The following is a 144,179-nucleotide window of genomic DNA, read 5'->3' as shown; positions in this document are numbered from 1 at the left end:
GGGGTAGATGGATTTGTCACAACTGTGTCAACCTTCTCTTCAATGTCCCCCTCATCCATGAACTCTTCTTGGCTAAGGGATTGATAATTCCCCCTCTCCACTGGAGCTTTGATAATATCTACACAAGAAGTCGCAGGAGAAGGATCAGAAGCACCTGCTATCTGGAGACCCAGCAACGGCTCAGATAATACTTGGATTTTGCTTGGAACACCACTGGAGGTGTTTGGCTCAGGGGTAGCAGATGGAATTGGCTCCTTAACAACAGGAGCTTTAGAGGCTCGATGGGCAACCTCTGCCCTTTCCACTGCCTCCTGTGCCTCCTGAATGGCAATAACATTGGGATCAGTGGAAGAGAATGGAGGAGAGATCTTAACATGCACAGTAGACCTTACAGAGTCTGTCTGGCTATCCTCCATATTTACAACTCTAGCCTCATTATCCTCCCTCGCAGCATTGTCTGCAGGATCCTGTATGGGGGTTGTCCCAATGTTCTCCATTTCTTGGAGTGAAATACCCTGAGGCACTAAACACTGAGGCTGGTTGTAGTTCCCAAAGCTCAGCACCTCAGGAACACTTACGGCCCACTCTGCAGGGGTTTCATTAGCTGTCCCTTTATACTCCAGGGGAAGATCCCCTGTTGGAGACAGATGCAGCACCCCTGACTCTGTGGGGAGACCCATAATCCCCTCCTCTTCCCCAACTGGGTCTATAGGTGCATGGTCTGGCACCAGTTGATTGCATCCAACAGTTGGACTAGACAATATCACCACATGAGGAACAGATGTTTTGCTGCCCTTTTTGCCCTTGGATGGGGGTGCTCCATCATTGACCACTGAAACCCATTCCTCAGGTATCAGCCTGTTGGATTTAAATTTCCTCTTCTTTTTCTTGTCATTTGAAGAGGAAATGCTACTCTCTGCTCCCACCACGACAGGTGTTACAACCACCGGCACCCCCACACCCTTAGGAGTGTTAATAACAGGGTTACGTTGGTTTTTGGCAAGAACAACTGCAGCACTAAGGGATGCATTGACATTCCTCCCCCCTTCTCTTTTGCTGAACTTGAAATGCAGGCTGTAGCCTTAGATAACTTGAGTGAAGAAGGAGGAGGTTTGGAGGTTTCAGAGGTGGGTTGTGTAACAACCCCCTTGAGGTTCTTTACTGAAGGGGGTTTCTCCTTTGAGGAGCCTGCAGCAATAGATGTGGCAGGGTATGCTGTTGCATTAGAGGTACTGGGGGCAGGAACAGGGACTGTGGTCTTAATATGCCCTTTGGGGCAACTCTGGCGAGTGTGCCCCAGGTTCTTGCAAAGGAAGCACCTCTCTTCTTCAGTGCAGTAAAAAATTTTATACAGCACCCCCTCAAATGGAACACCAAAGGACCCCTCAATAGTATCTTGACCCCGAGGCAAAAGTAATTGCACCTGCCTTTTAAAAGAGAGGATATGTCTCAATCTGCTCTCCTTGCAACCCAAGGGAAGTTTAGAAATAGTTGACTTTATTTCACCGAGGGCTTGCAGGTGGGGTAGCAATAAGTGGTCTTGCAGGAAGGGGGGCACATTAGATAAGACTATCTTTATGCCTAATCCTTCTAGGGGTTCTACAGGGATATAACCACCCCCTACTGTGATGCCTCTCTGCACTAGAGTATGCACTGCAGTTAGTGTACGGGCAAATATTATGGCTTTCCCATACATTTTACTTGCTGCCACTATTACAGATGGGCCCACCACTTCAGCTGCAGCTTTTATGTAAGCCTCTATGCCATGAGCTCCTGTCATTAGACATCTAACCCCATGCTTCCTTGTAAGCTGCTCTACCCCAGCAGTGACTTGGCTTGGGTTGTTGCCAGTAGCCACTGCCTGTGCAAAACTTTTAGCAGGGGTCACATTGGCTGCAGCAGCAGAAACAGAAGCAGTGGAGCTTTTTGACAAAGGCTGTGACTGGTGCTTTTTAGCATAGCTACAGCCAGGTTTTTCAGCTCCTTTTCCTTTAGGAGCCTGAGGTATTTTTTTTATAATTTTGTTTTTTATTCCCTCCCATTATTTTACAAAACAATCCACAAAAAAGTAAGCTTAATTCTATTAATCAACAAAAGTAAATGCAACAATGAGAAGCTTTAGCAGGGAGAGGGTTAATGTGAGCAGGTGCCTGGGAGTTGCACTGCTACTAGAAAATGTTTTATTTTCTTAAATCCTTCTCCCTTTAGCTTTCTCTCCTTACAAAACAAGGATAAAAATAAAAGCACACACACAATCTGTGCAAATAGTGATAAATTTCAGCTGACACTAAATACAAAAAAACAAGTGAAACTGACACCCAGGTGTGGGGGAGGGGTAGGGGATCTGTCAGTGAGTTTGTAGCCCACAGGAAGTGAAGGGAACTGGGCTAGCAATCACTCACCTTCTGGGTCAAAATAAAAATCGATTTTAAATAAAGTAAATCAACTCAAAACTTCCCAAAATTCACACACCAAGTAGCTAACACCTTCACACACCAAATGAGAACAAAAAATCCTGCCTTAGACAGGGATTTCTCTGCTTAATTTGAAATCAAATAGAGAGCTTTCTTTTTTGTGGCTTCTGCAGTATTTGGAATTCCAGAACTGATAACTCGTATGGGGTGTCTTCGTTCTGGGGCCCCTATACTCCACATACTTAGGTGCACCTATGCATATTGGGCATCAAACTGTTCAGCGGACCCTGGGCTTTCATGTTTAGGGAGTTTTATCTTGGTATATAATGATATGTGGGAGATACAATGCTGTAGACTGGACACTTTGAGGTAATTTTTCAAAAATGTAACACATTTTTATAAAAACTGCTAACTTTAGGAAAGAATTGCAACTTGGTAGTTTGGAGTACAAATATATATTTACCCATTTTGAACTCGTTAGAATCTGTTCTTTCCAATAAGGGGTAGTTTTTTAGGGTAAACCTACTGTTAGTGGAATGTTTGGCCTTGAAATCAGATGTATGCTGTTTTGTGGAGCAGTGCTTTGGAAATTTGGTAGTTTACTGCTTCAGAGTTTTCAACTATCGAAGTGAGAAATCTCCATAAAATTATATATATTTGGTATTGGTTTGTTCGGGAGACACAGAACTTTCCAAATCTGCCATGTTCTCATGCATAAAATAAATTATGCTTCTGATATATGCGTTTGTATCATGTGAAACTGGTTTTTTTTTGTTTTTTTTATACACTTAGAAGCCCATATCTTTTTACAGGACTGGAATGACAACTAAATTCTAGCATATTTTGAAAGCTTAGGTTGTCCTGAAAAAAACAATATCTTGTTTTCATGGGTAAACTAAAAGACCCCCCCAGGAAAGTCCCCTAAAGTGAAAGAGCAAAAAATGTTCAAAAACGGTCTGGCAATAGAAGTTCCAACTTGGCCAAATTGGCTGGCAGCGAAAGGGTTAATATGTGTTGTTTTCGTAGTATACAAACGGATTTTATAAAAAAAATGTTGATGTTACTGATCCTTTAAGGTGGAACTATGCAGTAAAGAATTCTTTTCTAGATTCAGCAATTTATTATACAAGTCACTGGTCCCAGTGAGGTTAAAAAATGTACTGGTTCCACTAAAGACAATATCCTTTCTATCTCTGCATTAGAATAAACAAAAGTACTTGCTTCATGCAGTACAATATTTTCAAATGTATTTATGGTGTCATTATTGATCTCAGGAACAAAGTCAATTTTAGGTCTTAACATGCTAGAAGGGGCATTTTCAGCCCTAAGTTCCTTTGCATCAGAAAAGCACATTTTAAGCTTTATCCTCAGGGCCGGATTTAGTGGACGGGTGCCCCGAGGCCATGTGGTCCTGAACTGGAGCGCTGGGGAGCTGTAGGTGGCTAGCCACAAATCCAGGTCTGTATATCCTACAAATAAACTTGAACAAGTCAACTTTCCAGTTAACGATGTCCGGTGTGTAGGTGGGTATAAAGCCCAATCCCTCGTTAATAACCCTATTCTCTGACTCAGTCAATGTATAACCTGCTTGTGTGGCCATTTTGGTTAAGGGCATTCCTGCTGTTTTGCCATTGTCTAATGATTCATTCCTGTTCCTCTTCCTGTATAATGTATAATCCAACAAGTTAATGCATAAATTGGTTACCTCAGTCTCCTTCAGGGTCTGTAGAATTGTGTTGTGCAACAGTCAGAAACTCTGCATTATTTTTGTTAATTATCCCTGAACCAAGGGCAGAATTAATACATAAGTCCACTTTTTTCTTAATATACCAGGTTGGGTCCGAATGTAACTGCCTATAATGTGTCTGGTCTTGTAATTGACTTTGAATATGTGCTTCTGACACATATGCCTCCTTGTTTAAAACAACAGTAGCTCCACCCTTATCTGCCTTCTTGATAATAATATTTTTGTTATTACTAAGGAAACATGTTGTACATGTTTTTGCTGCAATAAAAACAGAATGATGATTTGAACATATGACGTACTCTCCGGGTGATACTTTATTACAACTTGGAATTCTGGCATCCTGACACGGGGGCTGCAACCTGTTGATGAGTACTGTGACACAGAATTGGAAACTTAAGGACAATCCATTTTCAACAATTCCCTAAGCCTAGCCCCCTGCTCTCCTGCTGATCTGTCTGACTACTTTGCTGAGCTGGCTGACTGCTGTTACTTTGTATCAACAGTAGGGATGTAGCGAACATCGGAAAAAAAGTTCGCGAACATATTCGCGAACTTGCGCAAAAATGCGAGCGGTTCGCGAACGGTTCGCGAACCCCATAGACTTCAATGGGAAGGCGAACTTTAACATCTAGAAAAGACATTTCTGGCCAGAAAAATGATTTTAAAGTTGTTTAAAGGGTGCAACGACCTGGACAGTGGCATGCCAGAGGGGGATCAAGGGCAAAAATGTATCTGAAAAATCTGCCTGTGTGTGCTTGGAAGAGATAGTGTAGGGGGAGAGCTGTTAGTGATTTCAGGGACAGATGATAGCTGGCTAGTAATCTGCTTGATACTGCTCTGTATTGGAGGGACAGAAGTCTGCAGGGATTTGAGGGACATTTTAGCTTAGGTAGCTTTGCTGGCTAGTAATCTACTGTTCTCTTTAAACAACTGCCATACGTTGACCTTGTAGGCATTGTTTGCCCAGTTTTTTTGGACGCAGCCACTGAAGCACAGTTGCCAGAAAAAATATGCCATATAAATGCTGAAAATAGTAATTTTTCGCCATACGTTGACCTTGTAGACATTGTTTGCCCAGTTTTTTTGGTTGCAGCCACTGAAGCACAGTTGCCAGAAAAAATATGCCATATAAATGCTGAAAATAGTCATTTTTTGCCATACGTTGACCTTGTAGGCATTGTTTGCCCAGTTTTTTTGGTCGCAGCCACTGAAGCACAGTTGCCAGAAAAAATATGCCATATAAATGCTGAAAATAGTAATTTTTTGCCATATACGTTGAGTCAACGTATGGCAAAAAATGACTATTTTCAGCATTTATATGGCATATTTTTTCTGGCCTCTGTGCTTCAGTGGCTGCAGCCAAAAAAACTGGGCAAACAATGCCTACAAGGTCAACGTCGTTGACCTTGTAGGCATTGTTTGCCCAGTTTTTTTGGCCGCAGCCACTGAAGCACAGAGGCCAGAAAAAATATGCCATATAAATGCTGAAAATAGTCATTTTTTTGGTCGCAGCCACTGAAGCACAGTTGCCAGAAAAATTATGCCATATAAATGCTGAAAATATGCATTTTTTTGGTTGCAGCCACTGAAGCACAGAGGCCAGAAAAATTATGCCATATAAATGCTGAAAATATAAATTTTTTTGGTTGCAGCCACTGAAGCACAGAGGCCAGAAAAATTATGCCATATAAATGCAGAAAATATGCATTTTTTTGGTCGCAGCCACTGAAGCACAGTTGCCAGAAAAATTATGCCATATAAATGCTGAAAATATAAATTTTTTTGGTTGCAGCCACTGAAGCACAGAGGCCAGAAAAATTATGCCATATAAATGCTGAAAATATGCATTTTTTTGGTCGCAGCCACTGAAGCACAGTTGCCAGAAAAATTATGCCATATAAATGCTGAAAATATAAATTTTTTTGGTTGCAGCCACTGAAGCACAGAGGCCAGAAAAATTATGCCATATAAATGCTGAAAATATGCATTTTTTTGGTCGCAGCCACTGAAGCACAGTTGCCAGAAAAATTATGCCATATAAATGCTGAAAATATAAATTTTTTTGGTTGCAGCCACTGAAGCACAGAGGCCAGAAAAATTATGCCATATAAATGCTGAAAATATGCATTTTTTTGGTTGCAGCCACTGAAGCACAGAGGCCAGAAAAATTATGCCATATAAATGCAGAAAATATGCATTTTTTTGGACGCAGCCACTGAAGCACAGTTGCCAGAAAAAATATGCCATATAAATGCTGAAAATAGTCATTTTTTGCCATACGTTGACCTTGTAGACATTGTTTGCCCAGTTTTTTTGGTTGCAGCCACTGAAGCACAGAGGCCAGAAAAAATTAAACCAGTAGGGTTTGCACCCTAGTTTGTAACGGTGGCGGAGGGAGGAGGAGGACGCTAAAGGACAGCTGTGTGTGGAGTCATGAGGCTTGAAGAGAAGGACAGCTGCATAGAAGTCAGAACAAGTCTTCCGGCGTGCAGTAACCCTCCGAGATCCACCCCTCATTCATTTTAATAAAGGTCAGGTAATCGACACTTTTGTGACCTAGGCGAGTTCTCTTCTCAGTTACAATCCCTCCTGCTGCACTGAAGGTCCTTTCTGAGAGCACACTTGAGGCTGGGCAAGACAAGAGGTTCATGGCAAATTGTGACAGCTCTGGCCACAGATCAAGCCTGCGCACCCAGTAGTCCAGGGGTTCATCGCTCCTCAGAGTGTCGATATCTGCAGTTAATGCCAGGTAGTCCGCTACCTGCCGGTCGAGGCGTTCTTTGAGGGTGGATCCAGAAGGGTTGTGGCGCTGCCTTGGACAGAAAAACATTTGCATGTCTGACGTTACAGACTGGCCAAAGGGCTTTGTCCTTGCAGGTGTGCTCGTGGCAGGATTACTGGCACCTCTGCCCCTGGAATGTTGATGAGTTCCTGAAGTGACATCACCCTTAAAAGCATTGTACAACATGTTTTGCAGGCTGGTTTGTAAATGCCGCATCTTTTCGGACTTGTGGTATGTTGGTAACATTTCTGACACTTTATGCTTGTACCGAGGGTCTAGTAGCGTTGCGACCCAGTACAGGTCCTTCTCCTTAAGCCTCTTGATACGGGGGTCCTTCAACAGGCATGACAGCATGAAAGACCCCATTCTCACAAGGTTGGATGCAGAGCTATCCATCTCCGCTTCCTCATTATCAAGGACTGCATCATCCACGGTCTCCTCCCCCCAGCCACGTACAAGACCAGGGGTCCCCAAAAGGTCACCACTAGCCCCCTGGGAAGCCTGCTCCTGTTGGTCCTCCTCCTCCTCCTCCACAAAGCCACCTTCCTCCTCTGACTCCACTTCTGGCACCTCTCCCTGCGTTGCAGCAGGTGCCTGGGTTCGTTCTGGTGATTCCGACCAGAAATCGTGCGCTTCCAGCCCCTCGTCACGCTGGTCTACAGCCTCATCTGTCACTCGTCGCACGGCACGCTCCAGGAATAAAGCGAAGGGTATTAGGTCGCTGATGGTGCCTTCGGTGCGACTGACCATATTTGTCACCTCTTCAAAAGGTCGCATGAGCCTGCAGGCATCGCGCATAAGCACCCAGTAACGGGGGAAAAAAATCCCCAGCTGTGCAGATCCAGTCCTACCACCCAGTTCAAAAAGGTACTCGTTGACGGCCCTTTGTTGTTGCAGCAGACGTTCCAACATAAGGAGCGTTGAATTCCAGCGAGTCTGGCTGTCAGAAATCAAACGCCTGACTGGCATGTTGTAGCGCTGCTGAATGTCAGCAAGGCTTGCCATGGCTGTGTAGGAACGTCTGAAATGGGCCAACACCTTGGGTGAGAACGTCCTGGAATCCTGGGTACTTGGAGACAAAACGTTGGACTATTAAATTTAACACATGTGCCATGCAGGGCACATGTGTTAAATTGCCTAGTCTCAACGCTGCCAACAGATTGCTTCCATTGTCACACACCACTTTTCCGATCTGCAGTTGGTGTGGGGTCAGCCACCGATCGGCCTGTGACTGCAGAGATGACAGGAGTACAGATCCGGTATGGTTTTTGCTTTCCAGGCACGTCATCCCCAAGACAGCGTGACAACGGCGTACCTGGCACGTCGAATAGCCTAGGGGGAGCTGGGGGTGCACAGGTGTGGAGGAGGAGAAGGAGGACCCAGCAGCAGAGTAAGAAGAAGAAGAAGACGAGGTAGAGAGCGATGGAGGAGTAGAGGTGGTGGCAGAACCGCGTGCAATCCGTGGCGGTGACACCAACTCCACTGTTGTTGTTGAGCTACCCATTCCCTGCTTCCCAGCCATTACCAAGTTCACCCAGTGGGCAGTGTAGGTGACATACCTGCCCTGACCATGCTTGGAGGACCATGCGTCAGTAGTCATATGGACCTTTGGCCCAACACTAAGTGACAGAGATGCGGTAACTTGGCTCTGCACATGTTGGTACAGGTGTGGTATTCCCTTTTTAGAAAAAAAATTGCGGCTGGGTACCTTCCACTGCGGTGTCCCAATTGCTACAAATTTGCGGAAGGCCTCAGAGTCCACCAGCTGGTATGGTAAAAGCTGGCGGGCTAAGAGTGCAGACAAGCCAGCTGTCAGACGCCGGGCAAGGGGGTGACAGTCAGACATTGGCTTCTTACGCTCAAACATGGCCTTCACAGAAACTTGGCTGGTGGCAGATGACTGGGAATGGGAACAGGTGGTCAAGGTGGAAGGCGGAGTGGAGGGTGGTTCAGACGGGTCAAGGAGAGCAGAGGTAGAGCAGTAAGATGCTGGACCAGAAGGAGTGTGGCTTTTAGTTTGCCTGTTGCCTTTGAGGTGTTGCTCCCAAAGTGCTTTGTGCTTGCCGCTCATGTGCCTTCGCATAGAAGTTGTACCTATGTGGCTGTTGGGCTTACCAAGGCTCAGTTTCTGACTGCACTCATTGCAAATTACAATGCTTTTGTCAGAGGCACACACATTAAAAAAATCCCACACTGCTGACTTTTTGGAAGTGTGCGATCTGGCGGTAACAGTAGAAGTTGGCGGCATTGGCGGCAATGGCGGGTGCGTTGGCCGGCTGAACACAGGTGCCGATACATGTTGTTGCCCTACTGATCCCTGCGGGCTGTCCTCCCTGCTTCTTCTAAGTCTTATTCTCCTACTGCCTCTCTGACTCTCCGTCTCTCCATCTGAACTACCCTCCTCTTGCTCTCTTCTACTAGGCACCCACAAAACATCAATCTCCTCATCATCATTCTCCTCAGATGCATCAATTTCTTCTGACACATCACAGAAGGAAGCAGCAGCGGGGACCTCCTCCTCATCACTCATTATGTCCATCTCTGTCGTGTTCTCTGCCAGAATTAAATCTGGTGTAAGGTCCTCATCTCCTTCATCTTCTTCTGGCAATAATGGTTGCGCATTACTCAGTTCAAGAAACTCATGGGAAAATAACTCCTCTGACCCCAGTGAAGAAGGGGCACCGGTGGTGGAGGAAGTGTTACGTGGGGTGGCCATAGCAGTGGAGGATGAGGAGGATGTTGTGGTAAAGTTAGAAACGGTAGAGGATGGGGTGTGCTGTGTAAGCCAGTCAACTACCTCTTCAGCATTTTGGGAGTTCAGGGTCATTGGCTTTTTAAAACTGGGCAATTTGCTAGGGCCACAGGATTGCATAGCAGCACGGCCCCTAGCACGGCCTCTGCGTGGCGGCCTGCCTTTGCCTGGCATTATTTTTTAAAAAACAACAACAACAAAAACTCAGTTGGTTTTTCTGGAAACGATAATACACACAGCTAGATGGCGGGTTGAAGAAAACAGTGTGCAAATAATGCCTACAAGGTCAACGTATACACTACTACAGCGGTGGATACGGATTACGTAAAATATATGAATGCTGCTTGAAAAAAAGTAACTCAAGTGGTTTTTCTAGAGACGATAATATTATCAATATTTAGACAAAATGTGAACAAGGTCACACAGCTAGATGGCGGGTTGAAGAAAACAGTGTGCAAATAATGCCTACAAGGTCAACGTATACACTACTACAGCGGTGGATACGGATTACGTAAAATATATTATGGCTGCTTGAAAAAAGTCACTCCGGTGTTTTTTCTGGAGACGGTAATATTATGGATATTTAGACAGAATGTGAACAAGGTCACACAGCTAGATGGCGGGTTGAAGAAAACAGTGTGCAAATAATGCCTAAAAGGTCAACGTATACACTACTACAGCGGTGGATACGGATTACGTAAAATATATGAATGCTGCTTGAAAAAAAGTAACTCAAGTGGTTTTTCTAGAGACGATAATATTATCAATATTTAGACAAAATGTGAACAAGCTCACACAGCTAGATGGCGGGTTGAAGAAAACAGTGTGCAAATAATGCCTACAAGGTCAACGTATACACTACTACAGCGGTGGATACGGATTACGTAAAATATATGAATGCTGCTTGAAAAAAGTCACTCCGGTGTTTTTTCTGGAGACGGTAATATTATGGATATTTAGACAGAATGTGAACAAGGTCACACAGCTAGATGGCGGGTTGAAGAAAACAGTGTGCAAATAATGCCTACAAGGTCAACGTATACACTACTACAGCGGTGGATACGGATTACGTAAAATATATGAATGCTGCTTGAAAAAAAGTAACTCAAGTGGTTTTTCTAGAGACGATAATATTATCAATATTTAGACAAAATGTGAACAAGCTCACACAGCTAGATGGCGGGTTGAAGAAAACAGTGTGCAAATAATGCCTACAAGGTCAACGTATACACTACTACAGCGGTGGATACGGATTACGTAAAATATATTATGGCTGCTTGAAAAAGTCACTCCGGTGTTTTTTCTGGAGACGGTAATATTATGGATATTTAGACAGAATGTGAACAAGGTCACACAGCTAGATGGCGGGTTGAAGAAAACAGTGTGCAAATAATGCCTACAAGGTCAACGTATACACTACTACAGCGGTGGATACGGATTACGTAAAATATATTATGGCTGCTTGAAAAAGTCACTCCGGTGTTTTTTCTGGAGACGGTAATATTATGGATATTTAGACAGAATGTGAACAAGGTCACACAGCTAGATGGCGGGTTGAAGAAAACAGTGTGCAAATAATGCCTACAAGGTCAACGTATACACTACTACAGCGGTGGATACGGATTACGTAAAATATATTATGGCTGCTTGAAAAAAGTCACTCCGGTGTTTTTTCTGGAGACGGTAATATTATGGATATTTAGACAGAATGTGAACAAGGTCACACAGCTAGATAGCGGGTTGAAGAAAACAGTGTGCAAATAATGCCTACAAGGTCAACGTATACACTACTACAGCGGTGGATACGGATTACGTAAAATATATGAATGCTGCTTGAAAAAAAGTAACTCAAGTGGTTTTTCTAGAGACGATAATATTATCAATATTTAGACAAAATGTGAACAAGCTCACACAGCTAGAAGGCGGGTTGAAGAAAACAGTGTGCAAATAATGCCTACAAGGTCAACGTATACACTACTACAGCGGTGGATACGGATTACGTAAAATATATGAATGCTGCTTGAAAAAAGTCACTCCGGTGTTTTTTCTGGAGACGGTAATATTATGGATATTTAGACAGAATGTGAACAAGGTCACACAGCTAGATGGCGGGTTGAAGAAAACAGTGTGCAAATAATGCCTACAAGGTCAACGTATACACTACTACAGCGGTGGATACGGATTACGTAAAATATATTATGGCTGCTTGAAAAAAGTCACTCCGGTGTTTTTTCTGGAGACGGTAATATTATGGATATTTAGACAGAATGTGAACAAGGTCACACAGCTAGATGGTGGGTTGAAGAAAACAGTGTGCAAATAATGCCTACAGGGCAAATAATGCCTAAAAGGTCAACTTATACACTACTACAGCGGTAGTAAAATAAAAAAAGTAAAATAAAAAAAAAATGAATATTAAAAAAAAAAATTAAAGTTGGTGCTGCTGAACTACTAGGAGCAGCAGATTAGCACACCAGTCCCACTCCCCAACACTGCTAGACTAATAGCACTGGGCTCTTATAGTAGTAGTAGTAGTAGTAGTAAAACAACAAAAAAATAAATAAAAGCAGTCCTTACAAGGACTACTGTTATTGCAGCAGTCAGCAGATGAGATCAGAAGCAGGACAGCTGCCCACTGCAGCTACATACAGAGCACTGCAGTAGAAGGTAGATTACTAGCCAGCAAAGCTACCTAAGCTTAAATGTCCCTCAAACCCCTGCAGACTTCTGTCCCTCCAATAACAGAGCAGTATCAAAACGATTACTAGCCAGCAAACTTTCAACTGTCCCTGAAATCACTAACAGGCAGCAGCTCTCTCCCTACACTATCTCTTCAGCACACACAGGCAGAGTGAAAAAACGCTGCAGGGCTTCGGTTTTTATAGGGAAGGGGAGTGGTCCAGGGGAGAGCTTCCTGATTGGCTGCCATGTACCTGCTGGTCTGGGGTGAGAGGGCAAAAAAAAGCGCCAACAATGGCGAACCCAAAATGGCGAACGTCGCGCGACGTTCGCGAACTTCCGGCGAGCGCGAACACCCGATGTTCGCGCGAACAAGTTCGCCGGCGAACAGTTCGCGACATCTCTAATCAACAGCCAGCTGTCCTCAGCCTGCATCCTCCAAACCCAACAATTCCCTGCACACGTGATCTCAATAAGGAATGGAACATCATAGCGCAATGCATTGTGGGCTATGTAGTTCCTGCATGCTGCAAGCTGTGGAAAAGTTGTTACAATTCGTAACATCAGCTTTAGTTCCTCCTTCCCTGCCAGAAAGAGAAGAACTGTTAAGGGCATTTATTCATGCTTTTTGAAGAAACAGGTAACTGTGATGGTTATATTAGGGCTTACTGTGTTATGTGGGCCTCTCTATTGAAAATCAGAAAATACTAAAAAAATCAAAAATAAAATCCAGAAGACCCTGCATTGGTGTGCTACAAAAGAGGAAGAATTCTACCAAATTGGGGACCCTTAGTTATAAATATATAACTATGGGGTGCCGTTTGTCCCAAATACATTCTGTATACAAAACTATCCCTAATACACATAATTAATGTCTGTCATGGTATATAAGTATTTGTGACCATACACAGATAAAAAAATATACAAAAGACTTATTTCTATAAAAGAATGAAAACAAAATCTGGTTAGTGCACAATATGATGTCATTATATCACAAACTCCATTCTGTACATTTTAACAAGCAATCTGTCTCACAAATGTATAACCTCCATGTAATGGACGCACTTATGTGCAAAGTTACTTAGACATCAAAAAGGAAGGACGGCACTCCGGTACATGGAATATGCTTTTTATTCCAGATTCATACAAGGATCCAACGCCCTACGCGTTTCGTGAATCACTCCCTTAATCATAGGCATACACCTTGGACCAAACAGACAGGTTATATACAAAACATAAATAGCGGCCCCTACTGGGCTCGATGTAGTAATACAGTTTAAAACACATATACTTTATTATCTATTAAAACCAGTCTACTAAAGGTAAAAACCTCGTTTTCCATATTAAAACAGACAATCCTTGTAAAAATGTGTGAATTTTACTATACGCCCTGGAGAATGGGTAGCCAGTAATTAATTCGTTAATAATTCATAATCAAAGAGCAGGAGGTGAACCTTTACAATAAAAAAGGTTTCAAATATATATATATAATATATTTAGATATGTAAAAAGTAGAAAGATGTAAATAGAGAAGCATCAATATATATGAAAAAATAAGCAAAAATGAAAATAAAAAATAAGAAATAAGGAGGGTGGGAGAGAAAAGTAATTATTACTAAATACCACTCCAGTTAGTGGCCCCAGCACTCTAATATAGATATAACAAATCATGTCTAGTGTTCAGGCCATTAGATATCCTAGTCTCCAATTTTAGGATCCAGAACGCCTCTCTCAGATTTAGTAAATGCTCTGCATCTCCACCCCTAAGGGGTAGTTTCACTTGTTCAATGACTTTAACCGACAGATCGCGGATTCCTTTTTTCGAGCATAGTGCAAAATGTTTACCTACGGGAGTCCCCTCATCCTTATTCTCAATCGATCTAATGTGTTCTCGTATCCTTTCTTTTAAACAACGGGTAGTACGGCCCACATATTGCTTATTGCAACTTAAACATTCCAATAGATAAACCACATTCTTGGTATTGCAATTGAAAAAGCCATTACTGTGGAACACCCTACCCGTTGCACTAGATCTGAAAGTCGCCCCCGTGGAGATAACCTTACAGGTTTTACAAATGTTGGCCCCGCATCTATAACTCCCCTTAGTGGACAGCCAATTACCCCTGTGGCTCTTACTCCCTGTAACCACTAGGCTGGGCGCCAGCATTTTCCCTAAAGTGGGTGCTTTCCTCGAGACACATTTGACGTTAGTGGCAGATAAAACTCCTGACAATTTTTCATCATTGTACAGTACTGGAAGGTATCTTCTGACAACATTACAGATTTTCCCAAACTCCTCACTGTACTCTGTGATGAAAAATATATCATTATTACTCCCATTAGTGTTCAATTCCCGATTTGAACTGGCCAAGGTATGGGATCTCTCATTGATGCGAATTTTACTCGCTTTATCACATGATGTTTTAATCATCTCCTTGGTATATCCACGCCTCAATAGTCTATGTCCCAAAAGCCCTGACTGTTCGTTAAAGGTGGTGTCCTTGCTGCAATTTCTCCTATATCTAACAAATTGACTGTATGGTATACCCCGTATAGTATGCTTAGGGTGGCAACTGTTGGCCCTTAAAATAGTATTCCCCGCAGTGGGTTTCCTGAAAATGTTGGATTCAATTTTACCTGTGAATATATCCCCTTCCAGTGTGAGGTCCAGAAAATTAATCTCTGATTTGTTGTGATCAAGTGAAAACTGAAGGTTGTGTTGGTTAGTGTTTAAATAAACGTGAAAGTCATTAATCGATTCCTCTGGTCCATTCCAAATGAACAGAAGGTCGTCTATGTAGCGACCATACCAGATGATGTGCTCACGATAGGGGTTTTTACATCCATAGACGTTGGACCGCTCCCACCAACCCATGTACAGGTTGGCATAGGTGGGGGCAAAGGAGGCCCCCATTGCGGTCCCCCGTCTCTGGAGGTAAAAATCCCCATCAAAAAGAAAAAAATTGTGCGTTAGGAGGAACTCCAGAACCAAGAGAGTGTAATATGTGAGATCCCTTGTGAAATGTTGTGTATCCTTTAAAATTTCCGAAATAGCATGTATACCCAAATCATGTGATATAGTTGTATACAATGATTTGACGTCCATAGATATCCATCTATATGTGTCCAGCCATGTCACGCCAGACAGTCTATCCAACAGGTGTCCTGAATCCCTAATATAGGAGTCCAGCCTAGGGACAAGGGGCTTGAGACATGTGTCAACCCAATCGTAAAGGCCCTCATTGATTGACCCTATACTCGCAACAATGGGCCTCCCTTCAGGGGAAGTGCGGGATTTGTGGATCTTTGGGAGGTGGTGGAAAATCGGGACCACCGGCTGGTGTCTGACTAAATAGTCAGTGTCCCGAGAATCCACCACGCCCAAAGACACCCCATGGGCAACCAACCTCTCAATCGCTTTACTGTATTCCGATTGTGGGTTGGAAGGTAATTTAAGGTATGTTTCTTGATCATCAAGCTGTCTTCTAGCCTCACATAGGTAGTCGGTGGTGTCCATCACCACCACACACCCACCTTTGTCCGCCTGTCTGATCGTAATCTCTATATTTTCTCTGAGTGTATTAATAGCTTGCCTCTCCTCCTTGGACACATTTCCAGGAATTCTGCCGGTAATCCTGGCATTCAACTTGGTAAGATCTTTTTCGACGAGTTCCTGGAAAGTGTCCATCAAGGAGCATCTAGATTGTAAAGGATAAAACCTAGAGGGTATCTTTTTATCTTTAGGCAATTTCACCTGGTCCAGCTGCTCACCCGTAGCCTGAAACTCATCCAGGCTCTCACGCTGTAGCGAGTCCAGATCTGCAAGACAACAATGTTCACGAAAAGAAACAAACGTCCCCTCAATCCCTAACCCACCTTTTTTAGGGGATATCTCGTATTTGGGGGAGTATTCTACCCTATCCGTGCCCAACCCACAAGTACCAAAGTGTCTACGAAGAGTTAACTTGCGTACAAACCTGTTAACATCTAGAAGTGTGTTAAAGAGGCTAAAGTGATGTGTGGGGGCAAAAGACAAACCATTGCTTAAGACACATTCCTGAGCTTTAGTCAGTGTCACAGAAGAAATATTAACTATATTCAGAGGTTCCTGTCCTTCTTCGTCGAATTCAGGCGTAGACCGTATCTTCTTTCCGTGGGACCGCTGCCTACCCCCTCTTCTTGTCTTCTTTCTGTTTGATTGTATCGTCTCGCCCACCCCTTCTTTTCCATTTTCTTTCGTTTTGGGAACGGGTCCTGTCCTTGGTAGTTTTTTGTCTTCCTGGAATTGTCCATAACTTCCAGATCATCCAAGTCTGCTTCTGTAGGGCCCCTCCTCGTGGTGCATAAAGATGTCATCTCCAGATCCTCCGTACAAAAGGAGGTTTCGCCGCCTGAATCACTGGATACACTTGAAAAAGAGACTGACTTATTCTGACTTTGACCCCCAGACTTATTTTTATCTCTGAGTGTAAGAATTGATTTTGGTCTATGCCACAAATACACCATATTGTTCTCATAGTCTCTCTTGTCCCTTTTCAATTTTCGCCTTTTACGGGCGCTTACTGACACCTCAAGCTTGTACCAAGTATAATCCGAGGAAGACTTTTTCAGCACATTTTGAGTGCTGAAAAACTCGGCTTATACTCGAGTATATACTAAAGACAATGACATAATGCTAGCACCAGTCCTCGTTTGTTGGACAACATTCGTCCGTACACGAAGCAAACAATGGGGTTATATCTGTTCATATAATCGTTCTCCGTGGATGGCATATCGTATGGTCAAATAATTGTCAGATGATCGTTTACCGATACAATCGTTCATCGCAGAATGATAAAAGTATGCCTGTGTATGGCCACCTTTAATTGCGTATATATCTAAAGTGATCCAATTGCTTCAGTAGGACCTTTCGTTGTAGCTGCTGAAAGGTAGGAAAGGTTCCCTGTTGCAGAATATCTCCTAGAGTTTTAATCAGGAGTTTAGGCCAATAAATAAAGTCAGAAAGGTAACGAAAGTGGGGCAAATGTGAATTACCCCCTAATGGAATATGTGGCGATAACTAGTGAGGTTTGCGTTGCTTTATACATTGTGCAACTTGCCATGCCTCATATGGAGCCCTTAACACTGGATGCAGCGAGTTTGAGTCTTTTAATTTCCTCATAGGACAAAGGCTAAGGGACTCAATAAAGCCTAGAATGAGGGAATGAAATAGCATATTGGGATCTTCTGGATTGGGCACATACCAGTCATGTAAGTAGGATAGTTGAGCTGCCAAGTAGTAGAACCATAAATTGGGGAGGCCCAGACCCCCATCTTGAATTGAGGCTGTAAGGGATTTCCATGAAATTCTGGATTGTTTATCAGCCCATATATATGAAATCAAGGCAAACTCTTGTATTATTGTCAAAGCGTTTTGGAGAGAGGGGCCTGGGTCTGCAAGGAATAACAGAATGTTGTCTGCATACAGCGCAATACATGTTTGATAACAAAGTCCCTGTATGTTATTGGCATGCCAAATTAATATGGCTAAAAGCTCTATAGGAAGAGCAAAGAGTAAGGGGGATAATGTGCAGCCCTGTCGAGTTCCCTGGTGCAATTTAAAGGATGAGGAGGTGGAATTATTGACTTGGACCTGGGCACTTGAGTCTGCATAGAGTAGCTTCATCCAAGATATGAATTTTGATCCGAATACAAATAATTTTAGGGTTTCGCACAAAAAGGGCCACTATCGCATCAAAAGCCTTAGCAGAATCAAGTGACACTATGATTCGTGAGCCAGGGTTATCATGCAACATTTGGAGGTTGGTGTATAACCTTCTTAGGTTTATAGTAGTATATTTGTTAGGCATGAAGCCAGACTGATCTGGATGAATGACAGTGGTGATTACTTTTATCAATCTATTGGCCCAAGATTTTTGCCAGTATCTTAGCATCAGTGTTGATAAGTGAAATGGGGCGATATGATTCACAAAGATCTGGGTTCTTGCCAGTTTTGTGTATTAATACTATTAGGGCGGAATATAACTGGGGGGGGTCTATTGTCTGCAGTATCAGCATTATACATTTGGAGCATATTGGGGATCAACTCTAATAGCCACAGCTTTGTACCACTCGGCCAGAAGACCATCTACGCCTGGGATTTTATTGTTCGGAAGTGATTCAAGAGCCTACGCTATCTCTTGCAGGGTAGTGTCCAGGTATGCCATTTGCTGTTTATCCAATTTGGGGTTGGGAAGTTTACCTAAGTACTGGCTGATAGAGTCCAGTAATAGCTGGAATTGGTATACGTTAGCTTAATAATCGTTAAAAACTTCAGCAATTTCCCCAGGGAAAATAGTGCTATTACCATCTGCCTTTATAATTCTAGCAATCACTGTGAGAGAGGTATAGGTCTTGGCCAAGTATGCTAGGGTTTACCAGCTTTTTCCCCCTGATCGAACAGGCGCTGGGAGGCATAAATGCAATTTTTTTAACTGTAAGGGAGGTCCGAGCTAGCTCTAGCGTTCTCTGGGCTTTGCAGAAGTTTACAAAATAGTTCAAAAAAAGTTTCAAGCATCTCTATAGACATAGGAGGATGGAGATATATATTAACCAATAGCAGTGGATTAGAGTTAATTTTGCAGTGAATGAGAATAAATCTCCTAAATGAGCCTGTACCCATAACTTTATATCAATGGAGGTAAAAGCAGGTGCAAAACTTTTAGTGTTTGGTTGCCATATACTCCCATGGGCTTCTTTTCCAGAAGCACTGCGTCTCTATCCTTGAAATTCAGCATTTCAAGTACCACGGCTCTTGGAGGTACACACAGAGGGGGCTTACGAGCTGGGACTCGTTGGGCCCTCTCAATCGCAATTTGCGCTGAAAAAACATCAAGGCCGAGCTTATTAACCATAACTCCAGGAAGGCTTCCATGTGTGCAACCTCAATTCCCTCCGGGAGGCCGATCACTCGCAGGTTAGATCTGCGTTGTCTATTCTCGAGGTCATCGACATGCGCTATTAGAAGCCGTTGATCTTGTTGAAGTTGCTGCACTTGCCTCTGAAGTGGGTTAACGACATCCTCCGAGTCGCCAATGTGGCGCTCTGCTTCACCTGTGCGTTTGCGCAGTTTCTGCATGTCATGACGAATGAGAGAGAGATCCACTCTGATCTCTTCTATCTTGGACGTCACTGTAGCTGCTGTATAAGAGAGTTTAGTTGACAGAGTTGTTTTAGATTCAGATATAGCCAACATTAGAGATTGGAGGGTGGGTTCCGACGACTGCATCATAGTCCCCTCAACATATGTAGATTCGGAGTAAGTGCATGGCGCAGTATTAACTGCGGAGTCAGAGGCTGCGTCGCCATCTTGTGCAGTTGGTTTAGCGAAGAACTTCTGAACGCCATCAGCTTTAGGTTAAGTTGCTTCTAGGAGGCATTGCTGCAAAGGTAGAAGTTGTATCACCAGTTCTGAAACCTATTTTCGTAGATCGGCAGTATGGTAAGTAGTAGACGCAGGATATGGGGCGCTCTGCCAATGAGGCGAGTTGAGCAACTCGCCTCAGGCGGCAGCTCCAGGGGGACGGCAAAAAGACCGAAAATTCGGCTTTACTAGTGCCCTCTCCACACTAGTGTTGCTGCATCCCCCCCCCCAGAAAGGTAAGCGGGCGGGGGAGTGCATTACAGGAGCCACCTCAGGCGGCTCTTTCCTGCAAAACGGCGCTGCACAGGATAGATGAAATTGCGGGAGATACAGCTAGGCACGTCCGCACTGGTTCACTACCTACTAGATCTGGTCCTCATAGGAGGTGAGAGTTTCTGTAATATGTAGATTATCTTGTGGTTTCCCAATAGTCTTGTTGATAGATGCTTCAATGGAGGCTTCAATTGTAGGATTGACGTGCTTAGCAACTTCCTTAGCAATAAGCGAATAGTCATTGCTGGTGAAGCTAAATTGTGCTGTTTTTTTGTATAGATCAAAAATGCATGTCCAAATCCAAACCCTTTTTGGGTTTCCCTTTGCTTTTGTCAGAGACTTTACCATTAGTCGTCTCCATGTTTAAATTCCAAAGGGAAACAGCATAACTATTGCCTTACCTCGATCCTCCTCTTTCTTATTCCAATTTTTTTATTTTTTCATTCCAGTTTTTTTTTGTTCTGCAGTTTGAAACAGTAGAACTTAAGTGAATACGTTCTTCACTGAGTTCAGCAATAACCCCTGGTATTAAGTGTTAGTAGAGATCTTGCAGTGTAGTGTCACAAGAGAAGTTTGATTGCCAAACCACTTTACTTCATTTTTCAGGATCCTTTAAGGTCTGGTATAGTGCAGAGAGACTGGCGAATTGCTAATGTGGTGCAGCTATAGAATGACTATTTGCCCTCCTAGATACTCCTGATATCCAGTCTGAAGGTAATTAGAGTGAAACTGGGGTGAATATTTATTTGGTATCCTGAATATTCTTGGTACTATAACCGAATGACTGAAGCAATGATGTTTTCATATAGCTAAAATTATTTTGTGAGCTAAGGGGGGACCCTGACCAAAGGTTGAACCTTCAAGATGGCCCCTGCGGTGACAAGAATTTGATGAAAAAGGCAAAATGAGAGCCTTTGTAATATAAAGAGAGAGCCACCATCATTCCCCTCCTTTAAACATTTGTACAGTTGTATAGAGACAAGAAATGTATGTGTTTGTATTCAGGGTTCCATCACTGTCTGGGCCCCACACAGTTTAACACATTTATAATACCACCCAAGTGGATGCATGAAATATCAAACCATTGTAACAAAAATTTGTAGACAAGTAAAATGAATGTGCTAATATACTGTATATATATATATATATATATATATATATATATGTGTGTGTGTGTATTTATTACAATATTTATATTAAGGATCTTATTCTTAATGGATTGTCATGCCACCGGAAAAAAAAAAAAACCTGTCTGAATGGCTAAAAAAAAATATACAATAGGATCTCATTGACTTTTGAAGGACCTCAACACTTTTACTTGCGAAGTTCTGTATTAGAGTTTTTCATAGTTTTACACTTATTAAATCTTGAGAAATAAAATAGAAACACCAATTTTTAGAGAAAAAAAATAGAAATCCGAAAGTTAGTAAATCGGCCGCTACAATTTTTGGAAAAAATACTATTTAACATAGACGCCTCCTTGCGAATTTGCAGCATTTTGCTTTGCTGAGATTTTGCTGGGGTTTTTTTGCGACTTTTTACAATTTAACCAAATGCACAACCTTCGTAAATTGTGAATTTATATTTGCCAAATTACCATCAAAGCAATATTTGCACACAACAACCACACAATCACCACACTGATGTAAACACCCATGTCATTTGCAAGCCAATAAATAAGGAAAGGTGGATACACTAGTGCAAAATTTAGTCGTTAAGGGGAAAACATGCTACAGGTTTGGGATACAAACTAAGATATAATGAATCCATATTAATCCTTATTAGAAGCAAAACCAGCCTATTGGATTTATTTAATGTTTACATGATTTTCTAGTAGAAGATTACGGAAAGATCCCTTATCTGGTAACCCCCAGGTCCGGAGCATTCTGGATAACCGTAGCTTTGCCTGTTTCTTTCTAATAAATCCAATGTGCTTTTCAGATACCTATTAACAGAACAGCCCTCCATAGTAGAACTACACCCTTCAGCTCACTTCCCTTTCTATAGCCCCAAAATAACTGCACCCATCAGCTCATCCCTACCCCTTCCCTGACTATGCTCTGCACTCTGTTCCTACCCCTTCCATGACTATACTTTCCCCCTCTTCTCCTACCCCTTCCCTGACTATACTCTCCCCCTGCTCCTACCCCTTCCCTAACTATACTCTCCCCCTGCTCCTACCCCTTCCCTGACTATACTCTCCCCTCTGCTCCTACCCCTTCCCTGACTATACTCTCCCCTCTGCTCCTACCCCTTCCCTGACTATACTTTCCCCCCTCTGCTCCTACCCCTTCCCTGACTATAATATCCCCTCTGCTCCTACCCCTTCCCTGACTATACTTTCCTCCCTCTGCTCCTACCCCTTCCCTGACTATACTCTCCACTCTGCTCCTACCCCTTCCCTTACTATACTCTTCCCTCTGTTCCTACCCTTTCCCTGACTATGATATCCCCTCTACTCCTACCCCTTTCCTGATTATACTTTCCCACCCTCTACTTCTACCCCTTTCATGACTTCTCTCCACTCTAACAGTTATTACCTCAATTCCTTCCTACCCTTTCCTTGACTATACTTTCTTCTTCCCCCAACATCACTGCACCCTTCAACTCCATAAATGTTGCACTTACCACATCCACTAACGCCACCCCACTGGGATACCTGCTCTGCACCCTCCTCTTCTTCCTAATACAATGAATAACAGGACACATTTCTAATACGATCACTCCCATCCCCTTCACTCCCATTCATCCTACTGACCCATGACCTGCTATAGTAGCAATGCTTCTGCTGGGATTGAGTAGTACAGTATCATTAACTAGAACACTGCTGGAATTTTCTGGGAACATGTTCACAGATGGGCAAGGGAACATACACACACAGGCAGCACAATTAATAAGGGGGACTCATTAGCCTTGTTTATAATAGAGAGGATGTAGGGGGTACAGAGAAGTCTATATAGTTGCAAGAAGGTGCCCAATGGGGACATAGTGATATCAACTGAAAGGTTATCCCTCAATTTCTACAGTGTCCCCAAAGCAGATCTGACAGGTTTATATGAGCACGAGACAGAACCAAACAATATAAGATCAGTATAGTGAGCAAACTTGCCGCCCTCTGACTACTGAACCCCAACAACTCCTGACACCTCTCACTTGGACATCAGTAACATTTCCAGAGACTGCTGTACTGGGTAGACTAAGGGGTCGCTGTGCCCCCATGTGACCCTCTGGTCATTATCTGCTCCAGAGAAAAGCCCCTTGGGGTAAAAGTCACACTCACATAGCTGTGCCATGCACAAGTTCTGATTCACCAATACAGACACAATTTGTATTTCAGTAGAGACCCATAGGCTTATGAAAGCACATTTCTGATTGGTTGCTATGGTTACAGCACTCGTGAACATTTGCATCTGTGAACATCCCAAAGGATGAGCTGGGTCCTTGTGGTTTCATCAACAGCCTCTTTATATTATAAGATTGATTCTTAGTGTCTCTTGCTGAACTACAACCAAACCCCCCCCAACAACAATTTGAAAATCCCATCATTTGTCTATACCCTTCACACCGCCCCCTCCAAACGTCTTTAATCTGGGGGAGCTTTACACAGAGGGATGGGTTGCTTGGGGTTGTTGCACACAAGCCCTGAGGGAGGGGGTATATACACACTGTGTGTTGTAATGTATCGCTGAGAGGAAGATGTGTTGCTTGTATGTCAGAGACCAGTACATAAAGCACTGGGGTGGGGAGACCACCTGCAAAGGAAGCTGTGGCGATAGGGTGCAACGGGGCATTGGGAGGATGCCTCATAAACATTAGTTCATGGGGGCAGAACAGCCTGGCAGTGAGTAGAGGGAGGCAAATAAAAGGAAAACGCGTCTAGGTCTGTCTAATTGAACTGGTAGGCAGTACAGAGACCCAACGGTGTCCTATGTGAGTGGGTGCCACAGTCAGGTACAGGGTAAGGATGACCACAGTCTGACCAGCCAGAGCCAGTGACCCAGGGCAAGTCTTAATTCAAGGGCCACTTCCTCCCGCTCACCTCTTACCTTCAAAGCAGATATGCAGCCATCTTCTTGTGTCTGTGACTAACTGCCAGTTCCTGTGTGTAGGAGGGCTCTGCCCCGGAAGATCCGACTGCTCAGCGCTGAGGCACCACAAAGTGTAAAAGCAGAGTGAGTGCAGGAGGTGCAAGAGAGGCCGCAGGGATCGCAGGAGGTGCCACAGTGAGCGCAGGTGGTGCAGGAGAGGCCGCAGTGCACGCAGGAGGTGCAAGAGAGGCTGCAGTGCATGCAGGAGGTGCAAGAGAGGCTGCAGTGCACGCAGGAGGTGCAAAAGAGGCCGGAGTGCGCGCAGGAGGTGCTAGAGAGGCCGCAGTGAGCACAGGAGGTGCAAGAGAGGCCGCAGTGAGCGCAGCAGGTGCAAGAGAGGCCGCAGTGAGCGCAGCAGGTGCAAGAGAGGCCACAGGAGGTGCAAGAGAAGCCGCAGTGAGCGCAGAAGGTGCAAGAGAGGCCGCAGTGAGCACAGGAGGTGCAAGAGAGGCCGCAGTAGCCAACCTTGTGCGATATGGCTCAGCTGGAGAATAAGCTGGTGGGAAAGGGGGTAATTAGGGCTTTGTTTTCTTTAGGAACATTAAGTGCACTGTATCAGTCATATAACAAAAGCATCACACCACATATTTGCCCCTCGTTCATCTCTCCAATAAGGAGCCTGCAAACACAAGAGGGTCTATTACCCAGGGGCCACAGGAAGGACCCACATACAATCACTGCCTCAAACAGCATTTAAAAAATAAAAGTTTTATTCTTCTCCAGGGAAAATATCACATAAAGGAGAATATAGAATAAAGGTCTGGCCCTGCCCCTGCCCATACAGAGTGGCCTCCATTAAAGAGTTCCAAACACTGCTCCCTCACATACAAGGGGCCACAGGCTCTGCACACAATCAGAACTCTCATTTTCTTGTGCGTATCAGCTTTCTTCTGCTCTCGCTGCAGACTCCGTTCCTCCTGCTGAAGTCCAGCCAGCTCCTTGCGGGCCCCTGACAACCGCACCTCTAACTGGTTACTGATCACACTTTCCCTGTTAGGAAGAAAGAAGAGTCTGTTAAGAGCACCTCAGCCTGTCTGTACCTACAGGCTCTATGGTATCTAGCCCAAAGGGGAAGGGACCTACAACTCATTATCCTCATCAATATGCAACAGAAACAAATGCATTACTGCCTTTCCACCATCTCATCTGCTCCCAGAGTTTTACTGCCTGCCCTTATTATCTAATCACAGAAGCTTACTGCCAGCCAGGAATGCAAGTCTGGAAATATTTTGCACATGTTGGCAAGTACCCACCCATAACATCCCACTTACCTTCCCGCATTTCGTGCCAGGGATTCCTTTAAATTACAAATTTCTCGCTGCTTCTGTTTAATCTTTTCAGCTGTTATTGCCACCTGAACACTTAGTGCCCGCTTACTGTCCTTGCTGGCATTGTACAGCTCCTTCCCCTTCTTTTCACCAGTCTTTTGGGTCTCAGCGGTACAAGCACTGGTAAATTTGCCCTCAAGCTTCTCATTAAGGAAGTCAAAGATATCACGGGCTTTGGCGCCACCCCCTTGGCCAGAGGCTTTTGGACGTCTCTTGCTGGTTTTGTGCTTGTGCTTGCCACCAGCCTTCTTCCTCTGTTGGATCTCCATGCATTGGTCCAAAGATTTGCCTTTGGGTAGAACCACAGCCTGAATGGGCTCCACTCTCCCTTCTGCATTACGCCCCAGGCCTGGAAAAGACAACGGGCATTTAGGGGCATGCGGCTGGTGGGGAGCAACACCGCCAAAATGCATTTTCGTATTCTTGCCCAGAAAATAACAACCCACTCCATTTAGTTCAATGCTCACTGGGACCCAACTCCACTCACCTTTCCCAAACTCGTATCCCATGCGAACAAGAAGCTTGGATCCAATTCCGCGGGTGTGCGCCTCCCATCCTCCAAACTCAGAACTGCATGTGGTACCAGCGATCTCTTGCCCAAGTACTGCAAAAAGAAAGGAGTTACAGAAGAGTCCAGGAACCAAGGAAAGTAATGGAGAGCTGCTGCTTTCCCCTTACCTTTGGCATACACAGAATCCTCTGCTGCTCCATCCTCTTCTTCATCTGAGGAGGAGGAGCTGTCACTGCCTCTCAGAGGGGGAATAATGGAATCAGCTTCCAGCACAGACTCCTTGAGCAGCAGCAAATCAAACTTCACTGTGTAGAATCCACTCTCTATGTCTGAGACGTGAACATAAAGGGGAAGGTGCAGGAAGCACAAGGAGGGGAGCACAGGGAACAGAAATGAAGAATGTGAATAAAGGAATGTTGGGGGGCAGGAAAAATGTGGCCTTCCAAAGCACCAGCGCATATCCCAGTGGGCCCTAAAGTTTCCATCATATGAAATCATTTAGCACTTATTTGTGGTAATGTGATAAAAAGGCACTAAGTTTGCCCATGAGCAATGACCTATAGCAACCAATCAGCAGGTAGGATTTACTCGTCACCTGTTAAAAAGCAAACATTTTATTGGTTGTTATGGGTTACTGCTCCTGGGCAAACTTTGTGCCTTTTATTACATATGGGGGACAGCCTCTAATGTTTGTGAGAATGGTGGCCCTAGGGTGCCGACTAAGACAATGGGGGACAGGGTGGATAATCTCTTTACCAGTGGCATAGACTCACACTTTTGCACCAGGAAGGTGCCCGGGCACAACTTCCTCCCACTGTTCTTACCAGTGATCCGAGCTGGGTACCAGATGCCGTCGTTATGCTGGGCCAGGCAGGGACTGTCCACAGCAAGAGAACCGAGGTCTCCCTCTTTAAAGGGTTGAAGCTCAGTCACCGACACCACCTGACCATGTGAAAACCTGTAAAAGCAGCAGAGAGCCATCAGCAGGTCACCTCCAGTAAGCATTATATGTATGAATACATGAAGATGCTGCAGTCTTGCTTTCCCTTTTAGGGACAGCCCAGTTACTAAGCATACCATTACCTGCAGTTGTCATTGAAGAGGCATTTCCCATCCAGGAAGAAGGGACAGGGCTTCATGGCTTTATGGGTGGGATACAGGTAGAGGACACGGACTCCAGCCTCTCCGTCCTCCATCTGCTCAGAGCCCACCACCATGGCATTATGATATTCCAGGGTCCCCCATGTGCTGTAGTAGGGGGCCTTAACCTTCATCCCACTGGTGTTATCTTCTTCTTCTTCCTCCTCCTCTTCAGAGCCTTTGGAGCAAGTGGAGGTCTCGTCATTGGACCCTGGAGGCTGAGACTCCTCACTAATTGCCATTCTAAAAGCCTTATACTCCTTGTCTTGGGATGAGAGTGATGTGGGCACCTCGAGGGCTGGCAGGGAGATGGGATCCTCATGGGATGGCAGGGAGGGGTTACCCTCTAGTGATGTCAAGAGGTTACATTTCTGGATGGAGAGTAGGCTGGACTATGAGTTGCTGAAGGTCAGTGTGAAGCTGTGTGGATCCTCCAGCTGGGTCGGGTCAGTAACTGCCCGCAGGGTTAGATCCACCTGCTCCAGCTGAGCTCTGTATGTTTGAAGCGTAGCGGCCAGGCTCTCTTCGTCCATTGTACAACACTAGAAGGCGTAGCAGATCTCTGCAGGACACACAAACAACATACAATTAGAGTGGGGTATATAGCTCACCACCCCCTCCCCCAGGGTGTTGTAGAACTATTCCCCTCAGAAAATAGGCTAATGGCCTTCCTATGAGATACAGGCGCCAAATCAGAAGTAGAAGTTGCAGGTAAACATGATGATTGACCCCAATGTTATTAATAGGGGAAAAATATAAATATATAGGAAGGCTAGTATTTCTTTCCAGAAAAGGTGGCAACCCGACGTGGACTACAACTCCCATCATTCATTCTCACTATCTCTACTTTCTCTACAGGCCCCAGGTGCAGCACTCAGGGCAAGCTTGGCCTCATAGCGATGATAAAGGCAAAAAACAATAGCGAATAATAAAGCAAAAAGGCCACTGACCATAGAGTAGCATGGAGAAGCAGCTAGACCGGCTCGGCCGCCATGTTGCTGTCCCGCCAGACACCGCACAGAGCCGGGTCAGTTAAAATTCTCCTGGCTGTGTAGGGGTCCAAGTCACCAGGACCGATAATAGGTACCGGTAGCTTCCTTCCGGTTTCTTCTCAAATCCGTGACCCCCCTTACCCTGCATCTTCCGCCACACACAAGATGGCCGCCGCCAAAAGTCGGGCAAAGCCCCCGGTTCTCTTCCCGTGGTGCATTGCGTGCGGCAATTGAAGCTGATGTGGAATTCAGGTGAGTGAGGGGCAGTTAGTGCCGAAGCCTGGGGGGCATAGCTTCACTTGTGCCCGTGATCGGGGTAAATAAAGCACTTCTTCTCCTTACAGGGGGAAATGACAGCACTGCTGCCCTCAAGTGGGGCAAATAAACGTTCTTCCCCCTAAGACCAGAATAAATACTCAGCATTTGCCAGTTAGTTGGCTAGATAACATATGGGGTAAAGATAAGCACTTTTGGCCCATGAGGGGGATTATATAACATCACCTCTTTTACTAAGAAGGGTAACTGATAGAATCTCTGCTCCCTAGTGGGTTAAACAGAAGCAGGGTGTTCCAGGCTGTGGCAGAGGAGGAAGGGGCATTAGTTACCTGTGCTGGTGCCCAGCATGGCATTTGGTTGGTATAACTAGGGCACTGCAGTATGAGGACCTGGTGCAGGTGCCTGAGAGATGGAGATTGGTGCTGCCATAAGACACAATCTTATATAGCTTCCTCCCCACGTGCAGTGATTCCTGCGGCATCCGATTACCCAGACATGTGCCCAATCTGCTCAGTAATTCCATTGGTGTTTCCCACAGGTGCCCAACATGTACACCCTGCTGTCCGGCCTGTATAAGTACATGTTCCAGAAGGAGGAGTACTGCATCCTCATCCTGGGCCTCGACAATGCTGGAAAAACGGTGAGTGCGGCTGCCTGGCTTTGTGGGGCATGGCCAGCATTTTATTTGCCCAAAGACTGTGCAAGTAACTCCCTCCACTCTAGGGGAAATTGGGGAAGGGAACAGTGCCACCCTTGTAACAAAGGGGCAGATATATGGATATAGGCTTGTACTGGATGTCCCACTATGTGTGTAGCAAATGAACATTCGCTGTAAGCCTCTCACTTACATTTTCTCACCCTAGACCTTCCTGGAACAGATGAAAATCCAGTTCAGCCGTAACTACAAGGGAATGAACTTGTCCAAGATCACAACCACAGTTGGGCTGAACAGTAAGTTGTTCCTGGTGACTGCCAGCTAAACCGTGATTTGTCAACTATACATATGGGAGGGACATGCCATACTGTTAGGTGGCTCCCCAACCCTTTTTACCAGTGAGCCACGTTCAGATATAGAGAAAGTTGGAGAGCAACATAAGCATGCAAAAAGTTCATTGGGGTGCCATATTTAGGGTGTTATTGGCTATAATAGCTCCTGCGTGGACTGGCATCCTGCAGGAGTCTGTCGTTGGCAGTACTCATGGTTTTTATGCAACTAAAGAAGCAGGAATTCAAAAATAAGCACTTGCTTTAAGGCCACTGGGAGCAACATCCAAGGGGTCGGAGAGCAACATGTCGCTCAAAAGACATTGATTGGGGATCACTGCCTTAGACAATACACTATGAGGGTAAAGCTGTTGTGTGCCCAGAGAATTCCGTTTCTGCATATTTGTTTTAATACAAATGAGAGGGAGGTGCCAAATTGTTTCCCTTAGACAGTACAGTATTAGGGTATGCTGCTGGGGCCTTGGGGGACTTACCGACCCTATGTGTATTGCAGTTGGTACCATTGATGTGGGGAAGGTGCGGCTGATGTTCTGGGACCTGGGAGGGCAGGAAGAACTGCAGGCACTGTGGGATAAGGTGAGTCACTGTAGAAGAGGGTGGGTTTGTCTGTACGGGAGACCCAATTTCCTGTGGAACCTACATTGACCCTGCTTTCTCCCAGTATTATGCGGAGTCGCACGGGGTGATCTACGTCATTGATTCCACAGATGAAACGCGCCTCTCAGAATCTAAACACGCCTTTGGTAAGTCTCTAAGGACATGCCCCTGTGTCTGTCCTTTAATTGATACTGTTACAGCCAACACCTCTCAGCCGCATTTGACACTGTAGATCACCCTCTCCTCCTCCAGTCCCTCCAGTCGCTTGGCCTTCGTGACACAGCCCTGTCCTGGTTCTCTTCTTACATCACCAATCGTTCCTTCAGTGTCTCCTACAATGGAGTATCATCTTCTCCCCTACCTCTTTCTGTTGGAGTTCCTCAAGGCTCTGTCCTGGGACCATTACTATTCTCCCTCTATACTTCCTCCCTTGGCAAATTAATAAATTCGTATGGTTTCCACTACCACCTCTATGCTGACGATACTCAAATCTATCTCTCATCTCCTGATCTCAACCCAGAACTCCTAACTCGCGTCTCCTCCTGCCTGTCCGCTATCTCTACCTGGATGTCGCAACGCTACCTTAAATTAAACCTCTCTAAAACTGAAATGGTTCTCTTTCCTCCAAGAAACACCAGTAGCATCCCCGAAGTATCCATCATAGTTACCAATTCCACTATCACCCCCTCTCCCCAGGCCCGGTGCCTTGGGGTTATCCTAGATTCTGCCCTGTCATTCACTCCTCATATCCAGTCACTTATTAAATCATGTCACTTCCACCTAAGGAACATATCCAAAATACGATCATTTATCACCCAAGACGCTGCCAAAATTCTTATTCACTCTCTCATCATATCGCGTCTAGACTACTGTAACTCTCTTTTAATTGGCCTCCCCCTCCAGAGACTGTCACCTCTCCAGTCCATAATGAACACTGCTGCAAGGCTCATACACCTCAGCAACCGCTCATCCTCTGCCTCGCCATTCTGTCAATCCCTGCACTGGCTTCCGTTACCTTTCAGAATCAAATTCAAATTAATGACACTGACTTTCAAAGCACTTCACAACTCTGCTCCACCCTACATCTCTGAACTCATCTCTATATACTCACCCACTCGCTTACTTCGCTCCTCTACTGACCTGCTACTCAACTCTTCTCTCATTACCTCCTCACATGCTCGCATTCAAGACTTTGGAAGGGCTGCACCCCTCCTCTGGAACGCTCTCCCACGATCTGTCCGACTTTCTCCCAACCTTTCTGCTTTCAAAAAATCTCTGAAAACGCACTTCTTTCGAGAAGCCTACCCTCACTCTGCTTAACTACCAAACGCAACACCACATACAACACCACATTTCTCACCCACTTACTTCGATCTTGCCCACTCCCACACCTTGTGTATTACTCCCTTCCCTTTAGACTGTATGCCTATGCATAGGGCCTTCCTCACCTCTTTGTACCTGTATTGATTGTGATGTTTGTTACTCCATATATTCTATGTATGTAATTCATGTGATGTAGTTGTATAATCACAGTTACTTTACAGTGCTACGCAATATGTTGGCGCTATATAAATACATGTTAATAATAATAATAATAATAATAATAACACTGTGTACCTATGTACAGCTCTCAATCCCTCTTAAGGCATGAAGCAGCACCCCCATACATGGTTTTGTGCACTGAAACCCCTTCCAAAGTCTCGGTGGCACATGCTAATAAGTGTGGGTAGTAACTATGGGAAAGGGCTGCTATCTGTGTATGGAACCAGGGACCATGGCTACATTTTAACCCCTTGTGTCTTCTCAGAGCGTATGATCAGCAGCGAGTCCTTGGAGGGAGTTCCTATCCTGGTTCTGGCTAACAAGCAGGATGTGGAGGTACATAATAGGAACTGCCCCACACCCACAATTCTTCTCTTGTGCTCTACATCTGCCACCAAGAACTTTGTGTAACTTTTTTTCACCCCACCTTCCCCCTTTTTGTTACTGTGGTGCTTATAGATGTCATCAGAGGGATCAGGTTTGTGCCCCTCCATCCCATGACCCTACCCCACCCTGGAAATTATTTAGATAAAGTGGAGTCTATGGGAGATGGCGTTTCTGTCATTCAGAGCTTTTTGGATAATAGGGTTTCCAGATGCTGGATCACAGATGTGATACCTGTACTTACAGATAAATCATAATTTTCATGGGCTTTAACAGCATTTGTTACAGGTCTTCCTCCAGTATCACACCTGATTTGGAATTCAGTGTCCTTCTGCTTTTCCAAACCAGACCCACTAGGCTCCTTGCACTTGGGGGATGAGACCCTGCGTTCAGGCTTGGTACCCTTATAATCAGATAATTGGAGACTTTCAACACAGAACCTGACTGATTTGTGAGTATTCAGCCAGTACCCCACCCAGTGCAGGATTCAATGCCCTGTAACTCCCCAATCAGTTTTTTTTTATGCCTCTGCCTCTATTGCAGGTATAGCAGAGATATCCAGTGTGCAGCCCTGTAGCTGTGTGCCTGAGGATGCTGGGAGTGGTAGTCAAACAACAGTTGGAGAGAAGCTGCCTGGAAAATGTCCCCTATCAGATCCACTAAATCAGATATTTAGTGTAGGTAAAGCTTTAAGGGTAACTTCGCTATATATGATTTGTTTTGCCAGTGATGGGTATAGGGGCACGGTGTTTTGCCTGTGGTATATTTCGAGGGCACTGTGTGGGTGCTAGGATTAATTGTTTGTTTTTTCCATCCTGGGCTTTCTTACCCATGTCAAGCTTTAGGATGGGCCTTTCACCTTAATAGATAACATGAGCTTGTCCTGTGACTTTCGTGGTACAATCATGCTTGATGCCCAGAGCTCTGGGGGTGGCACAGAAAGAAGAAAAAGGTGAACATCACCCCTTCTATTATATTGCATAGAAACCCTGAAAAGATATTGACCCTGTGTCTATCAGCCCCATCACTTAATTATTAACCAATGAAATTGCATATCATTACCCATTCTAACAAACCCCCTGCCACAAATATTGACCCCGTGTATTTCAGCCCCATGATGTTCATATTAACCAATGAATTCCCAGAGCAGTACCTATTCTAAAAAAACCTGCATAGATATAAAACCATACAGATCTTTAAGACTCTATCAATACCACTGCTGAGTTATATCCCACCCTGCCCTGCACCTGCACATTTCAGCAGCCCCTCCGCAGTATTAAATCACACTATTTGGTCCGTTACCTTGATCAGAATGAGGCACAGGAGCACCTTCCCTCCCTCAATATTTGCCCATAGAGATTCAAGAAAAACACAGAGACATATTTATGGGGAAACCTGTTCGTGGGAACAGGATTTATTCAAATTAAAAGTCAATTGGGTTCGGGCATCCTTAACAGCTGATGATCCAGAAGAAGGCAAAAACCATAGAGTGCTTCGGCAATCTGCACTAAAGGGAAAATTCCTTCCTGACTCCAAATGGCAATCGGTATTGCTCCCTGGATCATGGCTTTAAATGTATGTTTGAGAGGGAGGGTGCATGTATGTGCATGTGTGAGTGCTTATGTGAGTACTAATGTGGGTGCATGATAAGCGGGTAGGGGTGGGTGGCAAGGGTAAGGGGGGGTGAGAGTGAGGGCAAGGGGTGGGGTAAGAAGAGGGTGGGTGAAAGCAAGGGTAAGGGGTGGGGGGTGAGAAGAGGGAGTTCAAGCGAGGGTGGGGGGGTGAGAAGAGGGAGTTCAAGCAAGGGTAAGGGGTGGGGGTGAGAGGAGGGGGGTGAAAGTGAGGGTAAGGGGTGGGGGGGTGAGAGGATCGGGTAAAGCAAGGGTAAGGGGTGGGGGGTGAGAGGAGGGTGTGTTAAAGTGAGGGGTAAGGGTTGGGGGTGAAAGCAAGGGTAAGGTGAGAGGAGACGGGTTAAAGTAAGAGTAAGGGGTGGGGGTGAGAGGAGGTGGTGAAAGTGAGGGTAAGGGGAGGAGGGGTGAGAGGAGGGTGGGTTAAAGTGAGGGTAAGGGTTGGGGTGAGAGTAGGGGGTGTAAGCAAGGGTAAGGTGAGGGGGTGAGAGGAGACGGGTTAAAGTAAGAGTAAGGGGAGGGGGGGAGAAAGTGAGGGTAAGGGGTGGAGGGGTGAAAGCCAGGGCAAGGGGTGGAGGGTGAGAGGAGGGGTGAAAGCGAGGGAAAGGGGGGTAAAAGTAGGGGAGTGAAAGCGAGGGTAAGGGGTAGTGGGTTAGAGGAGGGGTGAAAGAGAGGGTATTTGGAGGGGGTGAGAGGGGGTGAAAGCGAGGGTAAGGGGTGGGGGTGAAAGAGAGAGTATGGGGAGGGGGTGAAAGCAAAGGGGGGGTAAGAATCGGGCGGTTGAAAGCGAGGGAAAGGGGTGGAGGGGTGAGAGGAGTGGGTGAGAGTGAGGGTAAGTGGTGGGGGACGTGAGAGGAGGGAGATGAGAGCCAGGCTAAGGGGGGGGGGTGAGAGAGCAAGGGAAAGAGGTACAGGGTTGAGAGAAGGTGTGAGAGCGAGGGTAAGGAGTGGGGAGGTCAGGGGAGGATGGTGAAAGCAAAGGTAAGGGGTGAGTTGGTGTAAAAAGGTGGGAGCAAGGATAAGAGGTGGGGGGTAAGAGGAGGGCTGAGAGCAAGTATAAGGGGTGAGAGGAGAGTGGTGAAAGGGGTAGGTGGGTGAGAGGAGGGGTAAGAGCAAGGGTAAGCTGTGGGGTGGCAGTGAGGGAGGATGAATGGGTAAGGGGGGTTTAGAAGAAGGGCAACAATACATGCTAACAATTTTAATCCATGAAACCATGTTACAAAATCAATGTCCACTATCTCCTCTACCTCCGTGTCTTCTATCTCATCCACCTGATTCACCTCCATGTCCTCTACCCCATCCAATACATCCACCTCCATGTCCTCCACCTCATCCACTACATCCACCTCCATGTCCTCCACCTCATCCACTACATCACCTCCATGTCCTCCGCCTCATCCACTACATCCACCTCCATGTCCTCCACCTCATCCACTACATCCACCTCCATGTCCTCCGCCTCATCCACTACATCCACCTCCATGTCCTCCACCTCATCCACTACATCCACCTCCATGTCCTCCACCTCATCCACTACATCCACCTCCATGTCCTCCACCTCATCCACTACATCCACCTCCATGTCCTCCACCTCATCCACTACATCCACCTCCATGTCCTCCACCTCATCCACTACATCCACCTCCATGTCCTCCACCTCATCCACTACATCCACCTCCATGTCCTCCACCTCATCCACTACGTCTACATCCATCTCCATGTCCTCTACCCTGTCCACCTTATGGAGGGCCATCTCAACTCCCCACTCTCTACACTCCACTCCCTACTCCCCACTCACCTACTCTCTACACTACACTATCTACTCTCCACAAACCACTCCCCCACTCTCCTCGCCCCCTTCTCTCCCACTATTCCTACTTACCAGCACAGCCTGTACAGATGGAATATATCAAGCAAGGTTGGCTCTCCTAGAAAGAGAAAGGAAGAAGGTGGAATTACTTCTACTGTAACTTTTAGTCATTTTTTATTATTGAAGGTTTTTGATTTATTTAGCATTTTATTCAGCAGCTCAATTTGCATCTTAAGCAATCTGGTAACTAGGGTCCAAATTACCCTAGCAACCTGCCTTTATTTGAATAAGAGACTGGAATATGAATAGGAGAGGGCCTGAATAGAAGGATCATTAATAAAAAGTAACAATAACAATAAATTAGTAACCTTACAGATCATTGGTTTTTTAGAAGGGAGTCAGCGACGCCCATTTGAAAGCTGCAAAGAGGGGGAAGAAAAAGGCAAATAATTCTAAAACTATAAAAATTAAATATTGAAAAACCAATTGAAAAGTTGCTTAGAATTCACCATTCTATGACATAATAAAAGTTACTTTAACGGTGAACCACCCCTTAAATAAAGCACCAACAGATTGATACAGGTTTAGATACAAAGTTACCAAAAACTGATACAAGATGCATATCTCTATTGATGGACAGATGTTGCTGATAATCTGTATGTCTGCACTTGGTACCTGCACATTGTAAATAAAGTCCCCCAATGACAATATTAATAACATTGTCCCCTTTAATATCCCATAAAAAGTCCCCCATGATATACCCCCAACTTACTCCAATAAATTCCTGTCTGGGTCACTGAAAAATCTCTGACAAAATCTTTCTCTAAACTTGTAGCTACTCTCTGTCTCTCCAACAGTCAACTGTCCCAACTGTCACTGCTGTCTGCTCCTCAGGGAGTGAAATGCTGGGGTTTTCCAACAGTAACAGTCCCGCCCACTAGGAGCCCCAAATATATCAGAACAGTGTATTGAAACTTAATACATTTAGATAAGTGTGTTCAATTAATGGAATAAAGAGAATCTACAACATACTTTTGGAACTTTTATCCCCCCCCCCCGCACACACACCCAAATGTAAAACTGTCTACTTTTCCCCGGCATTCATACTATCTCTGGCTCCCATTAGGGTTGCCACCTTTTCTGGAAAAAATTACGAGCCTTCCTACATATTTATCTTTTTTCCCTATTAATAACATTGAGATCAATCATCATTTTTACTGGCCAGGTGGCAACCCTAGCTCTCATCAAGCTGAAACATGAGGCTGCCAACCTCTGTATTGTGTGATATACATGCCAAGTCATATTTCTATCCATGGGCAGATGTAGTCTGTATGTCTGTGTTTGGTACCTACACTTTGTAAGTATCCCCTGATAACATTAATAAAATTGTCCCCTAATATCCCATAGAAAAGCTCCCCCATGATATACCCCCAACTTACTCCAATAAATAGTTGCCTGGGTCACTGAAAAATCTCCTGCAAACTCTCTCTCTAAATCACTAGCTCCTCTGTCTCTCCAAATCTCCCAACTGTCACTGCTGTCTGATCCTCAGGGAGTGAAATGCTGGGGTTACTAATAGTAACAGTCCCGCCCACTAGGAGCCCCAAGCATATTATTGGTTAAGAACTCAGAGGGACAGTTAAAAAAAGCAGTGGATGGAAACCTAATAAATTTAGATAGCTTTGTTCAATTAATGGAATGTTAATAACTTTGTCCCCTTTAATATCCAATAGAAAAGCCCCCCATGATATACCCCTAACTTACTCCAATAAATTCCTGCCTGGGTCAGCTGAAAATTCTCTCTCTCTAAACTTGTAGCTACTCTCTGTCTCTCCAACAGTCAACTGTCCCAACTGTCACTGCTGTCTGCTACTCAGGGAGTGAAATGCTGGGGTTGCCAACAGTAACAGTCCCACTCACTAGGAGCCCCAAATATATCAGAACGCAGTTAAAAGAAGCAGTGTATTGAAACTTAATACATTTAGATAAGTGTGTTCAATTAATGGAATAAAGAGAATCTGCAACATACTTTTGGAACTTTTATCCCCCCCCCACACACACACACACACACACAAATATGAAACTGTCTACTTCTCCCCGGCATTCATTCTATCTCTGGCTCCCACAAGCTGAAGCATGTAGCTGCCAACCTCTGTATTGTGTGTTATACATGCCAACTCATATCTCTATCCATGGGCAGATGTTGCTGTTAGTCTGTATCTCTGTGCTTGGTACCTACACTTTGTAAATAAAGTCCCCTGATAACATTAATAACATTGTCCCCTTTAATATCTCATAGAAAACCTCCCCCATGAAATACCCCCAACTTACTCCAATAAATAGCTGCCTGGGTCACTGAAAAATCTCCTGCAAACTCTCTCTCTAAATCACTAGCTGCTCTGTCTCTCCAAATCTCCAAACTGTCACTGATGTCTGATCCTCAGGGAGTGAAATGCTGAGGTTGCTAATAGTAACAGTCCCGCCCACTAGGAGCCCCAAGCAGATTATTGGTTAAGAACTCAGAGGGACAGTTAAAACAAGCAGTGGATGGAAACCTAATAAATTTAGATAGCTGTGTTAATGGAATATTAATAAGATTGCCCCACATGATATACCCTTAACTTACTCCAATAAATGGCTGCCTGGGTCACTGAAAAATCTCCTGAAAACTCTTTCTAAATCACTAGCTGATCTGTCTCTCCCAATCTCCCAACTCTCACTGCTCACAGTGAAAAGCTGGGGTTGCCAACAGTAACAGTCCCGCCCACTAGGAGCCCCAATCAGAAGCACAGTTAAAAGCATCAATGGCAGAAAACCTTTTGAAATGCATGAACTAAATACAGAGAATGGGAAATATAAAAGTGGTATAGGTATAAACTGATTGGTTTACCCAGGTTGAGGTTAGAAGTCTAGAACAGGGGGTTGCAGATAATTTTCTGGATGGAATTGAGCCTTCAACCCCAGTTCTGCAGGGCAGCAGTGCTCCTCATATACACTATATTCATTTCTGATTCTGATCCATGATGTCAGGGGACAGGGTTAAGCTCACAAGCAAGATATACCCCAGCTAGATGAGCTACATACTGGTATAGAAGCAGCTATTTTCTAGGTTTGCTCATAGCCGATACTTAGACATATGCATACCTCCCAACATTTTGGAAATAAAAAGAGGGACAAAAAAGTTGGCGCATGTAACATGGCAAAATTGTGTTTGACCACGCATGTTTTTGTGGCCACGCCCCTAATTACCATGTTCATTTTACAAAATTTGCCAGGTTACGAAAGTTTTCAATTTTTACAGTTATTACAGTTTTGCTAATGAAGGTGAATTGCCCTTTAAGCTGTGAGTCTAACTTTTCCCAAGGGACCTGTTATCTTATATTACAATTGCTTATTTGCTTATCTAGAAATTGTTACAAAAGTATCTTATCTTCTGCTGTGGCTGTTCTGGGCTCTCTGCCAAAAGCTGATTAAGTTAGAATCTTTGTTTATTTTTCTGGCTGTTCAGTGCAGAGAAAAACGGGTCTTTCCAGTACAAATGAGGGACTGCAGGTTGAGCTGTCAAAAGAGGGACTGTCCCTCTAAAAATGGGACATTTGGGAGGTATGCATATGTAGGGTGAGGTTTTTCTAAACCCCAGGGATTGAGTTGGCCAGCTAGGCTGGGTCCTTTTTTCCCAGAGTAGGACCTTTTTTCCCCAGAGGGGAACTGAAAGGTTAGGCTCAGGATTAGGCAGAGTTTAGGATTAGGGAGTTGCTGGGAGTAAGAACTCCTTGCCCAGGCCATCTATAACAGCTTATAGTAACAAAGCAAATATTAATATAGCAGCAATAAAATATATCATGCAGAGTCTTGTAACAGGAGCAGTGGGACAGGGGCCACACTGTGCCACCTAGTGACAGTTTTAGAGCTCCTAAAGGGACATTATTGCAGTAGAACTAGAACTAAGCTGATGAAGAGAATGGATGGTATCCGGTGTGGCCAAATTGGGGTTGTTCATAGTTACATGATAACTATGTATAAATATACTAGGGGGACCATACAATAAACTCTCTGATGATTTATTCACCAGTATATCCTTCCAGCAGACACAAGGGACCCACTGAGATTAGATGAAAGGACATTCCATCTTAACATTTGGGAAGGGTTTGTTACTGTGAGAGCTGTGAAGTTGTGGAATTCTCTCCCAGAATCAGTTGTAATGGCAGATTTATCAGATAGCTTTGAGAAAGGGTGGGATGACTTTTTAGCAAGTGAGAAAATATAAGGTTACTGACATTAGCTCAGTACAGGTTGATCCAGGGACTGGTCCGATTGCCCCCATATGTAAAAATTCACTAAGTTTTCCCAGGAGCAGTAAACTCTACCTGCTGATTGGTTGCAATGGGTTACTGCCCTGGGCAAACATAATGCCTTTTATTACATAACCCCATTGGAACCAAGAAGGAATTTAATTCTCTCTCGACTGGAAATAAAAATGGCTCTGGACATTTGGTTTTAACCTCCTTCTGGATCATGTAGCACTTAGGGAGCCTTTATCTGGTTCCTATTGTAACTGCGTTTAGCATTGGTGTTTTGAAATGTAACAAAAAAAATTGTGATTGGTCATTTTTATCACAGGCACTGATTAAACAGAGCTGGATTTCCAGTTCTCAGGCAAGAGTCTTTTTTAAGTTCTCTGCCAAACCCCTCACTCTTCTTTGTACTTTGGGTGCCTCCCTTTCTCGGATTGCTTAGTTGATTGACAAGTCACCAAAGCTCTTTCAGCCAATATGATGGCGACGATTTCTGTTCCTCTAGAGGCCCCTGTTCCCATCTAACATGCTTCTCACTACATCTTTAATGCAATACAATTTGTAGTTGTTACTGTACTTCAATGAAAGCCAAGTGCAAAAATACTGCAGTACTTATCTGGGAAGCTGCAGTAGGAATAGAGATGGAGGGATCCCTAATGTGGGGGAACATCTAATGTATATGTCCATACAGCCCTTTAGCTACTTTTTAGCAACCAATAAGAAAATGGGACCATGGACCCTTGATAAAGAGAAAATCTGCATATCAGACTACTAAATGCAGGCCCCCTTTTCTCCCACTTGCAATAGTTCCCCTTTAATCTTTTCTCCTGGTTTTCATATGGTCTATCATTCATTAGGGATATGTCTTGCCCAAAATACAAGCTGCAAGTGAGACACAGGAGAGAAGCATCCAAAGAGCAACCAGTAGTACAGAGTCCATATCTAAAAAAGCAATATGTGAAATCATTGCTGCTAATCAATGGAGGGAACCTGATACTCATTTAACGTCAGACAATAAATAGAAATAACATGTTAGCACTACAAATACACACAAATATGTGGATAGTAGGCACAAGTCATTTTACAGTACAATAGTTACCATCCCACCCACATAATCCACAACTGAAATACACTCAAGGCTAAGTACAGGGGACTAACCAGGGAAAGGAATCCCTTTTAATGTTGCAGGTTAAAAAACAGGGCCTGATTTACTAAGTAGCACTAATTCCTCCATGTAACAGAGTTGCGTCATATACTGTCAAACCAGACAGAAGGACTTGGTTTATCTGGACAATAATGTTTAGTAGTGAAAGGCTCTGGGAGTAGAATGAGGATCTTCTGGCTTAGACCAAAGATGGGAAAGTCTGGATGTATAAAAACTGTAGGCCTTGAGAAGCGGAAGATCCTGTAGGAAAGGGGCAGGCAGAGTGGGCTAAAAGAGTAAGGAATAAATAGAGTCACACATGCAGGATCTCCAGACCCTTTGTAATAAACAGCAATCCAGTCAAGCTGGGTGCTTGTCCACTGCACATTGATTTCTTTCTCTGCTGTGTATGCCAATATGGGACCCTCAATGGATCTTGGCATCTGCTGAATATCCCAGATTAGGGCCTGATGATCATCGTCATGGTAGAATGGCAACAAGGCAATTCCATGTATAATACCCCAGAATTAATATTAGAATGGCACAGTGGCAATTCCATGTATAATAGCCCCAGAATTCATAGTAGAATGGCACAGAGGCAATTCCATGTATAATACCCCCAGAATTCACATTAGAATGGCAAAGAGGCAATTCCATTTATAATACCCCCAGAATTCATATTAGAATGGCACAGAGGCAATTCCATGTATAATACCCCCCAGAATTAATATTAGAATGGCACAGAGGCAATTCCATGTATAATACCCCCCAGAATTCATATTGGAATGAAAAAGAGGCAATTCCATGTATAATACCCCAGAATTCATAGTAAAATGGCACAGAGTCAATTCCATGTATAATACCCCCCAGAATTAATAGTAGAATGGCATAGTGGCAGATTCACAAATGATACCCACTGAACACTTTTTTTTATGTACAACTGCCTCAGCCAGTGTCGAACTGGCCCACCGGGATACCAGGAAAACTCCCGGGGGGTCCAGGTGTTAGTGGGCCCTCTTGTTTCTAAACATTTGGCCTATTTCATGGTCATTCCCTATTTCTTTTTGGGGGAAAATGCTTAATAATGGGACAATATTGTAAGTATATATAAAAAAGTAGGAAAATAAAGAGGTTGAGTGAGAAGAGGAGGAATAATAGTTTGGAACGGTCCACTGTCTTAGGTTTTTCGGTGAGCCCAAGGTCTAAGGCTTTCTGGTGGTCCTCTGGCATCCCAGTCCGACACTGTCTTCCCTACAGTTGCCCAAAGCACAGGGAGCATGTGCTGGGCCACTGACACTTCTAACAAAATCCAAGATCCCAACTTTTATCATGATCAGGATCAAAAGGAAAAAAAACCAAAAACAATCTTTTAGGGTTGCAGAAACTTCCTTACTACATTTTCCCATCCTCCACAAGTAATTTTAATGTAATATAGCTCTATATACAATATAGCTAACGACCACAATCTTCTAATGAACCACGAGAGATGTTTATCCGGCTATCTAGTTGTTTTACATTTCCTAGCAACCTGTGTGCGTGCCCTCCAATTCGTCCAATTGCATCCAATCGGAGCGTTCGGTGACGTCAAGTGGGGCGATTGGTCTGTTTGACGGCGTTCTCTATTTAACCTGGTAACGAAGGTATGGAGTGTTTGTGTTATGCTGCATGGGTTGGGTTTGTTTCCTCGTCCGGGATGCTGACTATAGAAGGATGTGGGGTGCAGGGGATAGTGGGTGCTGACTGGGTCCTGTAAGGATATAGGATGCAGACTGGGTTATAGAAGGACAGTGTTGAATGGGTTATCTAAGGATATGGGATGCAGCCTGGATTCTGTAAAGATATGGGGTTCTGACTAGGATATATATAATGATATGGGGTGCTGACTGGCTTATATAAGGATAGGGGGTGCTGATTGGGACATTTAATGATATGGGTTGCTGACTGGGTTATATAAGGATAGGGGATGCAGACTGAGTACTATAAGGATATGGTGTTGTGACTAGGATATATATAAGGATAGAGGGTGCTGACTGGGTTCTGTAAGCATATGGGATGCAGACTGGGTTATATAAGTATATGGGGTACTGACTGGGTTATTTAAGGGTATGGGTTGCTGACTGGGTTATATAAGGATAGGGGATGCAGACTGGGTTCTGTTAAGATATAGGGTTCTGACTAGGATATACATATAAGTATATGGGGTGCTGACTGGGTCCTGTAAGCATATGGGATGCAGACTGGGTTATATAAGTATATGGGGTACTGACTGGGTTATTTATGGATATGGGTTGCTGATTGGGACGTTTAATGATATGGGTTGCTGACTCGGTTATCTAAGGATATGGGATGCAGCCTAGGTTCTGTAAGGATATGGGGTTCTAACTAGGATATATTTAAGGATATGGGGTGTTGACTGGGTTATATAAGGATACGGGCTGCTGACTGGGTTCTGTAAGCATATGGGATGCAGACTGGCTTATATAAGGATATGGGGTGCAGAGTGGGTTATAGAAGGATAGGGGCTGCTGACTGGGTTACATAAGGATAGTGTTGAATGGGTAATATAAGGATAGGGGGTGCTGACTTGGTTCTGTAAGAATATGGGATGCAGACTGGGTTATTTAAGGATATGGGGTGCTGAATGGGTTATTTAAGGATATGGGTTGCTGCTTGGGACATATAATGATAAAGGGTGCTGACTGGGTTATATAAGGATAGTACTGACTCGGTTATATAAGGATATGGGATGCAGACTGTGTTCCGTAAGGATATGGGGTTCTGACTAGGATATATATAATGATATGGGGTGCTGACTGGGTTATATAAGCAAATGGGATGCTGACTGGAATATACAAGCATATGGGCTGCTTACTGGCATATACATAAATATGGGGTGCCGCCTGGATAATACAGGGATATGGTATTCTGGGTGGGATATTTAGAGTAAACACGTACGAGGGCTATTTCAGGGATGTGTAGAGGGAATAGGAGAATTGCTGGTATAATCCCCTGTCAGTCCCAGTAATGCCCAGTTTGGCATCATCTTCTCACAGGTGCAGTGCAATGGTGAGACAGTTTCCTGTAAGTGGCCCAGTTGCTATGGCAGACATGCTGGATCCCTACACCTTTGATGCCCCTTCTACATACATTAACTTTAGTTCTTTCCATGAGGATCACAATGCTGACTCCTGGTTCGGTGAGATTCCTTGGGGATCTAGAATGGGAGGGGCGTAGAGTCAAGTATTGGCTGGGAATTGGGTTGGGGGGATCTGTATATTGAATGTGATGAAGTGTTTGGCATGAGTGCTGCTGGAGGTGCAGACTATCCCCTGGGTGAGCCTTCCCCTGGCTGTTTGAGTGCACCCTTGTTTCATTCTTTGTCTGAGGGTTAGAACTCTCCGTGTGGCAGCCTCTCTAGGGCCTTGACTCCTCCCTCACATTTGCATAGCTCAGATTTTCTTTGCTCAGACTCCCTGAGTTGCTTAACATTTGGGCAGGCTCCCTACACCAACATACTTATATGTTGTAAGGAGGGACTCTATAAGCACCTGTATTGTAGATCCTTTTAGCTGTTAACTCCTGTGTGTGCCATGTCCTTTGTTTCTGATTTCCAGTGCCCACGTGTGCCCTTTATTTTCTAATAGGAGCATTGCTAGGTGCATAGCTGTACCTTTCTCTCTACCTAAACACATCTGGGCCCCTCATCTCATTCTGGAGCTTCCTCTCTTCTGCCATTTTTATTTGTACATTTAGGCCCTCTTGATCTCTGTTGGTTTTCTCTAATAATCCCCACTTGCTCTACCCCACTCTCCAATCATTCTGCTCTTTCCATGTCTTCTCTTTACAGTACTGCTGCCTGCATATAGGACTTACTTGTGTAGGAAGGGCTACCAATACAAAAATAGCCCTGAACCAAGAAATTAAGTTAAAAAAAACTGACACAGCCACTGAGAAATTATCTTCATTCAGTTGATGATGCCTTCCAAGGTTGTTTCCATGTCCTACAGCGTGGGAACATCTACTCTATAGTCTGCCCATTCTGATTGGTTACCAAGGATATAAGGGTCACCCCTAATGTCTTTATTGTAACCTAGCTCCAAATGCATGATGTAATTGAGTGCCAGTGGCATGGGCTCCTGGGCTACTTCGCTAATAGTAGTTGTCTGACTTTTAGGTTCAAGCCCCACTTGGAGGTCAGGGCCCTTTGGACATAAGATTTGATATATAAAACATTGGTGAATTGGGCATTCGCCCATAGTTCCAGCAACATAAGTGCTCACTTCCAGACCTCACTCTCTGATCTTCTAGATATTCCTGGAAGCTTAACATAAAATCAAATGGGCATTCACCCCCTAACTGGACATCTATCCAAGTGGCTTGGTGGACTTGGCCTGAGGACCAGTTTATACCACATATGTAATCTGTTGCCAATTTTTGTTCTGCAGACAGAGTGACCAATGCACTTAATACTCCCCCAAACCAGAGGCCACACTTTGAAACTTTTGCTGTGAATTCTGGTAAGTGACAAATAAATGTGTTTCTGCTGGGAGTGTAAGGGACCCCAATGCTGATACAGTGCAGCATGAATATATTAGCATGTTCTAAAGAAGCAGCCTTACAATTGGCAGGGGGCATTAGGCTGCTCCAGTTAAACAAGTCTGTTTCCTTTAACAGAACACAAGCGCAAGGTGTTGACAACCCTTTCAAAGGAGGCAGTCTCCAAGAGTACTACACATTTTTGTGATGTGAAATCTCCGTCAATGCGGTAAGTTGATTTTTTTTTTTTTTTTTTGGGCTTGGGGACAATGCTGTGTACCTGTGTCACAGTAGTGTGCTTTATCTGTCATATTTTACAGATTCATTAGAAACTCTAGACACTGGATGAATAGAATAAGCAGCAGATGTTTTTGTTTGGGGGGGAAAGGATGTGGGGTTGTGCACAGATCTTGATTAAGATTATAAGACTACACCTGTTTAAAGGAACAGTAACATCAAAAAAGTGTTTTAAAGTAATACAAATATAATGCAGTGTTGCCCTGCACTGGTAACACTGCTGTGTTTGCTTCAGAACCACTACTATTGTTTATATAAATTAGGGAGGCACCAAATCCAGGATTGAGTTTGGGATTCGGCCTTTTTCAGCAGGATTCGTATTCGGCCGAATCTATCGCAAAGGATTTGGGGGTTCGGCCGAATCCAAAATAGTGGATTCGGTGCATCCCTAATATAAATAAGCTGCTGTGTAGCAATGGGGGAGTAACCTGAGAAAAGGCTCAGGTTACACAACAGATAGCAAATATACTCTGTAGAACAGGGGTCAGCAACCTTTACTATCAAAAGAGCCATTTTGCCCCCTCTTCCACTAAAGAAAAATAGTCTGGAACTACAAAACATAACACAGTTTATAAACTTTTAAAAGTTGTAACCTTTTTTTAATGTTAACTGTTACAACAACAGAATACAACAAACAGAAGTGCAGTGTGTATGTGTAGGCCTACTTTGAAATAAATTAAACACTGAATAGCCCTATTAAATGCTACTGTTCTCATCTGTTTAATGTGACTTCTGTTTCTGAAGCTCCATGATGATTTTCCCTCTGTTGTCTTGTGTGTCTTGTCTTGAGTGTGTGACCGTGGTACGGACCATGATGAATCATATTGCTGTGGCTCGGTCTTGCCTGTCACTCCTGGGACGTCTGTACAGCCCTCGCACCTGCTGGCGGCTTCCTGAGTGTTCTACCGCGGTAAGCTGACCGTTAGCTTACCGCGGTCGCACACTCAAGAAGCCACCAGCAGGTGTGAGGGCTGTATAGACGACGTGACAAGCAAAGCCGCAGGATAAAGAGCCGCATGAGGCTCCGGAGCCTCGGGTTGCCTACCCCTGCTGTAGAACATAATGGTGTTATCTGTTATCCACTATTTAACGGTTGTGCCATATAGCCTTTTTTCAATCTCCACCCTTGCTTTACAGCAGTTCGTTTATATAAACTATAGTAGTGTTTCTGAAGCAAACAGATCAGTTTTACCAGTGCAGGGCAACAGTACACGATATTTTCATTACTTTAAAACACTTAAATTTTTTGGTGTTACTTAAAGGCCTACATTTCGAACACTAAAAGTGTTCCTGCACTAAAAAGATTATACAATGAGAAGCAGTGGGTACTGGCACACAAGCACTTCTCATTTTGCTGCTCCTTCTGTTGTTTACTTCTCTTTTAAAGGACTAATTTTCCTTTGGCGTTTTCTCTGCTTTTGATTTTTTCTTTCCTCTTTCTGTCCCATGTTTTTTAACACACTCCCTCTTCATATAGGTTCTGCTATGCCATTATTTATCCATCTGTACCCTATTTTTTTTCCTTTAGATAAAGCAGCGTTTTTACATATATTTTGTTTTATGTTTTGAAACCTGTAATGTTTAAGGGGTTAAGTTTCCTTTCAATACAGCGAAATCCGATTTCTGCTATGCCATGTTATCTTGCTTTTCTCACCTATCCTCATTTCTCCCTCCAACAGATCAACCAGGCTCATGTCCAGGAAGCATCGGGAAAAGCTTCTCATAAAAATGAGAGAGTCAGATCTTGAGAATGAGCCACCACAGGCTGACTCCCCGCTGTGCAAACTAAAGGGGTATGTATGGCTACTGAAACTTCATCAGCCCCAGTCAGGGCTGCCATTAGAAATCACGGGGCCCCGTACAACAAAATTTTTGGGGCCCCCTGGGCCCCGCCCACACTGACGACCAAGCTCCACCCCATATCCCGCCCACTCCACATCGCAGTGGTAGTTGATGCCCTTTTCAAGCCCTGGACTATACACATCCTAATGAACAAACATATGTCCGGTAAATAGTAGCATGAATACAGAGGCATGTTTTTGCCCTGGGGGGTGTTATGTAAATACTAAATATTAATGGTAGGGATGCACCAAATCCACTATTTGGGATTCTGCCCAATGCCTGGTGAAAGATTTGACCAAATACCGAACCAAATCCTAATTTGCATATGCAAATTAGAATCAGGGAAGGAAAAAGAGGTAAAAAGATCATCTTCTGTGACGATTTCCCTACCCGTCCTTAATTTATATATGCAAATTAGGATTTGGGTCCGGCCAAGCACAAGGATTCGGCCGAGTCCGTCTGAAAATCCTGGTCAAATCCCGAACCGAATCCTGGATTCGCTGCATCCCTAATTAATGGCCTATTATGCCTTGTAAAAATGGTAAATAAGATAAATATACCTTGTAATAAAATTTAAGTGAACTATTTTCTTGATTCTGTCTGGTACCTTCCATCAGACTATTGCACATGTTGCCATGTTAGTCATGCAACGTCCAAGGGGGCTTGTATGTTCCGCTGCAGCAAGAGGTCAACCATCTTCTCCACTGTCATCTTATAGTGATCGGCAGTAAGAGCCAAAGAGTTTGGATTTCTAGACTTGACTCCAAAACGGCACATTGAAGAGAATTTGGATGCAGATTTTTCTCCAAATTGGCTAGCAGTCAGGTGTCACTCGGGCAAAGGTTTTTTTCAACCACTCCCAACCCTTGGTTGCTATGTAATACTGACCCTGAACAGTTTATTTGTACAATTGTGTACTGAGGATTTCATGTCATTACACTGAGGCTGTTTTGGCAATTCTGCTACGTTTCCATGTAAATTGTTATTATATGGCACAATCACCTGTCGCTGCTGAGGTCAGAGCAACAGTAGTTTATGGAATGACTAAATAACCAGCACAGTGTCCAGCAAAATAGAGGCAATGGATAGAACAGGGCATGGGCAAAAAGCTGCAGAGGCCGCATCCTAAGTCCAAAGCAGCTGGAAGGTGTGTGGGACCCCTGATTGGGGCAATCGTCTGGGACAGAACAGTCGTCCGTCACCCTTGGAGATGTATGTACAATTTCAGTATTTCCCTGTTAATAAGAGACTGGTTACACAGATCCTGATGGGAGCTGCTACTAGTTATGCAGAGCCCTTGCAGACAAATGGAGTCTGCTCCTGTATGAATACACTATATATTATAATGACGAGTCCCCCGCAACTGCTTAAGGAGCTGAGGCTACTGAGGATTATTCAAGTAGGGAATGCATATCTTCTCTATGGACAGCTGAAATATCTCAAGTGGTTTCAAATCAAAGTATAAGAGCTCCCAGTAAGACGCCAATATTATCCTAGCCTCCGTTGTGCTTCACTTGTGTGCAGTCTCTAATCCCAAGGGGAACTAATCTGTAAATAAATCTCGGGGTGATGGGCAACTGTACATTCCCAGACGATGGACTCCAATCAGGGTTCCCACACACATTCCAGCTGCTTGTCATTTCTGATGCAACCTCTTTTAGCCTGCCCAAGCCCTGAGTTCAATCCATTGCCCCTTTTCCTGGGCACTTGTACTGGTTAGTTAGTCCCCACACAAACTACTTGTGGTCTTATCTCTGCTCCAGTTAAACAACAGTGACAGGCAATCGGTTGCACTATATTGGTGAGGGGTGGATAAGGAGAGTGGAACAAGACCTGTTTACAAGAAAAAAAATAGCCAAATCATCAAAATGGCTCCATTGTGTTTGCCATGAAATGCTCCGTAGTTAGGGTTGCCACCTGGCCGGTAAAAATGATGCTTGATGCCAATGTTATTTATGGGAAAAAAGAGAAAAAATAGGAAGGGCGGTATTTTTTTCCAGAAAAGGTGGCAACCCTATCCGTAGTATTTATCCTATGGGCTGAATAATGGGTTCAGGGTACAAATATCACATTAAGCAACTGAACTGCAGCCTTGTGCCTTTATATTGTCACAGAACCCCTCGAATATCCTTATAATTTACATTAGGGTGTTACATTATCCCTATGAGTGATACTCGGATTTCCCAGTGCAACTCCACCTCTGCATATTAATAGGCTCCATAGGGAAGTTGTTTGTCTAATACAGCAGGTATGGATATAAATTATTTATTTGCCCTCAGGAAATGCCCCACAGCATAAAGAGGAAAGTGTAAATCTTTATTGGTACTGTAGAGAGCACAAAGGCCAACACAGCCACTGGTCTGATCGTTATCCACTAAAAACATTCATATCAGTATATGTTATGAGAATCAATATTGCAGCGAATAGGAAAAAAGTGCACCCCCCATCAGAATTGTGTGTCCATTTAGTAGAATTGGGACCAGACAAGTGATATGAGGGAATCAGGGATGTATCAGTCTGTCTCTCCCAGGAAGGAAACTGTGCCGGGAGGGTGAGAGAGAGGCCCGACTATCCCAATGGGAACCCCCATACTGATAACCCCTAAAGTGCCTGTGAATTAGTCGGCCTTACAAAAACAGCACAGACTACACAGTTACTACAACTGCTAACGATTTATAAAGCTCAATCTTATTCTGCACCTTTGCACAAATTGGGTTCTAATCTAAGTATATCCCAGAAGTCTCTGAGCCAATTTATTTTCTTGCAGTATATTTCTTGCTAGCTGGGGGTACCAATTTAGAAGTGACACAATTGCAGACCCCACAAGCAGAGAACCCGTGCTCAGCTGGAGACTCAGGGATCCCAATTTCTTGCAGCTGCAGAACAGAAACTATCAGGGTCACACTCATTGAACATTTGGGTATGGCAGCAGTGGGTCACAGGATACAACAAGTTTAGCTTTGTTCATTAAGCTTTGCACGGTTAAAGCAGACCCTACAGTTGGGGAACCAGGAGTTCAAATTTAGAATCTATTAAATTTACTCTGGACGCAGAGATTGGAGGAACCAGCAGGAGATTACAGAATATAGCAGATCTCTGTACATCGGACTGCACCAGGGTTCAATAATACAGTTGCAGAATATTCCAAAATGTACTCAGAATTCTAGATAGCAGGCAAAACTGATATTCATCCACTGGCAATTCCTCTACATTTGGCAGCAGTCTGCTCAGTTCTGTTTTCACCTGGATTGAATTAGATGCTTTTCTTGACACTTCACGGTGCTTTGTGTGTGCAAACTCCAAATGTTCTCCTATAACCCCTTCCCCCAACAAGTGCCTTGCTTTACTTCACCCTGCAAGGTGCCCCCCCCCACCTTCTGTGGTACCGAGGGCAAAAATGTTACTGGCCTATGTTGTGGAGGGCTGATAATATGTTAGTGTTGGCCACTCCCCTTTTAAACCACACCCACAGTAAACCACACCCATGTTACCACAAGAACGTTTAAGATCATATCCACATTAACGTTGGTAGCACACCAAAAATCCAAATGGTTGGTGCTCACTGTGCTGGAGAGGCATTATGGTGTAATGCAAGACAGTTCCTATCCTCTGAAAGGACCATCCCTGTAGTGGAAAAAAAATGATAATTTGGTAGTGAGCTGGTTTCTAAGGAAATGACCTAGTAACCTCTAGTGGTGTTTGATGAAGTACAAGGAAAAGATAGAAATGAGTCCAATCTCTAAAGATAAAGCTAAACACTGTCCGATAAAAAGACCCTCATGGTAAGTTTGGATCCTAACAAGGGATAGAATCCAGTTTTCTAAGAGAAAGAAACCCCACCAAATAGTTAATACTGTATCTATACCAAGTTAACTCAAACCTTAAATTGCAAAACTCAGGTAATTAATATTGATAATAATAATTAATAAAGAGGTGCTGTCTAATAATTTAAGTAAAGTGCTAGTGCAAATAAATAGTGTGAAATCAATCAGCCACAAAGACTGATGATAAAAAATAATTGATTACTGCTAAATCAAAAGGGTATATTAACCCACCAATAGATTCCAATACCACCCCTTAATCAATAAATTCATTCATTAATTAATTAGTAAGGGGCAATTATTCAAATAGAATTAGCAAATTAATATTGCAATTAAGTTCCACCAGTAAAGTGCAGTGCAATAAATAGGCTAAAAAATTAGACTTGGTTAATTAATTAACTAGTTAAAAAGGAGTAATTAAAAATTGACCAAAAATTCCATATGGGTTAAAAAGTCATCCGTTCACAATCCATAGATAGAGTTCATAGAAAATTGAAAATATAGAGGGTGGAGTTGTCCCAAAATCTAACTGCCTATTTTTGTTTTTAAGGCCTGGGACACCACAAAGTAAAGGCAGGACAGGGTAACCGGAGCTGTGGCCTTGTAACTTAACTTGCCCTATCAATTAAAAGAGGCTAAATTACCCTAAAAAGCCACAAACCCACGGGCCCCTTAGAACAGAAGGAAGATGGAAGAGGTGGTAAGACAAGAGGATTAGACCAGAATTCCAGCATCAAATATATTGTAACCAGTTTTTTTTCCTTAAGGGAAATATTTCTTCCGAATATTATCTTAGGAGACCAATTTTCAAAAGAACGCACCGAACATTCCTTCTCTGGGAACTGCCATATTGTTTCCCTTAGACACAGTACACATTGGGGTTCCCTATACACATGACTCATTATGTACCTTCCTGAGGATGAGGGGGAATCTGACAGAGAAACCAGTATTTACATAAAAGAGGAGAGGGCTGCTCAAAGGTGGGGGGCTGGTGGAAAAGCAGAGAGGATAGTGGGAGGAAAAGGCAATCAAGCGAAAGCAGCAGGGACAGTCCTTCCATACCGAAACCAGAGGAGAGTGAGAGGCACAGGCGGCAACGCAGGAGAGGTATCCAGGGGCGGCAAACAGCCGCTCCTGGTACCTTTAAGAGCCGAATTTCCAGTTATTAAACCAGAAATTCGGCATTACTATTGTGAAAGAGCGCAATTGCGCTTGTCGCAATAGTGGTCCTGCCGGCGAGGGGGGCGGCATTGAAGGGACCGCCTCAGGCGGTGCATTAATTAGAATCTGCGCTGGAGAGGCATTATGATCCTTCTGCTATGGCATCATCATACCCTCACCAGCTGCACTATGGGGGGGGCATGCCCCGGCAATATCTACATCCAAGGGCTATGGTAAGCAATGTCTCGCAGGCTAATTACCAACTCTTTAAGGGCTACCATCCTTACTCACGGTAAAGGCTTAGGGACAGTCCATTTACTGGAAAATAAAAAGCTTAAATAACAGCGTTCTAACCCTGCCTGCATATCTGGGCAGGCTCACTTACGGTCAGTTCTCTCAGTGCACACGGGGAGGGGGGAGAGGGGCTGTGCCCCCCCCTCTAGCAACTGTGTAGCCTCAAGCGACTGATTAGTCCAACCTATTATGTTAATGACTAAAAGGGAAACTGCTCAGCTTGCTAGATAGGCTAATGTGAGCCTTTTACAGTATGCACTGCTTTTAGCACTTAAAGGGGAAGTAAACCCCTTATTATATACTAAGGGGTAAGTAAAAAGTTAGGGGCATTTGCCCTGGGGTAGCAGCTAGGCTGGGGGGGGACGAGGGATGGGGGTCTATGTAGGGTAGGGTCGGCCCCAGGGATGCATGTGCCTCTGAGGAGTTCGTAGCCTGGTCTTGGTTATGGAGCACTTCGATTTCCAGAACTGCAACTTGGAGATCCTGTACAGCAAACCCAAAGCTACAGCTCTAACTCAGATAGAGCAGAACTGGGAACCTCCTCTTTACTATACAGACGTTGATGTTATATGGTTGGAGAGCTGAGGTAAAGATGCCCCAATTACCATCCCCGGTGCTGTGTTCCTGAAGCATCGAACAGTAACCCAGCCAATTTCAGACATTCCCGGGGTCCCCATATCCCACCCCACTTTGCCAGAATGAGCACCCCATCACAGGAGGGTGAGTGTCTGTACCCCCAAGGACAATACCCCATGGGGTACATGCCCCAGATGAGACCTGGCCTCCCAGATGGTAGGGTTATCCCTCAGGAAACTGTCTCTTTCCCATTTAAATTTGAGCAGCCATCCTCCAAGGCCCCGACACTTTGCACTGCCTATGGACCCTCGCATGGTGAGACCACCAGACTCAGTGTACAATGGGAGGAATACGTTTGGCTCCATGATGGACAGTCTGGAGATGGTAGCCATGCAGAAACTTTCATCCCTTGCTGGTCCTCCAAGCTCTGCTTACCTCTCACCTCTAGGGCCCACACCCTATCCACCTCCTGGGGCACCTGGAACAACAAATGGGGGAAGACATTTACCAACCCCTTGCCTTGGATAGAACGCATATAGCTGTTCCAGGAGAGAAAGGTAGGTATTACTTGTGCCTGGCCCATTCTCTATTCATATCTACTTTCAATTAGAGCAATAGAGCTAGATCAACTTGCAGCCAATCAGAGCCCGGAGATTAGAATTCTGGCAAATATAACCTATTAGAGTTGCTAATCATTATATTTGTGTTTTATTACCAGGGGAATCCCAAACTCAAGGCTCCTCCCGTGCAAACCCTTCCGCTGAGAGCTGTGAAGATATGGAATTCTCTCCCTGAATCAGTTGTACAGGCTGATACATTAGATAGCTTTTAAGAAGGGGTTGGATGGCTTTTTAGCAAGTAAGGGAATACACAGTTATGGGAAATAGCTCATAGTCCAAGTTGATCCAGGGACTAGTCTGATTGCCATTTTGGAGTCAGGAAGGAATTTTTCCCCCTCTAAGGCAAATTGTAGAGGCTTCAGATGGGTTTTTTTTTGCCTTCCTCTGGATCAACTGGCAGATAGGTAGTTAATAAAAAAAATAAAAAAAGGTTGAACTCGATGGGCATGTGTCTTTTTTCAACCTTACTTACTATGTTACTATGTTACTATGATGAATGGGGATGTCTGTGGGGATTCTCCTGTGCCCCAAGCCCCCTCCAAGCCAAGGAAATCCAGCCAGTGGCACCTTCAGAGATCACGAAAAGCCATGAGGTCTCACAGATGGCACCCAGGATGTTCCTACTGCAGCCAGCCTGGCACCCCACCAGGGCCCAAATAATGCTATGAACGACAGTGAGTGAATATTTCAAAAGCTATGCAAAAATAAATAATGACAACCAATTGAAAAGTTGGCTTAGAATTAGGCAATCTATAACATACTTAAAGGTGACCCACCCTTTTGCAGGGACACTGTAACCTTAGACATTGTTAGTATCTATAATAATCTGTTTGTCTGTTGTGAGCTCTGAGATGTAGGCATTTTCACCACAAACTAGAGGGCGCCCCTACTCCATTATAATGCTGCTGTTTTTTACCAAATCTGGATCATACAAACCCTTGATCTTTTCATTTCCCAGGGTATTTGGGCCCCTTCTGAACAATAAATAGGGGAGGGGCTTACAGTATTAATATTGGGCTCCGCTGAAACTGAATGTTTTCTTATGTAATCCCTCTCTTTATCCTTTGTGGTTACCTAATGGAAATACAGGTATGGGACCTGTTATCCAGAATGCTCGGGACCTGGGGTTTTATTGGATAAGGGATCTTTCCATAATTTGGATCTTCATACCTTAAGTCTACTAGAAAATCATGTAAACATGAAATAAACCCAACAGGCTGGTTTTGCTTTCAATAAGGATTAATTATATTTTATGGTGGCCATTCACAGGCAGATTAAAGCAGTGATGTTGGTCTTTTAGACCAATTTGGCAGTTTATCTGCCCGTGTATGGGGGCTTCTGACGGGTCTTCCCGATCGATAGCTGGCCACGATGTCGATTGGGAAGGTTTAATTTTTCAGGCGATCAACACGTCAGAGCCCATTGCTCCTCGTTGTAATCCAATCGTTCAAAACAAACGAGAGGATCTTATAGTGTATGGCCAGCTTTAGTTGGGCTCAAGTACAAGCTACTGTTTTATTATTACAGAGAAAAAGGACATTTTTGAAATTATTTAGATAAAGTGGAGTCTATGGGAGATGGCGTTTCTGTCATTCAGAGCTTTTTGGATAATAGGGTTTCCAGATGCTGGATCACAGATGTAATACCTGTACTTACAGATAAATCATAATTTTCATGGGCTTTTACAGCATTTGTTACAGGTCTTCCTCCAGTATCACACCTGATTTGGAATTCAGTGTCCTTCTGCTTTTCCAAACCAGACCCACTAGGCTCCTTGCACTTGGGGGATGAGACCCTGCGTTCAGGCTTGGTACCCTTATAATCAGATAATTGGAGACTTTCAACACAGAACCTCACTGATTTGTGAGTATTCAGCCAGTACCCCACCCAGTGCAGGATTCAATGCCCTATAACTCCCCAATCAGTTTTTTTATGCCTCTGCCTCTATTGCAGGTATAGCAGAGATATCCAGTGTGCAGCCCTGTAGCTGTGTGCCTGAGGATGCTGGGAGTGGTAGTCAAACAACAGTTGGAGAGAAGCTGCCTGTAAAATATCCCCTATCAGATCCACTAAATCAGATATTTAGTGTAGGTAAAGCTTTAAGGGTAACTTCGCTATATATGATTTGTTTTGCCAGTGATGGGTATAGGGGCACGGTGTTTTGCCTGTGGTATATTTCGAGGGCACTGTGTAGGTGCTAGGATTAATTTTGTTTGTTTTTTCCATCCTGGGCTTTCTTACCCATGTCAAGCTTTAGGATGGGCCTTTCACCTTAATAGATAACATGAGCTTGTCCTGTGACTTTCGTGGTACAATCATGCTTGATGCCCAGAGCTCTGGGGGTGGCACAGAAAGAACAAAGAGGTGAACATCACCCCTTCTATTATATTGCATAGAAACCCTGAAAAGATATTGACCCTGTGTCTATCAGCCCCATCACTTAATTATTAACCAATGAAATTGCATATCATTACCCATTCTAACAAACCCCCTGCACAAATATTGACCCCGTGTATTTCAGCCCCATGATGTTCATATAAACCAATGAATTCCCAGAGCAGTACCTATTCTAAAAAAACCTGCATATATATAAAACCATACAGATCTTTAAGACTCTATCAATACCACTGCTGAGTTATATCCCACCCTGCCCCTGCACATTTCAGCAGCCCCTCCGCAGTATTAAATCACACTATTGGTCCGTTACCTTGATCAGAATGAGGCACAGGAGCACCTTCCCTCCCTCAATATTTGCCATAGAGATTCAAGAAAAACACAGAGACATATTTATGGGAAACCTGTTCGTGGGAACAGGATTTATTCAAATTAAAAGTCAATTGGGTTCGGGCATCCTTAACAGCTGATGATCCAGAAGAAGGCAAAAACCATAGAGTGCTTCGGCAATCTGCACTAAAGGGAAAAATTCCTTCCTGACTCCAAATGGCAATCGGTATTGCTCCCTGGATCATGGCTTTATATGTATGTTTGAGAGGGAGGGTGCATGTATGTGCATGTGTGAGTGCTTATGTGAGTACTAATGTGGGTGCATGATAAGCGGGTAGGGGTGGGTGCAAGGGTAAGGGGGGGTGAGAGTGAGGGCAAGGGGTGGGGGGTAAGAAGAGGGTGGGTGAAAGCAAGGGTAAGGGGTGGGGGTGAGAAGAGGGAGTTCAAGCGAGGGTGGGGGGGTGAGAAGAGGGAGTTCAAGCGAGGGTAAGGGGTGGGGGTGAGAGGAGGGGGGTGAAAGTGAGGGTAAGGGGTGGGGGGTGAGAGGATCGGGTTAAAGCAAGGGTAAGGGGTGGGGGGGTGAGAGGAGGGTGTGTTAAAGTGAGGGTAAGGGTTGGGGGTGAGAGTAGGGGGTGAAAGCAAGGGTAAGGTGAGAGGAGACGGGTTAAAGTAAGAGTAAGGGGTGGGGGTGAGAGGAGGTGGTGAAAGTGAGGGTAAGGGGAGGAGGGGTGAGAGGAGGGTGGGTTAGAGTAGGGGGTGTAAGCAAGGGTAAGGTGAGGGGTGAAAGGAGACGGGTTAAAGTAAGAGTAAGGGGAGGGGGGAGAAAGTGAGGGTAAGGGGTGGAGGGGTGAAAGCCAGGGCAAGGGGTGGAGGGTGAGAGGAGGGGTGAAAGCGAGGGAAAGGGGGTAAAAGTAGGGGAGTGAAAGCGAGGGTAAGGGGTAGTGGGTTAGAGGAGGGGTGAAAGAGAGGGTATTTGGAGGGGGTGAGAGGGGTGAAAGCGAGGGTAAGGGGTGGGGGTGAAAGAGAGAGTATGGGGAGGGGGTGAAAGCAAAGGGGGGGTAAGAATCGGGCGGTTGAAAGCGAGGGAAAGGGGTGGAGGGGTGAGAGGAGTGGGTGAGAGTGAGGGTAAGTGGTGGGGGACGTGAGAAGAGGGAGATGAGAGCCAGGCTAAGGGGGGAGGGTGAGAGAGCAAGGGAAAGAGGTACAGGGTTGAGAGAAGGTGTGAGAGCGAGGGTAAGGAGTGGGGAGGTCAGGGGAGGATGGTGAAAGCAAAGGTAAGGGGTGAGTTGGTGTAAAAAGGTGGGAGCAAGGATAAGAGGTGGGGGGTAAGAGGAGGGCTGAGAGCAAGTATAAGGGGTGAGAGGAGAGTGGTGAAAGTTAGGGGTAGGTGGGTGAGAGGAGGGGTAAGAGCAAGGGTAAGCTGTGGGGTGGCAGTGAGGGAGGATGCATGGGTAAGGGGGGTTAAGAAGAAGGGCAACAATACATGCTAACAATTTTAATCCATGAAACCATGTTACAAAATCAATGTCCACTATCTCCTCTACCTCCGTGTCTTTATCTCATCCACTATCATCACTCTCATTCCTCCACTCATCCATCACCGTCCATCATGTCCTCTACCATCATCCATCTACATCCACCTCAGTCCTCCACCTCATCCACTATCCACCTCCATGTCCTCACCTCATCCACTACATCCACCTCCATGTCTCCACCTCATCCACTACTCCACTCCATGTCCTCCACCTCATCACTACTCACATCCATGTCCTCTCCTGCCACCTCATCCACTCAATCCCCACTCTCTACACTCCACTCCCTACTCCCCACTCACCTACTCCCCACTCACCTACTCTCTACACTACACTATCTACTCTCCACAAACCACTCCCCCACTCTCCTCGCCCCCTTCTCTCCCACTATTCCTACTTACCAGCACAGCCTGTACAGATGGAATATATACAAGCAAAGTTGGCTCTCCTAGAAAGAGAAAGGAAGAAGGTGGAATTACTTCTACTGTAACTTTTAGTCATTTTTTATTATTGAAGGTTTTTGATTTATTTAGCATTTTATTCAGCAGCTCAATTTGCATCTTAAGCAATCTGGTAACTAGGGTCCAACTTACCCTAGCAACCTGCCTTTATTTGAATAAGAGACTGGAATATGAATAGGAGAGGGCCTGAATAGAAGGATCAGTAATAAAAAGTAACAATAACAATAAAGTAGTAACCTTACAGATCATTGGTTTTTTAGAAGGGAGTCAGCGACGCCCATTTGAAAGCTGCAAAGAGGGGGAAGAAAAAGGCAAATAATTCTAAAACTATAAAAATTAAATATTGAAAAACCAATTGAAAAGTTGCTTAAAATTCACCATTCTATGACATAATAAAAGTTACTTTAACGGTGAACCACCCCTTTAATAAAGCACCAACAGATTGATACAGGTTTAGATACAAAGTTACCAAAAACTGATACAAGATGCATATCTCTATTGATGGACAGATGTTGCTGATAATCTGTATGTCTGCACTTGGTACCTGCACATTGTAAATAAAGTCCCCCGATGACAATATTAATAACATTGTCCCCTTTAATATCCCATAAAAAGTCCCTCATGATATACCCCCAACTTACTCCAATAAATTCCTGTCTGGGTCACTGAAAAATCTCTGACAAAATCTTTCTCTAAACTTGTAGCTGCTCTCTGTCTCTCCAACAGTCAACTGTCCCAACTGTCACTGCTGTCTGCTCCTCAGGGAGTGAAATGCTGGGGTTGCCAACAGTAACAGTCCCGCCCACTAGGAGCCCCAAATATATCAGAACAGTGTATTGAAACTTAATACATTTAGATAAGTGTGTTCAATTAATGGAATAAAGAGAATCTACAACATACTTTTGGAACTTTTATCCCCCCCCCCCCACACACACACCCAAATGTAAAACTGTCTACTTTTCCCCGGCATTCATACTATCTCTGGCTCCCATTAGGGTTGCCACCTTTTCTGGAAAAAATTACGAGCCTTCCTACATATTTAACTTTTTTCCCTATTAATAACATTGAGATCAATCATCATTTTTACTGGCCAGGTGGCAACCCTAGCTCTCATCAAGCTGAAACATGAGGCTGCCAACCTCTGTATTGTGTGATATACATGCCAACTCATATCTCTATCCATGGGCAGATGTAGTCTGTATGTCTGTGCTTGGTACCTACACTTTGTAAGTATCCCCTGATAACATTAATAAAATTGTCCCCTAATATCCCATAGAAAAGACCCCCCATGATATACCCCCAACTTACTCCAATAAATAGTTGCCTGGGTCACTGAAAAATCTCCTGCAAACTCTCTCTCTAAATCACTAGCTCCTCTGTCTCTCCAAATCTCCAACTGTCACTGCTGTCTGATCCTCAGGGAGTGAAATGCTGGGGTTACTAATAGTAACAGTCCCGCCCACTAGGAGCCCCAAGCATATTATTGGTTAAGAACTCAGAGGGACAGTTAAAAAAAGCAGTGGATGGAAACCTAATAAATTTAGATAGCTTTGTTCAATTAATGGAATGTTAATAACTTTGTCCCCTTTAATATCCAATAGAAAAGCCCCCATGATATACCCCTAACTTACTCCAATAAATTCCTGCCTGGGTCAGCTGAAAATTCTCTCTCTCTAAACTTGTAGCTACTCTCTGTCTCTCCAACAGTCAACTGTCCCAACTGTCACTGCTGTCTGCTACTCAGGGAGTGAAATGCTGGGGTTGCCAACAGTAACAGTCCCACTCACTAGGAGCCCCAAATATATCAGAACGCAGTTAAAAGAAGCAGTGTATTGAAACTTAATACATTTAGATAAGTGTGTTCAATTAATGGAATAAAGAGAATCTGCAACATACTTTTGGAACTTTTATCCCCCCCCCCACACACACACAAATATGAAACGGTCTACTTCTCCCCGGCATTCATTCTATCTCTGGCTCCCACAAGCTGAAGCATGTAGCTGCCAACCTCTGTATTGTGTGTTATACATGCCAACTCATATCTCTATCCATGGGCAGATGTTGCTGTTAGTCTGTATCTCTCTGCTTGGTACCTACACTTTCTAAATAAAGTCCCCTGATAACATTAATAACATTGTCCCCTTTAATATCTCATAGAAAAGCTCCTCCATGATATACCCCCAACTTACTCCAATAAATAGCTGCCTGGGTCACTGAAAAATCTCCTGCAAACTCTCTCTCTAAATCACTAGCTGCTCTGTCTCTCCAAATCTCCAAACTGTCACTGATGTCTGATCCTCAGGGAGTGAAATGCTGAGGTTGCTAATAGTAACAGTCCCGCCCACTAGGAGCCCCAAGCAGATTATTGGTTAAGAACTCAGAGGGACAGTTAAAACAAGCAGTGGATGGAAACCTAATAAATTTAGATAGCTGTGTTAATGGAATATTAATAAGATTGCCCCACATGATATACCCTTAACTTACTCCAATAAATGGCTGCCTGGGTCACTGAAAAATCTCCTGAAAACTCTTTCTAAATCACTAGCTGATCTGTCTCTCCCAATCTCCCAACTCTCACTGCTCACAGTGAAAAGTTGGGGTTGCCAACAGTAACAGTCCCGCCCACTAGGAGCCCCAATCAGAAGCACAGTTAAAAGCATCAATGGCAGAAAACCTTTTGAAATGCATGAACTAAATACAGAGAATGGGAAATATAAAAGTGGTATAGGTATAAACTGATTGGTTTACCCAGGTTGAGGTTAGAAGTCTAGAACAGGGGGTTGCAGATAATTTTCTGGATGGAATTGAGCCTTCAACCCCAGTTCTGCAGGGCAGCAGGGCTCCTCATATACACTATATTCATTTCTGATTCTGATCCATGATGTCAGGGGACAGGGTTAAGCTCACAAGCAAGATATACTTAGACATATGCATACCTCCCAACATTTTGGAAATAAAAAGAGGGACAAAAAAGTTGGCGCATGTAACATGGCAAAATTGTGTTTGACCACGCCTGTTTTTGTGGCCACGCCCCTAATTACCATGTTCATTTTACAAAATTTGCCAGGTTACGAAAGTTTTAAATTTTTACAGTTATTACAGTTTTGCTAATGAAGGTGAATTGCCCTTTAAGCTGTGAGTCTAACTTTTCCCAAGGGACCTGTTATCTTATATTACAATTGCTTATTTGCTTATCTAGAAATTGTTACAAAAGTATCTTATCTTCTGCTGTGGCTGTTCTGGGCTCTCTGCCAAAAGCTGATTAAGTTAGAATCTTTGTTTATTTTTCTGGCTGTTCAGTGCAGAGAAAAACGGGTCTTTCCAGTACAAATGAGGGACTGCAGGTTGAGCTGTCAAAAGAGGGACTGTCCCTCTAAAAATGGGACATTTGGGAGGTATGCATATGTAGGTGAGGTTTTTCTAAACCCCAGGGATTGAGTTGGCCAACTAGGCTGGGTCCTTTTTTCCCAGAGTAGGACCTTTTTTCCCCAGAGGGGAACTGAAAGGTTAGGCTCAGGATTAGGCAGAGTTTAGGATTAGGGAGTTGCTGGGAGTAAGAACTCCTTGCCCAGGCCATCTATAACAGCTTATAGTAACAAAGCAAATATTAATATAGCAGCAATAAAATATATCATGCAGAGTCTTGTAACAGGAACAATGGGACAGGGGCCACACTGTGCCACCTAGTGACAGTTTTAGAGCTCCTAAAGGGACATTATTGCAGTAGAACTAGAACTAAGCTGATGAAGAGAATGGATGGTATCCGGTGTGGCCAAATTGGGGTTGTTCATAGTTACATGATAACTATGTATAAATATACTAGGGGGACCATACAATAAACTCTCTGATGATTTATTCACCAGTATATCCTTCCAGCAGACACAAGGGACCCACTGAGATTAGATGAAAGGAGATTCCATCTTAACATTTGGGAAGGGTTTGTTACTGTGAGAGCTGTGAAGTTGTGGAATTCTCTCCCAGAATCAGTTGTAATGGCAGATTTATCAGATAGCTTTGAGAAAGGGTGGGATGACTTTTTAGCAAGTGAGAAAATATAAGGTTACCGACATTAGCTCAGTACAGGTTGATCCAGGGACTGGTCCGATTGCCCCCATATGTAAAAATTCACTAAGTTTTCCCAGGAGCAGTAAACTCTACCTGCTGATTGGTTGCTATGGGTTACTGCCCTGGGCAAACATAATGCCTTTTATTACATAACCCCATTGGAACCAAGAAGGAATTTAATTCTCTCTCGACTGGAAATAAAAATGGCTCTGGACATTTGGTTTTAACCTCCTTCTGGATCATGTAGCACTTAGGGAGCCTTCATCTGGTTCCTATTGTAACTGCGTTTAGCATTGGTGTTTTGAAATGTAACAAAAAAAATTGTGATTGGTCATTTTTATCACAGGCACTGACTAAACAGAGCTGGATTTCCAGTTCTCAGGCAAGAGTCTTTTTTAAGTTCTCTGCCAAACCCCTCACTCTTCTTTGTAGCTTGGGTGCCTCCCTTTCTCGGATTGCTTAGTTGATTGACAAGTCACCAAAGCTCTTTCAGCCAATATGAAGGCGACGATTTCTGTTCCTCTAGAGGCCCCTGTTCCCATCTAACATGCTACTCACTACATCTTTAATGCAATACAATTTGTAGTTGTTACTGTACTTCAATGAAAGCCAAGTGCAAAAATACTGCAGTACTTATCTGGGAAGCTGCAGTAGGAATAGAGATGGAGGGATCCCTAATGTGGGGGAACATCTAATGTATATGTCCATACAGCCCTTTAGCTACTTTTTAGCAACCAATAAGAAAATGGGACCATGGACCCTGGATAAAGAGAAAATCTGCATATCAGACTACTAAATGCAGGCCCCCTTTTCTCCCACTTGCAATAGTTCCCCTTTAATCTTTTCTCCTGGTTTTCATAGGGTCTAGGGATATGTCTTGCCCAAAATACAAGTGAAACACAGGAGAGAAGCATCCAAAGAGCAACCAGTAGTACAGAGTCCATATCTAAAAAAGCAATATGTGAAATCATTGCTGCTAATCAATGGAGGGAACCTGATACTCATTTAACGTCAGACAATAAATAGAAATAACATGTTAGCACTACAAATACACACAAATATGTGGATAGTAGGCACAAGTCATTTTACAGTACAATAGTTACCATCCCACCCACATAATCCACAACTGAAATACACTCAAGGCTAAGTACAGGGGACTGACCAGGGAAAGGAATCCCTTTTAATGTTGCAGGTTAAAAAAACAGGGCCTGATTTACTAAGTAGCACTAATTCCTCCATGTAACAGAGTTGCGTCATATACTGTCAAACCAGACAGAAGGACTTGGTTTATCTGGACAATAATGTTTAGTAGTGAAAGGCTCTGGGAGTAGAATAAGGATCTTCTGGCTTAGACCAAAGATGGGAAAGTCTGGATGTATAAAAACTGTAGGCCTTGAGAAGCGGAATATCCTGTAGGAAAGGGGCAGGCGGAGTGGGCTAAAAGAGTAAGGAATAAATAGAGTCACACATGCAGGATCTCCAGACCCTTTGTAATAAACAGCAATCCAGTCAAGCTGGGTGCTTGTCCACTGCACATTGATTTCTTTCTCTGCTGTGTATGCCAATATGGGACCCTCAATGGATCTTGGCATCTGCTGAATATCCCAGATTAGGGCCTGATGATCATCGTCATGGTAGAATGGCAACAAGGCATTTCCATGTATAATACCCCAGAATTCATGGTAGAATGGCACAAAGGCAATTCCATGTATAATACCCCAGAATTCATGGTAGAATGGCAAAGAGGCAATTCCATGTATAATACCCCCCAGAATTCATAGTAGAATGGCAAAGAGGCAATTCCATGTATAATACCCCCAGAATTCATAGAAGAATGGCAAAGAGGCAATTTCATGTATAATACCACCAGAATTCATGGTAGAATGGCACAGAGACAATTCTATGTATAATACCCCCCAGAATTCATATTAGAATGGCACAGAGGCAATTCCATGTATAATACCCCAGAATTCATAGTTGAATGGCACAGAGGCAATTCCATGTATACTACCCCAGAATTCATAGTAGAATGGCACAGAGGCAATTCCATGTATAATAACCCCCATAATTCATTTTAGAATGGCACAGAGGCAATTCCATGTATAATACCCCCAGAATTCATGGTAGAATGGCAAAGAGACAATTCCACAAATACAAGAGTCCTCTGCACTCAACCCATTATCAATATATTTAAGACAAGAGACATTTTGTGCATTCTACTACTGAAAAATGCCTTACCCTTTAAACAAAACAGGTATTGTTTGTCCATATATTGCAATATATGTAAGCTGGCCAACTACGTCAAAGTCATCCCATATCTGGCCAGTCCTACTCTCAATTTTATCTGATTCATTAAGAATTCTATTGCTTCATTTTACAAAGTGAAGTTTTTACTTACTAGCTGCTTTCAAAGTAAAACTCCCATACTTGGCTGCCCTTTTATTAGACACCAGTGGAATCACCTGACTATAGCTGGGAAGGGTGGGAGCTGTTTTGTCTAAAGGGTAAGGCATTTTTCAGTAGCAGTATGCACAAAATGTCTCTTGTCTTAAATATATTGATAATGGGTTGAGTGCAGAGGACTCTTGTATTTGTCTATATGTATTTTGTGGTCACAGCCTCATTGCCCCCCGCCTAATGGTTTTAAAAAATAGTGGTGAGCACAACTTTCCCTTGTTTGTTATAGTTATACCGGAGCAGTGACCAGCTCCATGTTGTAGCTCCCACCCTTCCCAGCTATAGTCAGGTGATCCCACTGGTGTCTAATAAAAGGGCAGCCAAGTTTGTGAGTTTTACTTTGCTAGTAAGTTGCAGGTAAAACTTAGTCCCTTTGTAAAATGTATAATGAAGCAATAGAATTCTTAATGAATCAGATAAAATTGAGCATAGGACTGGCCTGATATGGGATGACTTTGACGTAGTTGGCCAGCTTATATATATTGCAATATAAGGACAAACAATCCCTGTTTTGTTTAAAGGGTAAGACATTTTTCAGTAGCAATATGCACAAAATGTCTCTTGTCTTAAATATATTGATAATGGGTTGAGTGCAGAGGACTCTTGTATTTTTCTATATGTATTTTGTGGTCACAGCCTCATTGCACCCCCGCCTAATGGTTTTAAAAAATAGTGGTGAGCACAACTTTCCCTTGTTTGTTAAAGAGACAATTCCATGTATAATACCCCCAGAATTCACATTAGAATGGCACGGAGGCAATTCCATGTATAATACCCCCAGAATTCATAGAAGAATCATGGCACATAGGCAATTTTATGTATAAAACCCCCAGAATTCATGTTAAAATGGCACAGAGACAATTATATGTATAATACCCCCCAGAATTCATATTAAAATGGCACAGTGGCAATTCCATGTATAATAGCCCAGAATTCATAGTAGAATGGCACAGAGGCAATTCCATGTATAATACCCCAGAATTAAGATTAGAATGGCACAGTGGCAATTCCATGTATAATAGCCCCAGAATTCATAGTAGAATGGCACAGAGGCAATTCCATGTATAATACCCCCAGAATTCACATTAGAATGGCAAAGAGGCAATTCCATTTATAATACCCCCAGAATTCATATTAGAATGGCACAGAGGCAATTCCATGTATAATACCCCCCAGAATTAATATTAGAATGGCACAGAGGCAATTCCATGTATAATACCCCCCAGAATTCATATTGGAATGAAAAAGAGGCAATTCCATGTATAATACCCTCAGAATTCATAGTAAAATGGCACAGAGTCAATTCCATGTATAATACCCCCAGAATTAATAGTAGAATGGCATAGTGGCAGATTCACAAATGATACCCACTGAACACTTTTTTTTATGTACAACTGCCTCAGCCAGTGTCGAACTGGCCCACCGGGATACCAGGAAAACTCCCGGGGGTCCAGGTGTTAGTGGGCCCTCTTGTTTCTAAACATTTGGCCTATTTCATGGTCATTCCCTATTTCTTTTTGGGGAAAATGCTTAATAATGGGACAATATTGTAAGTATATATAAAAAAGTAGGAAAATAAAGAGGTTGAGTGAGGAGAGGAGGAATAATAGTTTGGAACGGTCCACTGTCTTAGGTTTTTCGGTGAGCCCAAGGTCTAAGGCTTTCTGGTGGTCCTCTGGCATCCCAGTCCGACACTGTCTTCCCTACAGTTGCCCAAAGCACAGGGAGCATGTGCTGGGCCACTGACACTTCTAACAAAATCCAAGATCCCAACTTTTATCATGATCAGGATCAAAAGGAAAAAAAACCAAAACAATCTTTTAGGGTTGCAGAAACTTCCTTACTACATTTTCCCATCCTCCATAAGTAATTTTAATGTAATATAGCTCTATATACAATATAGCTAACGACCACAATCTTCTAATGAACCACGAGAGATGTTTATCCGGCTATCTAGTTGTTTTACATTTCCTAGCAACCTGTGTGCGTGCCCTCCAATTCGTCCAATTGCATCCAATCGGAGCGTTCGGTGACGTCAAGTGGGGCGATTGGTCTGTTTGACGGCGTTCTCTATTTAACCTGGAAACGAAGGTATGGAGTGTTTGTGTTATGCTGCATGGGTTGGATTTGTTTCCTCGTCCGGGATGCTGACTATAGAAGGATGTGGGGTGCAGGGGTTAGTGGGTGCTGACTGGGTCCTGTAAGGATATAGGATGCAGACTGGGTTATAGAAGGACAGTGTTGAATGGGTTATCTAAGGATATGGGATGCAGCCTGGGTTCTGTAAGGATATGGGGTTCTGACTAGGATATATTTAAGGATATAGGGTGTTGACTGGGTTATATAAGGATACAGGCTGCTGACTGGGTTCTGTAAGCATAGGGGATGCAGACTGGCTTATATAAGGATATGGGGTGCAGAGTGGGTTATAGAAGGATAGGGGCTGCTGACTGGGTTACATAAGGATAGTGTTGAATGGGTAATATAAGGATAGGGGGTGCTGACTTGGTTCTGTAAGAAATATGGGATGCAGACTGGGTTATTTAAGGATAGTATGGAAGATGGTGCTGAATGGGTTTATTAAGGATATATGGGTTGACTTGCATTGGGACATATAATGATAAAGGGTGCTGACTGGGTTATATAAGGATAGTACTGACTCGGTTATATAAGGATATGGGATGCAGACTGTGTTCCGTAAGGATATGGGGTTCTGACTAGGATATATATAATGATATGGGGTGCTGACTGGGTTATATAAGCAAATGGGATGCTGACTGGAATATACAAGCATATGGGCTGCTTACTGGCATATACATAAATATGGCGTGCCGACTGGATAATACAGGGATATGGTATTCTGGGTGGGATATTTAGAGTAAACACGTACGAGGGCTATTTCAGGGATGTGTGGAGGGAATAGGAGAATTGCTGGTATAATCCCCTGTCAGTCCCAGTAATGCCCGGTTTGGCATCATCTTCTCACAGGTACAGTGCAATGGTGAGACAGTTTCCTGTAAGTGGCCCAGTTGCTATGGCAGACATGCTGGATCCCTACACCTTTGATGCCCCTTCTACATACATTAACTTTAGTTCTTTCCATGAGGATCACAATGCTGACTCCTGGTTCGGTGAGATTCCTTGGGGATCTAGAATGGGAGGGGCGTAGAGTCAAGTATTGGCTGGGAATTGGGTTGGGGGGATCTGTATATTGAATGTGATGAAGTGTTTGGCATGAGTGCTGCTGGAGGTGCAGACTATCCCCTGGGTGAGCCTTCCCCTGGCTGTTTGAGTGCACCCTTGTTTCATTCTTTGTCTGAGGGTTAGAACTCTCCGTGTGGCAGCCTTTCTAGTGCCTTGACTCCTCCCTCACATTTGCATAGCTCAGATTTTCTTTGCTCAGACTCCCTGAGTTGCTTAACATTTGGGCAGGCTCCCTACACCAACATACTTATATGTTGTAAGGAGGGACTCTATGCGCACCTGTATTGTAGATCCTTTTAGCTGTTAACTCCTGTGTGTGCCATGTCCTTTGTTTCTGATTTCCAGTGCCCACGGGTGCCCTTTATTTTCTAATAGGAGCATTGCTAGGTGCATAGCTGTACCTTTCTCTCTACCTAAACACATCTGGGCCCCTCATCTCATTCTGGAGCTTCCTCTCTTCTGCCATTTTCATTTGTACATTTAGGCCCTCTTGATCTCTGTTGGTTTTCTCTAATAATCCCCACTTGCTCTACCCTACTCTCCAATCCTTCTGCTCTTTCCATGTCTTCTCTTTACAGTACTGCTGCCTGCATATAGGACTTACTTGTGTAGGAAGGGCTACCAATACAAAAATAGCCCTGAACCAAGAAATTAAGTTAAAAAAAACTGACACAGCCACTGAGAGATTATCCAAGGTTGTTTCCATGTCCTACAGCGTGGGAACATCTACTCTATAGTCTGCCCATTCTGATTGGTTACCAAGGATATAAGGGTCACCCCTAATGTCTTTATTGTAACCTAGCTCCAAATGCATGATGTAATTGAGTGTCAGTGGCATGGGCTCCTGGGCTACTTCGCTAATAGTAGTTGTCTGACTTTTAGGTTCAAGCCCCACTTGGAGGTCAGGGCCCTTTGGACATAAGATTTGATATATAAAACATTGGTGAATTGGGCATTCGCCCATAGTTCCAGCAACATAAGTGCTCACTTCCAGACCCCACTCTCTGATCTTCTAGATATTCCTGGAAGCTTAACATAAAATCAAATGGGCATTCACCCCCTAACTGGACATCTATCCAAGTGGCTTGGTGGACTTGGCCTGAGGACCAGTTTATACCACATATGTAATCTGTTGCCAATTTTTGTTCTGCAGACAGAGTGACCAATGCACTTAATACTCCCCCAAACCAGAGGCCACGCTTTGAAACTTCTGCTGTGAATTCTGGTAAGTGACAAATAAATGTGTTTCTGCTGGGAGTGTAAGGGACCCCAATGCTGATACAGTGCAGCATGAATATATTAGCATGTTCTAAAGAAGCAGCCTTACAATTGGCAGGGGGCATTAGGCTGCTCCAGTTAAATAAGTCTGTTTCCTTTAACAGAACACAAGCGCAAGGTGTTGACAACCCTTTCAAAGGAGGCAGTCTCCAAGAGTACTACACATTTTTGTGATGTGAAATCTCCGTCAATGCGGTAATTTTTTTTTTTTTTTTTTTTTTTTGGGCTTGGGGACAATGCTGTGTACCTGTGTCACAGTAGTTTGCTTTATCTGTCATATTTTACAGATTCATTAGAAACACTAGACACTGGATGAATAGAATAAGCAGCAGATGTTTTTGATCTTGATTAAGATTATAAGACTACACCTGTTTAAAGGAACAGTAACATCAAAAAAGTGTTTTAAAGTAATACAAATATAATGCAGTGTTGCCCTGCACTGGTAACACTGCTGTGTTTGCTTCAGAACCACTACAATAGTTTATATAAATTAGGGAGGCACCAAATCCAGGATTGAGTTTGGGATTCGGCCTTTTTCCGCAGGATTCGTATTCGGCCGAATCTATCGCGAAGGATTTGGGGGTTCGGCCGAATCCAAAATAGTGGATTCGGTGCATCCCTAATACAAATAAGCTGCTGTGTAGCAATGGGGGAGTAACCTGAGAAAAGGCTCAGGTTACACAACAGATAGCAAATATACTCTGTAGAACAGGGTCAGCAACCTTTACTATCAAAAGAGCAATTTTGCCCCCTCTTCCACTAAAGAAAAATAGTCTGGAGCCGCAAAACATAACACAGTTTATAAACTTTTAAAAGTTGTAACCTTTTTTTTAATGTTAACTGTTACAACAACAGAATACAACAAACAGAAGTGCAGTGTGTATGTGTAGGCCTACTTTGAAATAAATTAAACACTGAATAGCCCTATTAAATGCTACTGTTCTCATCTGTTTAATGTGACTTCTGTTTCTGAAGCTCCATGATGATTTTCCCTTTGTTGTCTTGTGTGTCTTGTCTTGAGTGTGTGACCGCGGTAAGGACCATGATGAATCATATTGCCTGTCACTCCTGGGACGTCTGTACAGCCCTCGCACCTGCTGGTGGCTTCCTGAGTGTTCTACCGCGGTAAGCTGACAGTTTACCGCGGTCGCACACTCAAGAAGCCGCCAGCAGGTGTGAGGGCTGTATAGACGACGTGACAAGCAAAGCCGCAGGATAAAGAGCCGCATGAGGCTCCGGAGCCTGGGGTTGCCTACCCCTGCTGTAGAACATAATGGTGTTATCTGTTATCCACTATTTAACCTGTGCCATATAGCCTTTTCAATCTCCACCCTTGCTTTACAGCAGTTAGTTTATATAAACTATAGTAGTGTTTCTGAAGCAAACAGATCAGTTTTACCAGTGCAGGGCAACAGTACACGATATTTTCATTACTTTAAAACACTTAAATTTTTTGGTGTTACTTAAAGGCCTACATTTCAAACACTTAAAGTGTTCCTGCACTAAAAAGATTATACAATGAGAAGCAGTGGGTACTGGCACACAAGCACTTCTCATTTTGCTGCTCCTTCTGTTGTTTACTTCTCTTTTAAAGGACTAATTTTCCTTTGGCGTTTTCTCTGCTTTTGATTTTTTCTTTCCTCTTTCTGTCCCATGTTTTTTAACACACTCCCTCTTCATATAGGTTCTGCTATGCCATTATTTATCCATCTGTACCCTATTTTTTTTCCTTTAGATAAAGCAGCGTTTTTACATATATTTTGTTTTATGTTTTGAAACCTGTAATGTTTAAGGGGTTAAGTTTCCTTTCAATACAGTGAAATCCGATTTCTGCTATGCCATGTTATCTTGCTTTTCTCACCTATCCTCATTTCTCCCTCCAACAGATCAACCAGGCTCATGTCCAGGAAGCATCGGGAAAAGCTTCTCATAAAAATGAGAGAGTCAGATCTTGAGAATGAGCCACCACAGGCTGACTCCCCGCTGTGCAAACTAAAGGGGTATGTATGGCTACTGAAACTTCATCAGCCCCAGTGACTGACCACTTTCCTTCCTGCTGAAGTCTGTAGAAATGATTTGTTACCATTCTCCGCTGGGGCCCAGTAACTCAACCTGCTCAGGAAAGAATATCTGTCTCATGCATGTATGGTGCGGTGGGGGTTTAATGCTCAGCAAAGCTACAAACCACTGATATCAAGATCCATATTGCCCTTTTATGGGAAAAGGCTGCTGGGCTGTTAACTTGGATGCAAATAAAGAATCGCCCTTTTGAAAGGCTCATGTGAGTCACAGCCTTGTCTATCTATATTACCCTAAATACATCCATATATCTTCTCTGATCCTATTATACCTTTGTGGAGAATATATTACAGCTGTGTCCATCCAAGTTGAGGGGAACATTAGTTCAGCACTGCTCCTGACTACATGATTATTACTGTAAAATAACCACCAAGTTGTACAGTGCTGGAGCCTAATGGATTGGTTCCCAGTAGATATGTGTCATTGCCTATTTACATATGTCATACAAGTTTCTTTTCAGGAGTAGGAATGTGCTGGTGAAGCCTAAAATTGCAGAACAGCAAGAGCTTGAGAAGATACAAGAACTTCAAAAGAATCTCAAGAAAAATGAGCATTCCATGAAAGCTGCCATAACTAGAGCAGGTGTGTACCTGTTGGTGGGAGCGACCTGACTGTGTACAAAATAAGATATACCCTCATACTGTACTCAGAACATTCCTTTTGTATTTATACATATGGTAGGGAGGAGCCATATTTCTTCTCATTTGACCAATGCTGTCTAACTGGTGTAATCCCCCTGTATTGTTCACATCTGTAACACCTCTTTTGTTCACAGTCCGGTACTGTTCACACCTGTAAAGCCCTGCACTGTTCACATCTCATTCAAACTGCTGGAGGGCCACCAGTACTGTGAAGCACAGTATGAACTGTTCATTTTAAAGTGGTCCTGATAGGTTTCTGTCTCCTGCAGTATTCTGCCTTCCCCATGCTCCCTGTGTCTGCCATACTCTTCATGCTCTATGATCCTTGTGTGTGCCATACTCTGCCTGCCCTATGTTCCCTGTGTGTGCCATACTCTGCCTGCCCCATGCTCCCTGTGTGTGCCATACTCTGCCTGCCCTATGCTACTTGTGGGACATGAGCCTGGTAGCATTTGTTCTGGGGGTTTGTTAGCATTTGGAAGTTATTAAGGGCCCCTAAGGTATTTAATCATGTACTGTGTTATCCACAGGGGAGGAGGCATATGGATTTAAGGGTATGTCTTAAAATGACTTTAATGTTTCACATATTCGTGATGAGTGATATCCCTGCAGTGAGCACCAATCGTTTGTTTTTTTGTTCTTTGATGTGCTACCACCCTGAACTTGGATATGGTCTTAAAAATTCTTGTGGTAACATGGGTGTGATTTAAAGTGGATATGGATTAAACACTGGTAAAACTTAGGGCCTCTGTACCACAGTGTTTTACACAGTACAATATGAGGGTATAACTAATTGGCTCTGTGTCTATTGCATGGCTTCACCCCCCCCCCTTCTGTGTCTCAGGTCAGTCTTTGAATAATGGTGACCCTCCAGTCACAAAACCAGTGGATTTTCTCTGTAAAACCAATGATCAACTTGAGCATGGTTCCAATCAACCTGAGAGAAATGACTGTAACATGGTGAAATTTGTTGCATCACTAAGGAGACACCAACCGCCATCGGTGAGTTTAGCAGTGTGGGGGTTATCATTGGATTTGTTGTGTGGGAGCACAAATGTAATTTACTTGGGCTGTACCCACAGGTTCAGATTCCTAAACGAGGATACACAATCCCAAAACCCTTCAACCTGTCACAGGGAAAAAAACGAAAGCGTGAGGAGGCTTTGGAATCCAGTGCTGAAAAGGTTATATCTTTCTCCAAAAGAACTCCCGCACCTTATTGCCTGCATGGCCACCAGAGGGAGCTCGAGGAAGAGGAGGTGCCTGTTATCAAAGCCACTCGTACGCCACACTACAGGGTCCTATTTAAACCCAAACTTTTAGAAAAGAGACAAGTGGATGTTTGTCCCTTTTCCTTCTTTGAGCGGGACAAGGAGCGGCAGCTGCAGAAAGAGAAGCGATTGGATGAACTTCGCAAAGTGGAAGTGAGTATGGCAAAATAGGGGTGGGATATTCTCACCACAGGGCAGAAATAGGAACATATGCACAGCTGAGTGGTGTGGGTGATGGGCACAGGGTAGATACAGGCATCCATATTACAGTGCAGTGTGGGTATCATACTTGCAAAGCTCAACTCTGGATCTTTTCCTTGAGGTCTATAAATTCAAGGCTCAGCCTCTGCCACCATTCTATCACATCAGCCCCTTTAAGAAGAAGGTGAGGTTGCCAAACCAGAAGGAGCGATTTGAGCTGGAGACATACAATGTGGAGTCAAGTCCTACTTAACCATCCCAACATCCCCAAGCTTCTCAGGCAGGTTTAAGTGCTGATGCAGCTGATGTTCCTGTGTTACCGCCAAATCGAAATTTTCTGGTAGTTGATGCCATTTTCAAGCCCTGGACTATACACATCCTAATGAACAAACATATGTCCGGTAAATAGTAGCGTGAATACAGAGGCATGTTTTTGCCCTGGGGGGGGTGTTATGTAAATACTAAATATTAATGGTAGGGATGCAACAAATCCACTATTTGGGATTCTGCCCAATGCCTGGTGAAAGATTTGACCAAATACCGAACCAAATCCTAATTTGCATATGCAAATTAGAATCAGGGAAGGAAAAAGAGGAAAACAGATCATCTTTTGTGACGATTTCCCTACCCGTCCTTAATTTATATATGCAAATTAGGATTTGGGTTCGGCCAGGCACAAGGATTCGGCCGAGTCCTGCTGAAAATCCTGGTCAAATCCCGAACCGAATCCTGGATTCGCTGCATCCCTAATTAATGGCCTATTATGCCTTGTAAAAACGGTAAATAAGATAAATATACCTTGTAATAAAATTTAAGTGAACTATTTTCTTGATTCTGTCTGGTACTTTCCATCAGGCTATTGCACATGTTGCCATGTTAGTCATGCAACGTCCAAGGGGCTTGTATGTTCCGCTGCAGCAAGAGGTCAACCATCTTCTCCACTGATCGGCAAGTGTTGCATCCAGTAAGAGCCAAAGAGTTTGGATTTCTAGACTTGACTCCAAAACGGCACATTGAAGAGAATTTGGATGCAGATTTTTCTCCAAATTGGCTAGCAGTCAGGTGTCACTCGGGCAAAGGTTATTTCCAACCACTCCCAATCCTTGGTTGCTATGTAATACTGACCCTGAACGGTTTATTTGTACAATTGGGTACTGAGGATTTCATGTCATTACACTGAGGCTGTTTTGGCAATTCTGCTACGTTTCCATGTAAATTGTTATTATATGGCACAATCACCTGTCACTGCTGAGGTCAGAGCAACAGTAGTTTATGGAATGACTAAATAACCAGCACAGTGTCCAGCAAAATAGAGGCAATGGATAGAACAGGGCATGGGCAAAAAGCTGCAGAGGCCGCATCCTAAGTCCAAGCAGCTGGAAGGTGTGTGGGAATCCTGATTGGGGCAATCGTCTGGGACAGAACAGTCGTCCGTCACCCTTGGAGATGTATGTACAATTTCAGTATTTCCCTGTTAATAAGAGACTGGTTACACAGATCCTGATGGGAGCTGCTACTAGTTATGCAGAGCCCTTGCAGACAAATGGAGTCTGCACCTGTATGAATACACTATATATTATAATGACGAGTCCCCCGCAACTGCTTGAGGAGCTGAGGCTACCGAGGATTATTCAAGTAGGGAATGCATATCTTCTCTATGGACAGCTGAAATATCTCAAGTGGTTTCAAATCAAAGTATAAGAGCTCCCAGTAAGACGCCAATATTATCCTAGCCTCCGTTGTGCTTCACTTGTGTGCAGTCTCTAATCCCACGGGGAACTAATCTGTAAATAAATCTCGGGGTGATGGGCAACTGTACATTCCCAGACGATGGACTCCAATCAGGGGTCCCACACACATTCCAGCTGCTTGTCATTTCTGATGCAACCTCTTTTAGCCTGCCCAAGCCCTGAGTTCAATCCATTGCCCCTTTTCCTGGGCACTTGTACTGGTTAGTTAGTCCCCACACAAACTACTTGTGCTCTTATCTCTGCTCCAGTTAAACAACAGTGACAGGCAATCGGTTGCACTATATTGGTGAGGGGTGGATAAGGAGAGTGGAACAAGACCTGTTTACTAGAAAAAAAATAGCCAAATCATCAAAATGGCTCCATTGTGTTTGCCATGAAATGCTCCGTAGTTAGGGTTGCCACCTGGCCGGTAAAAATGATGCTTGATGCCAATGTTATTTATAGGAAAAAACGAGAAAAAATAGGAAGGGCGGTATTTTTTTTCCAGAAAAGGTGGCAACCCTATCCGTAGTATTTATCCTATGGGCCGAATGATGGGTTCAGGGTACAAATATCACATTAATGAAAATAAACATTTTCTTGGTTGCTGGGTGCAAATGATTACCTATGTAACAGCATAAACCCTCAAAATAAAATATGACCAATATGAAGTAAGCAAAATGTAAGCAAATAACAGTAGATCCTGCTTCACATATAAATAGCTTATTGGTTTGAAATATATCTCCTATCTCCTACAGACCATTCATAAATATCAAAGAAACAATCCAACATTGTTTTGAGTCCAAAGCCTCTCTTGCTCCATCCGGCTAGGCAGAATCTTGGCTGAGAGCAAATTGCATGCATATTTACTGTCCGGATGCTTTGTCAGCCTTTACTAAATGCAACTTTACAAACATTGATTTTAAAGGGGTAGTTACCATCTCTTAGCATGATGTAGACTGTGTTATTTTAAGACAAGTTGCAGTTGCACTTTTTTTTATTGTGCAGCATTTAATGCTTATAATTTTATTTAATAATGTAGTGTACTAGGGAATTTCCTCTGCCTGTGGAGAATTGCAGATGTAATACAGGCCAATCCACTGTATTTCACTCCATGATTTGTATGCTGTGATAGGCACAACATCACAAGGCAGATTTTGCTGCAAAAATGCATACTTTCCCATTTGTGCTGGTAGTGAAAATGCCTAGGGTGCCACTAGACTTAGGGTAAGGCCAGACGAGGAGATTCTGGGAGATTTTGTCGCCTGGCGACTTATCGCCACGTCTTTTGAGCGACTATCTCCCTGAACTGTCTTTTATCCATAGGCTACAGTGCAAAATTGCCTGCGCTAATGCACACATGGCGATGCGTTTTCAATAGTCGCCCAAAGTTGCCTTACTGAGGCAATTTTGGGCGACTATTGAAAACGCATCACCGCGTGTGCATTAGCGCAGTCGATTTTGTGCTGTAGCCTATGGGGAAAAGACGATGAGGCAGTTCGGGGAGATAGTCGCGCAAAAGACATGGCAATAAGTCGCCAGGCGACAAAATCTCCACGAATCTCCTTGTCTGGCCTAACCCTAAAGGTGTGCTGTGCTGACCTGTGAAAAGTCTCAAGCAAGTTCAAATACTTGTTATAGATATGGAACATGTTATCCGGAATGCCAACTATATTTCAGTTGGGATCAAGTACAAGGTACTGTTTAATTATTACAGAGACAAAATGGATAACAGGTTTCTAGATAGCGGATCCCATACTTGCAAAACATAAACATTATCTAAGCCTCTTTTTATTTTTCTTTATCCAGGAATGGCTGCAGAACTTGGCCTTTCTGTTCCCAATGTTTTTACTAACTGCTTTAGGTCAACATGCCGCCACACCATCACTGGTTCATACATCACCTGCACGGGTCCTTGGCCCTTTGGATGCATTTAACAATTTCTCCATTGGATATGTGCACACCACCTCTACATCCAGGGATATTATGGAGAAGGTGGCCAATAGCATCATTATACCTGGTAAAATATCCATAGTCTATATGTAAAAACATATATTTTAGAATTTTATATCCTTCTTTCAAAGTACTACGACACAAATTAGCTTAATGGAACACTACTCGGCCGTAGTAGTTAAAGAACTTCTGTTTGAAGTGCTTATTGGACTGTGTTCATGATGCTACCTGTTCACATACTGCATTGATATTTATTTACATCTATTGATTTATTTACATATCACTATGTGGGAGTAGAACAGCAATCTCATATAGTGATATAGAAACTGTAGCTTTTATTCACTTCAAATACTATGGAATTATTGAATAATGATGACTGAATAAAGAATCTACCTGAAAGATGGCAACTTTTCTGAAGCAGACATAGTGGAATAGCTAAGGGCAGCACCAATAGTAATATATATACTGTCTTTGGGTGCCAAAACTCGAGGGTGGAAATGTGGCCATGAATTGGGTCAGGTAAATTTCCAGTTCATGTCTTGGTGGTAGGGTGGTCACTGTGAATTATTTTTTCCACCTGAAGACTAGAATTGATGTTGGTTTATAAAGGCACTGAGTTAAAAGATAGGTGTTTTAAGTATTGCCCTAAGGCAGTGCTGTCCAAGTTCTGTGGTACCAAGGGCCAACATTTTACTGGCCTATGTGGAGGAGGGCCGATAATGGAAGTCAGTGTTGGCCACTCCCCCTTTTATACCACACCCACTGTAAACCACACCCATATTACCACAAGAACTTTTAAGATCGTATCCACATTAATGGTGGTAACACACCAAAAAACCAAATGGTTGGTGCTCACTGCAGGGAAATCCCTCATCACTCATATGTGAAAAATTGAAGTCATGTTAAAAACACACTCTTAAATCCATATGCCTCATCCTCCCCTGTGGATAATACAACAACCCCCCAACACATGAGTAAACACCTTAAGGGCCCTTAACAACAATTTCCAAATGCTAACAAACCCCTAACAGGCTTACATCCCACAGGTAGGGTAGGGCAAGCAGCACTGGGCAAGCAGAGAATGGCACACACAGGGAGGCAGGGCCAGGCCAAGGTATTTTTGCACCCTAGGCAAAGGCTTCAATCAGTGCCCCCCCACCCAGTCCTGCATTACCATTTCCCACCTTACCAGTCATATAGCCCCCTGTACCTGTGCCAGCACCTATCATATTGCCTCCATTTTTACCTATACCAATGGCAGTCAATCCCTCAGATTGCCCCCAGGCCCCAATCTGTACATGTGCCAGCATAAGCCAAAACATCCATCATATTTTTACCCCCAATCTGTACCTATGCCAGCGGCAACCAAAAGAATCCATCATATTGGACCAATTTGCATCTGTTCCAGCAGTAGCCAAAAATCCATTATATTGCCCTCAAACTTCTGTGTACCTGTGCCAGCAGCCACCATATTGCCACATGTACCTGAGCCAGCAGCAGCCAATCCCTTATATTGCCCCAATCTGTACCTGTGCTAGCATCAGCCAAAAAATACACACTATCATAGGGGGTACATTATTTTTTTTAAATAAGTTCTCATTGCATTTTTAATTCTAAAATAATAATTTCACTTCTTATATAAAGGTATAAAGGTCCAAGAGTTTGCGGATGAGGAGGAGCTAATGGAGGCTTTTAATAATATGTCAATGGTTGCAGTCACCTTTGTGGACAAGTTCAGTTACCAAATCCAAAACTGGCTGCACTTAGTGAAGCATCCAAACGATTATTTTTCTGTTATGGGTAAGTATTTTTCTTTCTTTGTGTACCATTCCTCAGAGCCTTCCGCTACCTCCATGTTATAGAAAATAATATAATGGTAATCCTGGCAATATGCAGACTTTCTAAAGAATATAGCACCCTGCATGCAATTAAGATGAGACTATATATACCAAGATGGTGTAGAAAGATTTTGTATGATTATATGGGCGTGTATATTGAAAGAATGACAAGTAGGAGCGGCACGCACATTTAGGCTACAGGGTATGAAAAACAAAAAAACGAAGGGTAGCTTGCCCATGGAAAACTCTATCATTGCAAATAATGAACCAATAAAATTGTCCTTCTCACTGTACCTGATAAATGTGAGTCTGAGAAAAACCCCATGTCTCTAGGTACATGTGTTAATAGCTCCAGAGCCTGCTATTCTACGCATTACTGGTCAGAAGGCTTCCTTTCACTGCAAGCAAGTATTGACTCTGCTATTATTGAAGTAAGTAGAGTGCTGTGATTGCTTTATGAATTTTTATAATAACCACAGAAGGCATTAGTTTAAAGAGAAAAATCTTGTATTAACGGCCATTGGATTCACTGTAATCACTGTAATTGAAGGGATGGGCCTAAAGAAAAAAACAAAACAAAATGGCAGCGGCGGAACTACCATGGGTGGAGGGGGTGCGGCTGCACCAGGGACCCTGCACCCCTTATGGGGCCCGCTGAGTCCCAGGAAATATATTTTAAAAAATAAAATTTTATCAGTTGTAAATTTCTGTACCGGGGCCCCTAGGTGTCTAGTTACGCCACTGCAAAACGGGTAAAAGTAAATTATAGTTTGTGATTTCTGTGAATATGTTTTCTCTAGGGTTCTGCTTATTGGTTTTTTTACAGACTTGGAGGATCATTTCTCCTTGCTCATTAGTAGTGTTTAAGTCTGGCATATATAATTTCCATATAAATGTACTTCTACGTTTATGTAGTTATACGTTTATGTAGCCTAGTTTTTTTAAGTATGTGGTCACATATGTCTTAAGTATATTTTGTTGACAAAAAAATGCATTTTCTCAAATTGTATTTTGTCTCTTAAAGATGTAAGACCAACTGGACACTTATGGGAGCTAAGTACAATAATGGATAAAACATTTTTTATACTGTTTTTCTATGTCTGTTACTTATACGATATGCACCAGTGCCAACCAATCAAGCTTGGCTTTCAGTGTTCAACTTGCAGTTAGCTGAAAAAAGCAAATTACTGATTGGTTGCTATGGGTTACTACCCAGGTGAAAATTTGCTCAGTTTTTATAAATAGCCCCCTCTATATCAACAAAATGAACACAAAGTTTCACAAAAGTAAGGCTCTCATTTCCACAAAATCAGTTTTGTAAATTCAGTCAAATTATTGAACCAATAAGAGGCACGCATACGTAATCAATAGCAAGCAGACTGTAATTGAAGTCTCTCTATTGGCCTCTCTTCATACTCTCTTACTTGGTTCAAATGGATGACAAAAGTTTTGACAGAATGATTATGTTGGCACAAAGCTGATGTAATTAATGAATTTTATACATTTGAGAGAATGAATTTTTACATTTACAGAATGTCATTTGCTATATTATAACATCCTTATGTGCACAAACTTGATTTTGTTCTTGACTAAAACTTGGCTAAAAGTGTAACTTTTTTATACCAGTGCATACAGCCACATATGTACCCTGAGAGAAATACATTTTATGTCCAAAATTGTATTGGAGATATTTTTCATACTGAATGTATTTTTTAAACAAAATATAATTGGGAAAATAGTGCCCAATAAAGATATGCCATACATTACAAATTTGTGACTAATATGTCCTTTATTTGCCCTTTCAATTTTACTTATACTATACATCCTTTATATGTATACTGATGTGTTAGCATCAGTCCTCTAGAAAGTTAAAGGGCAAATATACCCACCTTTTTGGGATGGGCTCATTTTGTTGGGTTTATGTCGAAATGATATATTTATATATTTTGAAGTAAAGGATTCTAGGACTACTCATTGATTAGCAGTTACTTTTATTTGATAGGCAAACTTGGGTGATTAAGAAGGAGCATACCTGTCGGGTGACAAAAGTTTTGACAGAATGATTATGTTGGCACAAAGCTGATGTAATTAATGAATTTTATACATTTGAGAGAATGAATTTTTACATTTACAGAATGTCATTTGCTATATTATAACATCCTTATGTGCACAAACTTGATTTTGTTCTTGACTAAAACTTGGCTAAAAGTGTAACTTTTTTATACCAGTGCATACAGCCACATATGTACCCTGAGAGAAATACATTTTATGTCCAAAATTGTATTGGAGATATTTTTCATACTGAATGTATTTTTTAAACAAAATATAATTGGGAAAATAGTGCCCAATAAAGATATGCCATACATTACAAATTTGTGACTAATATGTCCTTTATTTGCCCTTTCAATTTTACTTATACTATACATCCTTTATATGTATACTGATGTGTTAGCATCAGTCCTCTAGAAAGTTAAAGGGCAAATATACCCACCTTTTTGGGATGGGCTCATTTTGTTGGGTTTATGTCGAAATGATATATTTATATATTTTGAAGTAAAGGATTCTAGGACTACTCATTGATTAGCAGTTACTTTTATTTGATAGGCAAACTTGGGTGATTAAGAAGGAGCATACCTGTCGGGTCGTGATGCAAAAAGGGACGGGGCCACGGGGTAGTGCCGCAAAAGGGGCGGGGCCACACCGCCAGAAGCCAAAGAAAAAAAAAAAAAAATATATATATATATATATATATATATGAGAAGTAACATAGTACTGCACTCAACGGGAATACTTGTGAAAAAAAAATCAATTTATTTAAAAAAAAATCCAATGTTTCAATCACGAACTGTGCTCTTTCTCATGGAAAACAAACCTTGAGAAAGAGCACAGTTGGTGTTTGAAACGTCTGATTTTTTTTAATAAATCTTGATTTTTTTTTCACCAGCACCCGGTCAAGTTGCTATACAACCTTAGGGTGTGCTCCTCCATGTGTGTATATATATATATATATGCCCAAGGGTTGCCAGCACTCTGAATAAAGTTGCTTGAATTTGCCTGGGTGCAGTGCCAATAAATTATCCATAACTACTACAAGAAGGTCCGCACTCTCAGGACTTATAAAAATCATAATATTTATTATAAATGACCCTAGGTCCCTAGCCGAAACGTTCGTCATTTATAATAAATATTATGATTTTTATAAGTCCTGAGAGTGTGGACCTATATATATATCAAAAGAAAAGATCAGCAGGTCTTAAAAATGCTAAACGATCATTTATTATAAAACTATGGACTAATGTTTCGGCCCAACCCAGGTGTAATAGATAGATATATATATATATATATATATATATATATATATATATATATATATATATATATATATATATATATATATATATATATATATATATATATATATGGGATGGACAGTATGCAAGCCTCCAGTTGTGACATAAAATCTGTAGACTTGTCCACACACAGCATATTTAAACTAAATGTGTTGTTCCAGCTTACCAGCAATCATTCTGTATGGAACAATATGGCTTCTATCGTGGCAATGAAGATGAAATCTGCTGAACGGTCATTTCTTCAATTTGTGCATGTTGGATCAATCATTTTTATCATGCCCTTGTGCTATGTCTCACTGATGTACCTCTTATCCTTGTATGTGACAAGAGAGAGGTATGAAATGAAGGAGATACTAAGAGTAATGCGGTTGAAAGACTTAGCATTTTGGTAAGTTAATTTGTATGTAACCCCCAAGTATATGGAAGGCCAAACAATGTAATGGCAGAAACTGCATTATGGTGTCAGGAATGTTCCCTCTACTTCTTTAGGTGCTGAATCCAGGGAACACAGGCATGTGTGGACCTGCAGCCTTTAAAGGGGAACTCCGGCTTCCAAATCAATATTTGATAAAGAGGTCCACATAACACTGAAACTCCTAATATTCCCATCACAGTTACCTATTTCTTCAAAAAGTATGAAAAAATGCCATTTTCTATGCTGAAATCCAGCTGTTTAACAGTTCTCATTCTGCAGCATTTGAAATCCTGGCAGGGAAGGAGGGGCTAAACACTGATGTTACAAATTGTAACAACTTCTCCACAGTTTACAGGAATTACATAACCCTCACTGCATTGCACTGTGATATTCTGTTCCTTATTGACATGTGCAGGGAATTGTGCGGTTTGGAGGAAGCAGGCTGAGGACAGATGGCTGCTGATACAAAGTAACAGTAGTCAGCCAGCTCAGCATAGTAGTCAGACAGATCAGCAGAATAGGGGACTAGACTTAGGGAACTGTTTCAAACCATTAAAAATCATGAAAAGTCTGCATATTTTTTAATTGATGTATATTGAAAAGTTGCTTGAAATTGTTTACTTTTCAAAAAGCTTGTTATTTTTGTGTGGAGTTCCCCTTTAATTTTATCACATGGTGGAAAATATCTTAACACCTAACACCTTTTGCTGGCCACAGACGCAAAGATCCGATCGTACGATTCAATGTACGATTGAACTTTCCCATCTCCCGACCTGGCACTAACCATTCAGATCAAAGTCTTACCATTCCGACCAAATAAAGTAGTTAAAGAACAGATCAGCCGATGTTCTGCCCCTGACAGCAATCGTACGATAGACAAAGCTAGTGCCAGTCTCCCACTGAAAATCGTACGATCGGTAATGCACGCAGAGATATTACCCGCAGCCTACAGAAATTTTCTAACCTGTCCGATCGACCAAACGACCGATCTCCACCGGACGAAAAATGTTGGGACTCTCCACACGCGTTCCGAAAATTGTATGAATCCTCGATTCGTACGATGAGATCTTTGCGTATATGGCCAGCTTTAGTCTCTGTTCTTATCTCCGTAATATATATGCCTTCTGTTTTCTCTACTTTTCTTTATTGCATTTCCATTACACTTCTCTCTCTGCTTTCACTTTGTAAAGTGCACTTCAACATTTGTTATGCCTCTGCAGAACAGTAAGAAATTAGTTTGCATTAAAAACTGAACAACCTTTGAGTTTGCTAAAACAGTGTTCAGGAAAGCAAAGATGGAAAAAGGAACTTCATATGAGATGACTAATCCCAAAATCTTTTAAAGTGTATCAGTTGTAAAAAAAAAAAAAAAAATACAAGTAGAGACGGACTATGGCTCTGGTCTGATTTACATCCTGGAGTCAGCAAGGATTTTTTTCTCCTTTGGACCAAATTGCAAAAGTTTCACATCTGTTTTTTGTTTTTGCCTTCCTCTGGATCGTATTTCAGTTAAGCAATTTTCCTTTAGACCAAATGTCTGAACTCTTTTTTCAGCTTGAATTACTATGTTACTATGTGAGTTTCTCTTAGAAAGCAGCATATCAGCCATCAGACTGTAGTGTCATCTAGCTTACTGGCTAGAATGATAAGCAAGCAAAATCAAGAGTTTGAGACAGGTAGTAACAGCTTATATTTGGTGTATATTATATTACCAGATATTCTCGAGTATAAGCCGAGTTTTTCAGCACCCAAAATGTGACTCGGCTTATACTCGAGTCAGTGCTGGGTGCTCTGGTGCTTGAGAGCATGCTCGTGAGCGCACGGGAGTTTCACGGCTAAGGGACCCGGCAATAGGACCATGTGGCAACAGGAGGGGGTGCTCGCAAAACGATAGGTGAAAGATGGAGGATTTCCTATGGTGAGTGGCTTGCTCTTGAGGGCATGGATTGCTGCGTGTGTGCTCTGTGGAGCTGGATGCTCTGTGCGGCTGCATGGCTGTCTCCTCCATAGTGCGGAAGAATGAGGGAGATTTGAAACACATGCTACAGTGTTCTCCCTCTTCCTCCTCCGCACTTCATGTTGTAGGTCCATGGAACAGGCAGACCTGGGGAGAGTGAGCCCAGCCTGGGAAACCAGCGCTTATTTGCTCTCACCTGCACAGGGACTAGGTTTGCTCAATGCTGCTTGCGCTTTGGCGCTAGGTGACATTTTGTGACTTGGCGTCACCAATAGTGAAACAGAGGCCCTAAAGCAAAAGCCTTGTCCATAGCTCTCACCTAGGCTAATAATCAAGTCAATAAGTTTTCCCAGTTTTTGTAGGTAAAATTAGGTTTTTCGAATTCGTCTTATACTTGGGTTGGCTTATACTCGATTATTTACGGTAAAAAAGAATCCAAAAACAATAGGGCTGGTGCTCGCTGGCAACCATGAAGTTGCAAAATCTACCATGTAATTTGTAGGAAATGTCCTCTTTATTACTGATTCATGTCATTTAAACTTTTAGTTTGGAGAAATTTATATTATTTGCAGTGGAAAGAGAAAAGTATTTTTAATATCAAATAATATTTTTTTCAGGTTATCCTGGGGATTGCTTTATGCCTGCTATGTATTGATAATGGCCAACCTGATGACTCTGGTCACAAAGCATTTCATATTTGTAACAAGTTCCTATGGCATCATCATGCTTCTTTTCTTCCTTTATGGAATAGCTTTGGTAAGTCTGCATTCCTGGTAGTTTTGCAAAGTACAGTGTGACATCGGAAGAGTAATAACTTATTTAATGCTAGTCTATAAAAATTCAGGGGTTGGCTGGGGACATGCAGCATGTTTAAAATAAAAATACTGCAGCTGAATAGAAAATCTTAAATTCCTCCCAATAGATGCAGAGAGTTGCATTTCCTCTTCAGTAAGAGAAATAACTATGTTACTATAAGGGGCCCATTTACTAAAGGTTGAAGTAAATTCTCAAATTAAAAAACTTTGAATTTCGAAGTAATTTTTGGGTACTTCGACCATCGAATAGGCCAAAATTGAAGTACTGTCTCTTTAAAAAATGCAGACTTCGACACTTCGCCACCTTAAACCTGCCGAATTGCTGTTTAGCCTATGGGGGGCCTTCTATAAACTTTGGCTACGTTTTGAGTTGTCTAAGTATTTTTTTGTAAAATCGTTTGATTCGAACTATTTAATTGATCGATCCAGCGATTTTTACTTCCGTTTTCGATCGAAAAAATACTTAGACTATCGAAGTATTAAAATCGATGGTCGAATTTCGAAGTCTTTTAACTTCGAAATTCGACCCTCAGTAAATGTGCCCCAAAAAGTAACTAGAGCACTTTTTGGCCTACTATTAAATACAAATAGTAGGTGGCCCATCTTGCCTAGGCATGGGATCCGTTACCTGGAAACTCGTTATCTAAAAACTCTGAAGTAAGGGAAGTAAATCTTCCATTTTAATAAAATAATTTTGATTTTTAAATATAATTTCCTTTTTTATTCTGTAATAATAAACTAGTACCTTGTACTTGATCCTAATCAAAATATAGTTAATACGTATTGGTGGGAAAACAATCCTATTTGGTTTCATTCATGTTTAAATGATTTCTAGCAGACTTAAAGGAGAACTAAACCCTAAAACTGCATATGGTAAGAAACGCCATGTGTTATATATAAAACTTATTGAACCAGTTAAAACGTTCTGCATCACTATAGTAGTAATGATCCAGGCCTTCAAAGTTCTGTTCTTCTTCTTCGTCTTGGATTTTGTAAGGAGTGTCTGTGACACTCACATGCTCAGTGGGCTCTGAGCAGCTGTTGTGAAGCTAAGCTTAGGGGTTGTTGCAAATCATTAAACAGAAATTGAGGTTTGCCTGTCATAGAAACCGATGCTATAGGGCATGTTATTAAATTCTGATGCTAATTGTACTGGTTCCTAGACTGCCATTAAGTAACAACAGCACAGAACATGTGCAGTGAATCAGCATAGAAGAAGATGGGGAGCTAGTGGAGATATTTTCAGAGCAGGTGTGTGCGGGTCCCTGATGTCGCAGCCCCGGTGTACCCCCCACCCAGTCAGTGCCGGATTTAGTGGGCGGGTGCCCCAAGGCCGCGCGGTCCTTGCATCCAGCCGCACAGTCCTAGCGCCCGCCCACTTACCCACTCCGGTGCGAGCACACATGGGCACCGGATCGCTGCCAGAGCGGCTGGGCAGCATGCCGCCCCTAATATTTTGCCGTCCTAGGCCCGGGCCTTTGTGGCCTCACCACAAATTCAGGTCTGCCCCCAGTCCAAGACTGTCTGTCTTTTTACCCTAATACGTTGATAAATATCCTTTTAATTCAATAGTACTAAACTAAATTAATAAAATATAATTCGCCCTAGCACACCTAGTTCACCATTTCATTATTTCACGAAAAAAGGTAGTATTGGTAATGCTGCAGCCTTTAACGCTTTAACCACCAGTGACGAAGTTACTGCATCTTCAGCAGAAGTGGCATACTACCAACCGCGTAGTATGTTTCAGGGGTTTTCTCTATTTCTCTATCCAGTTTGGAAATTAAACTTTTTTTCTAGTTGAAAGGATCACTGGTTTCTAGCAACTAGGCTTTTCTTTGAATTCCAGAATGAATTAATATGAAAAGGGATTTCTAAATACTGTTGCTGTGTGTTTGTATTTAATTGTGTTAACTGAAACGCAATAATTCCCGTTTATTTCAGATGTCATTCACCTTCATGCTGAGTGCCCTGTTTAGGAATCCCAGAGCAACAGCCATCGCTGGCTTTATTGTCACACTCTTACTGTCTGCTCTGGGTCTCGTCGTACTATCCAAGGATCTTCCTAAAGCTCTTGAAGTGTTATTGAGTATCTTCCCCCAGTTTGCCTTTGCCGTTGGATTAGTTCAGGTAATTCTTGGCTGCTTTAGCTCTACTCTGTAAAACAGAGAGAGCAAATTCTCAGGTTTATAAAAGAGTCAGGTGCAAAGTAAAGTGGGAGACGTGGGGCAAAGTTATACAAAAAAGAAATAGTGAACATCTTTGGTCACACATGCTCCTACTACATGTGTGAGCCTGAAGAGCTAGATAGTGGACAACAGTCAGATGAAACCCTATTTGTATCATTCCTACAATTAGTGAGCAGGCATCAAATTGCACTTAATTAATCTAATCTCACCAACCATAAAGAAAAGACATAAAGATGTAAACATGTAATAATGAATCACTGAATTCAGTAATAAAATAATAATTTAAAAAAATCACTATTATGATGACTTTACTGTCCTTGTTAGAACTGACAAGCAGAGTGGATTTACTTATACAGGTATGGGATCCGTTATCCAGAAAGCTCCAAATTACAAAAAGGCCGTCTTCCTTAGGGCAGAGACACGCGCTTAGATTCGTGGAGATTAGTAGCCCAGCGAGATTAGTCGACGGCGGGATGGCACTCGGAACGATTCGTTTTCCCAAGTCGCCCGAAGTTGCCTCACAAGGAAACTTCGGGGCGACTTCAGAAAACAAATCGCTCCGAGTGCCATCCCAGTTCGAGGAAATTAGTCGCCCCGAAGAAGAGGAGATTTGTGCAGGGACTAATCTCTCCGAATCTGAGCGTGGGTCTCTGCCTTTAGACTCCATTTTATCCAGATAATCCAAATTTTTAAAAATGATTTCCCTTTTCTCTGTAATAATAAAACAGTCCCTTGTACTTGATCCAAACTAAGATATAATTAATCCGTATTGGAAGCAAAACCAGCTGTTTATTTCATGTTTACACAATTTTCTAGTAGACTTAAGGTATGAAGATCCGAGTTATCTGGGAAACCCCAGGTCCCAAACATTCTGGATAACAGATCCCGCACCTGTACAAAGATGTAGCTGTCAGTACAGATGGATACTTGTTTTGCAACACTCAAAACTAGTAGAGGGACATAAAAATTGTCTAGAGAAAGTAACTGCCACGTTAATGATGACTCATTTAAGGCCATATGATAAGGGTTTAAAAAGAAAATTATTATGACCCATATTAGATATTGTTCACCCTTGCTTCACCAAGGTCTATTCCTTCAGCTCTTCTCCAGCAATTCATCCCCCACTCCTATCATTTTAATTTGACAACTTCACTTGCACAGTTTAGCACCTATACCTTTTTTTTTCTAAACTATGGCCCTACTTAGGTTGAGTGTGTATCATTAACAGGCTAAAATACGATGACAGGACAAAGGATACCACAGCATAAAGAATAGGCTAGGTGTTGTTTTCTATTCTAATTTGTTTTTTATCTCATACAAATGTGACATCTGTTTTTTAGAGTGTTCATATGGAGAGTGATCTGGAAGGCATATATTTGTCCGATTTGATGGGGGCTTCTTCTCACGTGTTATCCAGCTTTATCAGTCTTGCTCTCGACTCTGTATTTTACATGATCCTGACATTGTATTTAGAAAAGGTTCTGGCAGGTAAGCACAGCTTAGGTATTATTTGTCTCCTGCATTAAACTAAATGTTAGGCCATCTCCCATAAACTCCATGTTATCCAAATAATCCAAATTTTGAAAAATGATTTCCTTTTTTTTCTGTAATAATAAAACAGTAGCTTGTACTTGATCCAAACTAAGATATAGTTAAACCTTATTGGAAGCAAAATCAGCCTATTGGGTTGTTTACACAATTTTCTAGTAGACATAATATGAAGATCCACATTACAGAAAGATCTGTTATCCTGAAAGCCCCAGGTCCCAAGCATTCTGGATAACATGTCCCATGCATTTTGCCATTCTGTTTTTAATTCCGATTATATTTCTGGTCTATATAGATCAAATCTCTACTAATATTAATGGAAGTCTCTGGACTGCAAACTCCACAATGGGCAGGAATGATTAGACTGAACCGTATAGGCTTTTCCCATAACATTACTAAAGTGTCCCGCTTTCAAAATATGGACTGTTGGCATATCAATGCGCAAGTTTTACATTAGTTGTACATTTTGTAATAGACCTTATGGAAAACAGTAGCATTTAGTTGAATAAACCTTTTTTTCACTATACACTAGATAAGCATGGCGTTAAGCACGAGCCATTGTTTTTCCTGAAAAAGTCTTATTGGTCCAAAGAGAAATCGTCTCCACCAATGGTAGGAACTGACGATTGTGATGAATCCTCTGTGGGAGACTATGTTGAAAAAGTCCCTACCGATATGCATGGAAAAGAGGCCATAAGGTATGTTAATCATCTCTGTAACTAATAAACAACCAAAGTCCTTTTGCTAGTAAATTGCAAAAACCCTCCATTCTGAAAGTCCTATTGTAATGGGCTTTTAATTTACTTTGCTTTTTTGTGTAACAACCTTGCGAAATGCAGAAATGTATTCAAATGCATTGGAGTCAATGGGTGTTTGCTGCTGCATTTTTTTTTGGGGGCCAAAGGCATCAGTCAGTATGTGTCAAATCGCTTGGGAAAATGGCGCAGATTACCAAAAATGATCACCACTCGCAAAAAAACACTAAATAATTGCTCATGCATAGTGACAGGGGCTCTGCTATATCTACCTATTAGGAGTGACCAGATGGTAAGGGTTTGGAAAGCATACTCAGAAAGTCAGGTATTAAAGGAGAAAGCAATTTACATTGGGGGTGCTAAAAGTTAGGCACCCCCAAATGATTGTATTTACTTACCTGACACCCTGGGCCAATGCTCCTATCAGCAGAAATCTGCACCGACCAGGGCCGGATTTACATAGTGGGTGCCCCTAGGCCCACTGCCATTCGTCACCCTTGTCCCCTCCCCTTCATTTGTGCAATTTTTCATCATCAATGGGGATTGCCGCATAGTAAATTTAAAAAATTATTGTATCTCCAGCGCATCCCCAGTGTTTTTGAACCAATGTGGGTATGGTTGGGCAGCATGCCGCCCCCCCCTAAAATCCTGCCTCCCTAGGTGGCCTTTCCATAAATCCGGGCCTGGCACCGGTCTGGGGTTCTTCCAGGGAGTGCCACATAGTGATCCTCTTCCTTCTTCCCGGGGCAGACGGAAGCATAGTAGAATGAAATAGCCAGCTTTTTCGTTAAAGTTCAACTTTTCGCTCTTATGCGCAGCCGCGAGAAGAAGAAGCAGGAAGACGATCTGTGGTGTTAGCTGGAAGAACCCCCAAGCCGGTACAATTTTCTGCTGATAGGAGCACTGGCCAGTGGTGTCAGGATAATAAATATAATCACTTGGGGGCCTAATTTTTGGCACCCCCAAGTGTAATTTGCCTTTCGTTTTTCTTTAAAGGAACAGTAACACCAAAAAAGGGGTTTAGAGTAATTAAAATATAATGTGCTGAATCCATGCACTGGTACAATTGGTATACTATACTATAGTTTATATAAACAAGTTGCTGTGAAGCCATGGGGGCAGCCATTCAATCTGAAAAAGGAGAAAAGGCACAGGCTACTTAGTAGAAAACAGGTAAGCTTTGTAATAGAATACAATGGTATTCTACAGAGAGCATCTTTTATGTAACATGTAACTGGAATGGCTGCCTCCATGTTTATATAAACTATAGTAATTTGTCTGAAGCAAACACACCTGTTGTATCAGTGCACATTAGGGGCACATTTACTATGGGTCGAAGTTAAATCCTTCGACATCGAAGTCGAAGGATTTACCGCAATTCGTTCGATCGAATGATTAAATCCTTCGAATCGAACGATTTGAAGGATTTTAATCCATCGATTGCACGGTTTTCCTTCGATCAGAAATTACTTAGAAAGCCTATGGGGACCTTCCCCATAGGCTAACATTGGTAGGTTTTAGGTGACGAAATAGGTGGTCGAAGTTTTATTTAAAGAGACAGTACTTCGACTATCGACTGGTCGAATAGTCGAACGATTTTTAGTTCGAAACGTTCGATACGAAGTCGTAGTCGAAGGTCAAAGTAGCCAAAAAAATACTTCGAAATTCGAAGTATTTTTCATTCTAATCCTTTACTCGAGCTAAGTAAATGTGCCCCCAAATGTTAATATTTCAAAACACTTTAATTTTTAGGTGTTACTGTTCCTTTAAGATGGGGCTAAAATTGTCGGTTAATAAGAATGTAAGGCTAATAACAAATGTACCGTAAGCATAAGATTCCCAAATTATAACAATATTGCATACAATATTTTTTTCCGATGTTTAGGAAATGCACTGTACATGACTTTCATGAAACAAACAACTGAAGATATGTTAACTACGAGATAACAAGGAGCATATCTGTTAGCACAGCGTAAATATAAAACAATAGGCCACATTTGCAATAACAGCAGTTCTGTTTTTCTTTTGTGAGCTCAATTTAATTTCCGATGCCCTTAATAGGTTGACCCTCACTAACAATTGCAGCTGGGAAGTTACCTCCCATCCTCCACATCTAGGAGGTTATTTACTAAAACCAGAGTTCATCTTGGTTTTTTTATTAAAACAGTCGGCCAAACTCCCATCCATTTATAATTAAATAAAATAAACTTCTAAAGGACTGTGATGGCATTCAGCTGGTACAGAAGCATTCCTAGCCAAAGTCTTTGCTCAGCTTCAAGAATACATTTTCCAGTGCTTTAAAGACTTTCCTATCTCTAGAATCCATGGAGTTAAGAAAACCTACTCTGACGATGACAAGAACACTGAGGCTTTGAGAGGTAAGGTTTACATAATGTTCATCTGGTGTTTGAAACTGACTTACCTTACATTCCCTGCTATTAAAGGGGTTGTTTACCTTTTAGTATAATGGACTGTGATATTCCGAGGCAATTGGGTTACATTTTTTTTATTATTTGTGGTTTTTGAGTTATTTAGCTTTTTATTCAGCAGCTCTCCAGTTTGTCATCTGGTTGCTAGGGTCCAAATTACCATAGAAACCATTCATTAAGTTGAGGAAGAGACTGGGATATGAATAGGAGAGGGCCAAAAGAGAAAGATGAGTAATAAAAAGTAGTAATAACAACACAATTGTAACCTTACATAGTAAGTTAGGTTGAAAAAAGACAGTTAAAAAGTTCAACCTTTTAACTTTTTTTACCTGCCTATCCAGAGGAAGACAAAACCCTCATCTAAAGTCTCTTCAATTTGCCTTAGAGGGGGGGAAAATTCTTTCCAATTGGCAATGGGACCAGTCCCTGGATCAACTTGTACTATGAGCTATCTCCCATAACCCTGTATTCCCTCACTTGCTAAAATGCCATCCAACCCCTTCTTAAAGCTATCTAATGTATCAGCCTGTACCACTGATTTCAGGGAGAGAATTCCACATCTTCACACTCTCACTGTAAAAAACCCCTTCCGAATATTTAGGTGGAACCTGTTACAGAGCCTTAAAGGGCATTTGTTTTTTAGATGGGGTCAGAGAAGAAGGCAAATAATTAAAAAAGTATAATAATTAAACAATGAAGACTAATTGAAAAGTTGCTTAGAATTGGCCATTCTATAACATAATAAAAGTTAACTAAAGGGCAAACCACCCCTTTAAGAGAAACACATTGTTTAGAATATCTGAACAGAATATCTGTAAAAAATACAGAGGTTTTAGCTCTCATCAAGGGCTTTTCCACAAGAAAATATATTGTAGGAAATCTATATATTGCTTTGGTAGCAATTTGTTAAACCCGAATCCAACCAGCAACCTGCACCTGGACCTGCAACCCGCATACTTACTTGCTTGGACCCGCTACCCGACCAGCAAGTACCTTATCCGCAACCCTGTCCGTGACCCGATGACCATCGAGAAACAATAAGTGCTGTCATTGTAAACCAGAAGTGACATGATTAGAAGTAGGCATGATCAGAAAAAAAGGAGTAAAACAGGAAGTGCTCAAGAGTAAAACTCGCTATTGAGAAAACCCACGACCCGACCCGCAAACCCGGAGAACAGCCGACCCGATCCCGAAACTTCAACCTGCAACCCGCATTAGTGTTCAGTAGAATTTAACTTGTACCTTCAGGACTTCAACTTTGCCCCCCTTCGTGTGGGTGTTTTCGCTGCTTCAAGACTTCAATTTTGTCGTGTTTTCGGGTCATTTTGCCGTTTCTAGACTTCAGGAGAGGCTTAGGTGGCATGGCTTCGGTGCTGTCAAGGGGGGCCCGGCTATTTCAAAAAGTGCAGCACAGCCGGGCCCCCTTCAGCCCGGGCCGTTACAGCAGCACCCCCTGTGCCCCCCTGATGGCGGCCCTGGTAGCAACAGTGCTACAGCAACCATATTTAGATCAAAGCCCAAATTACAAGACAAAGCATTTTATATGGCTAGAAATTACAAGACAAAGCATTTAATATGGCTAGAAATGTTCACTGTAGCTGATCCAGTGATATAAGTAGACTAGTCTGTTTATACAGGTCCCTCCTCGTTCTTAACTAATATTGTTTAGTGGTCAATGGTGTCCATGTGGGAACGTTTGGAACAGCACCACACAATATTCTTCTTATTAAAAAGCCTCACAACTATGCACACATGGTTTCCATATGTGCATAAACTATGTATGTTTATTGGAAATGTGCATCTATATACTATATTAATCTAGATTCCTAATCTATACCTAATGGTTTTGTTTCTAGGTCTAGATCTAAATATCTATGAGGGGCAGATTACAGCCCTGCTGGGTCATAGTGGAGCTAGTAAAACAACATTACTAAGTATCCTTAGTGGAATGTGTCCGACTTCTGGTGGTAAGTCTTTTTTGGAAAAGCCATTGGGTTTCAGAGTAATGGGGCAAAAAGTCAATATTGTTAAGTCTTTTGGGTGTTTATTATTCAGATCATTAGGGCTGATTCTGTTTGTCCAGATTTTCGGATGAAAACCTTGGAAAGCTGTTTGACAGAGCAGAAGAATGGAAGTTGTATATCTTAATTTTATAATTTTACGAATTACAGTTCTAACAGCATACCAAAAACACTACTAGCTCTTTAGTCTGCCAAGCAACTACAGTTGCCGAATGTCAGTTCCAATAGGACATTGAAACAACCCACCATTCATTACCTAAAGGTGGCCATACATGCACAGATATTATCGTACAAAATGAACAATATTCGGTGCGTGTATGGTGGGATATACCTGATGCCGACAATAGATTTGGATATTGGTCGTCTCTTTGGTCACCCAAGATGGAGAATTTTGATAGCACCTTTGAAGGCACCTGAATATCAGCCAGGGTTACTTCTGAATTATCAGGTAGAGGTAGAATTCTATTGTTTCTACTTATATTCTGGCAATTCAGCTCTTAACGAACGATGCAATGGTTGCAAGAAAGATCAGAATTAATCCCTTGTAAGAGTTACTCTCTTGCTTACATTCCTATGGAGTCACATGAAAATCAGGCATATGTCAGATTTCCATGTCACTGATTTGATGTGACTGCACATTTAACCAATAAAAAATGTTCCAGCTACATGACAAGGAATAAATGCCCAAAGGGATGCCGGGTTAATTTCTACTAGTTTCCTCCTTTTGATTGCAATATATATGACACCGTTCCCATTTGTTGAAGCTACCGTACCACCCCCTCCTCCTGTGAGGTGCTGGCATATTGTACCACATAATGTGTTTTTCTTTTACTTTTTTTTTTTTTTTCTTTTGGTTTTCTCTTTTTTGTTTTTCTTTTCTGAAAATCCTAAGGTTACAGTAGATACTGTTGGTCCATACTCTGACAAATATTGAATGCAGATATTATGTATTTCTATTAACGGATGTGTACCAATTAGATGTGTACCAATGCATTTATTTGTTCTGCTATGTGACCTTTAATAAAAAATACAGTTGAAAAAAAAAAAAAATGTTCCAGCTGCATCCTGTCCACACGTACCCATCTCTTTCTTTACTCTTGCAGTTCAGTACTGTGATCGATGCATAATAGCTGTTTTAAGTCAGATATAGCTCTACTGCCATTCTAATACAGATAATGGCAATTTAGTTTGCAGGAACTAACCTTGTACAGTATAAGAAATGATGGTGGAGAGTCCACTAAAATTCTAATACAAAAAAAGTTGAAGACACCAAAAATGATTCATATGTTGAACAGTGGCATAATCTAGTACAGATATGGGGATCTATTATCCAGACCTGGGGGTTTTCCGGATAACGGATCTTTACGTAATTTGGATCTTCATACCTTAAGTCTAGTAGAAAATCATGTAAACATTAAATAAATCCAATAGGCTGATTTTGCTTCCAATAAGGATTAATTATATCTTAGTTTGCTTTACAGAGAATAAGGGAAATCATTTTTAAAAATTTGGATTATTTGGATAAAATGGAGTCTATGCAAGATGGCCTTTCTGTAATTTTGAGCATTCTAGAAAATGTGATTCCAGATAACGGATCCCATACCTGTATACACACAGCTTGCATAGGCAGTGGAGGGGCCTCAAGTTCTTAGCTCATAGTTTATCTGTGTGACTTTTGTTTTGTCGTAAGTGCACCGTTTACCAAATTGCAAACTACTTTGTTTTTTTTAACAGTGTTTATTTTGTTTTCAAGGTGGTGGGGGGGTACAGAAGAGAAAAAAAGGGGGGCATCAGGTACATTCCACACAGTCCACAAAATACAGAATAATAGCAAAGATATTAGACCTCATCTCAGTACACAATGCATAGCATATACAAGAAGCACAGAGTAATAAATGCATAGAGACATTGTGATATCAGGTGCACCTAATATTATCTCCTGACACGAGCCTGTGTATCACTATAGAAGCCCTATTATCTAGGAATTGGCCTCTGTCCATTCCTCCCAGGTTTTTTCAAATTTGGCGGGGCACCCTCTAGCTAGATATGTCATCTGAATCAGCGGAAGATTTTTATTAATAAGGTCCAACCAAAACTGTAAGGAGGGTACTTTTGGGTCCATCCATTTCATAAGGAGCGCTTTCCTAGCATAATACAGTAGGCTACGCCAGAGGTCCCTCTTTGCTCTAAAGGGGGTCACCTCGTCGACAACTCCAAGAACACAGACTTGTGGTGACATTATTTTGGGGAAGGTCGTTTTTTTCCTGTATATGGGTCATCACTCTGTTCCAAAATCTAGCAAACTACTTTGTTAGCCAAAAATTTAGCAATACAGTTTTTAGGATGGAGGAGGTCAGGAACTCTTTGGAAACTGTTGTGAGGGATAAGGCACAAAAATATTTCCGTTTACTACACTGCTGCTCTATCTAGGGCATGGTTTTCATCCATGTGTATGGGCACAACCAGGCATTTCTCATTTTTGTATCTTATTGTTTTATAGGATCTGCAACTGTCTACAATTATAAACCCTCTAACATGAGTCACTTGGAAGAGATCAAGAAAAGGGTTGGATTTTGCCCACAGGTCGACATAAAGTTTGACCCTTTAACGGTGAAGGAAAATTTAACTGTGTTTGCAATGATTAAAGGGATCCCATTAAATCAAATAGCAGACAAGGTATGAAATGATGTTGTGCTTAGTGAATGCAGAGGATTTATATACAGAGCAGTTTTGAAAAAAATATATTTTTAGTAATGAGATACACTGACCACAGGGATGTTAAGATCTGCTTCACAATATCAATTAAGAACTATAACATTATATAGTACATGTATGGGATCCATTATCCGGAAACCTGTTATCCAGAAATTATGGAAAGGCAGTCTCCCATTTTATCCAAATAATCCAAAATTTTAAGAGTGATTTCCTTTTTCTCTGTAATAATAAAACAGTACCTTGTACTTGATCCAAACTAAGATATAATCAATCATCAATGGAAGCAAAAACAGTCTATTGGGGTTATTTAATGTATACATGATTTTCCAGTAGACTTAAGGTAGGAAGACCCAAAATACAGACAGATCCGTTATCCAGAAAACCCCAGGTCCAGAACATGGAGTCTATGGGAGATGGCCTTTCCTTACTGGAGCTTTTGGGATAACGGGTTTCCGGATGACGGATCCCATACCTTTTATATAATTGTATGGTTTAGATAAGGTGTAGGGATTTTTTTCTGTTTTAGATGCATAGGATTCTCAAAGTTTATGTCTAATATATAATGGTCTTTTTTTTTTTTTTTTTTTAAAGATACGGAAAGTTCTGTCGGACCTGCAAATGAATGATATGGAAAACATAGAAGCTAATAAATTGAGTGGAGGACAAAAAAGAAAACTAACTTTTGCTATTGCTATTTTAGGAGACCCACAGGTAATAAGGGACATTAAGTCGCTCAAATCAAGAGTTTTACTCTTTTAGGGAAAGTTATACCCCCTTGATCAACGTGAGTGGGATCAATAGTAATAAACATACTTATTGTTTTAATCGTGAAAAAACTATGGTTTTTCATTATTTCTTGAGTTAAACAGGGAGCCTGAAGCTACAATATGTTCAATCTTTAGGGTAAGGTCACACCTGGCGATTTGGGGAGATTTAGTCTCCTGGCGACTAATCGCCTCTTCTTTGGGGTGACTAATCTCCCCGAACAGCTTCCCCCTGTCTTGTGCTGACTATAATGAAAAGTCGCCTGCGGCTTGGCACACGAGGAAACTTTGGGCCACTTTGGAATACGAAGCGCCGCGTGTGCCATGCCACATGTGACTAAATCTCCCCGAATCGCCAGGTGTGCCCTTACCCTTATAGAGTGAGGTAGATAATCAGATTACCAGTGAACACATAATCCCCCTGCATAATGTATGGCTTCTAACAAAATAGTCACAAAAAGGGTGGAGGGTTGTATACTGGCAATCTAATTATCCACCTTCCATGAAAACCTGTTTTACTACACCAATGGAGTCATGCCCTTTATTGTACATTGCTCAAACACATACATATGGATGAATGCTCTCTGTTGCCAGGAAGATGTATAGCCCACACATACATACCACAAAGGTGATTGTTTACATCATGGTGTCCCTTAAGCTGGCCATAGACGCAAAGATCCGATCGTTCGAATCCTCGAACGATCGGACTTCCCCATCTCCAGACCTGCCACCAACCTTTCAGATCAAGTAGTAAAAGAACAGATCAGCCGATGTTCTGCCCCAACACCAATCGTACGAAAGTTATGTCCGACAAAAGCTAGTGACAATTTCCCACTGAAGATACATGCAGAGATAATATCGGCAGCCGACAGAAATCTTTTAACCTGGCCGATCAACCAAACGACCGATCTCCATGGGAAGAAAAATGTCGGGACTCTCCACACACGGTCCGAAAAACGTACTAAAGATTGGATCTTTGCGTCTATGGCCAGCTTTCATTCTCATATTTTATGTTCTACACAAGTGCGTATATATCTCTAAGGTTGAGGAAACACTACACTATACAGTCTATTATTGTTTCTCTTTTTTCTGAGCTTTTGTGCTCTGCATGTAATGGATGACTAAAGGGAGCTGCTACTGTGCACACAGATTAATAGGGCTGATGCAGGTACAGGATCAGGGAGACGAGGGTGTAGTACCAAGGACATAGTGAATAGGTGACTGGAGCAGAGCAGGTGAAGGACTGGAGCAGGACAGTACGGGGGAAGACTGGAGCAGAGCAGGTGGAGGACTGGAGTGGAATAAAACAGGTCAGGGTGCAGGACTAGAGTAGGAAAGCAGGAGTTAGTGCAAGACTCTGGCAACAAAACAAGGGAGCAGGGAAACTAAGAGCCAGGGGATTGCCACAGTGCTCAGAAGCAATGCCAATGCTCAGGCACAAGCTGTGAAGAGGGCTGGTCTTTTATAGGGCAGAGTAAACTGGCCATAGATGCAAATACCTTTAAAAGATCTTTTCTTTATCGTGAGACCACGATTATCTCGAAATGATCGATGTGTCCATCAACTAAAAAGACCATTTCAGGCGATATTGCCAGCAAAAATGATGGCTAGCTGCCTGCTTGGCCCTGCAAACATAGATAGATTGCACTGGGACCGATAAAGATTTTTTAACCTGGCCGTTCAATTTTCTGACTGATGTCGGACGAAAAATCGTAAGATGTACGATCGTTCGAATCCCACTAACTTCGCGATAATTTGACGGATTGGTCGGATTTCTCTAAAATCGGTAGTTCGGCAAAGAAAAATCTTTGTGTCTATGGGGACCTTTAGCTCTGATTGACTGACCCCACCCAACCAATAATGTTGAGGAGGTGATGCGACAGACCCAGGGCAGCAGGTGTAATGGAGATGTGTAACACACCGGCTGCTCTCCTGGCACAGTGTTAAAGGAGAGCAGCCATCAACCAATTTTGATACAGAGAATATAATAAAACTTAAGTCTCATTAATCTTGGAAAGGATTTTTAGAGTAAATAGTAAAGTTGAGGAATTCTTTCTTCAAAGAGGATGTTCCACCAGACGCAGTATATATTTTTAATAAAGCATTAGATCTAATCACATAATATATAATCACTGTTATTAACACATGCTGTAGTAGTGTGTTGATATTTGGATTGCACAATTAGTTTAGAAATCCACATACAAGGGTTTAAACTTTATTCTGACATAATGAAATGTCATGAACTTCAGCATGCCTTTATTCTTCCAGGTCCTCCTACTTGATGAACCAACTGCTGGTTTGGACCCATGTTCAAGGCACCACATCTGGACCATTTTGAAAGAGAACAAGGCAGATCGAGTCACACTCTTTAGCACTCAGTTCATGGATGAGGCAGACATTCTTGCTGGTAAGACTACTCTAGGGAAAGCAATACACTTTACTAGACTTGTGAAGCTCATTTCGCCTTCAAGGAACCAATCCTAGGAAACTACAGTTTTAAATTTTCACCTTTCCTATTCGCTGTGGCTTGATGAAAATATAATTTCAAAGGGTCCAACTGTGTTTTGTTTCAATTATTAGACCGAAAGGCTGTGATCTCCAAAGGAAGGTTAAAATGTGTAGGATCCTCCTTGTTCCTCAAGCGAAAATGGGGCATCGGGTATCATTTAAGGTCAGAGCATTGTAATCTTCTATATTTTTAAACTAGTTACACCCATTCATAGTACAGGTATGGGATCCATTATCTAGAAACCAGAACAATTACCGGAAGGTTGCCTCCCATAGACTCCATTTTAATCCAATAATTCAGATTTTAGGAAATGATTTCCTTTTCCTCTGTAATAATAATACAGTATCTTGTTATTGATCCCAACTAAGATATAATTAATCCTTATTGGAAGCAAAAACAGCATATTTAGTTTATTTAATGTTTAAATGATTTTCTAGTAGACTTAAGGTATGAAGATCCAAATTATGGAAAGATCAATTATCTGGAAAACCCCAGGTCCAGAACATTCTGGATTACAGGTCCCATACATTCAAATACATTTTAAATGTTTAGTGTAGAAAACAAATAAAGCAGGGATGCACACAACTTTTCTTTCCATTTAAGTGAATACAAAATCCTCCACAAAATATTTGGATAAGAAACAAACTGTTAACTGTACCTAATATCCATAATCAGATTTGAACGCAAATTTGTTGTCTTCACATATTCAATGCTTGAAAGCAACTTACTTTGCTACGTTGTAGGTGTGAAGGATTCAGTTCTGAATCTTGGGAAAAATGCAGAGATTAGTTCATCCCTAATATAAAATGTTGCTCAGATGCACAAGATATCTTAAATGATTTCTTGCGATATCCCCCAATATTCTAAGCTAGATTCCTAGTGATATAAATGACACGTGATAACATAAACTTTGGGATAATGATCCCAAAAGTAATTATATTTTATTTTAGGAGTAGGGAAGTTAATACAGGTATAGGATCTGTTATCCAGAAAGTTAAGAATTACCGGAAAGTTGCCTCCCATAGACTCCATTTTAATCGAATAATTCAGGTTTTAGGAAATGATTTCCTTTTTCTCTGTAATAATAAAACAGGAGCTTGTACTTGATCCAAACTAAGATATAATGAATCCTTATTGGAAGCAAAACCAGCCTATTGGGTTTATTTAATGTTTAAATTATTCTTTAGTAGACTCAAGGTATGGAGATCCAAATAACAGAAAACCCCAGGTCCCGAGCATTCTGGATAATAGGTTCCATACCTGTAATTGCTTGTACACTGCATCTGGGTTAACAAATGTTTGTTCTGTCTTAAGTTGAAGTAGATGAGGAAAATAGGGAAAATAAGACATTTTGCAATATCACACCTTCATTTTGCTGGAAATATATTACCAGGATGCAAGTGTCTCCTTCATGTGATGCGGAACTTATGACATCGATGATTAAGCAGCACATACCTAATGCTAAGCTCACAGCACAAAATGAAGAGGAGTTTACCTACACCTTGCCCTTTGAAAATATGGATGCTTTCCCAGGTACTTTGTATAATGACATGTTGTACAGGTATGGGATGCATTATACGGAAACCCATTATCCAGAAAGATCTGAATTTACTGGAAGGCCATCTCCTACAGACTCCATATTAATTAAATAATTTTTATGAATGATTGAATTTTTCTGTGTAAAAATTAAACCGTACCTTGTACTTGCTCCCAACTAAGATATAAGTAAACCTTATTAGAGGCAAAGCAATCCTATTGGGTTTATTTAATGTTTAAATACATTTTAAGTAGACTTTAGGTATAGTGATCCAAATTACGGAAATACCCATTATCCGGAAAACCCAAGGTCCCGAGCATTATGGATAATCACTCATACCTGTACACTTTCTCTTAACTGTTACAAGCATGCTGCACTTTTGCTTTACAGATGGATATTCTAATGAATGTGAAACGATAAATATAGTTGATATTTGTGTAACAAGGTGTATATGTTCTGAAAAACAGCTGCCTGCTGTGGGTTACCTGAGCTTCCTCAAAATGAGAACACACTTCTAGTAATTCTTGGCAATTTGATCACTACTGAGAATTGATATTCAAGGTACCATTGCCTTTAATGTATATGAAGCGAAAATAAATATGTAATATAAACTTCATCTCAAGGAAACGAGAAACCATCTAAATATCGAACATTCAGTACCATTTCTGAAAAAAATCTATTTATATTTTGTTATAGCCCTCTCAGAAATTTGTTGTGTTTAGTTTGAAAGACAGGTATGGGATCAGGGCCAAATTTGCAGCATAAATTAAATAGTTGGCTCCATTCTGGAGCACTAATCTCTAGACGATTAGTGCTCCAGTACAGTATGCCCTCAGTCCTGTAGGAGGGAGGGGACGCCGGAGGACACTGGCCTCCGGGTGCCCTTGGAAGAAATCAGCACCTGTATGGGATGCATTATCCAGAAATCCGTTATCCAGAAAGCTCTGAATTACGGGACAGCTATCTCCCATTGACTCCAAAATAGAAGAGGGGAATGGTGGTTAGCACAGCTTTTCCAAATGATATGCGTCCAATTCCTTAATAGTTGCTCTGTGCTGCAACTGCTGCAAAAGATCCAAGTATAGGAGAGGGAAGAGGAACTCCAGCAGTATTACTGCAAACAACTTTTTATTCCAGGCAGTGATAAACACAACATGTTTCGGGTTCAATACCCTTTATCAAGTGATAAATGGTATTCACTATATAAACTAAGCAGAAATCTTAATCGCTTATACTTAGAAAAGTTGTTTGAGATGGAGCTTATGTTATATATTTTTATATATTTTTTATTTTAAATCTTAATTTTCCTCTCTGTTGACTGTTTCCAGATTTGTTTTTAAATTTGGATAGCCAAGTAGGAAACAGCATAGTCAACTATGGAGTCTCCATGACAACGCTGGATGATGTATTTCTGAAACTAGAAGGGGAAGGAGACTTAGAAAGTGGAGGTAAAAACACCTTTTTATTATTTTATGCTTCAAACTCTCTAATATTAACTTTAACCCTATCATATTGAACAAAATTGAAAAGGGGTCATTAAACCTCAGTTAAAAAAGCTAAAAGTAATCCAAGACTAGCCCAGGGTTGGACTGGTGGGTGTAAGACCAACCAGGGATACCATTGTGCCCCTGCAGGGGCTGCTGCCATGAGGGAGTGCAGGTGAGGGTCAAAGAGTTTTTTGGTACAAACCGATGCCTCAGATATGGGGTTAGGGGCTATAACATCATCAAATACTCAACTGGCTGGAACACTCAGTTGTGTTTTTGTGCAGAATACTTACCGTGCCAGAGAAAAACTGCAGCATTATAGAGAGTGAGTGTCTAGCTATCAAGTGGGCACTTGAATCTTATTTATTGGGTCGCCACTTTAAGCTAATTACAGACAATACCCCAGTCACTTAATGAGCCGAGCTAAAGAAAATAATTCACAAGTAACAAGGTAACATAGTCAGTATCAAGTCCATGAAGTTCAACCCCTTCAAATAAACCCTGGCACATATATATCTATCTACAGGACCAAGGACAGCCTTGGATTTAAAGAATTGCCAAACAATTAGGGGGTTATTTACTAAACCCCACATTTATCTGGCTCGGCGATTTGGTGTAAACTAGAATTTTGAATCCGAAAATCAGCCATTTCAGACCTGCCAAGGCTGTGTATAATTCAATGACAGAGGTCCCAATCCTATTTTGAAGTTGCTGTGGTCTGTGTTGCAATTAGGCCAAAAAAAATACTTTTTTGGCAAGAATGCAAAAAATGCGGGCTTTTCGGAAAAAAAACTCCCAAAAAATTGGTCTCATTTAAATAATGAGATAAAATTGGATTTTTATGCTGCTGCGTATGGTGTGCACCTTTTGGACTATTTATCTATCTATAGTCTATCTATATACAGACCTTTCTATACTCTTACATATATATACACAATATACCAATACCTATAATAACTAGATGTAGATCTAAAGATTATAATAGCTTTGGATATTATGCTTGTTCATCCTCATCATCACCATCCAAGCCACTCTTAATATTACTCTAAGGGGCAGTTTTATCAAGGGTCGAATTTTCGAAGTGGAAAATACTTCGAAATTCGACCATCGAATAGAATCCTCCGACATTCGAAGTCGAAGGATTTTATTCATCCTATGATCGTACCGTACTTCGAATCGTACGATTCGAACGATTTTATCGTACGATCTTCCTTCGATACCAAAAAACGTAGAAAATTGCTCTGGAAGGTCCACATAGGCTAACATAGCACTTCGGCAGGTTTAAGTTGGCGAAGTATTGAAGTCGAAGTTTTTTTAAAGAGACAGTACTTCGATTATCAAATGGTCGAATAGTCGAACGATTTTTACTTCAAAACGTTCGAATCGAAGTCGAAGGTCGTAGTAGCCTATTCGATGGTCAAAGTACCCAAAAAATTATTTCGAAATTTTTACTTTTTTAACTTCGAAAATTCACTTGAGCTTAGTAAATCTGCCCCTTAATATAAGTATTAATAGCATCAGTGGATGCACTTGTGCAAAATTTGTAACAGGAGGTGGAAGAAAGACATCAGTGTAAAGCATTGCTATATGTCAGGGGTCCCCAAACTTTTACCCGTGAGCCACATACTAATGTAAAAAGAGTTGGGGAGCAACACCAGCATGAAAAAGTCTCTTGGGTGCCAAATAAGGCTGTAATTTGTTATTTGGTCGCCCCTTATGTGGACTAGCAGCCTACAGGAGGCTCTACTTGGCACTATACTTCGTTTTTATGCAAATAAAATGTGCTTCCAAGCCTGGAATTCAAAAATAAGCACCTGCTTTGAGGACACTGAGAGCAACTTCCAAGGGGTTGAAGAGCAACATGTTGCTCACAAGCTACTGGTTGGTGATCACTGCTATACGTATATGAAAGGATCAGCTTTGGACTCAAGTACCTTTAATAAATGCCAATTTTTTGAGCCATTACTGCCACCATTATGTGTGACTACAACGGCACCTTTTGTCTCTTTCTGCAGATTATGATGTTTTCAGAGCAGAGTCCAGGACAACTGAAGACAGAGAGGATTTTTCAGCTGAAATGGAAAAGTCACTTTTATTGATGTCGGACTCCGGAAATGTGACACTTAGTGGCTTTGCTCTGTGGAGACAGCAAGTATTGGCTGTTGCAAAGATTCGCTTGCTGAAGTTAAGACATGACACTAAAAGCTTCAGATCCATGTGGGTGGAGTGAAGTCTTAATTTTTTGTGATTAATATTGTCACTGAATCATTATTTTTATAAGACTGTTACATTATAGGTCAATGCCAAAAAAAAAAATATATATATAAACATGATATAATTACTAAGATATTATGTTGTTCACATTGTAGACATCTGTTATCAGATGACAAGAGCCATGAATATCTTGGAAATTATATTCTCTAAACGGTGCTTAGTGAGGTCACCGGTTATAATCGGAGCTTAGTAATGTAATTTCTGTCACATGACTCGCTGAAACGTGTGTGTTATAAGAAATAACTCCCTCTTGCGAAATATGAGGATATTAGAAGTCCCCTCGGAGTTCCATGAATTGTAAAAAAAAAACAACACAGGAGCAAAATTAAATAAGCAAGTTGAGCACACACAAGAAAGCAAGGAAGTAAGACTACAACTGTACCTTATAATGCATAATCTACCCCCTACTTAAATTTATATTTATTTATAATTTATAGAGACTGCCTGGGCCTCATGCTTTTGTATGGTCACATAATTCCTCGGTGACTTATATCATTTTTAGAAATTACAGTAGATATACTAAAATATACTGCCTCCATTATTCAACTGTCTTCACTTTCAATAACTCCCATCTCTTCAGTTCTTGTTCTTCATTCATTATGGGTATGTAGTGATGGGTAGGTGATATTTTCAGGTTTTGATCACCCACCCATCCTGTCCGTACCTTTATCAGTCTTAACAAAAGAGTAATGCGAGTGGAAAGGTCAGCAAATGAGCAGATCTTTTGTTTTTTTTTTGTAACTTAGATTTTTTACTGGATAAAATCAAGTTTACATCAGTTGCATAAAAAAACCATTGCATATTATAGGTACACACAGGGGCACATTTACTAAGTGTCGAATATCGAGGGTTAATAAACCCTCGAATTCGACCCTCGAAGTAAAATCCTACGAATTCGAAGGATTTACCGCAAATCCTACGATTGATCGAAGGAAAAATCGTTCGATCGAACGATAAAATCCTTCGAATTGAAAGATTTTAAGTGATTGAACGATTTTTCCTCAATCAAAAAAAGCTTAGAAAAGTAATGGGGAATGTCCCCATAAGCTAACATTGTACCTCGGTAGGTTTAAACTACCGAAGTATCTAGTCGAAGTTTTTTTTAAAGAGACTTCGACTATCGAATGGTTGAATAGTCAAACGTTTTTTAGTTCGAATCAAAGTCGAAGATCGTGGTAGCCTATTCGATGGTCAAAGTACCCAAAAAAATACTTCGAAATACGAAGTTTTTTTTTCATACGAATCCTTCACTGGAGCTTAGTAAATGTGTCCCACAGTGTTCCACTTGCTAGTTTTATTTATTTATTTTTTTTTTTAAACTGTCTTGGTTAGGGAGCAGGCATTAAGATCTGCAGTATAAATCACTAGCACGCATAACAAAAAAGCTATCTTGTTCTTGATTATAATTATTCCTTATTGGAAGCAAAATCAGCCTACTGGGTGTAGTTAATGTTTACATGATTTTCTAGTCATCTTAAGGTATGGAGATCCAAATTACAGAAAGATCCGTTATTCGGAAAACCCCAGGTTCCGAGCATTCTGGATAACCAGTCCCATATCTGTTATGGCTTGGAGGGGGTTTGTGTTTCACATGACCTTTTTAACCCCAAGTATCTATTGTATAATTTAATACAATCCTATTAATATCTATAGTAATCTATATTAATTGATATTAGTGGCCACATTGTGGTATAATTGTTTTCTTTCTTTTTTTTCCAGATTGTTACTTCTTGTTCTTTTTATTTTACCTCCGGTTATAATTAACATATTGGCTAGCATTTACAGTCAATATGAATGGGAACTCACCCCAAGTCTCTACTTTCAAAGTCCCGGGAATCGACTGAACAAGTACTACACAGACCTGCTGATTTGTAACAACACTGGTAAGGATTTCCTGCCCTTTTCTCAGCCTACTATCTACTAATAAAAATGGAAAACAAATATAAAATAACAGTGTGACAAATATAAATTGCTGTTAAAGAGACAGGCATTGTTTCAATATGTCTGGGCTATACTCTTGCAGAAGTAGATACTACGTACCGCTGTGCCCACATGACAATTTTGGACAGTGTCTCTTTTCCAACACTTTAGGATAAGGTCACACTGAGCGTTTCGGGGAGATTTAGTCGCCTGGCGAATAATCGCCTCGTCTTTGCGGTGACCAATCTCCCCGAACGCCCTCACTTTGCACTGGCTAAAATGAAAAATCGGTGGCGCTAATCACATGCGGCGATTCGTTTTCTGAACGAATTGCCGCGTGTGATTAGCACCGGCAATTTTTCATTTTAGCCAGCGCAGAGTGAGATCGGTCGCCGCAAAGACGAGGCGATTAGTCGCCAGCCGACTAAATCTCCCCGAAACGCTCAGTGTGACCTTACCCTTAAGAGAAATTCACAAAAGTGGGGAAAGGTTTTTTCAGAGTTAAAGTGCTGATCAAACTGGTATAAATACAATCTCCATATATGCCAAAAGACTCAAACTCCACTTATAATTTTTTGGTGAAAGACAGTTTATAGACACTTTTGTGAATATGTTGATAAAACAATTAAAACTGCATTTTTAATGCCATTTCCCCAAACATTTTAAAAATGGAGTAAAGCTCACTGTAACTCTTCCTCTTGTCCTCAACTTTGCATTGCTTCCTTCAGTCTTCAATCACCTTTTTTTCAGTGGCATTAGTGTACTTAGGGAATTAGCAGCCTATTGTCAGGGTACAAGCAAAACAGTGTCTTTTATACTATTTTATTCAAGCATGGGACCTGTTATCCAGAATGCTTGGAACCTGGGGTATTCTGGATAACGGGTTTCCTTAATTTGGATCATTAAGTCTACTAGAAAATCATGTTAACATTAAATAAACCCAATAGTCTGGTTTTGATTCCAATAAGGATTAATTATATCTTAGTTTAAATCAAGTATAAGGTATTATTACAGAAAAAAAAGGAAATCAATTTGAAAAAATGTGATTATTTGGATGAAATGGAGTCCATGGGAGATGGAATTCTGAGTTTTCTGGATTAACAGGTTTCTGGATAACTGATCCCATACCTGTATATAAAAGTAGATTATTGACAACATAAAATAGGTGACAAAAACATGTTTTTACCTCAAATTTGTATTATTTTGCTAGTTTTTGCTTAATGAAATATTGAATATTGGCATTTGGAGTGAATATATTCTATAAATCTTTATTTAAAGAGCAAATAAAGCCTCCCTTGCCAAACTTTAGTTTCAGTACCAGCACATAGCCCCCACCCCCTCTCCAAATTGTCCCAACTTATCTGTGCCCCATAGCATATCCAGAATCACAGAGCTGCTTAGCAGTGTTGGCCACCACTTTTAGCTGTGTCACCTGTGTTCCCAACATCTATCTTTCTGATCAGGAAGTAGCACATGCACCCTGGGAGGCAGACTGTGAAACTTGGCTATTGTGCATTTTCTTAGTTGAGATCCATGATGGAATGGAAGTTAAATGGCCAAAGATGATGGTGTGGCTCTAGAGACCTGGATGTGCAATGGGCCACATTGTAACTGATGTGGTTGGGGAGGGAAGGTGTAGTATTTGTGCACTGGCATTAAAACTAAACATTTTCCAGGAGGTTTTACTTCCCCTTGACTGCACCTAATGGATTTAACTCATGTGGTGCTACATTCAGGATGCTGCAGGGATTACAGATTAACTGAAATTTTAGGTGATAAAGCATGTGTTCTCCCATATCAGCCTTTATAAGAGGCAGGGGGACTCTAGTCTGAAAGGCAGAATTATTAGCAGGGGCATAACTATAGAGGAAGCAGCAAGCAAGCAAGGCCCTAATTAAGAGAAATTTCAATAAGTCGTGGAAGAATAGGTCAATTTACCAATGGTTTGCAGCCCTATACTCAGGGTCGGATTTACATAGCAGGTGCCCCTAGGCCCATTGTCCTTTTTATTCAATCAAATTTTCATCATCAGGACCAGAGCAATGGGGATTGACTATCATATCTCCTGTGCCTCCCAAGTGTTTCTGAACTAATGTGGGTGTGGTTGGGCAGCATGCTGCCCCATAAAATCCTGCCACCCTATGCCCGGGCCTTGGTGGCCTCTCCACAAATCTGGGCCTGCCTATACTGAATATGCTGTGGGGCCCAGTAACATCTACAGTAATTATGCCACTGATCATTAGTACCAGGCACATGTATCAACTAATATCATGCACATTAGAACATTATGACAAGGCACACTGTTACCCCAGCAAGGTGCTTCTTAAAGTGGTGGTTAAGGTTTAGTGTTTTATAAGCAACTTGTCAATTGGTCTTCGTTATTTATTTTGTATCGTTTTTAAATGATTTGCCTTCTTCTTCTTTCAAATGGGGGTCACTGACCCCATCTAAAACATTGCTCTGTAAGACTACAAATGTATTGTTCTTGCTACTTTACTCATCTTTCTATTCAAGCCCTCTCCTATTCATATTCCAGTGTCTTAATTTAATCAGTGCATGGTTGCTGGGGGTAATTTGGACCCAATAACCAGATTGCTAATATTACAAACTGGAGAGCTGCTGAATAAAAAGCTAATTAACTCAAAAATCAATTGCAAATTGTCTCAGAATATCACTCTCTACATCATACTAAAAGTTAATTTAAAGGATAATAACTCCTTTAATAACAGGCAAAAAAACCAACTTTTTGACTTTGCTCAGCAACAATATAAGCAATTCTTTATAAATTGCATAATACTGTAATTTAAGGGCCATAGCAATGACTTTGTTGGGCTAACACATTCTAATATTAGACCTTGTATACACATCATACTTTTATATCTGACACAGGTTCATCTATTGAAGACTTTGTTGGTGCAGTGAAGGAACAGAATATTGCAGTGTACGTGACCAGTGGCAAATATGACATGGACACTGTAAAGTACAGAGGAGCCATTGAGGTCTCTCAAGCTGAAAAGGTGATTATTGTAATGAAAATGGAGGAACTTACCCCACGGGATATCCAAGACCTCCTGCTCCACCATGCGGTTCTTCCTGGTCGCAGTGGGACTGCGTCAGAAACATGTCGCCCCAGGATTGGTCGCCGGCGACGGAATGGCGTCGGCGTCATGACGTCAGCGCGTCAAGTTTTGGCGCCAAACCATGGACTATTTAAAGCTACTTGCCCATACTGTCATTGCCCAATTATAGGTCTATCTTGTATAGTTCCTGGGTGTGATTTCCTGCTATTTGGATTCTTTGTGTATTGACTTATTGCCTGTTTAACCGATTCTGATTCTTTGCTGCCTGTACCGACCGATTTGCCTGCTTTGACCATTCTTCTGATAAACCCTCTTGTACTGCGAACTTGGTGTTGTTTTGTCTCCTCCTTGGTCCACACTACAACAGAGCCTTCGGGCCCTGACAGTATAATTGGGCCATGGACCCTTCTGAGGAGCCTCAAGTTCCTACTGATGTCGGCAGAGCTGTTCGTGGATTGGCTTCTCGCATGCAGAACTACGAAGCCCAACAAACCCACTTCGGCCAGGCACTAGAAGCAATCCTGGAGAAATTGTCTGCCTTGTCTCCTGTGGTTCCAGTTCCTCTGCCTGTCCCTGCTACTCCGCTCCAGGTTTCCGAGCCTCGCATCCCTGCACCTCCTCTGTACAGCGGTGATCCGGAATCATGCCGTGGTTTCATCAACCAGTGTGATATCCAATTCACCCTGCTTCCAGGTCAGTTTGTCTCGGAGCGAGCAAAGGTGGGCTATATCATCACCCGCCTGCAAGGGAAAGCTCTGGAGTGGGCTTCTCCTCTCTGGGAGAAGGAGGATCCGGTTATTGACGATGCCAAGGCCTTCATCCATGACCTTCGCACGGTGTTCGATGCTCCTGGTCGGGCTACCTCTGCCTCGGCCCGTTTATTTCAGCTGCAGCAAGGGACTCGTTCTGTTCTGGAATACGCCATCGAATTCCGCACTCTTGTGGCTGAAACTTCTTGGAATAATGACGGTTACCATGCTGCCTTCTACAACGGCCTGGCAATGCGCATCAAGAATGATCTTGTATCACGGGAAATTCCTTCTCGCTGGGAAGATCTTGTTGCGTTGGCTGTGAAAGTTGACACCAGACAAAGGGAGTTCCAAGTCGAACTTGACAGGGAACGCGCTAGGAAGGTTTCCAGGTTCCAACCCACCCTGGCTCCACGCTTCCAAAGACCCTTACTCCCCAGTCCGGCTTCCAACCTTCTTCCTCCGCCTCCTGCGGCATCTGCTACTTCTTCTTTACCTCCTGAAGAACCAATGCAGATTGGACGGGCACGTCTTTCCGAACAGGAGAAGCTCCGGAGAAGGGCCGCTGGGTTATGTCTCTACTGTGGGGGAAAAGCCCACTTCGCCCATGAATGCCAAGTGAAGCCGGGAAACTCCAGAACCTAGGTAAGATTGGGGAGACTTACCTGGGTGGAATTTTTCATTCTCCCCATTCCTCTGCTCAACGTTTTCTCCTTCCTATACAAATCCAGTTCGGCTCCAAGAAGATCCTTTCTCGAGCCTTCCTCGATTCTGGCGCTGCGGGCAACTTCATGGATCGAGCCTTTGCCAGTAAACATGCTATTCCGCTCCAACCCTTGGCAACCCCTCTTCGAGTCCTGGCGATCGATGATCGTCCTCTTTCCTCTGCCATCATCTCACAGTCTACTCAGGAACTTTCGTTCAAGGTGGGCACTATGCATTTGGAAAGACTGTCTTTTCTTCTTATCGATTGCCCTTCCACTCCTGTTGTCCTGGGATTGCCATGGCTGTATGTTCATAATCCAGTCACTGACTGGTCCACCACACAAGTGTCCCGTTGGAGCTCATTTTGTCTACATAATTGTTTGCCTGCTGCTCCTGTTGTTAAAGTTTCTTCAGTATCTTCAAATTCTTCTCTTCCTCCTGTGTATCAAGCCTTTTCCGATGTCTTTGATAAGAAATCCGCTGAGATTCTCCCACCTCATCGTCCCTATGATTGTCCTATTGAACTCTTACCCGGCTCAATGCCCCCCCGAGGCCGCACTTACCCGCTTTCTCCCTCCGAAACTTCTGCTATGAAGTCATATATCCAGGAGAATCTTCAAAGAGGTTTCATTCGTCCTTCTACCTCCCCTGCTGGAGCAGGGTTCTTCTTTGTCGAAAAGAAAGACGGTAGTTTGCGGCCCTGCATTGACTACAAGGGGTTAAATAAGATCACCATAAAGAACAGATATCCCCTTCCTCTCATCTCCGAACTTTTTGATCGGCTTAAGGGTGCTAGTTTCTTTACTAAGCTGAATCTACGTGGGGCCTACAATCTCATTCGGATCCGTGAGGGAGATGAATGGAAGACCGCTTTCAATACTCGCGATGGACATTACGAGTACCTCGTCATGCCATTTGGTCTCTGCAACGCTCCTGCGGTCTTCCAAGAATTAGTCAATGACATTTTTCGTGATCTTTTGGGACAGTGTGTGGTCGTGTATTTAGACGACATTCTTATTTTTTCTAAGAATCTTCTGGATCATCGTTGCCAAGTGCGTGAAGTTCTTTCCAGGTTGAGGAAAAACAATCTCTTCGCCAAATTGGAGAAATGCATCTTCGAAGCTTCTTCCATTCCTTTTCTTGGCTACATCATTTCTCCACAAGGCTTCAAGATGGATCCCGCCAAAGTCTCTGCAATCTTGGATTGGCCCCTTCCTACCAGCGTCAAGGCAGTTCAGAGGTTTATTGGCTTCGCCAATTATTATAGACAGTTTATCAAAGACTTTTCTTCCAAAATCTTTCCAATTCTTGCCTTGATCCGTAAAGGGAGTAAACCTCAACACTGGTCCCCTCTAGCTCTCAAAGCCTTCAAGACCCTCAAAGAAGCCTTTTCTTCTGCTCCAATTCTTAGACACCCTGAACCTCTACTACCCTTCTTCATGGAAGTTGATGCCTCTGATGTTGGAGCTGGAGCAGTTCTGTCTCAAAGATCTTCTTCTGATGGTAAACTTCATCCTTGTGCTTTTTTCTCAAAAAAATTTTCTTCCCCAGAGCAAAATTATGATGTTGGGAATCGCGAGTTACTTGCCGTTAAGTTGGCCCTGGAAGAATGGAGACATTTACTTGAAGGTTCTTCAGTTCCTGTGACCATCTTTACTGACCACAAAAATCTTGAATTTATTCAATCCCTCAAGCGCCTCAATCCCCGGCAAGCCAGGTGGGCACTTTTCTTTTCTCGCTTTAATTTTATTATCACCTTTCGTCCTGGCTCCAGAAACAGGAAGGCTGATGCTCTGTCCAGAAGCTTTGTTCCTGAAGATTCCTGCCTTGAAGATCCTGAACCCATTGTGCCTTCCACCAAGATTATTGCCGCCTTGTTTCCCTCCTGTGCCTCTCAGTTACTTTCTGCTCAGTCTTCGGCTCCTGTAGAGACTCCTCTTGGTGTTGCTTTTGTTCATGCGGAATTCCGTCATGCCATTTTATCCCAATCTCACAGTTCCAAACAGGCTGGTCATCTCGGGATTAAGAAGACAACCGAGCTCTTGTCTCGTTTGCTTTGGTGGCCGACCCTAAGGAAAGATGTTAAAGACTTTGTCTCTTCTTGTTCCATTTGTGCTGTTTCCAAGTCCGGACATTCCCCCCCAAGGGTTTACTCTTGCCGCTTCCCATTCCATCTCGACCTTGGACTCACCTGGCAATGGACTTCATTGTTGATCTCCCTGTTTCTTCTGGCCACACTGTCATCTGGGTGGTAATCGACAGATTCAGCAAAATGGCTCACTTCTCGCCGCTTCGGAAACTGCCCCCGCCCCTGAACTCTCTGAACTTTTTATTAAACACATTTTTCGTCTTCATGGTTTTCCTGCCGAGATTGTGTCCGACCGGGGTTCCCAGTTTGTTTCCAAGTTCTGGAGATCTCTTTGCAAGGCTCTTAACATTTCTCTTCAATTTTCTTCTGCCTACCACCCACAGTCTAATGGAGCCGCAGAACGGGTCAATCAGGCCTTGGAACAGTTTCTTCGTTGTCATGTGTCCCTGTGCCAGGATGATTGGTCGGATCTTCTTCCCTGGGCTGAGTTTGCTCACAACAACGCTCTGCATTCTTCTTCCCAGAAGTCTCCTTTCTTCTGTGTGTATGGTCTGAATCCCTTGGCTTTTTCCCAGGATCTTCTTCTTACCAACGTTCCTGCGGCCAATGACCAAGCTGCTCACATGTTGGCTATTTGGCATGCTACTGCGGCAAACTTGGAGAAAAGTTCCCTGGTGCAGAAGAGGTTTGCCGATAAAAGAAGGATTTCTTCCCCTCCCTATGTTCCTGGTGATAAAGTTTTTCTTTCCACACGCAACATTTGTCTCAAGATTCCTACACCCAAGCTTGGTCCTAAATTCATCGGTCCTTTCCCTATCATCGAAATCATCAACCCTATGGCTGTTCGTCTTCAACTTCCTCCTGAGCTGCGGATACCCAATGTTTTTCATGTTTCCCTGCTTAAACCTGCTGTGTCTTGCCCCTCTTCTTCTTCCTCTCCAGTTCCTGTCTTGGTCGACGATCATAAGGAATTCGAAGTCAAGAGAATCTTGGACTCTCGTATTTCTAGGGGCATTCTTCAATACCTTATCGAATGGAAGGGGTTCGGTCCAGAAGAGTGTTCCTGGGTAAGAAGCTCTGACGTTCATGCTCCTGTCTTGGTCCGTAAGTTCCACAGACTTTTTCCTTCTTCCCCTAGCCTCGGTGGTCCTGAGGCCCCCCCTAAGGAGGGGGGTACTGTAATGGAAATGGAGGAACTTACCCCACGGGATATCCAAGATGGCGACCTCCTGCTCCACCATGCGGTTCTTCCTGGTCGCAGTGGGACTGCGTCAGAAACATGTCGCCCCAGGATTGGTCGCCGGCGACGGAATGGACGCCGGCGACGGAATGGACGCCGGCGTCAGAATGTGCGTCGGCGTCAGAATGTGCGTCGGCGTCAGAATGTGCGTCGGCGTCAGGACACCAACGTGAGGACGCCGGCGTCGGCGTCATGACGTCAGCGCGTCAAGTTTTGGCGCCAAACCATGGACTATTTAAAGCTACTTGCCCATACTGTCATTGCCCAATTATAGGTCTATCTTGTATAGTTCCTGGGTGTGATTTCCTGCTATTTGGATTCTTTGTGTATTGACTTATTGCCTGTTTAACCGATTCTGATTCTTTGCTGCCTCTACCGACCGATTTGCCTGCTTTGACCATTCTTCTGATAAACCCTCTTGTACTGCGAACTTGGTGTTGTTTTGTCTCCTCCTTGGTCCACACTACAACAGAGCCTTCGGGCCCTGACAATTATATCATTTCAGCTTTAAGTAACTAAATGTTCAAAGATACTTATTTTGGGTATCCTGTGGACATTTCTGTGCAGAAAAATTGCTATCCACATATATTTAAAAAAAAAAAAAGCCTTTATGCAAAATATAAAGATATTTTTTCCCCCAAACAATGCAGTAGTCAACACCTTTATTTTGCTACTGCTAGAATGAGAATAATAAATAAATTCAAACCACGGGAGTATAAACTCTGATCTACTAAAAAGATCTACAGTGATGTAAGAGACAAAATACACACAGAACCGTATTGATTAAAGTATCATTTGTAATAGAGCAGGAGACGGACTTTCTATTTATGCTTCAAAGAATGCAAGATATGTTGCAAAACACTTAATTAAAAAATGTTTTTATTAACGCTCTAGGTTGGAAAATGTAATGTTATTTACTTTTAACACTCACAGGGCTACAATTTTACCATTGTGGGAAACCCCAAGTCACATAACTCACTACCAGTGCTTCTAAATATCATCAGCAATGCTCTTTTGAAGGTCCTAAAGGTCTCAGAACACATCCGTGTGTGGAACCACCCAATACCTTTGGTGGGTATCGTCATTATCCTACACATTGTAGTCCTGGGTGGTGCCTCTTTTTTGAGTCTGAACATATTTACATCCTTCAATTCAAAATCGGGAGTCCATATAGTTATTCAGCCAGGCCCAAGGGACTCGCCCCAGTTCAAAAAGGCAATCAACTGCAGAAAAGTTTATATCAAAAAACGATATAAGTCCCAAGGCCTCTTCAAGTAAAAAATATTAATTTATTGTTATTCACATTAAAACAGTAGCTAGTACATACTACCCCACATACCCCACCTTACGCGTTTCGCACCCTCCGGCGCTTAGTCATAGGTGTATCTGTCAGTAAGGGGTCGAGTACAGAATTTAAACCCAAGTGATCCCGCCCCTTTTTTGTTTAAAACCAATCAAGGGTCACAAGCAGTTATCCCTGCTTCGTATTTGTTAACCCATAATGCTTTATACAGGGTGTATGTACCATTTCAGTTATATAATAGTTTAAAGTTATACATTGTATTCAAATTATTCACTAACCACACAGTCCATAAAGTTAGTTATTGCACAACATTGTATTTTAGCAGTAAATAAACGTTTACACACCAATTCGTTAATCTCTAACCTTGCACAAATTCCATTATTACCAGAATTATATCGAATGTATACACTGTCATCATTGTCGCTGCATTCCATTATTAGTATTATATAATAAGTATATTCCTTTATCTTTATAAACATTCAGGTGTAACACGTCACGTCAAATTCATAGTTAAGTCCCAATGGCAACCGCGTTCCTAAATGAAAAATCCAATAAACTTCTCTCTTTTCTAGTAATTTCTGATGATCCCCTCCCCTTATTCCTAATCTCACCCTCTCTATTCCCTGTATGGAGAATTGATTTACATCCCCTCCGCTACATGTCGCAAAGTGCTTGGTGACATTACTTTTCTCCATCATTTTGGGGTTCTTAATTTGACTCAAATGGTCCCTCGCTCTCTCCTTCAGTTTTCTACCAGTACACCCGACATATTGCTTGCAGCACTTCAAGCAAGTGATCAAATAGATCACAAACGCAGTGTTACAATTAATGTATCCTTTAATTACAAATTCTTTTCCTGTTACTGTGGACTTAAACTTCTTAGACACTTTCATATGTGTACAGGTAACACATCTGCGACTACCACATTTGTAATTACCCCCAGACGTAAGTGGTCCCATATCCTGTTTCTTAGATTCCATTTTAAACAAACTGGGTGATAACATGTCCTTTAGGGTGGGAGCTCTTTTAGGGATAATGTTGATTCCCGGGCTCAACACCTCAAAGAAGTGTTCATCGCCATAGAGGATAGGCAGAAATCTCTTTATGATTTTAGATATCTCAAAAAATTGTTTACTATATCCAGTTGTAAGTGCCACCTTTTCTGACCAAACCTGGCTTTTCTCTTTAATACCAGTCCCTTTGAGTAGGTCCCCCTATTACTACTTCTTGCTCTCTGTAGGGCTTTTTGTACAATTTTCTGCTTATATCCTCTTTCTAAAAACCTCCTCTGCATATCCCGTGCCTGCCACCCAAATTCTCCATCCGTTTAGCAGTTCCTTCGGAGTCTTAGGAACTGGCCAACGGGTATACCTTCTATCAATCTTTTAGGGTGGCATGATGAAGCATGCAGAAGAGTGTTTCCACTGCATGGTTTACGGAATATGCTTGTCGTTATTGCCTCACCCTCTGTTCGCAGTGTCACATCCAAAAATTCTATTTTATTTGAACTGAACTCACTAGTGAATCTTTTCAGCTCATTTCTATTAATGTCCCTCACGAATTCGTCAAATTTTTCTTGGGAGCCTTGCCATATACATAATAAATCGTCAATATAGCGCAGGTACAGTCTTAGGTGCCTCCTTTGTTCCAAGGTGATGTATGTCTCCTCCCACCACCCCATATACAAATTTGCATATGATGGGGCGAATTTGGCACCCATGGCCGTACCCCGCCTTTGCAGAAAAAAACAGGCATCAAATACAAAATAATTGTGTTCCAAGAGGAACTTGACGGCACTCAAGAGAAATTGTATCATCTTCTCTGAGTAATCACTGTATTTGATCAAATGATACTGGATTGCATTTATGCCCTCAGTATGAGGGATTGAGGAGTATAGGGAAACTACATCGAGCGTACCCCATGCACAATTCTCTGCCCATCCAGTGTCATTTAATCGCTGTAATACATGCGTGGTATCCCTAGTATAACTGTCCAGGCGTCCTACCAAGGGCTGTAAATGTGCATCAATCCATTCGGAGAGATGCTCATTTAGGGAGCCAATTCCAGAGATAATTGGCCTACCCACAGGAGGTCTCTCTTTTTTATGAACCTTGGGTAGGTGATAGAAGGTGGGGATAGTAATCGACCGCGGAATTAAATAATCTCGCAATACCACATCTATCACCCCAACTTCTACCCCCCTTTCGATCAAACTCTCTAATTCCAACTGGAACCTTTTCGTAGGGTCCCCTTTTAGTCTCACGTATGCTTCTTTGTCACTAAGCTGTCTAAGGGCTTCTGCTCTATACGTCATGGAATCTTGTACAACCACCATGCCGCCCTTATCTGCATTTTTGATTGTTATGCTTTGATCTTTTTTTAAAACATTCAATGCTTGTTTCTCTTTCTCACTCAAATTAGTTAACCTACCTCCCTGTCTCCTAACCCTAGTGTCCAGTTCCCATAGGCTCTCCTCAACTTTTTTCTGAAATTGTTCTATCAGAGGGCCCCTCAACTGTATTGGGTAAAAATCACTTTTGTTTTTAAATCTCACATTGATATCTCTCCCCTGTTCAGGGTTCCTTCCCTCTATTCCTGATTCCTTGTTCAACTGTGCTATCTGCAAAAAGTGTTTTTTAAGTACAACCCTACGTACAAAATTATTTACATCCACAATTGTGTCAAAAATAGTGAAATTCCTATCTGGTGAAAAAGAAAGTCCCTTGCCCAATACTTGTACTTGAAGTGGTGTCAGGTCCTTTGAAGACAAGTTCATTACTTTCTCGGATTTTTCTTTCGTAAGACATATCGGTTCTTGTCCTCCTGTTCCCTGGTGGGTTCCTCTGGTTGTTGTTTCCACAGCTCCCTGTTTGCATTTTTCTGTGTCCACTGGCCAGTGCCCGTATGACCTTTCTTCAAAAAATGATGTTGTTCTCCCACAAATACATCCCTCGCTTTCTCACTTCTGTTACTCTGTGAAGAGATAGGGGAAGAGCCAGCAAGGGAACCATCCAGAGAATCCCTATCTACACTAGAAAAACTCACTTTTTTGGAGTACTTGTATTTTTAAGAATCGAACGTTGACTATTGTGTTCTCTCCTATTTTCTTGTCTATTACTTGCCCAACTGTAGACTTGATCCTTCATATAGTCAAGACTGTCCCTGTTGAATTTTTTCTTTTTGTTTTCCATAATATCACTCTCCAACTGCTTTATATTCTTTTTGATAGATTCATACAATATATCAAAACGTGCCTGAGTTCTGTACTGTTCTATATCTTTTTCAATCATCTTTAACTCCCCTTTCACATCCAAATGTATTTTAGTTTTGTACTCAATCATTAATTCCATTAGTCTTAATGAGCAGTCTGACAAAATTTTATTCCAACTGCCAAAAAGATCTCATCTCTTTCCATAAAAGAAGGGAATTTTTTTATACGTAAACCCCGTGGTATCATCTGAGAGGTGACATATTTTTCAAGCGATGCTATTTCCCACCATATATACAATTCTTTAGTTAACTTGTGTTCAAATTCACGAAATACTCTTGATACATTTGAATGATTATTCAAATGTATCAAGAGTATTTAGTGAAGTATCAACATCCGTATTGAAAACAGAGTTGGCCTTCAATATGCGTGCATCCGTGTTCCATAATTCACTCATAGTGCTCAATATGTGCAAACCAAAATAATAAAAAAAAATTTAAAAAAATTCTTTTTTTCTCTTTTTTATTATCTTTTTTTTTTTTTTATTTTTTTTTATATTGTGTAATTGTTAATTATGTATTATAAATTATCTCCTAGGCAAGTCAGAGAGTGATATACCAGAGACCCCTTTCTTGGTAAAATAGATAAGGTTGTATCCAGTAGAGCAACAATACAATTAGAGACAACCACTTTAGCCTATGATCCCCAGAGATTTATAAAGGGGCTACTTATACATGTACTACATAGTCCCCATAGTCCAAAGTTATTAAATAGTTATAACCAAAAATGATGGAGAAAAGTAATGTCACCAAGCACTTTGCGACATGTAGCGGAGGGGATGTAAATCAATTCTCCATACAGGGAATAGAGAGGGTGAGATTAGGAATAAGGGGAGGGGATCATCAGAAATTACTAGAAAAGAGAGAAGTTTATTGGATTTTTCATTTAGGAACGCGGTTGCCATTGGGACTTAACTATGAATTTGACGTGACGTGTTACACCTGAATGTTTATAAAGATAAAGAAATATACTTATTATATAATACTAATAATGGAATGCAGCGACAATGATGACAGTGTATACATTCGATATAATTCTGGTAATAATGGAATTTGTGCAAGGTTAGAGATTAACGAATTGGTGTGTAAACGTTTATTTACTGCTAAAATACAATGTTGTGCAATAACTAACTTTATGGACTGTGTGGTTAGTGAATAATTTGAATACAATGTATAACTTTAAACTATTATATAACTGAAATGGTACATACACCCTGTATAAAGCATTATGGGTTAACAAATACGAAGTAGGGATAACTGCTTGTGACCCTTGATTGGTTTTAAACAAAAAAGGGGCGGGATCACTTTGTTTTAAATTCTGTACTCGACCCCTTACTGACAGATACACCTATGACTAAGCGCCGGAGGGTGCGAAACGCGTAAGGTGGGGTATGTGGGGTAGTATGTTCTAGCTACTGTTTTAATGTGAATAACAATAAATTAATATTTTTTACTTGAAGAGGCCTTGGGACTTATATCGTTTTTGATATAAACTTTTCTGCATATTTACATCCTACAGACTTGTGATGTGCAGGCCAGCCCAAAGCCCACAGGACCCCCCGGGTTCGGGCCGACTTATGCACAAAGTCTGGCACACTTCCGCCTCTGTGCACCTCAATTTATATAATCGCACAAGCCTCAACCCTTTCTTGACATCATAGCAGGAGGGGCTCGGGTATATAAAGTGGGGGAACGCGCTGGGGTTAGGGTTGAGGGTGGAGGAGCAACGGGTTAGGGTTGGGTGCTTGTGATGGGCAAATTTATTTGGCAGGTGCGAATTTGCTGTGAAAAAAATTTCTTCCTACTGACATACAGGAAGAAATGTAGCTCTAAAGCTTGAGTTACCTATAAATAGTTTGTAGTCATGTTTGTATCAAATTATCTATAGGCATTGAAGGGTATAGCAACTAGGGATGTAGCGAACGTCGGAAAACATGTTCGCGAACGTCCGGACAAAAATGCGAACGGTTTGCGAACGTTGCGAACCCCATAGACTTCAATGGGAAGGCGAATTTTAAAAGCTAGAAAAGACATTTCTGGCCAGAAAAATGATTTTAAAGTTGTTTAAAGGGTGCAACGACCTGGACAGTGGCATGCCAGAGGGGGATCAAGGGCAAATATGTTTCTAAAAAATCCATTGTTGACACAGCGCTGCGTTTTGTGCTGTAAAGGGCAGAAATCACACTACGTCACTCAGGTGGTGTTTCTGGAGACGGTATTATTATTGATATTTAGACAGAATGTGAAAAAGCTCACACAGCTAGGTGGCAGTGGTTTGAAGAACACACTGGGCAAATAATGCCTGCAAGGTCAACGTATACACTACAGCAGTGGATACGGAATATATTATTGCTGCTTGGAAAACGTCACTCAGGTGGTGTTTCTGGAGACGGTATTATTATTGATATTTAGACAGAATGTGAAAAAGCTCACACAGCTAGGTGGCAGTGGTTTGAAGAACAGATGCAGATGAGAAATCAGCAGCAGGACAGACAGCTGCCCACAGCAGCTACATACAGAGCACTGCAGTAGAAGGTAGATTACTAGCCAGCAAAGCTACCTAACCTAAAATGTCCCTCAAATCCCTGCAGAGTTCTGTCCCTACAATACAGAGCAGTATCAAGTAGATTACTAGCCAGCAAAGTTACTATCAACTGTCCCTCAAATCACTAACAGCTCTCTCCCTACACTAGCTCTTCCAAGCACACACAGGCAGAATGAAAAAACTCTGCAGGGCTTCAGTTTATATATGGAAGGGGAGTGGTCCAGGGGGTGTGGGGGTGGTCCAGGAGGGAGAGCTTCCTGATTGGCTGCCATGTATCTGCTGGTCTGGGGGAGAAATGGCAAAAAAAAGCGCCAGCTAAGGCGAACCCAAATTGGCGAACGTTGCGTTACGTTCGCGAACATTCGGCGGACGCGAACGGTCGATGTTCGCGTGAACAAGTTCGCCGGCGAACAGTCCGCGACATCCCTAATGGCAACATCATTTGGAGAGCTGGGCTTAATGCAGGTAACCGCAGTCTCTGGTGTTCTTCCCCTTTTTTCTGACCCGAAAACCTGTTTCTCCTCGGGTAGAAGTTCCTTTATCAATGTTCCGTGTGAGTCAGCGCTAATAAAAGCTTAGAGAATAAGATGTAGCAAGAAGACAATCTAAGTGTAGTGTCCTTTATAGGTTATTGCAACTTAGCTATTACCATAAGGTGTGCATTTAGCTTCATATGGATCACCTTAGAAATGCTTATAGATGGGTACTCACAAGCGTTTAACTTAAATGTGTGCTTATCCACGTTTAGTCGCATCTCCGACTTCATCAGGACATACAAAAGCATATGCATACATAATATAAAACTAAAAATATGGAGCATTCATGGGACTTTATACAAACTGTTTGCAATAAGGTTTGTGCTGACATCATTTATATACAGATAAAAACACACATTTTCAGAAAACAAAATCATTTTTGTACTGACAAAATGTATTTTGTGACCATAGAATTTTTATGATAAGAAATGTCACTCCAAATGTCACTCAGCAACCTGCAATTATTGGGAAGTTGCATTTAAGACGTTCTATGTGTTTTATCGAAACTTCACAATGATTGCAATGCCTACTGAACTCTTAACTAGGGCTAAAATAATGTATGCTCTGACAGAATTAACTGTTCTGATGACAACATTTGTTTGTTGTCCAAAAATGTATTTTGTTAGCACAAAGTTATCTGAGCACCACAGTACAAAATCATTATCTCCACTCATGGACAGATTTTTTGTGTAGAGTTCAGGGGTTCCCAACCTGTGAGCCACATTTAAATGTAAACGGAGTTGGGGAGAAACACAAGCATTAACCATGTTCCTGGGTGTCCTTGGAGGTTAGCAAATAGGGCTGTAAATGGGCAATTGGTAGCCACTGTGAACTGGCAGCCGACAGGAGGCCCTGTTTAACAGTACACATGATTTTTATGTAACGAAAACTTGCCTCCAAGCCAGGAATTCAAAAATAATGATTTGATTTGACGCCACTGGGAGCAACATTCAAGGGGTTGGGGAGCAATGTGTTGCTCACAAGCCACTAGTTGGGGATCAGTGGTCTAGTTCATTGTTACTGCTAGGAAGTTGTTTTTCTTTCATGCAAGCTGCTGTAGACTAAATAGTCTGTTACTAAATCTGAAGTTAGTAAGGAGAGTGGTGGAGTAGTTGTACCTAAAAGTGCAGATTCTAATTAGAATGAAAGTAGGTGCCCCTCCCCAAGACCCTTAAAGAAAGGGAAATGTCAAACTGTTTTATGTGGATTTAATGTGTATTTTTATTTGCATTCTGCAGGGTGATATGAATCCCTTTCATACATCATATATAACAATGTCATTTTTCATGATTTTTGCATCTGGTCTTTCCCCTCACATTGCAATGAGCAGCACCGAGGACAACAGGGTGAGTAACTGAAAAAAGTTTTATACATTTGCCAAAGAGCATTATATTTCCCTCAAGTTAGAACACAGATCAAGCCTGGAAATGTAGAAAATAGTTTAACAGTACGTTACACGTTAGTTAGTCTGCGTATTTTGAGAATTCTGCACCATTTCTAGAAAGTATTTTTTTCTTTGAAAATACAGTGCCTGTGACAATTCTAACAGGGCTTCTGTTTTATTATTCCATTTGGTCAGGCAGAAAGCCTAACAATCAGAACTACAAGAAGTGAAAAGGTTTTGTGGCTTATCTCCACTTTCTAATTTGGTGATGCACCATGCACCTGCCACCAGGGTTACTGTGAATAATTACCCACCGCCAACTTAAATTCTTTCCCTTTTGTATGAATTCCCTCCCACTTTTGCAGTAGTCACCCCCACCTAAATTTGAACTGGGCACCTGAGCCCTGCTGCCATGGTCTATCAGGAAAGGAAACCAGCACATGACATGGCAGATTATCGGATACATGACTGGATTATAGGATGATGTATCAAGAACTACTCCCAATCTGTCATACAGTAGGCCTGTATGGCTAAATTGACCAAACTAAATGATGTGATCTGGGCATGTATCTCCAGATTCTAGGGATGCACCAAATCCAGCATTTGGTTCTGGATTCAGTCAGGATTCAGCCTTTAACCACAGAATTTGGATCCTGCTGTCAGGATAAGCCCAGGATCGATCCCTGGTTTCCTGGGTTCTGGACACGGCACCTTGCCAGATGAGCCACCAGGGGCTCTTGGGGCTCATCATGAACTCTTGTTGTTACTTATGTTATCTGCCTGTTCACAGTTTGTTCTTCTGTTCCTCCCTATTCTCCACCCACCTCATTTACCCTCATGTGTTCCCCATTCCCAATTACCTGCCCTTTATTAACCCCGCCCTGAGCTTTGCTCAGGGCTGAGTCATAAATGTTTCTGTGCTGTTGTATCCTGGATCCTGTGCCCTAAATGCTTTGGACTTTGATTACCTTGTTCCTGAAATCCTTGTTTCCTGTGTGAGTACCCCATTACCTCGTATCCCGTGGAACCCCTGTTTTGACTTTGGCCTGACCCTATCTTCACCTTGCCCTTCTTGCCTTTGTTTACCCTTTTGTTGCTATTAAATCATCGTTTCAACCCTGCCCATGCCTCCTACCATCTTTGGCTACACCCCAGGGCTTCCCCCATATCCGCTCCCCAGGGAGTGGCTCTCCTCGATCACCCTGGTTCCCAGCGGTGATCATTACAGTATGACTCAGCCAAACAGGAAGCCCTTGGAAAAGCCCTCCATGCTTTCCTTTACCGGTGTGGAACTACAACTCCCTTGGGGTGGGGAGAATGAGGCAATAGTCAGCTCCCATTTCTCTGATGATGTTTGGCAGGATTTTGTATCTGATGATGACTGGGAGGATTCTGTCTTTGATGAGGATTGGGAGGATTTAGACTTGGATGTAGCTGAACTTCAAACTGCTATCAGGCCTGTGTCTGTTAAATCGCTTCCAGTCCTTGGGCCCTTGTCTCCTCCACAACCTTCTATTCCCGGGCCTGCTACCCCTCAGCAACTGCTTCCCCAGCAGCGTCGGCTGCCCACTGTACCTGAGGGGGTTTCCCAGCAGCCTCAGCTGCCCGAGGCTCCAACTAAGCTTCCCCATCGACTGGCTCCCCAGAGTCTGCCTCCTGTACTTGTGCCGGCTTATGTGACCCTAGAAGAGGGGCTTCTGCCTTGTCCTGTGCCTCCAGAAGTGGGGCTTCTGTCTTGTTCTGTGCCTCCAAAAATGGGGCTTCTGCCGTGCCTTGTACCCCCAAGAGAGGAGGCTTCGCAGCAGCATCGGCTGCCCACGGCTCCTGAGGTTTCCCAGCAGCCTCGGCTACCCAAGTGTCCAGCTAGACCTTCCCGACGACTGGCTCCCAACTGGCTGTCTGCTGTGCCGGCTTCCCGTCCTGTCTGCTGTGCCGGCTTCCCAGCCTGTCCTGTCTGCTGTGCCGGCTTCCCAGCCTGTCCTGTCTGCTGTGCCGGCTTCCCAGCCTGTCCTGTCTGCTGTGCCGGCTTCCCAGCCTGTCCTGTCTGCTGTGCCGGCTTCCCAGCCTGTCCTGTCTGCTGTGCCGGCTTCCCAGCCTGTCCTGTCTGCTGTGCCGGCTTCCCAGCCTGTCCTGTCTGCTGTGCCGGCTTCCCAGCCTGTCCTGTCTGCTGTGCCGGCTTCCCAGCCTGTCCTGTCTGCTGTGCCGGCTTCCCAGCCTGTCCTGTCTGCTGTGCCGGCTTCCCAGCCTGTCCTGTCTGCTGTGCCGGCTTCCCAGCCTGTCCTGTCTGCTGTGCCGGCTTCCCAGCCTGTCCTGTCTGCTGTGCCGGCTTCCCAGCCTGTCCTGTCTGCTGTGCCGGCTTCCCAGCCTGTCCTGTCTGCTGTGCCGGTCCCTCAGCAGCTGCCTCCTGTTCCAGTGCCGGTCCCTCAGCAGCTGCCTCCTGTTCCAGTGCCGGTCCCTCAGCAGCTGCCTCCTGTTCCAGTGCCGGTCCCCCAGCAGCTGCCTCCTGTTCCAGTGCCGGTTCCCTCAGCAGCTGCCTCCTGTTCCAGTGCCGGCTCCCCGAAAGCTGCCTCCTGCTCCAGTGCCGGCTCCCCGAAAGCTGCCTCCTGTTTCAGTGTCGGTTCTCCAGCCGCTTCCAGCCTGTGTGCCAGCAGCCCAGCCGCTTCCAGCCTGTGTGCCAGCAGCCCAGCCGCTTCCAGCCTGTGTGCCAGCAGCCCAGCCGCTTCCAGCCTGTGTGCCAGCAGCCCAGCCGCTTCCAGCCTGTGTGCCAGCAGCCCAGCCGCTTCCAGCCTGTGTGCCAGCAGCCCAGCCGCTTCCAGCCTGTGTGCCAGCAGCCCAGCCGCTTCCAGCCTGTGTGCCAGCCGCTTCCAGCCTGTGTGCCAGCCGCTTCCAGCCTGTGTGCCAGCCGCTTCCAGCCTGTGTGCCAGCCGCTTCCAGCCTGTGTGCCAGCAGCCCAGCCGCTTCCAGCCTGTGTGCCAGTGGTCCCGTCTGCAGTTCCTGTGCCAGTGGTCCCGTCTGCAGTTCCTGTGCCAGTGGTCCCGTCTGCAGTTCCTGTGCCAGTGGTCCCGTCTGCAGTTCCTGTGCCAGTGGTCCCGTCTGCAGTTCCTGTGCCAGTGGTCCCGTCTGCAGTTCCTGTGCCAGTGGTCCCGTCTGCAGTTCCTGTGCCAGTGGTCCCGTCTGCAGTTCCTGTGCCAGTGGTCCCGTCTGCAGTTCCTGTGCCAGTGGTCCCGTCTGCAGTTCCTGTGCCAGTGGTCCCGTCTGCAGTTCCTGTGCCAGTGGTCCCGTCTGCAGTTCCTGTGCCAGTGGTCCCGTCTGCAGTTCCTGTGCCAGTGGTCCCGTCTGCAGTTCCTGTGCCAGTGGTCCCGTCTGCAGTTCCTGTGCCAGTGGTCCCGTCTGCAGTTCCTGTCCCAGTGGTCCCGTCTGCAGTTCCTGTCCCAGTGGTCCCGTCTGCATCTCCTGTGCCAGCAGCCTTCCCGGTCCCAGGCGTGGCTCCAGGTGGTCCTCCGGTCCCAGGCGTGGCTCCAGGTGGTCCTCCGGTCCCAGGCGTGGCTCCAGGTGGTCCTCCGGTCCCAGGCGTGGCTCCAGGTGGTCCTCCGGTCCCAGGCGTGGCTCCAGGTGGTCCTCCGGTCCCAGGCGTGGCTCCAGGTGGTCCTCCGGTCCCAGGCGTGGCTCCAGGTGGTCCTCCGGTCCCAGGCGGCTCTCCAGCCTTTGACCCTGGCGGCTCTCCAGCCTTTGACCCTGGCGGCTCTCCAGCCTTTGACCCTGGCAAGACTTTTTGTCCCCCATCTCCAGTCATTGGACTAAAAAGGATGGGGGTCTTTCGTTTGGGTCGACCATTAAGGGGGGGTACTGTCAGGATAAGCCCAGGATCGATCCCTGGTTTCCTGGGTTCTGGACACGGCACCTTGCCAGATGAGCCACCAGGGGCTCTTGGGGCTCATCATGAACTCTTGTTGTTACTTATGTTATCTGCCTGTTCACAGTTTGTTCTTCTGTTCCTCCCTATTCTCCACCCACCTCGTTTACCCTCATGTGTTCCCCATTCCCAATTACCTGCCCTTTATTAACCCCGCCCTGAGCTAAATGTTTCTGTGCTGTTGTATCCTGGATCCTGTGCCCTAAATGCTTTGGACTTTGATTACCTTGTTCCTGAAATCCTTGTTTCCTGTGTGAGTACCCCATTACCTCGTATCCCGTGGAACCCCTGTTTTGACTTTGGCCTGACCCTATCTTCACCTTGCCCTTCTTGCCTTTGTTTACCCTTTTGTTGCTATTAAATCATCGTTTCAACCCTGCCCATGCCTCCTACCATCTTTGGCTACACCCCAGGGCTTCCCCCATATCCGCTCCCCAGGGAGTGGCTCTCCTCGATCACCCTGGTTCCCAGCGGTGATCATTACACCTGCTGAATCAAGACCGAATTTGGCCGAATCCGAAGCCAAATTAGGGCAGGAAGGGAAATCACGTAACTTAGTCACAACAAGGAAGTAAAAAAATGTTTCCACTTGCTCCCTTCCTGTCCCTGTTGTATTTATTTATTTGCATACACAAATTAGGATTTGGATTCTGTTCGGTATTTGGCCGAATCCTTCATGAAGGATTCGGGGATTCAGCAGAATCCCAAATCGTGGGTTTGGTGGATCCCTATCAGATTCACTGAGCTTTGCTTAGAAATATAAAAGATGGCTAAATACAGTATGCATTATAAAAAAAAATATATATAAAAAAAATATAAAAAGCATGGTAACTCAATAACCAGAGTTTTCAGCTGCGACTTTGCTGTAATAATCATGGTCCCCCCCAAGGATGGGCCAAACCTATTGTTTGAAAAACAGGGTACATGTCTCATTTAGTTCTCATTTTGTTTAAAAATCCCCTGTAAGCTAAGGATGTCCTGTTATTGGACCAGGAGTATAATTACCATTTCCTGTCAAAGGAGAAGGAAAGTTGCCAAGGTAGTTTATTGCCAATAGATTAGCCATAATAGTACAAGCTATAACGTTATATTTATTCTGTAGAATGTCCAATATCGAATATCTTACTAATTAAATAACAAAAAGTACTCAAATGTGTCTGACATGATCTGTCTTTCATCATGCAATGCTCGAGAACATAATCTTGAATGTGTTCTCTTAAACACTTTCAAATACATCCCTACCACATATGTCAAACTTACAGGCCTATAATGGACAGGCTGATATTGTAATATTGATTAAAATTACATTAGCTTTTCTGCAATCCATATGTACCATAGCAGGTGAAAGCAAGTCTGAGAAAATCAAAAAAAAGCCTGACTTGGACTGAACTAAGCTCTCTATGCCATCAGGCCCTGGTGCCTTGTTCACATCTATTTTGAATAAACATATCCTGTTGTCATGTTTTGGGTAGCCGAGAATGAGTAGAGTATAACAGTGCTTTATTAGCATGCACGCATTAAACAACAGTAACTTTCACTTTTAAGCTACCAGGAAGTATGCACAGTATAAGTATGAGCACAGTGACATCTACAGGCGATTTGCATAAATACAACATATTCCCCCTATAGTATATAAATAAATTATATGTAATAAACAACAACAGTGCATCTTAAAGCAATAATATACATTATTCACATCACATAGTCCTGGGTACATGCAGGTAGTTTTCTGATTCTCTCAGTATGCCTTATAGGTTCACTTTCTTCAGGCCTATTGCAGTTGGCATCAGGAGTAGGAAAATGTCCTTCATCACATGGAGCTTCTCCAAAGTCATACCTAACAGGAGCAAGACGACTTGCATTCCATCAGCGTCCATCGACAGTTCATATGTGTATGGTCCTCGGTGGCGTCTCACTTCAAGTGGTGTAGTAAATTTAGATTGTCCTTGTTTCAGTATTCCTGGTTTCTTAATTCTGACTAAAGATCCAGGCTGAAAGTGTACTTCTCTTGCACCAGTATAAGCCTTGCATTTGGCTTATTGACATTTTACAATGTCAGCAGTAGATGATTTTATAGGCACAGTATTTTGTGGAAGTTTGATGTCTGCAACATGTAATAATTCAGCTGGAGGTGATTGATGTGACTGGGAATACTAAGTTCATGTACAATTCACAAGGTTATTAGTTCATCTTTTTGCCCTGACATATCCGTAAGTGGGCTTGTTCCCCCTGCATCCTAAGGCCATGTAACCACAAAGTGAACCAACATACGTAATTAGAACTTGGCTAGGATATTCAGAGCACCTCCATTCAAGTAACTTCAGATCCTGGAAGTCTTGCAGTGATGCTAGAATGAATGGCAGTTCTCTCATTTAACTTTCTAGATAATCCTAAAACAGGGCATTCACCATCATGCAAAGGGTTTCTGGCATTTAGAGTTCTTTTTTACTTCCTCGCTTTTGTTTCCTGATTATTATTAGCCTGTATTTATATAACACTAACATAAACCACACTTAATATTGTAACATTTGTAGTGACTTATAAGTATGAGCACAGTGACATCTACAGGCTATTTGCATAAACACCATACCTGTGTTAACCACTGACTTGACTGAGCTTAGCCATCTGTGCCCCTATAGAGTGGGTCTTGCAACTCCTATATTGTATACACCAAAGAATATAACAGATGAATCACATTTGCTTTTCCTGTATCCTGTAAATTTTACTAATAATATGCTAAAAATTGTTTTTGGGGTTGGACTTAGCTTGTGCCTCAATTAGTTTCTCATATTCTATCTTGGCCTTCTTGTTATAGTATTTATATTCTTTAAAGAAGAAGTCACCGTCACTCTGGGGTACCCAATTCTAGGCACCCCCAAATGATTGTAATCTACATGATAACCCAGGACGGTGCTTCTTTTAGCAGAAAACTGCACTGGCCAGGGATATTTCTGTAGAAGTTGATCCACAGTGAACTTCCTTTTCTGGCTTTTTTCCTCTGGATGCTGGCATGTGCAGTAACAAAAAAAGCAAAGCAGCGGGAAGAGGATCAATCCATGGTGATTCTCCAGAAATACCCCAGGCTGATACTGTTTTTTGTTACAGAGTATTGTGTAAGTTTACACTCACTCATTTGACACTTGTAAGTGATTAACCCTTTCATTCTCCTTTAAAAGCAGATTCTGTCCCTTCCAACCTCCTGAGTTAAACTGTATAGGGAGTCTCTTAAAGGACCAGTAACATCAAAAATTTTTACAAAAAATTCTTTGGAATACAAAGGAAAAAAACACAGAGACAAATTAAAATTTAAAATAGCAAAGCCTTTATTAAGAAATAACTTACAGAAACTGCGCTTCCCCTCCTCTTCAGAAAAGGCGACAGGGTGACCATCCTGCAGCGCTCAATTTCTCCTCCCTGGCTATTCACTAACAGCTTGTTCTCTGCCCTGATCTCCTTTTCCAGCTCTTCTTCATCCTCCTCCTCCCAGGAGCAGCAGTAGGAAGGCGATGTCAGCGGGCTCCCCATTGGGTCCACATGAGGTGCATTCCAGGAGGGGTTGGCACCTTGGCTATGGGGCTGGGGTAAGAGTACAGATGGTTGTAAGGTAGTGCGGAGGGGGCAGCCGGGTGTGGGTGCTGTTTGTGGCTCTCATAGTGGTTCTGCTGGGCCAGGTTTCCAATCTTATTCCGTAGGATCCGTCTGATGGAGCTGACCCAGGGCATGTTGTACTTGTCGCAAGCGCCATCTGCAAGCGGCCGGTCCCCGGTCTCCCATTCGAATATGCCCTGCACTGGTGCACATTCCTACAGCTCGCAGTCGCCGCATCTCCTCTGTCTCTCTCTCCTGTGTGGCGTGTGAGCGCCAAAACGCAGGGTGTGGGATACAGACACAGCACAGATGCATCGCTGGCAGAAGCTCCTTCTCAGTTCCATTGTGCTTTTTTGCGGACAGAGGAAGATAAAGCTGCCCTACAGCCTGCACCTACCGAGGGACTGCAGAGAAGTCGCTGTAGGAAAGATTAAATTTTGGGTGCAGCTGTAGCATTGCATATTCGCATTCCCCCGGCACGGGCTGCACCTGTGTTCTGTTTGTTGCTGCTGCACAGTCGTGCGATTCCTATTTGCCGCTGGAAGGAATGGGGAGCGAGAGAAGCCCTGGCGTTTGGATGCTGCTGTTGGGACTTGACGTGCTGCCATGCTTGGCTTAGGGGAGGATGTCTGGAAGCTGGGAAGTGCTGCCAGGGCTGAGCCATGAAGATGGCGTGTGCAACAAGTACAACGGGCCCTCGGTCAGCTCCAGGGAGGGAGGATGAAGAAGAGCTGGAGAAGGAGATCGGGACAGAGGACATGCTGTCAGTGAATAGCCAGGGAGGAGAAATTGCGAGTCGCAGGATGGATGGTCTACTTTTCTGAAGAGGAGGGGAAGCGGAGTTTCTGTAAGTTATTTCTTAATAAAGGCTTTGCTATTTTAAATTTTGATTTGTCTTGGTGTTTTGTTTTTTTTTGTTGTATTCTAACAAATTTTTTTGTAAAAGATTTTTGATGTTCTGACCCTTTAACACTCTTACCTTTCCTTTTTAATAGAAGAAGGTATTCTGGATGTTTAAATCCTGGTGTGACTTTTATGACATATTGCTTTTTTTTTTTTATTTTGCTTTATTTAGATCAATGCCCGCACTCAGCTCAGGGTTTCCAGTCTCTTTCCCTCTGCATACTGGTTTGGCCAAGCGCTTGTGGATGTCATTCTTTATTGGATTTTACTCTTCCTGATGTTGTTTATATACTTTGCATTTAACAGCTTCTTTCTATTGGATTTTGTTCCTGCTATGGTGATGGTAAGGGTCACTAGAACACCGCACTGTTCCGTTCTAAGCTGTCTATAGTCATTTATTCTCTAGGCAACGGAAAATATGTTGATAATATCTCACCTTTTTACAGCTGTTAATTTTTTTCTGTTCCATAGGTTAAACCTTCTCTTTTCCATAAATATGATGTTCTTTTCTATAACTTTATGTCCCATTTTCAAAATGCTGAAATTCCAAACTGGAAATCTGCAAAACAAAATGTTAATTCAAACACCACAAAAAAATTTAAAATGAAGACTGAACTGTCAGAATAGACTTTAATTAGGGTAAGGTCATGCTGGGCGATTCAGGGAGATTTAGTCGCCTGGCGACTAATTGCCTTGTCTTTGCGGCGACCAATCTCCCTGAACGCCTTTCCTTTCTCTTGCACTTTCTAAAATGAAAAATTGCTGGCGCTAAGCACACGAGGTGATTAGTTTTCCGAAGTTGCCTCACAAGGAAACTTTTGGCTACTTTGGAAAACGAATCGCCGTGTGTGCTTAGTGCTGGCAATTTTTCATTTTAGCCAGTGCAAGAGTGAGGGAAGGTGTTCGGGGAGATTGGTCTCCGCAAAGACGAGGCGATTAGTCGCCAGGCGACTAAATCTCCCCGAATCGGCCAGTGTGACCTTACCCTTAGAAGCACATTTTCTGGAAATAGCTTTAAAGGGAATCTATACTTAGCTTTAATATCTTTTATCTGGAAACCTATTATCCAGAAAGCTCCAAATTACAGGAGGGCTATCTCCCTTTGGGGGTTATTTATCAAAGTCCGATATTTTTTTCTGAATAAAACTCAGACCAAATCCGCAGAAGTTTTTTGGGCTAAAAAAACGAAAATTTTGTTTGCTGGAAAAAATCGTGAAAAACCAGATTTTCACTATTTTTTCAGATTTTTTCATCCAGTCTTCACGATTTTTCACCCAAAAAGTCAGAATTTTGCCTGAAAACTTCGAACACTTCGGGGTATTGCCAAAAACCCAACGCACATAAAAAATCATTGGGAGTGTTACCAGATTTTTGCATTAGGAGTAATGTAAATAACCCCCTAAGAGTCCATTTTAAGAAAATAATTTTAACTTTTTAAGCTTATTTTTTTTCTCTGTAATAATAAAGCAGTAGCTTGTATTTGATACTAACTAAAAGGTTTTGGTGGCAATAAAATCCTATTGACTTTGTTTAACGTTTTAAATGTTTGTTTTTTTTAGCAGACTTAAGGTATCTAAATTACAGAAAGACTCTTTATCTGGATAACCCCAGGTCCTGATCATTCCGTATAACAGATCCCATACCTGTATGTCATTTTTGTTTAAAGACATATCACCTTACCTGTTCTAAGTTGTAACAAAACTTGGTTTATATGAAGAGGAAGGAAATCATGTCAGCAATCCTGCAATTGACTGGAAAATATTTGCCATTACAGATCACCGGCATCATTGGATATGGCATGGCAATGATCCTGTATGTTTATGTCATCTGCTTTATTTTTGGAAAAGGAAAAAGTCACAACGACAGCTGGTCATTATTCTTTGTTATAGTAAGTATAAATAAACTTGTGTGTCTTTGCAATTTCATTGGCTGGTTGCAGTTGAAGGCAAGGCCATAAAGGGTTCTTGCAAATGTTGTGTATTCTTTGGTGGCATATTTCACCCTGGAGAAAAGCTCCAATTGCCTAAATTGTCTGCCTTTGTCTGAGCTCTGCCAGCCACTGGTGTAACTACATATACATCAGACTTGGGCAACAAGTAGGGTTGCCACCTGGCCGGTATTTTACTGGCCTGGCCAGTAAAAATTATGCTTGATGCCAATGTTATTAATAGGAAAAATGGCAAGAATATAGTAAGGCCGGTATTTTTTTCCCAAAAATGTGGCAACCCTAGCAACAAGGGACTCGGACCTCGGGTCTGCTCTATCATTTTCCCCTCTCTCCAACCCCTTTCCTAACTTAAACTTCAACACACACCACAAACAGATAGAGAGCCAGCCATGAGGGGGCTGGGGAGGAGGCACTGTTTACACTGGGCTCTCCAAAGATTTTTGTTTTTGCAGGGGGCTCGGCGGTTTTCAAGGTACGCCTCTGCTGTCACCCCTGACCTTTTTTCTTGCCATGCCATGTCGTGCCAGAGCCCACATTTAATTTTCTTGCCCTTTGCCTGGCGTTAAGTTTGTTTTGCTGAATAAAAGCCAATTTCTGTTGATTAACTCTCCCCTCCCCCCCATCTCCCTTCCTGTTTACCAGCCACCCTCCTTCTTGGATCCTTCTCCAAAAACTATGACCAGTGGTCTTGAGACGCCATTGTGGCCCCCTCTGTGACATATTGACATTTTAAATGTTCTCCTTACAGAGAAACTGCCTACTGTTATATTAACCTTAATCCATTCAGTCTCGATGATCTTACCTCTATGATCTTACAGTAAATACACAGTGCTGCATAATTTGAAGAGAAACCTGGACCTGGCTCCATCCAGTGGCGTCACTACTGGGGGGATCAAACCTGGACCCTCTGGAGCAGCAGGGCAGGGGAGATCTTTGCTGTGTGTGCCAGCAGCACACCAATATGCAATTTATACAGGGGATGGGGGGCCCTGGTGCACATCCCACACCCGGGCCCATCATTATGTAGTTACACCACTGATTCTATTGCATTTGCAGGGCCGGATTTACATTGTGGGCGCCCCTAGGCCTGCTTCCGTTTGTCACCCCTCTCTCCTTGCCTTCACATGCACACATTTTCATCATCAGGTCAGAAGCACTGAGGATTGGCGCACTGGAAATTTAAAAAACTATTGTAACTCGCAGCCCCAGAACCTTTCCACAAATCCATACCTGGGCAGGTGCCCAGTAATGTATGACTGTATAAAACCTTTCAATTTAAAAAAATACCCTTTTAAAGGAGTGGTTCACCTTTGAAGTAACTTTTTGCATGTTGTAGAATGTCTGATTTCTAGCAAGTTTGCAATTGGTCTTCATTTTTCATATTTATATTATTTTTGAGTTATTTGTCTTTTGCCTCTTTCGAGCTTTCAAATGACTGACCCGTAAAAAAACAAATGCTCTGTACGGCTAAACGTTTATTGTTATTGCTACTATTTATTGCTCATTTTTCTATTCAGGCCCTCTCCTATTCATTCTCCAGTCTTTTTTTCTAATCAGTGTGTCGTTGAGACACGAGCAACCAGATTGCTGACATTGCAAACGGAGAGCTGCTGAATAAAAAGCTAAAAAAAACCCGCAAAACCCACGGATATTAGAAAAGTAAAACCAATTGCAAATTGTCTCAGAATATCACGCTCTGCATCATACTAAGAGTTAATTAAAAGGTGAACAACCCCTTTAATACTTATCTGAAACAGTTAGTTCACATAGTGAGCCAAGAGCACTGTAATGCATGCAACCTTTTAGTAGTTCATGCATTCTGCATCTACATGCCATTGTGTGGGAGGGGGGGCTGCAGTATATATGGGGGTGTTCTGATTTAGCCAATATATTGTGTAACATGATTTCATCAAGTTTGTTAAAATTGTTTATCTGCCCTTAATTTTTTCCCGGCAGACATCTTATTTTCCAGCTATGGCAATGGGTACCTGGATTTTTCCGATGCTCTATGTATTACTCATCATTTTTCCTGGGAGTGCTCTAAATGGAATCATGGAATACACTGTAAGTGAAATTGTTTATTAATGTACAATAATTACATTATGAACAGAAGTGCATTTTTGGATTTGGCCTCCATACCGGATACTTCACAAAAGATTCAGACCACTCCTAAACCAAATATGAACCCCTATTTGAATATTAAACAAGGCAAAATTTCATCAAAATGGTCGTGTTCAGTTGTCCGGTCACATAATGGCCACCTTGGGATTAAAGGTGGCCATAGACACACAGATCCTATCGTACGAATCGAGGATTCGTACGATTTTCGGATCGTGTTTGGCGTGTGCCGACATCTTTCGTCCGGCGGAGATCGGTCGTTTGGTCGATCGGTCAGGTTTGATTTTGACCCATGCCCATGGCACATCGTAATCGGATCGGTCGGCCATACGGCCGAACAATCAGATTACCCCCGATATAGCCATGCTCGTTAATGCCATATTGGGGAAAGATCCGCTCGTTTGGCGATGTTGCGTCTATGTCCACCTTAAGACGAAGCTCAAACTTGCGAAGGCCTATTTATCAACTGCCTCATTTTAGTGTTTTTTCGAGATTTTCGATTTTCAAAACCGAAACTAAATGTGGCCATACACGAGCAGATAATGCTGCAGATATCGGTCATTTAGACCAAATTGACAGCTAATCTGCCCGTGTATGGAGGCTTCCGATGGGTCTTTCCGAGCGATATCTGGACATGATATCGATCGTGAAGGTTTGATTTTTCTCCTGACCGACCCGTCGAAGCCCATTGCGCTCGTCGTAATCCGATCGTTCGGCCATAGGGCCAAAAATTCAGATTACCCCCGATATTGCGGGGTATATTGGGGAAAAGATATGCTCGTTTGGCGATGTCGCCAAACGAGCAGATCTTTTAGTATGTATCCACCTTAAACTCGTTTTCTCTAAAACCATGAATGTCTTGAAGTTTATTAAAAGTTCTGAATTTTTTGGACAATTCCTAGAGGGAAAAAATCTGAATCTGATTTAAAACGGTCCAGTAGGATCAGCGCAATTCCCATTGACTTCTACATGACCTTGACAACTTTTACCTGGCAAAGTTTTGTGTTTTTAAAGGATTTTGCACTTAATAAACCTCAAAATTTTTAGAGCTTCGGGAAAAATAATAAATCGGCCCCTTTGTGGTGCTGTTTGCATTGACAATTATATTTAAGTGCACTGGTGCAGTCATTTTATTTGAGCAAATTCATCTCTAGAGTGTCCTCTTATATTTTATGTACACACAAAAAATCCTGCAATTGATCCCTCCTAGCACATGATTTAAAATGAAGAACTTGGCAGCAGAGAAAAGAACATAAATCAAAACATAATTAAAAACTCGTTTTGATCACATACCGTAAGACAAACGTTGCACTGAATGATCCTTTTTACACATTAAGCCCGAAAAGATTCCCTATGTAATCATACACGCCAAACAATACTTCTAGAACTTTTCGAGGTATTTAGATTTTTTATTCAGCAGCTCTCCAGTTTGCAATTTCAGCTATCTGGTCACTAGGGTCCACATTACCCTAGCAACTGTGCACTGATTGTAATGAGAGACAGGAATGTGAATAGGAGAGGGCCTGAATAGAAAGAGGAGTAATAAGTAGCAGTAGCAATACATTTGCGGCTTTACAGAGCATTTGTTTTTTAGATGGGGGAAAGAGTCAGAAGAAGAAGGCAAGTAATTAAAAAACTATATAAAAAAAAATAATGAAGGCCAATTAAACAGTTGCTTGAAACAGACCATTCTATAATATACTAAATTTAAAATGCCACTAATTGCTTATGGTTAAAGGAGTGATGCATCTTTAAATTAATGTTTAGTATGTTTTTATTATTATTATTATTAACATGTATTTATATAGCGCCAACATATTGCGTAGCACTGTAAAGTAAATGTGATTATACAACTACATCACATGAATAACATATATAGAATATATGGAGTAACAAACATCACAATCAATACAGGTACAAAAAGGTGAGGAAGGCCCTATGCATAGACATACAGTCTAAAGGGAAGGGAGTAATACACAAGGGGTGGGAGTGGGCAAGATCGAATTAAGTGGGTGAGAAATGTGGTATTGTATGTGGTGTTGCGTTTGGTAGTTAAGCAGAGTGAGGGTAGGCTTCTCGAAAGAAGTGCGTTTTCAGAGATTTTTTGAAAGCAGAAAGGTTGGGAGAAAGTCGGACAGACCGTGGAAGAGCGTTCCAGAGGAGGGGTGCAGCCCTTGCAAAGTCTTGAATGCGAGCATGTGAGGAGGTAATGAGAGAAGAGTTGGGTAGCAGGTCAGCAGAGGAGCGTAGTAAGCGAGTGGGTGAGTATATAGAGATGAGTTCAGAGATGTAGGGTGGAGCAGAGTTGTGAAGTGCTTTGAAAGTCAGTGTCATTAATTTGAATTTGATTCTGAAAGGTAACGGAAGCCAGTGCAGGGATTGACAGAATGGCGAGGCAGAGGAGGAGCGGTTGCTGAGGTGTATGAGCCTCGCAGCAGTGTTCATTATGGACTGGAGAGGTGACAGTCTCTGGAGGGGGAGGCCAATTAAAAGAGAGTTACAGTAGTCTAGACGCGATATGATGAGAGAGTGAATAAGAATTTTGGCAGCGTCTTGGGTGATAAATGATCGTATTTTGGATATGTTCCTTAGGTGGAAGTGACATGATTTAATAAGTGACTGGATATGAGGAGTGAATGACAGGGCAGAATCTAGGATAACCCCAAGGCACCGGGCCTGGGGAGAGGGGGTGATAGTGGAATTGTTAACTATGATGGATACTTCGGGGATGCTACTGGTGTTAGTTGGAGGAAAGAGAACCATTTCAGTTTTAGAGAGGTTTAATTTAAGGTAGCGTTGCGTCATCCAGGTAGTGATAGCGGACAGGCAGGAGGAGACGCGAGTTAGGAGTTCTGGGTTGAGATCAGGAGATGAGAGTATCGTCAGCATAGAGGTGGTAGTGAAAACCATACGAATTTATTAATTTGCCAAGGGAGGAAGTATAGAGGGAGAATAGTAATGGTCCCAGGACAGAGCCTTGGGGAACTCCAACAGAAAGAGGTAGGGGAGAAGATGATACTCCATTGTAGGAGACACTGAAGGAACGATTGGTGATGTAAGAAGAGAACCAGGACAGGGCTGTGTCACGAAGGCCAAGCGACTGGAGGGACTGGAGGAGGAGAGGGTGATCTACAGTGTCAAATGCGGCTGAGATCAAGCAGTATTAGTAGTGAGAAATGATTGTTGGCTTTGGCGGTTAAGAGGTCATTAGTTAGTCGAGTCAGGGCAGTTTCCGTGGAGTGTTGTGGCTTAAAACCAGATTGTAGGGGGTCCAGCAGGTTATTGTCAGAGAGGAATGAGGTAAGTCGGTTGTAGACTAGGCGCTCAAGTAGTTTAGAGATGAAAGGTAGCAGAGAGATAGGTCGGAGGTTGTCAATATTGGAGGGATCAAGAGAGGGTTTTTTCATAATGGGGGTGACAAGAGCATGTTTTAGTTGAGAAGGAAACAGTCCAGTTGAGAGCGAAAGATTAAATAGGTGAGTTAAGGCTTTGATTAGACAAGGATTGGTATTGCGGAGAAGTTTTGAGGGAATTGGATCAAGCGGGCAGGTGGTAAGGTGAGAAGAGGCCAGAAGCTTTGAGACTTCCTCATCAGTGACAGGGGTGAAGGAGCACAGGAGAGACTGGGGAGTGTGGAGGGAGGGTGGTGGAAGTCTAGGGGGGTTGAGTAGTGTAATGTCCCTTCTGATAGTGTCAATTTTGTTTTTGAAGTGCTCAGCAATATCTTGAGCAGAGACAGATGTGCATGGAGGGGGTGGAGAAGGGGAAAGGAGAGTGTTAAGGGTGGAGAAAAGTTGTGCTGGTTTTTTAGAAAGGGAGTTAATGAGTGAAGTAAAGTATGTTTGTTTGGCTTGGAAGAGGCTGGTGTTAAAGGAGCGCAGGGCAGATTTGTAGCTCCAAAAGTCTGATTCTGAACGGGATTTGCGCCAGCGACGCTCAAGTGCACGTGAGTGTCTTTGGAGCGCTTTTGTCTGAGCAGTATGCCAAGGTTGAAGTGGTTTGGGTCGAGAACGTTTACTTTTTATAGGAGCAAGCTCATTTAGGGCAGTGGTGAGAGTACTATAGTAGACAGAGGTAGCCACATTAGGACATGAGATGGCTGAGATATTAGAGTGAAGAGAGTCAAAGGAAGAAGAGAGATGTGACACGTCTACAGCTTGCAAGTCACGGTAAGTACGTGTTTGGGGAATAGCAGGGGGTGAGGAGGGAGTTAGTGAGAGTTGAAATGTGAGCATATTGTGATCAGAGAGGGGAAATGTTAGTAAAATTGGAGGTTGAACAGAGTCTGGTAAATACAGATGGAGTCACTCTGTTTTGTACATTTATCGCGCTATAACGCTAGATAAGCTGCAGCAAGCGCGATGTGTCACGAAGCCTAGTCGCGTTTAGTGCATTTACAGGCATGTATTACCAGTTTCTGCCACTAGAGGCCGCCAAACACAAGGCAATGTAGAAACGATGTTTAAGCTTTTCAAGTGGTGGCCTAACGGATTAAGTGCTTCATTTTGGACCAAGGAGTTTAGTGTTCAATCCCCATTATATGTAACTTACTCCCCCTCTAATTTATACTAAGAACTGAAACGATTTATATGTCATACTCACTGACTTTTTTCTTTTTCTCTCAGCCACCTTCATGTCTTTCTTCCTCTCCCTGAATTTTCTTTGCCCAGTGTCTCACATAATTCCATGTGTCCATCTCTCAGCTTGTTTTTTCATCTGCCCTTTAGCTCTGCCCCTTTGTTTCCCCTATTTTTACTTCATTCCATGTGTCCCTGTCAGTCCGATTTTACATCTCTCACCTGGTTTCTATTTCTTCATCGTCCTCCGTGTATCTTCCAGTTTACAGATTGAGCTGTATCCCTATTGTAGTATAGTGGTTAGGGAAACGGATTAGATAATGGAAGGTTATAGGTTCAAATCCCCTCTCAGACCTTTTTTTACTTTCACCCTCTGTCTCCCTGATTTTTACTTTATCCCCTCTGTCACTGTCAGTCCATTATCTGCTCTGTCTCCCCGATATTTACTTCATCTCTTGTGTCCCTATCAGCCCATTACATCTGTCCCATGTCTCTCTATTTTTTCATATTACTCCATGTATCTTCCAGCATACACACAGAGCTGTAGTCCTATTGTAGTGTAGTGGTTAGGGAATTGGTTTTGATAATGGAAGGTCATAGGTTTGAATCCCCTTTCATCCTAATTTTTACTTTAGCCCTGTGTTCCTCTCTCAGACCAATTTTTATATTACCCTGTGTCCCTCTCGCGATTTTTACTTTTCTGCCCTGTCCCTCTGCCTCCCCAATATTTACTTCATCCCATGTGTCCCAATAAGCTAGATATTACATCTGTCCCCTGGTCTCTCTATGTTTCCCATCTGCCTCCATGTAGCTGTTGCATAGCAGTTAGACATCTAGTTTTACAAACGTAACATCATACTGTAGGTTTGAGACCTGATAGTGCATTTTTTGTTTAAACTCTTTTTTTTTTTTAATTTACAGCACTGAGCTAAACCATTGTGCCTTACACATTGCCAGTGTCTGCTGACACTCGAGGGGGAAGGGGAAAGACATGGACCTGCACAATGTTTGTCTCTATCCACTCAATAGACACTGGCAATGTGTAAAGCACAATGTTTCACTATTCATAAAAGATAATAGTATGTTACAGTTATACTGTTAATCCACTCAATAGATGCTGGCATTACAGGGGCGGGTTAATGAATAGGCTAACATAGGCTACAGCCTATCTGATCTGATCCTATCTGATCCCCATTGTAAGCAACAGTCCTGTCCTGCTTTATGGCAGCTGAGTTTCTAGCTATCTGTATAACACAGCATTCAGTCCCAGTGGCTGCACAGATCCTGTCTGATCCCCATTGTAAGCAGCAGTCATGTCCTGCTTTATGGCAGCTGAGTTTCTAGCTATCTGTATAACACAGCATTCAGTCCCAGTGGCTGCACAGATCCTATCTGATCCCATTGTAAGCAGCAGTCCTGTCCTGCTTTATGGCACATTTTAGTGGTGCCAATGATGTGTGAATGCTCGACTTATCCTTGTATTTTCAAATGCTAATTAGCTTTGGTTCTATTCCATTGTGAAACCATTGTGCCTTACACATTGCCAGTGTCTGCTGACACTCGAGGGGGAAGGGGAAAGACATGGACCTGCACAATGTTTGTCTCTATCCACTCAATAGACACTGGCAATGTGTAAAGCACAATGTTTCACTATTCATAAAAGATAATAGTATGTTACAGTTATACTGTTAATCCACTCAATAGATGCTGGCATTACAGGGGCGGGTTAATGAATAGGCTAACATAGGCTACAGCCTATCTGATCTGATCCTATCTGATCCCCATTGTAAGCAACAGTCCTGTCCTGCTTTATGGCAGCTGAGTTTCTAGCTATCTGTATAACACAGCATTCAGTCCCAGTGGCTGCACAGATCCTGTCTGATCCCCATTGTAAGCAGCAGTCATGTCCTGCTTTATGGCAGCTGAGTTTCTAGCTATCTGTATAACACAGCATTCAGTCCCAGTGGCTGCACAGATCCTATCTGATCCCATTGTAAGCAGCAGTCCTGTCCTGCTTTATGGCACATTTTAGTGGTGCCAATGATGTGTGAATGCTCGACTTATCCTTGTATTTTCAAATGCTAATTAGCTTTGGTTCTATTCCATTGTGAAACCATTGTGCCTTACACATTGCCAGTGTCTGCTGACACTCGAGGGGGAAGGGGAAAGACATGGACCT

General features: G+C 42.7%; 3 protein-coding genes, 1 long non-coding RNA gene and 1 pseudogene across 20 annotated transcripts; 4 read left to right on the top strand and 1 right to left on the bottom strand.

The window, feature by feature from the left end:
• Positions 1–24,829: 24,829 nt before the first annotated feature.
• LOC121398148 lies at positions 24,830–27,673 on the bottom strand (annotated as a pseudogene).
• A 420-nt stretch (positions 27,674–28,093) lies between these two features.
• Positions 28,094–54,152, top strand: LOC108706032 (ADP-ribosylation factor-related protein 1-like). Of its 14 annotated transcripts, XM_041576846.1 has the most exons (12): positions 28,094–28,360; positions 28,923–29,024; positions 29,248–29,335; positions 29,883–29,965; positions 30,051–30,132; positions 31,794–31,864; positions 32,261–32,363; positions 32,456–32,864; positions 42,314–42,429; positions 43,843–43,985; positions 45,235–45,554; positions 47,302–48,050. In XM_041576846.1, exons 2-7 carry the CDS (start codon positions 28,932–28,934, stop codon positions 32,267–32,269), a joined length of 426 nt encoding a protein of 141 aa, XP_041432780.1. In that variant the 5' UTR covers positions 28,094–28,360; positions 28,923–28,931; the 3' UTR covers positions 32,270–32,363; positions 32,456–32,864; positions 42,314–42,429; positions 43,843–43,985; positions 45,235–45,554; positions 47,302–48,050. The 14 variants fall into 14 exon arrangements, with proteins under 14 accessions (XP_041432780.1, XP_041432779.1, XP_041432781.1 ...); XM_041576845.1 differs by having other exon boundaries at positions 32,261–32,864; XM_041576847.1 differs by lacking the exon at positions 43,843–43,985 and having other exon boundaries at positions 32,261–32,864.
• A 12,882-nt stretch (positions 54,153–67,034) lies between these two features.
• On the top strand, positions 67,035–74,672 carry LOC121398149 (targeting protein for Xklp2-A-like). 4 transcript variants are annotated; one of them, XM_041576834.1, is made up of 9 exons: positions 67,035–67,266; positions 68,164–68,306; positions 69,533–69,604; positions 69,762–69,852; positions 71,544–71,657; positions 72,197–72,318; positions 73,222–73,379; positions 73,460–73,801; positions 73,971–74,672. In XM_041576834.1, exons 2-9 carry the CDS (start codon positions 68,174–68,176, stop codon positions 74,100–74,102), a joined length of 1,164 nt encoding a protein of 387 aa, XP_041432768.1. In that variant the 5' UTR covers positions 67,035–67,266; positions 68,164–68,173; the 3' UTR covers positions 74,103–74,672. The 4 variants fall into 4 exon arrangements, with proteins under 4 accessions (XP_041432768.1, XP_041432767.1, XP_041432766.1 ...); XM_041576833.1 differs by lacking the exon at positions 67,035–67,266 and having other exon boundaries at positions 67,789–68,306; positions 69,762–69,843; XM_041576832.1 differs by lacking the exon at positions 67,035–67,266 and having other exon boundaries at positions 67,789–68,306.
• Positions 74,673–82,891: 8,219 nt separating this feature from the next.
• Positions 82,892–132,888, top strand: LOC108701784 (ATP-binding cassette sub-family A member 10-like). The gene is made up of 19 exons (XM_041576261.1): positions 82,892–83,108; positions 85,710–85,848; positions 87,852–88,037; positions 89,437–89,584; positions 90,177–90,342; positions 92,719–92,777; positions 94,685–94,795; positions 97,350–97,525; positions 98,156–98,275; positions 100,597–100,735; positions 100,909–100,999; positions 102,231–102,370; positions 103,703–103,822; positions 105,877–106,078; positions 107,855–108,018; positions 110,945–111,072; positions 116,852–117,082; positions 128,419–128,625; positions 132,559–132,888. Exons 1-19 carry the CDS (start codon positions 82,912–82,914, stop codon positions 132,886–132,888), a joined length of 3,054 nt encoding a protein of 1,017 aa, XP_041432195.1. The 5' UTR covers positions 82,892–82,911.
• Positions 132,889–133,491: 603 nt separating this feature from the next.
• Positions 133,492–137,512, top strand: LOC121397939. The gene is made up of 3 exons (XR_005964057.1): positions 133,492–133,700; positions 135,132–135,245; positions 137,262–137,512. It is a non-coding gene; the product is annotated as an uncharacterized LOC121397939 (long non-coding RNA).
• The last annotated feature ends 6,667 nt before the right edge of the window (positions 137,513–144,179 follow it).

Source organism: Xenopus laevis, chromosome 9_10L (genome assembly GCF_017654675.1).
Source record: "Xenopus laevis strain J_2021 chromosome 9_10L, Xenopus_laevis_v10.1, whole genome shotgun sequence".
NCBI classification, from domain to species: domain Eukaryota; kingdom Metazoa; phylum Chordata; class Amphibia; order Anura; family Pipidae; genus Xenopus; species Xenopus laevis.
Note: the sequence above shows the minus strand (reverse complement) of the source record. Positions and strands in the feature narration are given on the sequence as shown.

Coding starts and splice junctions, on each gene's coding strand:
- LOC108706032 (XM_041576836.1), top strand. CDS start 43,814: ATGCCCAGTTTGGCATCATCTTCTCACAGGTGCAGTGCAATGGTGAGA. Junction 45,307..45,463: donor AACTTTTGCTGTGAATTCTG/GTAAGTGACAAA, acceptor TTCCTTTAACAG/AACACAAGCGCAAGGTGTTG. Junction 45,555..47,301: donor GTGAAATCTCCGTCAATGCG/GTAAGTTGATTT, acceptor TCCCTCCAACAG/ATCAACCAGGCTCATGTCCA.
- LOC121398149 (XM_041576832.1), top strand. CDS start 68,135: ATGCCCGGTTTGGCATCATCTTCTCACAGGTACAGTGCAATGGTGAGA. Junction 69,853..71,543: donor GTGAAATCTCCGTCAATGCG/GTAATTTTTTTT, acceptor TCCCTCCAACAG/ATCAACCAGGCTCATGTCCA. Junction 72,319..73,221: donor AGCTGCCATAACTAGAGCAG/GTGTGTACCTGT, acceptor TCTGTGTCTCAG/GTCAGTCTTTGAATAATGGT.
- LOC108701784 (XM_041576261.1), top strand. CDS start 82,912: ATGGCTTCTATCGTGGCAATGAAGATGAAATCTGCTGAACGGTCATTT. Junction 102,371..103,702: donor AAATATGGATGCTTTCCCAG/GTACTTTGTATA, acceptor GACTGTTTCCAG/ATTTGTTTTTAAATTTGGAT. Junction 117,083..128,418: donor CCTTCAATTCAAAATCGGGA/GTCCATATAGTT, acceptor CTGTGCCAGCAG/CCTTCCCGGTCCCAGGCGTG.